General features: G+C 40.7%; 2 protein-coding genes across 2 annotated transcripts; both read right to left on the bottom strand.

Annotated features, from left to right (window-relative positions):
• Positions 1 to 30533: 30533 nt before the first annotated feature.
• On the bottom strand, positions 30534 to 87442 carry N4bp2 (NEDD4 binding protein 2). Its single transcript, XM_090343691.1, has 17 exons — positions 87094 to 87442; positions 80821 to 81988; positions 78601 to 78725; positions 75383 to 75471; positions 73500 to 73576; positions 66064 to 66219; positions 61305 to 63673; positions 60346 to 60431; positions 59792 to 59837; positions 57621 to 57811; positions 54060 to 54178; positions 48377 to 48506; positions 44814 to 45002; positions 43372 to 43540; positions 35302 to 35425; positions 34061 to 34130; positions 30534 to 30822 (listed from the first exon to the last, which is right to left on the bottom strand). Exons 1-16 carry the CDS (start codon positions 87317 to 87319, stop codon positions 34085 to 34087), a joined length of 5310 nt encoding a protein of 1769 aa, XP_090199817.1. The 5' UTR covers positions 87320 to 87442; the 3' UTR covers positions 30534 to 30822; positions 34061 to 34084.
• A 12217-nt stretch (positions 87443 to 99659) lies between these two features.
• Positions 99660 to 116012, bottom strand: LOC150055842 (uncharacterized). Its single transcript, XM_090343163.1, has 3 exons — positions 115956 to 116012; positions 110291 to 111278; positions 99660 to 99757 (listed from the first exon to the last, which is right to left on the bottom strand). Exons 1-3 carry the CDS (start codon positions 116010 to 116012, stop codon positions 99735 to 99737), a joined length of 1068 nt encoding a protein of 355 aa, XP_090199289.1. The 3' UTR covers positions 99660 to 99734.
• Positions 116013 to 142236: the final 26224 nt, after the last annotated feature.

Genomic DNA, 142236 nt, shown 5'->3' on the forward strand with positions numbered 1-142236 from the left:
ATGGAGTGAGCAGAATATATGGTATGTTGGGTCCTTTATTTACCTTTTCTTTAACCAAAATATTTAAGGCCACTTGGAATACACCTTGTACCCAAACCTGGACCAGATAAAATGAATTGAAAACAGAAAAGAGGGCTGGGATATAGCTCAGTGGCAAAGTGCTTGCTTAGCAAGTACAATGTCCTGGATTCAATCCCCAATACCAAAAAGAAAAGACAAGAAAAATACAGTTTAAAAACAAATAACAACAACAAAAAAGAATAGAGGGGCTGGGAGTTTGGCCTAGTGGTAGAGTGCTTGCCTAGCATGCACAAAGACCCAGGTTCGATTCCTCGGGACCACATACATAGAAAAAGAGCAGAAGTGGTGCTGTGGCTCAAGTGGTAGAGCTCGGGCCTTGAGAAAGCCCAAGGATAGTATTCAGGCCCTGAGTTCAGTTCCCAGGACTGGTAAAAAAAAAAAAAAAAAAAAAAAACCCAGAAAAGAAATAATGAAGCCAAGAGAAATGAAGATAAAAATCAATCAAAACAACATGAAGGGTATAATTAAACAGAAAATGACTACTGTGGGGTATAAGTTTATTGGTGATCAATAAGGAGCAAGAATGAAACCCCATAGAAAATTGGATGCTTACAGGAAAGAAGTTAATGTGACTTCATCCTGACTTCTCTGGGCTGAGACTAACAGAAATTGCCACGAGAGCCTAAAAGGTGCTTAAAAGTTGCTTTTACTGGGCCCAAACATTAACTTGGGGCAGAATAAAAAGCTAAAAGTTACAACTATATATATATATATATATATATATGTATATATATTAAGTTAAAGCTGACACCCAGCTCCTCTTTCACCCCCACTGCTTTGCATCTGTGTTGTTCTCCTTAGTCACTTAGCAATCATCTAGGATTCTGGAAAAGACAGGATTTCCCAGTAAGACTCACCCAGACAGGAAGTGACATCTACTTATCATCTTGGGGCAATAGGTGACACCCCTCTAAAGAAAGAAAACAGCTGAAAGCTCAGGCCAGACAATAGACAGCGACAGTAACGGGACTTGTTCCAGCTCCCTTCCAGTCATGAAGCGATAACTACTCTTCCGGAACCCTCCAGAAACACACTGAGATAAGGACTATCAGGCCACACCTGTGACCAGGCATGTTGTGTCAGCTCGCATCACTCTAGGCCCGGCCCCAGATCCCCGTCTACTCAAGCATAGTGCTCATGCATGTGCCCCAAGGTGGCTGAAGTGATGCTGAGACGCTGTCTTCCTGTGGCTGCCATCTAATAAATCTTCTTTCTTTGCCTGTTACCACATCTCCTACTTTGGCATAGTGGGGTGAGTGGCCAAGAGCTGACATGTGGAAATCTTGGTGTCTGACCCTGGGCTCTAAAACATCCCATTCCAAGAGCACCTCACGACCTATGGCCAGCCATAGGTTTTGTCTGGCACATCCATACGTGTCCTTCCTCCTGCTTCGGCTGATTTCGTCTCATCAAAGAATTTATAACACAAAACACCAGGAGTCCATACGGTGAGCTATGGCTGGCACGCTGTCCTGATGTTCTGTAAGCTAGAAAAATACTCTGGGAAATGCAGAGTTACCACATTCTCCCAGCAGTGCACTGGTGGCTCAAGCCTGTAATCCCAGCTTCTCAGGAGGCTGAGATCTGAGCATGGTGGTTCAAAGCCAGGACAGGAAAGCCCATGTGACTCCAATTAACTAGAAAAATGCTTTGAGCAGAAAAAGCTAAGCAGGAATGTAAGAGGCAAAGTTAAAACCCCACTACTGGCACGTGTGCGCACACACACACACACACACACACACACACACACACACACACATCACCCAATCTTCTAGAAGGTTTGAAGTGGCAATGGGGTCAAACAGAAGATCCGGTGGCTTTCTCAGAGTCCTCGCAGTATGTACCATTCTTAGGAGCCTAGTAGAGTGGGACAAGGACACTGGCTGTGTGGACTACTCCTCCAGATCCAGTAGGACAGGAGGCTGTTCTGCCTTTGGGCAGAAGGAAAAAAGAAAAAAAAAAAAAAAAAGCAAGAAACTCTGCAACCTAGTTTAGAAGCTGAGGGCCTCATGCCAGAAAAAGGCAGACCAGTTTCCCGTGCTGTGGGTCAAGAGTTGTCTCAGGAGCAGGCTGGGAAGGGCGTGGAAGGGGCTAACTGCAAGAGCCCCCCGAGCCTCTGAGCACCCTTCTTTTCTAAAGGATGTCTTCTCTGTGTGGAATCACCAGCACCAGACAGTCCTAGAGCACCACGCATTGTGCTTTCTCCTCCTCGCCAGAGGGAGGTTCTCCCTGCAGCCTCTCACGCCCTCCAGGCTCCATGTTCAGTTCAATTTCAGAGGGAGACAGGATCTAACTTGCTTTTCTAGAAAATTTTTTCCCATTCTAGGGCTTGAACTCGGGGTCTGGGCATTCTCTCTGAGCTTCTTTTGCTCAAATCTAGCACTCTACCACTTGAACCACAGCTCCATTTCTAGCTTTTTGGTAGTATAATGGAGATAAGAGTCTCATGGACTCAGATCCTCAGATCTCAGCCTCCTGAGTAGCTAGGATTACAGGTGAGAGCCAGAATAGCCAGTGAAACTTCCTTTTTAGTGTATTTTTTTCCCTCCATCTCCTTTTCCTTTCATTATTGGAACAGAGTTATAGAGGTAGTTTTAAATGCTGCTACACACACACACACACACACACACACACACACACACACACACACGCCCCTCTCAGTGTTTCATTTCTGCCATGTTGTAGGGCAGCCAGGACACAGAGGTAAAGGGAAGTCCTAGGCATTTGAGACTGGCAGGCAGGAGGGGAAATTCTGGCATCACACAAGTAGAATCAGAGTCTCCTTAAAAACTACATTGTACTTACTGATGGGGCCTGCGATGTCACAGCTGGGCAAGAGACCCAGTCCTAGCCTGGCTCACTGAGGCAGCACAAGCCTGGATACTCAGTCATCACTTGCTGACCAAGAGCTTGGGGCTCTCAGCTAATTCTCCCAGTCATTCTGTTAACATCTTAAAGCCTTTTAACAGGATAACAAACCTCAAAAGATTATAAAGCCTTTGAGAAGGCTCATCCCACCCATCTCTCCTGGCTTTGCTTTCTGCTTCCTTCCCGGGGACACAGCTGAGCCAGTGAATGGTGGGAGAAGCAGCTGAACCCTAAGGCCAAAGGTCTATTTTCTCAATGCTGAGCATCTTTCTTGAGATTCTCGGACAAACACAATAATCAAGGGAAGGTGAAAAAGCAAAGACTTTCTGAGAAACACCTTTGCTTGAACTGTGTTCTGATGTAGCCATAGAGAAGAGCTAGTTTCCTCTTGGTCTCCTGAGAATAAGGCGCTTTCTTCATTTTTTTAAACATGTGACAACTCTGTTTCCTGAACTCACACACAGTGGTTTTCAAAAAGAGAACTTGGAGTTTGGAATCAGGAATGTTTTACCCAATTATTTTGACCTTATGTTGGGTTCAGTGCTCCCCACACGAACCTACCCCACCATATCTTCTTCTTACTATTTTTGTTTTTTGTTTGGGGGGAGGTTTTTCACTTGCTCATGGGCCTTGAACTCACAGCCTTGGCCCTGTCCCTGAGAATTTTTTTTTTTGCACAAGGTGAACACTCCATTACTTTGGGCCAGAGCTTCCCTTTGATATTCTGGTGGTGAACTGGAGGTTAGCGTCTCATGGACTTTCTTGCCCAGCTTGGCTTCTAACTGCAGTCCTCAGATCTCAGCTTGCTGAGTAACTAGGATGACAGGCGTAAGCCACCAGTACCTGACAATACGGTAGTTATTCATATCTAGCCCCCAATGATAAATGAGTACATTAAAACAAAATGTCATTCCTTCTTATTGAGATTTAATGCTGGGGAGTATAAAAAAATGTTAACTCATCTTTGGAGAAAAATAATCTAAATTCTGATGTGTCGCGTTCAAAGTAAAATACACCTTAAAATTCTAAATATTGAAATATCTTAGAAATGTCACAGGTTAGACATCTTATGAGTGACTTCCTCTTTGTACATTCCAATTCATTACAGATATCAGGCTGTCTATGCAGATAAGCATATCGTTCAAACATCTTCTAGCTTCCCACTTTTAGAATGTAACTGAGCACATTGCTTTTTTTTTCCCCCATGACTATTAGATTACCAGATTATCTGTTGCTATTTTTTAATTTTTTTTTTTGCCAGTCCTGGGCTTGAGCTCAGGGCCTGAGCACTGTCCTTGAACTTTCTCAAGGCTAGAGCTCTACCACTTGAGCCTCAGCACCACTTCTGGATTTTTGCTATGTATGTGGTACCAAGGAATCGAATCCAGGTCTTCGTGCATGCTAGGCAAGCACTCTACCACTAGGCCAAACTCCTGGCCCCTATCTGTTGCTATTTTATCCTGACCTTTCTGTCTTGTGGAATTGTGTTTATCAAGAAAATATCCACTGGAATGGCACTGTGGCTGAAAGTAGTAGAGCACTAGCCTTGAGTGAAAATGTTCAGGGATAGTACCTAGGCCCTGAGTTCAAGCCCCACAACTGAAAGAAAAAAAAGGAAAGAAGACACAGAGCGAACGAGCATGAGCAAGCGAGCGTGAAAGAGGGGGGGGAGGGAATTTACATCCATTTGCCTCTTGGTTCTTCTTTATTACAAAGCCACAATTCCTAATGGAAGATGATAATGCTCCAGACAATCACCAGAAGCAGGGTTCTGCATGATTCGAACCTTGTTTAAAGATTATGAAACATAGGCTGGTCGCCAGTGACTATATAATTCTAGCTACTGTGGAAGTTGAGATCTGAGGATTGTGGTTCAAAAACAGCCCAGGAAGGAAGGTTTGTGAGACTCATCTGCAAAAACAAACCAACAAAAGACATAAATGACGCTGTGGCTCAAGCAGTAGAGTACCAGCCTTGACCAAAATAGCTAAAGGACAGTGCCCAGACCTTCATTCAAGCCCCAGTAGCAGCATAAAATAATCATCATAATAAAGCAAATACATAAACAGTTTTTAAAGGCTGTCAGAGATGATGTAGTCAAGTGACCGTGCCCTTCAAAATAATCCCTTGAGCCAGGCAGGGTGGTTCACGCCTGTAATCCTAGCTACTCAGGAGGCTGAGATCTGAGGATCATCATTCAAAGACATCCCAAGCACTAAAGAACAAACAAGAAACTCTTATCTTCAATTAACCACTAGAAAATGAGAAGTGGGGCTGTGGCTCAGGGGTAGGGTGGTAGCCTTGAGCTGACAAGCTCAGGGAGATGGCACAGGCCTAGAGTTCAAGCCCCATGACCCACAAAAAGATTAATTAATTAAAATAAGTTTAAAAAATAATCCCTTGATTGTTGATGCACTTTTCTAACATTTGTAAACATCTGTCCATGTGCTATTAGAACCTTTAAAAAATCCTCCAGAGACAGTTTAATAAACTGCAGAACAAAACCAGGGTCTCTGCCTTCTATGCCCAACTTATTTTGACGCAGAATATTACCTGGTTCTCTGGATGTAGCTGCAAATGGTTGTCTTCCCAAACCAAATCCATTCTACAAGGGCAGAGATTGCCTGTCAGTGGCAACATGTTTAAAGAAGGGGCTTCAGGCTCTGATGGTAAATCCAGAGAGGAGTCTGAGATGGGAGGCTCAGAAAGGCAGGAAGCACTCTGCTATCGGCTGCAGACACAGAGGCCGGATGGTCTGAAAAGAGAGGGCAAAGGAGACCATGGCTGCTGTTGCTGCTGCTTCTCACCCTCAGCTTCTGCTCATGGTCTTGATAGGAATCTCTGGGCACAGACATCACAGGGTGTCCGCAAGCCAGCACATCTGCTCCGAGCAGAGCAGGCGTTTTGAACATTTCAGTTAGAACAGAGCAGGCAGCTGCTCAATTGCTGTCGTTTTAAAGTCACAGCTCTCTTGCAAGGTTCCGGAGGGGACAGGTGGAAGTATCCACATACACAAAGATGTCTTCAAATTTTTGGAGAAAGAATAAGCTTGGATTCAGACAACATGAGATTCAAATCCCAATGTCACTCAGTTATTAAGGATGAGACCCTGGTCCACAAAAAAAAAAAGAAAGAAAAGAAAGAAAGAAAAGAAAAGAAAAAGAAAAAAGACACAATACCTTAGAAGAGTTAGTTTACTCTCAGGAGAGTAGAGTGAGGCTATAGAGTAGTTATTGCTGCTATTCTATTGTCGATGTTGGCCTTGTCCATTTTTTATTCTTCTCTTCCATTTCTACCCTACTTCAAATAGCAGCCATTGAATTCCAAGATGTTAGATGCTTTCCCAGGGTCTCAGCTCATTCGAGACATATATATATATATATATATATATATATATATATATATATATATGTCATACATATGACTTTTTCTGAGTACATGGTACTGAGGAATGGAATCAGGGGCTTTGTGCATGCTAGGGTAGCACTCTATAACTAGGCTACATTTCCACCCAACAGCCAGAAATTTTAAAGTCTAGACTTTTAAAGTTGTAGGTGACATTTTTCTTAGGGATCACCTGAACACAGAATCTTCAGAGATGCCTCATGAAGTCATCTGCACTACACATGCTTCGGATAAGTGAGAATTGACCCTTTCATTTAATTCAGCAAATATTTATTAATCACTTGCTACACTGTTTATTGAGACAGGAGTGAACTACATGGAAAAAAAACTAGCTTGCTTTTGTAAGCTTACAAGCTAAGTAAGTTTATAGGCAACACACATATAACTTGATCATAAGTTATGTTACAATGTGCTAAATCTTTTTTTTTTTTTGTCAGCTGTGGAGCTTGAACTCTGGGCCTGGGAACTGTGCCTGAGCTCTTCAGCCCAAGGCTACCACCCTACCTCTGGAGTCACAGAGCCACTTCAGGTTTTATAGTAGTTAATTGGCTTTGAACCGTGATCCTCAGAGCCTCCAAAGCAGCTAGGATTACAGGCATGAGCCACCATCCAGTCACAATGTGCTAAATCCTATGGAAGAAAATAAAGTGGTAAGAATCCTGGGAGTTTGTACATTTAAATGGCTCATCATAAGTCATTGGTGGCAAGAAGGTAAATTTTTATTTTATTTTATTTTATTTTTATCGCTTATGGGGCTTGACCTCTGGGCCTGGGCACTGTCTCTGAGCTCTATAGCTCAAGGCTAGTGCTCTACCACATTGAGACACAGTATCACTTCCAGTTTTCTGGTGGTTAATTGGAGATAAGAGTTTCTTGGACTTTGGTGCCCAGACTGGCTTTGAACCTTGATCCTCAGATCTCAGCCTCCTGAGCAGCTAGGATTACAGACATGAGCCACGGGCGCCCACGTAAATTCTTTCTGTAAACATCCAATGGCCATTTTCATGATTAGTAAACCGTCACTCAGCATAAATTAGGATTTTGTGATCTTTTTGTCTCCATGTTCTAGTCTCTCTTTACCCATGGAAACCCAATTCTGGAGAAGTAGAAAGGGGAGTCCATCACATAGCGAGCTCTGCAGGTTAGTTCTCCTCCTCGGGGGAGGGGAATGAGCCCATGCTGCCTTCTCTATTCTAGCCCTCAACTGACTTGTTCACCGCTTTACCTCTCTAGTCCTTTCTGTGTCTCTTCTCTGCATCTTTGAGTTTTATAATCATAATAGATTGCTGACTGACATCGAGAGAGAAAGATGACCACGTCTCAGGTCCCCAGTAGAAAATGTCAGGCTAGCTAGGCGCTGATTTCTCACGCCTGTAATCCTAGCTACCCAGGAGGCTGAGACCTGAGGATCTTGGTTCAAAACCAGCCTAGACAAAATAGTCTGGAACACTCTAATCTTGAATTCAAGAAGTGGAGCTATGGCTCAATGGGATAGAACACTAGTCTTGAGCCTAAAAAGCTCAGGAGCAGCAAACGCCAAGCCCCCTGAGTTCACCACCTACCACAAAACAAAAAATAAAATGCCAGGTTAGTAATATATTGCTGCTTTCTTCTTCTTCTGCTTGCTCATATCTGCTTGCTTAATCTTTTTAGCCACGTCCTAAGAATAATTTATTATTAGTCACACTGGAGCCAGGCACTGGTGACTCGCACCCATAATCTTAGCTACTTCTCACTAACCCCCTCTCACCCATTAGCTGGGTTCTGAGTCGAAAATAGTGACCAGTGGTGCAGCTTTAAAAATTTTTCAAGAGCCAGCCATCGGTGACTCATACTGGTAATCCCAGGAAATTTGTAGTTACTTGTAAATTGCAATTCAGCCCCTAGATGAAGTAAATGAATGAAACAACATACTGTGTAGACTAGTTGAGAGTTAGCACCACAACATGCTGCTTAGTAAGAAAAATAGTCAGGGAGCTGGGCACAGTGGCTCATGCCTGTAATCCTAGCTACTCAGGAGGCTGAGATCTGAGGATCAAGGTTCAATGCCAGCCTGCGCACAAAAGAACCTGAGGCTCTTATCTCAGCCCCTAGAAAAGGAGACTTGACTCAAGGGTAGAACAGTAGCCTTGAGCTGAAAAGCCCAGGGATAGGGCAATAGCCTTGAGCTATAGAGCTCAGGGACAGCACCCAGGCTGAGTTCAAGCCCCATGACCCACAAAAGAAAGAAGAAAGAAAGAAAGAAAGAAAGAAAGTCAGGGGCTCAAGAGAAAAGAGAAAAGGTGCCAGTCTCAGAGACACTGCTGTCTTCTGTTTGCCATTGGTGGCCCAGTTCCAGGAAGTCACAGAGCCAGCTCATATAAATCAGGGAATCTTTCCTCACATAGGGATCTGCTCCCAATATACCATCCTCTGGGATGAGGAACAAGTTAGACAACTTGAACTTGAATCCAACTTACCATGTTCATATCCATGTACACAAATACATATGGGCTAAACTTGTAAGAAAAGTTATGATTGATTTGCATGATTTTCTTTCTGCCTCTCTGTCTCTCTCTGTCTCTCCCTCTGTCTGTCTGTCTGTCTGTCTGTCCGTCTGTCTGTCTGTCTGTCTCTCTCTCTCTCTCTCTGGTCATTCATGGGACTTGAACTCTGGGCCTGGGCACTGTCCCTGAGCTCTTCAGCTCAAGGCTACAGCCCTACCCCTTGAGACACAGTGCCACTTCCACTTCCAGTTTTCTGGTGGTTAATTGGAGATAAGAGTTTCATAGACTTTAGTGCCTGGGCTGGCTCTGAACCATGATCCTCAGGTCTCAGCCCCTTGAGCAGCTAGGATTACAGGCATGAGCCATCAAGCCCGGCTTCTTCCTGCTTTTCTGTATGATTTTTCTAAAACAGATGGAGACATTGTTATCGTTGTTGTTTTTGTAAGTTCATTGAGCAAGTTGACCTAAGTTCTCCCTATAAACTCTTGTCATTTCTTGACGGGCAACCTGTTTTTGCATAATAACCATTGATTTTACAGTAGTTATTCTCACAAGAGAGTCAGTGAACCGCAGCAGAGCCTAGCAATGCCATCTCCCTGTCACATTCAGGGTCACATGCACCTGGTCACAAGCAGATACATAGCAGCTCTCACTATAGACTCCCTTAATGAGAGATTGCACCCATTTCTACAGTAAATCTGCTAGAAACTCTGTCTTAGTTTTCCCTTCTGCTAGAACTCAGAGTGGGAAAAGGTATTCTGGGCTCTCTAGCTACTCCATCTTTTTCTGGAAAGATAAAGAAGTATTCAGAAGCAAGACTGTGGGGGTTCTGGGAAATGAGTTCAATGTCTGAACTCAAAAAGAAAGAGGTAGTGGGAAATGCTTGATGACTATTAGAAGAAAACATGTTTACGACAAGTGCAGTCAACGATTACAAGATTCGGCTCAAGCTAAACCCGCTGTTTTCTTATTATTTCCTCATTGTTGCTGTGCATTTTTCAAACATTGAGGAGAAAAAGAATGACTTTTGTCAATTCTCCTAGGTGAATACTTTCTGTTTGAATTGTTTTCAAAATTCAGGATCAATCATAAACAAGTAGATATTTTTTTCCAGTCTTTGGCTTGAGCTCAGGGTCTGAGCACTGTCCTTGGGCTTTCTCAAGGATAGAGCTCTACCACTTGAGCCTCAGCACTACTTCCAGCTTTTTTCTATGTATGTGGTACCAAGGAATTGAACGTGAGTCTTCATGCATGCTAGGCAAGCACTCTACCACTAGGCCAAACTCTCAGCCCAACAAGTAGATATTCTTTTTAATTCCTTGCCATATAAAATATGCCCCATTGATTTCCATATTAAAATACTAATTTTTAAATGTTTATCAAAAACAAAACAGCTTTACAATTTTGAGCAAAACTCGCTCTGTGGTATTTATTATTCCAAATGTAGCATCTTTTGCCAGATAATTTTTGTCTCTTAAATTGTAGCTTTAAAAGACTCTGTTTTAGGGGCCGGGAGTTTGGCCTAGTGGTTAAAGTGCTTGCCTAGCATGCATGAAGACCAGGGTTCAATTCCTTGGTACCACATATAGAAAAAAGCTGGAAGTGGTGCTGAGGCTCAAGTGGTAGAGCTCTATCCTTGAGAAAGTCCAAGGACAGTGCTCAGGCCCTGAGCTCAAGCCCAGGACTGGCAAAAAAAATAAATAAATAAAAAATAAAAAAAAAATATATATATATATTGAAAGGATGATATGAACATTACTATGCTTTGACTTGAAATAACTTTAGATTCAATTTATTTTATTTTTATATTATTTTATTATTTATTTTTATGTTTATTTTATTTTACACATTTATGTATTTGTTTATGTAGAAGCCAGTACTGGAGTTTGAACTCAGCACCTGGGTGCTGTCCCTGAGCTTTTTTCCACTCAAGTTGAGCATTCTAGCATTTGAGCAAGTGTTATTTTCAGCTTTTTTGTTGTTTTTGTTGTTAGTTAATTGGTAGTAAGCGTCTAACAGACTTTGCTGCCCTGGATACCTTTGAACTACAATCCTCAGATCTCAGCCGTCTTAGTACCTAGCACAATAGCCTGAGCCACCAGCTTCCAGCTGTAAATCCAATTTAAAATTGAAAGTTAAGTGGGCACCAGTGGCTCACATCACCAACCCTAGCTACTCAGGAGGCTGAGATCTGAGGTTCACAATTCAAGGCCAGCCAAGGCAGAAAAGTCTTAAACTCATATCAAGAAAAGGCAGAAATGGCTGTGGTAGAGCACTAGTTCTTAAGCAAAAACAACAGAGGGATAGCACCCCAACGCTTTGTTCAAGACCCTCTTCACACACACACACACACACACACACACACACACACACACACACACACACAAATTACTCTATGTAAAATTGATTAGAATATGCTTTAAACAGGTATAAAGGTGTAACAATGAAACTCCTCTATCTATAACTAATGTAATCTAATAAAAATGCTTAAAATTGGCCGGGAGCATGGCCTAGTGGAAGAGTGCTTGCCTAGCATGCACAAAGACCAGGGTTCGATTCCTCGGTACCACATACATAGAAAAAAAGCCAGAAGTGGTGCTGCAGCTAAGGAGGTAGAGCTCTAGCCTTGAGAAAAGCCCAAGGACAGTGCTCAGGCCCCAAGCCCAAGCCCAGGACTGGCAAAAAAAATGCTTAAAAATTAATTTTATGATAAACAAATGCTACTTTTTTTGGTCAGTCTTGGGGCTTGAACTCAGGGCCTGAACATTGTCCTTGGGATTTTTTCCTCAAGGCTAGCGCTCTGCCACTTGAGCCACAGCAACACTTCAGGCTTTTCTATGTATGTGGTACCAAGAAATTGAATCTGGGTCTTTGTGCATGCTGGGCAAGCACTCTACCACAAGGCCAAACTCCTGGCCCAAACAAATACTGCTTTTATAAATATTTCCATATTTGATCATCACAAGGTCACCATAAAATAAGGAAAAACATTATTATGATTGTCTTCATTTCATAAATGAGAAAACAGAGAGCTCATTTCATAAATGAGAAACTCAGAGAGCTTAAGCAGTTACATAAAGCCACAGAACCAGTAAGAGAGTTGTCTGCATCAGTTTGTTTCTACAGCATGTTCCCTCCCCTGAAAAAAAAAGATTTTTCCAAATTCTTTCTAGCACAAGATATAGATATTGAATATAGAAGAGCAATTCAAAACTGTAAAGAAGATCAGTTGCTTTAGAAGAGTCATAGACATAGTAGCATAAAGGCCAAATTATAAGACTAAATATGCTGAAGAGTAAAATCCAAATTTTATGTCAAAAAGCTTATTTCAACCTATGCGTCTGAAAGTCTAAGAATGATTATACTGAATAGTAATATAAGAACAATTTTTTCATATTTTATTTTCCTTGTCCACTTTTTGTAATGTACATATTTTATTGTCAGAAAGTAAACATTATAATCTGCTTTTAAGTACTATTGACATACTAGTTTATACTTTCTGTGATTCTCTAATGTATTTGGTTTCACTTCAGTTTTTTGGTTTGCTGGGAATTTTTATTTTAAAAAAGGTAGACATGGTTTCAATGTTTTTTTTTTTAAAGTAATCTGTAAGGACTACAGTGCTATTTGGAGGTTCTGTCTCCATTCTGGCTCATATAACATACAGGCAGGTTTTGAGATTTTTTTTTTTTACCACCCAAAGAATCCATTTCTGTGGTTATCGTGTTGTGCAGTCAGTCTCGATGTTTCATACAGATGCCTGCCTTTCCTGCCTATACTCATGTCCTTCCTTCTTTCTAGAAGAATTTCTACTGTGAGATGGACAGAATGTCCTGTCCTAAGGGAGTCATGTTGTCCTGTCACTGGGAAGAAAAAATAATCTTCCACTTCTTGACTTCCCAGCTTCCCTTGCAGCTATGAGTGACCACACCACCCTGTTCTAGTCAATGCAGCATTTGAGCAAGTCTTGTGCTTGCTTTCTTACCAGGGGGATCAGGGAAAGTACAGTCCAGAAATCCTGCCTTCTTTTCATGCTTTGCATGCTGTACACAAGTGTGATGCTCTGAGAGCCTCAGCTGCCATCTTAATAGGCAGGAAAACTAAGAAAGTTGCCAAGAAGATGGTGGCAAACGTTTGACCACTCGTAAGTTTTAGTATGTGAAATCATTAATTGCTATATTAGCCTACACATTATCATCTTCCTAATATTTAAAACTGAGTATCTTCTAATGCTATAATAACAAAAATCTGAAGGCTGGACATCCTGACTCATCGTTACAATCCCAGCTACTCAGGAATTGGAGATCAATCAGGAGAATCATGGTTTGAGGCCAGTCTGGGCAAAAGGCATATGAGATCTCATCTTATCAATAAGACAGGCAAACTGGTCCACGTGTGTGATCCCAGCTGCACAGAAAGCTATAGGTAGAAAGATTTCAGTCAGGGCAGTCTTGGGGGTGGGAGGGAGTTTGGGGAGGTGGTAATGAGACCTTGTCTGAAAAAATAAAGCACAAAAGATTGTGGGATGGGGCATGGTTCAAGTGCTTGCTTAAAAAGCCCAAGACCCTGAATCTAAATCCTAGGACTGGAAAGAAAAAATAAAAAGTCAGGCCATTTCCTGGTGGCTCACACCTATATGCTTACTACTCAGGAGGCTGAGCTCTAAGGATCGTGGTTCAAAGCCAGCCCAGCTGGAAAAGTCCACAGAATTCTTATCTCCAATTTATTACAAAAAAAAAAAAAAAAAAGCCAGACAAGGAACTGTAGATCAAGTGGTAGAGCAGTTGCCTTGAGCAAAAAAACTCAGGGACAGCACCCAGACCCTGTGTTTAAGCCCCAAGACTGCCAATCAAAAAAAAAAAAAAAAAAGCTAAAAATAATCTGAGGCTGAAGCTATCAACATAAAGGAATTTAGCTAACACTCAACCTAAGTAGTCAATAGTGTAGACCGATATATAGAAGCAGTTTGTAAAGTGTTTCGCTGGGACATTACACAGATATTTAAAATATATTTAGAGTAAGAGGAGGCACAGAAATGGAGAAGCAAACTTTGAACAAATGCAAGCAACAGTACTCACTAGACACTATGTTGAAAATGAAATATACAACCTGTGGGTGGGGACTGAAGGGGAAAACTGGGAGACAGTGAGGAAAAGGGGGACATTGTCCCAAAAGAAATGTACTCCTTGCCTTCCAAGGCATGCCCCAGCACTATTTCCCATTTCTCAGATTTAAAAAAAATGGTATCTTAATTGTCTTTAAAAAAGAAAAAGAGGGCCGGGAGTTTGGCCTAGTGGTTAAAGTGCTTGCCTAGCATGCACGAAGACCCGGGTTCAATTCCTCGGTACCACATACATAGAAAAAAGCCGGAAGTGGTGCTGAGGCTCAAGTGGTAGAGCTCTAGCCTTGAGAAAGTCCAAGGACAGTGCTCAGGCCCTGAGCTCAAGCCCAGGACTGGCAAAAAAAAAAAAAAAAAAAAAAAGAGGGGCCAAGAGCTTGGCCTAGTGATAGAGTGGTTGCCTAGCATACACAAAGACCAGGTTCGATTCCTCAGTACCACATACACAGAAAAAGCCAGAAGTGGTGCTTTGACTCAAGTGGTAGAGCTCTAGACTTGAGGAAACCCCAAGGACAGTACTCAGGCCCTAAGTTCAAGCCCCAGGACTGGGAATAAAATAAATTTAAAAAATGGACTGCCTAGCATGCATGATAGACCTGGGTTTAATTCCTCAGTACCACATACATAGAAAAAAAGCCAGAAGTGGTGCTGTGGCTCAAACAGCAGAGCACTAGCCGTGAGAAAATCCAGGGACAGTGCTCAGGCCTTGAACCCAAGCTCAGGACTGGCAAAAAAAAAAGAAAGAAAGAAAGAAAGAAAGAAAGAAAGAAAGAAAGAAAGAAAGAAAGAAAGAAAGACAGACAGACTCAGGACTGGCAAAAAATACAAAGAAAGAAAGAAAGACTCAGGACTGGCAAAAAAATACAAAGAAAGAAAGAAAGGAGGGAGGGAGGGAGGGAGGGAGGAACGAAGGAAGGAAGGAAGGAAGGAAGGAAGGAAGGAAGGAAGGAAACTAGTTGGGCATGGTGGCTCATGCTTGTAATCCTAGCTCCTCAGGAGGCCAGGGGCACTAAAGAACATGAGACCCTTATCTCCAATTAACCAGTAGAAAAGGGAAAGTGGGGCTATGGCTCAAGGGTAGGGCAGTAGCCTTGAGCTGAAGAACTCAGGGACAGCTCCCAGGCCAGAGTTCATGCCCCATGACCCACAAAAAGAAGACAGACAGAGTTGGGGCCGGGAGTTTGGCCTAGTGGTAGAGTGCTTGCCTAGCATGCACAAAGACCAGGGTTCGATTCCTCGGTACCACATACATAGAAAAAAGCCAGAAGTGGTGCTGAGGCTCAAGTGTTAGGTTACTGGGATGGGTTTTATCTGTCCTCTGTTTTCTAAGCATTAAAGTCTCCCAGGGGCTTGAACTCAGGGCCTGGGCTCTGTCCTAGGGTTTTCTCAAGGCTAGCGCTCTACCACTTGAGCCACAGTACCACGTCCAGCTTTTTCTATGTAGGTGGTACCGAGGAATTGAACCTAGGGTTTTGTGCATGCTAGGCCAGCACTCTACCACCAGGTCAAACTCCCAGCCCTCATTTTATTTCTTTAGTTTTTATTTTATTTTTCTTCAAGCACTTGTACAAAAGTATTGCCATTTGACAAGGCAGTTTATGAATACAATGCATTCCTGATCAATTTTCACATTCTCATCCATCCCTCAAAAAAAAGTTTTAAGAACAAATTATTATTTGAACAAATGACTTGAAAGAAAGGGTTGTGCTCATTACAAAAAGAAAAATGAATAAGAAAAGAGGAGAAGGCTAGAGCTATACATAACTAGTGGGAGGGTAGGAAATGAGGCAAAGGTTTAGCTGAAGAGTTTTTAAGAGTAAAAATGGCAAATAGGAGGGCCATCTCCTCCTAGCTTTCCCCATATCTCACATGTAGTAAGTGTAAGGAAACGGTTGCCCAGGACCATGCGGAGAATGAGAATTATAAGGGAGTTCATCAGAAGGGCCATCTTGCTCATGGAAGAGGGGAGAGATGGCATCTGTGCCCATGGAGGTAGATGGGGCTAGTGGCTGGGGGTCAGGTGGGTGGAGAGACCAGGTGGGCGGAGGGTAGTCTGGTGGGAGCTCTAGGGCAGGGTGGAAATGCCGTGAGAGGGGCTGACGACCTGAGACGGCAGGAATACTAATTTTAAGAAAGCAATCGTGATGCCACCTTGGTGTCCTTTGGTTTTTCGGAAGGCAGGGCCTGTGTACGTACACACAGCACCTACCAAGGCAGAAGTCACACTGAGGATCCTCATGCTCACCTGTTCACATGGCAGTTGCCTTCCAGAAAGTTTCTGGGGTCAGGGCAGTCAATTGACAGTTGCAACTTGGAGTTTCCATTTTGCTCACACTTGGGGTTCCAGAAATTGGTTGTGATGGAAGAATAGAGGTCCCCTAAACCAGCCCCTTGGAGGAGACTAGGGACCTGATGTGCAAAGGTTTCCTCTACTGATGGAGAAAGAGCCTCCTTGCTCTGGGACAGAGCTAGGGATGGGGAGGAAATTGTCAACATCAAGGTGTCTACCTGAGCTTTCGTGCTCAAGGGTAACACTTACCACTTAAGCTATCGTTCCACTCCTGGTTTTCCAATGGTGAATTGGAGATGAGCGTCTCATGGACTTTCCTGCCTGGTCTGTCCTCAGAACCAGGATCCTCATAACTCATCCTCCTGAATAGCTGGGTGACAGGTGTGAGCCACTAGCACCTGGCTCTGTCCATTTTTCTGTGTCCAAATTTCTCCTTTTCATAGGGCTACTAGTCACACTGGATTAGGGCTCTAACACCTGGTCCTCATTAAGACCTTATCTCTAACACAGTCTGAAGTTAGGATTCCACAGAGGACCTAGGATCCATCCATACCTTATGGGCCAATGCAAAGCCCAGGCGTCATTGGCTAACATTAAACCATTCCCTGGCCATGTTGTGGGGACTGTTCGCAACATTGTTCCTCTGGACAAAGGCAGCAGGGGACACAGATGGCACTCTAGCTCTTTTTTTTTTTTGCCAGTCCTGGCTTGAGCTCAGGGCATGAGCACTGTCCTTGGACTTTCTCAAGGCCAGAGCTCTACCACTTGAGCCTCAGCACCACTTCTGACTTTTTTCTATGTATGTGGTACCGAGGAATCAAACCTGGGTCTTCGTGCATGCTAGGCAAGCACTCTACCCCTAGGCCAAACTCCCGGCCCCACTCTAGCTCTTCATAGGGGCTTGGTGGTCTCATAGCACTCCTGTTTTCTGCAAGAATGGGCCATGCAAATGCTAAACTTGGTGGTGGAGCCAGTTGCCAAGGACAGAAGACAGACTGATTACAAAAGATACCCAGTCCTCTGAACATACAACCCAACCACATGTCCCTTCTAAATGGCTCACTTCAATTCCTTGTAAACAGGAAAATCAATCACTCACCAGGGCACGAAATAACACATGCCAGTGTGCTTTCTCTAAAATATCAAAACAGAATTCTAAAACAAGTTGCCAAGTAGGAAATCTCCCTGGTCATTATCTCAAGAATATATTCTATGTCTCAGTTTCAAGCCCACAAATAGGAAACTGAAGTGGAAAGATTTCATTAAACAAAATATACTTGCATGGTCTTAACTGGTTCCTGACACATGAACTCAAATCTTTCAAGTTATTGTATTACCTGATATCACGATGAAATAAGAAATAACAACATTCTGTAGCATCTGAATGGGAAAGATACAGCTGAAAAAACAGTCAACAGGTTCCAATTAGAGGGGCCGGGAGTTTTGCCTAGTGGTTGAGTGCTTGCCTAGCATGCACGAAGAACCTGGTTCAATTCCTCAGTACCACATAGAAAAAGCCAGAAGTGGGGCCGGGAGTTTGGCCTAGTGGTTAAAGTGCTTGCCTAGCATGCATGAAGACCCGGGTTCGATTCCTCAGTACCACATACATAGAAAAAAGCCTGAAGTGGTGCTGAGGCTCAAGTGGTACAGCTCTAGCCTTGAGAAAGTCCAAGGACAGTGCTCAGGCCCTGAGCTCAAGCCCAGGACTGGCAAAAAAAAAAAAAAAAAGAAAAGAAAAAGCCAGAAGTGGTGCTGTGGCTCAAGTGGTAGAGTTTTAGGCTTGAGAATGCTCAAGGACAGTGCTCAGGCCCTGAGTTCAAGCCCTAGGACTGAAAAAAAAAAACCCACAGGGTCCAATTAGAGTATAAAACCAGAAATTGTCTGTGAGTGAATGCTTTGTCCTAGAATCTACCTCTTTTCTTTTCCTTTTTTTTTTTTTTTTATTGCCAGTCCTGGGCTTGAGCTCTGGGCCTGAGCACTGTCCTTGGATTTTCTCAAGGCTAGAGCTGTACCACTTGAGCCTCAGCAACACTTCAGGCTTTGTTCTATGTATGTGGTACCGAGGAATCGAACTCGGGTCTTCATGCATGCTAGGCAAGCACTTTAACCACTAGGCCAAACTCCCGGCCCCTCTTTCTTTCTTTCTTTCTTTCTTTCTTTCTTTCTTTCTTTCTTTCTTTCTTTCTTTCTTTCTTTCTTTCTTTCCTTTTCTCTCTCTCTCTCTCTCTGTCTCTCTCTGTCTCTCTCGCTCTGTCTCTCTGTCTCTCTCTCTCTCTCTCTCTCTCTTTCTTTCTTTTTTTCTTTCTTTCTCTTTGTCAGTCATGGGGCTTCAACTCTGGGCCTGGGCGCAATCCCTGAGCTCTTCAGCTCAAGGCTACCGCCCTACCCCTCGAGCCGCAGGGCCACTTCCAGTTTTTCAGTCCTAATTGGATATAAGGGTCTCACAGTCTTTAGTGCCAGGGATGGCTTTGAACTGTGATCCTAGGTTCTCATTTGTTTTCTGATTTCATTTTTGGTTGTAATCTTTCAATCTGGTGCCATGTATAAGCACTTAAATGGAGATGGCTGGCATGCATAGTTAGTAGGCAAAATACACACAGAAAAAATAGAGGTGAATGATGAGGGCAGGTTATTGCCAGGACTTCAAGTGATCCAAAAAGGGTATACAAGTGATTCTTTTAAACTGTAAATACCTTTTAAAGGCATTGATAATTACCCTGAACCTGACCCGAAAAATGAACCAAACTAAGAAACCATAAAGCATTGTGTGTGTGTGTGTGTGTGTGTGTGTGTGTGTGTGTGTGTGTGTGTGTATGTGCCAGTCCTGGGGCTTGAACTCAGGGCTTGGGCACTGTCCTTGAGCTTCTTTTGCTTAAGGCTAGTGCTTTACCTCTTAAGCCACAGCACCACTTCCAACTTTTTCTGTGCATGTGGTACTGAGGAATTGAACCCAGGGCTTCATGCATGCTAGGTGAGCACTCCACCACTAAGCCACACTCCTGGCCCAATAATCTTTCATTGTTTATGATTAAGACTTACAACTCAGAAACCATTGGCCTGTGATCATCTGAATCCCATCCTCCTCAGATGCTAGGTTTACAAGTGTAAGCCACCAGCCCCCAGAGGTCACTTGTTTTGTTTTGTTTTTTAACATCGCCTTCTCAGTATGTGTTTAAATAATCACAACGATTTGGAAAGACAAACTAGATACATCTTTCAGATTTTTTGTTGGCTTTCTTAACAATCATACATCATGAATTGTCTTCTAAGTTAACTGTAGCACATTGCCTTACCCAAACGAAGCTGCAAAATGTCCTGCTGTACATGCTTTTCTAGAACCCATCACACTCCCATGAAAACATGGAGTCATTTTCCCTCTTCTTGAGCCACCGTGACAAAGAGAAAATGGCAGAGGCAATGCTGGGTGACTAGGTTAGCACAGAGAATTCTCTCCTCCCACACATTATATTACAGGGACTCAGGCTACATTGAAACCCATATATACAAGTTCTAACAGGTGGCTTACGGTCGGATCTTCAGTCAACAAGTAAACTGCCAGTTATATGAGTGAAGGGGCCTTCACATGGTTCCAGAACCTACCATGGAGTCCTGCTCAGCTTTTTGATGGTCTGATGAGACTTTAAACAATGGAGAAAAGACAAACTACCTCCATTGTCTGATAGTTTCTGTGGTCCTTGACCATATCCTTGACAACCCAGAGTCTATTAGTGTAATAAAATTCGGTTTTATCCCACTAAGTTAGGGAAATTCATTATATGACAATAGAACAGGATTAGATCATCTTCCTAATGGATGCCTAATATTTCACACTATGGCAATGATACAGCCTGCTCACTCATTCCTCTGGTGAAGGTATTCACTTGATTTCTGGTTCTTCCTACTACAAACTTCACTGCATAAACAAGCGTACCCTAGCAGATACATAGTTACCTTGAGACTTGTGTGTTATTTCCACAGGAATTATGTAGAATTGCTAAGTTAAATGTATATTTTAGGTTTTAGAGTGTTTTTTGTTTGTTTTGTTTACACATTTGTTGTTTAGAATCTTCTTCTCATTGTTCCTTTGGATAGAAGCTGAACTGTTCTTTCTGACCCTGTCACCCTAATAGATGAATGGTATTGAGTTGGTAGACGGTGCCTTTCTGAATGGCTATGAATGCAAGTCTATGATCTGATGCCTGGGAAGTTTTTTGTTTCATTTGTGAATGACTTTCTGTCTCTAAATCTACAAGAGACTTCTCTTTAATGCTGAAATGAGAGATTTGGGAATTCTGTCTGGACAAGTTAGATATGTCCTTCCTTTCCTCCACCCTGCCTAGAATTTTAATGGTTGCTTTGACCTGCAACTGTAAGACTTAGTTCAACTCTGAAATTTGCACCTGTTAAATGTGGCTTCACGTGGAAAACCCTGTTATTCACGTTCGAATTAATTAGAGTACCAATTCAAGATGATGAAAAGGTAGTTGAGTACCTTTCCTGAAAACACTGGATCATCACAGAGGATCAGTTATCTGACATTTGGCACTTGAAAGCTATCTGAAGTGCAATAAAACAAAACACATATAATTCACTGTGATATGACCATTACACAGTGGTGCATTTAAAAAATATCATACTTGGCCCAGGATTTAGCCTAGTTTGAGAGTGCTTGCCTAGCATGCACAAGGACCCAGGTTCAATTCCTTGGTACCACATACATAGAAAAGTGGGAAATGGGCTGGGAGTTTGGCCTAGTGGTAGAGTGCTTGCCTAGTATGCACGAAGACCCGGGTTCCATTCCTTGGTACCACATACGTAGAAAAAAAAAGCCACAAGTGATGCTGAGGCTCAAGTGGTAGAGCTCTAGCCTTGTGAAAGTCCAAGGACAGTGTTCCGGCCCAGAGCTCAAGCCCAGGACTGGGGAAAAAAAAGTGGGAAGTGGTACTGTGGCTCAAATGGTAGAGCGCTAGCCTTGAGGAAAGCCCAAGGACAGTGCTCAGACCCTGAGTTCAAGCCCTAGAACTGGCGAAAACCACACATTATCCTCCATAAATATATACTATTTACTATGTGCAGATTTAAAAATTGTAAGTTGTAATTAAAGAATTCTCTATAGTATCAACTATGTTATTTTTCATTATGTGTATGTATATTGTGTCTACTTTGAAAAGAACACAGCTTGAGGGGAGAGAAAAATTGCTCAATGAAAATAAAATATCTCTGATATTTAATACTCCTCAAGATAAACTGATGTTCTAATTTTTTTTGTCAGTCCTGGGACTTGAACTCAGGGCCTGAGCATTGCCCTTGGATTTTCTCAAGGGTACAGCTCTACCATGTGAGCCACAGCACCACTTCCGGCTTTTTTCTATATATGTGGTATTGAGGAATCAACCCAGATCTTTGTGTATACTGGGCAAGTACTCTACTACTAGGTCAAACTCCTGGCCCTGATGATATATATATATATGATTTCAGAAATTCAAGCTGGGCACGTGTGGCTCATGCCTGTAATCCTAGCTATTCAGGAGACTAATATCTGAGAATCATAGTTCAAAGCCAGCCTGGAGCAGAAAAGTCTTTGAGACTCTCATTTCCAGTTAACCACCAGAAAACTGGAGGTGGTACTGTGGCTCCAAAAGTGGTAGGGACAGTACCCAGGTCCACAACCAAAAAGAAAAAAAATCTTTCAGAAATTCTTCATGTATAACAGTGACAAAAATTATTAGCGTGAGAATATGCATAGCTTCCTTCCTCCTTCTACTAACAAAACATGATTTGTAGACTGAGCATTTTCTGCCCCATTTCTCTTTCATTAGCTTATTATGTAAAGTGGATAAATGGGAAGTTTGGAGAGTTGAGAGTAAAACCAAAAGCCTGATATGGGAGATTCGTCTCTGAAAGGACCACAGCCATCCTCTACGCAGAAATCAGTGGAAAGCAAGGGGAGTTATTAATGAAGCCACACCTGGCATACACCACCCTTTAACTAAGCGATGGCTATGAGAGCTGAGACTGCATGGTCAGTCTGGTGACCAATCATAATCAATCCTATAACTATAAACCTTGAGATGGACCCATTCCTGCACATTCTGTCACCGGCTGGAGACCTGATTCTACCCCAGATGGGAAGCAGTCTCCCAAATGATTGTGATGTTATTGTGTCACAACATTAAGGAAAGTGCCTTAACCCCCACAAAGACTTTACCTTTCCTAGTTATTCAATGTACCTTTCCTTGACTTCTACCCCAATTATGGTTTGCAGATCTTAATCATAAGACATGGAAAGAAATCTTTCCTTTTAAGATGTATCATAAATTTAGTCCTCATAACAGTAATGGGGGAGACTGAGGCACAAGGAAAATAAGCAGTTTTCCCATAATCAGACTAATTCTGAAAAAGGAGTTGTGACTGTACACACAGTGTTGTATGGTGAGAAAAAGAAGCAGCAACATTTTGAAAGATCAAATCCTGGAGTCTTTATTAAAAGGCTGTCCACTGGGGCTGGGAGTGTGGTCTAATGGTAGAGTGCTTGTCTAGCATGCATGAAGCCCTGGGTTCAATTCCTCAGTATCACATACAAGAAGTACTCTACCACTTGAGTTAGAACACTAGCCTTGACCAAAAGGCTCAAGGACAGTGCCCAGGACATGAATTCAAGATCCAGGACTGGCAAAAAAAAAAAAAGAAAAAAGAAAAAGCTGGGCTTATCCCTGTAATCCTTGCTACTCAGGAGGCTGAGATCTGAGGATCAATGTTCAAATCCAGCCTGGGCACAAAAGGACCTAAGTCTTTTATCTCTAATTAGCCTCTAGAAAATGGGAAATGGGGCTTGGCTCAAGGCTCAAGGGTACGGTGGTAGCCTTGAGCTGAAGAGCTCAGGGACAGTGCACAGGCTGTGTTCAAGCCCCATGACCCACAATAAACAAACAAACAAACAAACAAACAAACAAGCCACAGCATGGTGGACTCTAGTCTCAAAGACCAGCAGCCCACAAATGTACTTAACACTGTTAGGAAACTGGGCCATGAAGGTCAGAAAGGAAAGAAAGAACAAAAACAATACTAACAGGGCCTAGTGGTAGAGTGCTTGCCTAGCACACACTAAGACTGGGATTCAATTCCTCAGTACCATATATATATATATATATATATATATATATATATATATATATATATATATATATATATATAAAGCTGGAAATGGTACTGTGGCTCAAGTACTAGCTTTGAGAAAGCCCAAGCACTCAGGCCCTGAGTTCAAGCCCCAAGACGGACAAAAACCAAAACAAAAACCAATACAGTACTAATAAACCAATTCAGCTCCAGTAGACAGCTAAAGTGGAATGCCATGATGACCAGAAGGGCCAGGAGACAGGACACACAGAGACACATTGCATGGTGTAATGGTGCCTGAGCAGGTCCTCACCTAAATAGGGTCAGGTCAGGGGTCAGGGTCACCGGAAACTGAAGTCCTAGGCACTGGACTGACACGTTTAGAAACCTGTCATCCAGGTTTCACCCCTTCCTCCAGGGATGGGGGGGGGGCAGGCCTATCATCTGGGAGGTGGGAGCTCCACTTCCCCCACTGTGAAGACAAGATGCTAGGCTCTACCACTCACCATGTGGCCAAGATGGCGCAGGCCAGACCTGAGCTCCTTACTTCAACAGGATTGTTTCTACTTAACAGTTGGATATTTGAAGGAATCGCGCTTCTATATAGAAAAGGGTTTTTGTTCTTTTTCATTTTGTTCTTGCCAGTCTTGGATCTTAAACTCAGGGCCCCCGACTCTGTTCCTGAGTTGCTTTGTGCTTGCCTAGCTCTCTACCGCCTTGCGTGACAGCTCCACTTCCGATTTTCTGGTGGTTAATTGGAGATGAGTCTCATGGATTTTCCTGCCTGGGTTGGCTTCAAACTGCCGTCCTCAGATCCCCAGGCTTCAGCTTCCTGAGTCATTTGCACCCAACTGGAAGAAATTCTTGCTATCAACTAAGGAGTGTTTGTTCATTATGATGAATTTCCTTTCTCAAAAGCTGAAAAGCTTTTCAATGCACTTTTGTATTTATGTATTCCAATTCTGGTTTTAACTCACTAATTACCAGTGACCAAAAATTGTTTCTTTTCACTCCCCCAAAAATTACCTATTAGGCAGGCATAGCTTCACATACCCGAGCTGGCATGCAAGATTTTTTGGGACAAATGTCAACCGGCTAACCGATAACCTTTTTTTTTTTGGTCAGTCATGAGGTTTGAACTCTGGGTCTGAGCGCTGTCCCTGAGCTCTTCAGCTCAAGGCTACCACCCTACCCCTTGCGCCACAGTGCCGCTTCCGGCTTCCTGTGGTTAAATGGAGATGGGTCTAATGGACTTTAGTGCCCAGGCTGGCTTTGAGCCATCCTCAGATCTCAGCCTCCTGAGAGTAGTTAGGATTACAGATGTGAGCCACCACACCTGGCTTCCTTGCTATCTTTTAAAATAGAGGTTCGCTAGCCTTGGGGCAGAGTTCAAGCCCCAAGACCAGCACATGTAAAGTAAATAGAGGTTTGCTATATTGCTCAAAGTGGTCTACAACACTGACTCAAGTGACCTTTCCACCTTAACCTCCCAGTTAGCTGGGACTAAAGGGGCATCAGACCTATTTTATGTCTAGCACATGGTTTTGACAAGTGCCATCGTTGTAGAAAATATGGACATTTACTACTCTCCAGCTCTTGTTTTCTGCACTGCATTTCCCACCTCCCTCTTGAAGACATAATTCTCCATGAAGTGTCAGATAACAAACTGAGGTTCCCCCAACTGTTGGTACACCTCCTTCAGTTAACAGCGGGTAGCAGATGAAAGGGCGCCTGCAATGCTTTCCTGGGCATGTTGAGAAATAGTTGTGGCCATGGTAGCAGAGTGGCCTTCTAGTTCTTTCCTCTAAATTATGGCAGGAGCAGCAAGTATGCAGGCTAATTCTGGTGCTCTAGGACTCATTTCTAGAGTCATTTTGAGTCAGTTCCCTGGCGCTTCCACCTGCTTTTTAAAACCTGATTGCAGTTATAAATTCAAAAGTAGGCATTATCAACATTTACTTTTAGCCAAATTTGATTTGCCACTTCCCCACTCCCATGTGCACTAGGCAAGTATTCTACCACCATACCACATCCCAGTACGTTTTCCTTATTTCATTCTGGCTAGGTGAAGCAGGGAGGGGGAATCATACCTTCAGCCCTTTTCTGCAGTGGTTACTTTTTAAACTGGGCATTGCTTCTTGCCTTGGCACATGATTAGATTGGGTCCCACTTTTTTTTTTTTTTTGCCTGTCCTGGAGCTTGAACTCAGAGCTTCAGCCCTGCTCCTGAGCATTTTTTTTTTTTTTTGCTCAAGGCTAGTACTCTACCACTTGAGCCACTGTGCCACTCTGGCCTTTTCTGTTTATGGGGTACTGAGGAATCAAAGCCAGGGCTTCAGGCGTGCTGGGCAAGCACTCTACCACTAAGCCACATTCCCAGCCCATGGTTCCCATCTTTTTTCTTTTTTTGTGGGTCATGGGGCTTGAACTCCGCCAGGATGCTGTCCCTGAGCTCTTCAGCTCAAAGCTACTGTCCTACACCTGGGCCTGGGCACTGTCCCTGAGCTTCCTACCCTTGAGCCAAGCCCCACTTCCCATTTTCTAGAGGTTAATTGGAGATAAGAGTCTCAGGTCCTTTTGTGCCTAGGCTGGCTTTGAACCTTGATCCTCAGATCTCAGCCTCCTGGGCAGCTAGGATTACAGGCGTGAGCCACTGCACTCAGCTATGGTTCCCATCTTTTTATGAGACACATATGCCACTGTGTCTAGTGATTGGTCAAGAAGGTCTCATGAACTTCAGTGTCCAGGCTGGCCTCAAATAGCAATCCTCCCTTTCTCAGCTTGCCAAGTGGCTAGGATTACCTATAACAGATGAGTGGATCCCAAAAATGTGGTACCAAAACACAAGGCGATTTTTACACAGCCATTAGAAAGAATATTATGTCATGTACATGGAAATGGATGGACCTGGAACAAATGGTGTTAAGTAAGGTAAGCCAAGCTCAGAGAGGCCAATGGTACATGCTTTCTCACACGTAGAATTTAGATCCAAGGTAAATTAGGACATGGTCAATTATAGAGAATTATGCATTCACATACAGTGAGGCCAAAGGAGGATATTCTGAGAAGAACATAAGGGAGCAATACCTATGTATGTCTCATCATATAAAATATTTACCAAAATGAACTCACTGGCTCTCCTTTTTTGAAGTAAATGCCAAGCATGTCACTTTCAGCAAGTTATTTCTTTTCAAATTAAAGTATAACCAAACACCATTGCTATGAACAATAGTTCTTTAATATATTCATCCACGTTCAAATTGTCAGTTACCTTTTATTGTCCTATAGCTTTGTGTGTTCTGCTACAGCAATATCCAAACACAATCCACAAATTCAAGTGCTTCAGGTTTCTGGAGTCTTAATGGAGTTCTCCCTTCAGCTGTGTAGTATTATTTTCTCTGCAAATTCGTTTTGAAGAAATCTTGTTCTTCCATGCCCTGTCTGCACACTGATGATGGTGTGGTAGCAGTCTGCACTTGGGTCTTCTGCATTTCCTATCAATTGGCTGCTGGATCTAAGGCATGAGCAGACTTAATCTTCCAAGATGGAAGGAACTCATTCCCAAAACTTATACTTGCCTCTGCCAAGAAGCTACCAGTGGCCTAACTAAGCTGGAGACTTGATTTATGGAAGTTTTGGGGTTTTGTTCGCTCTGCTGGGTGCTGTGAGGGTTTTTACTATGTGGACACCAGACACCATTTAAACTTCTGCTCCATGCCAGGGAAGCATTCGTGACAGCACTCTTGGAATGGAAAAGGGGTAAAACATGGATTCATCATATTCCCCACAGGAGTACAGCCCCATTAGGATGCTTACTTCATGAGGTACCCCTTGTATTCATCTCCAAGTCTTCTGTCCTTTTGTGTCCCTGTGAGTAAGGGATCACAGGTGTATTTCTTGTTTTAATTATCATAAAGATGAAATTCAGAGGGTTATGGTTACACAGGTACACTTCTAAGCACTTGGGCTTACATTCTTGTAGAGGAAGTTAATATTTTCATTCAGAATTTTTAGTCTTCCAGCTCCCCAGGGTGGGTCACTCTGAGTATGTAATTATGAAACATGCATGAAATACACATATACTATGTTATATATGGCCAGCTGATGTAGCAATAGAAGAAACATATTTTGATGCACAAATTTCTTTCAAGAAATTGTGTCAGGCCACCCCACTTAAGTTTCTTTCCTAAGCAAGGCTAGAACAACACTGCAATCTTCCCAAAAGCTCTCCTCATGCTATGGGCATGACTTGCCCCACAATGTCTGTAATGCCTCTAATGCTGTTTGGTTTTCTCTGGAAGGCATCTCAAATTCTCAAAATTTCACAAAGGAAAGAAACATTCTAGAACCTCATGTCTAATGTTGTTATACATCGGCATAACAAAATACACCCTATACGCCTAAAGTCAATGTTTAAAACCAAATAAAGGCTATTTAGTGCATATTTTCATCACTTTATTTACTCTATGCTTTCAATGCACAGAAAGGAAGCATATTCTGCACCATTTTGAAATACCTCATAGTGACTACTCCATCACTCCATTACCTCACCTCACCCACATCTGCTGCTGCTCCTGTGTGAGAACCACAGGGTGATATCCTGTCATTCCTCTACACCAAAATGCAGTCACTCCTTACATTAAGGAATTTGTTTTATTTTGAAACTTAAGTGCAAGTATTTCCTAGTTATTAAAGCCAAATCATCTGTGAACAAATTGAAGAGGCTGAGAACACTATGAGTGACCAGAATCTAGAAGATATGAAGAATGTGCATGAAGTTCAAGTGTTTAATCTCTTTCCCAGGAAAAGACATTTTGTCAGCCAGTGGGGGCTCATGCCCGTAATCCTAGCTGCCAAGAAAGATGAGATCTGAGCTGTGATACAGCTCAAGGCCAACACAGGCAGGAAAGTCTGTGAAACCCTTATTTTCAACTAACCATCAAAATAGCCAGAAATGGAGGTGTGGCTCAAGTGAGAGAGAGCGCTAGCCTTGAACATAAAAGATCAGGGACAGCACCCAGGCCCCGAGTTCAAGTTCAATGCCAGCACACGCCCTCCCTCTCCTTCCCTCCCTCCCCCCCTCTATATATAGATATAGATATATAGATATATATGGACTCACTACCTCTACAACAATACAAGAATTAATCATTATCCTCAGTATTTCTATGGTTAAGGTTTTACTTGCCTTAAATCATAAACATCAAGTACTAGCTTTTTCACAAAAAAGTAATATACAAATACACTCAACGGAAATGTTTTACAAGTCTAAGCTAATCTAGTTGTCACAAGTAAATTATCAGATCCAAATAGACAACTGTTAGCAGTGAAGTCATCAACTGAAAGTGCATTTCCTCAGTCATATTGGGTACTCAGATTATTTAAGTATTCATTCAAAACAATTCAATACAACTGTGTTTTCCTTTCTATTAGTGGCACTATATGGATATGGTGAACAACTATGGAGGGAACTCATCAAGAATTAACTTTCACATTATTTTAATAACACAATAAAAAATGACATGGCAGGGACTAATACTCTTTCTCTTCCCTCCAAAAAAACCAAAGTTAAGGTTTAAAATCAAATAAAGCAGACTGAGCAGAGCACAATCTGAAACCATCCCAGCCTCCTTTGCATCTAGGTGTAATCATATGACTAAATTCTGGCTAATCAGCTGTAAATAAAAGTGTCCTAGGACTGCTGAAGACTACTGACACTAACTCTTTGCTGCTCTTTCTTTGTCCTTTCTCCCACAGAATATGAATGTGATAAATCCTTAGCGACCTACCCTGGCCTACAAAAATGAGGACCACACCAAGGATACAGCAGGGTAGTAAACCAAAACGAACTCTAGATCCCCAAAAACTTTAATAGAAAAGTGTGCTCCTGCCAGGCGCAGCAGCTCACGCCTGTAATCCTAGCTACTCGGGAGGCTGAGATCTGAGGATTGCAGTTCAAAGCCAGCCCGGCACTAAAGATCATGAGATTCTTATCTTCAATTAACCACTAGAAAAACCAGAAGTGGTACTGTGGCTCAAAGGGTAGGGTGGTAGCCTTGAGCTGAAGAGCTCAAGGACAGTGCCCAGGCCCAGAGTTCAAGCCCCACGACCAACAACAACAAAAAGTGCACTCCTATCAGTCCTTGCCTCTTTGTTTCTGATATTTAATATTAAGAGAAATAACCCTTTCTCTTTTGCCATTGCTATTGGGGTCTTATCTTTGGATAAAAGGTGCAGTTCATTTCACCAATGGCAAATTTTCAAAGCCAGACATTATGCAACCATATCTCTCAGGAGGGGCTATCATTCCTTGAGGAAGTATTCTCCCTCTCAGGGAAGGGGCAGTTTCTCTATAGTAGAAGTCCGAGAACCTAGGTCGGAATTATAGCTCTGCCACTTACTCAGAAACCAATTAAACCTAGTGTCCTTATCCATTAAACAGGCACAGCACCATCCAGGAAATAGGGTTCTTTTGAGATTTCAAATGTAACACATGTGAAAGTGTTCCAGAGTATAAACTGTTGCACATACAATAGTGAGACTAATTATAAGTTACTTATGGATAGAAATTGTCTCACAATGAATCCTGGGTAATAGGTATTCAACAAATACTTGTTGAATAAATGCTTTTCAGTCCTTGGTAACTGAGTGAATAAAGCTTCTTCGAGCTGAATCAAGTTATTTAACAGACTGTGTCTTTAATAAACACAGCTCTTTGTTTTGATGTAAGTCAAAAGACAGAGGTACATAAAGGAAGGAACCTTCATTAATCCTCTGATCTTGTTCTAAACAAGACCATTATCTGCTAAAGCAGAAATCAACTAGAAAAGCCAGGTTTGGTAGTCCAACTTCTAACCCCAGCACTCAGAAGGCTCAGCATCAAAGCCTGCCTAGACTACAAAGGGAGATGAGCCTCATAAAATCAAAGTAAAACAAAAAGTACTGATTAGAGTAGAATACAATTTATGATATAGAAATGAAACTTTTTTATAACCCCTTTCCCTTGAAATTACAACGTTATAAGCCACTAAACTTACATCAAACGAAGGACTTCCTCACACTGGACTGTGGCTAAAGTAGTTTATTAAATTAAGAATGTAATCTGCAAATGGTCTCATAAGAAAAGTGAAAAGCAAACTTATAAACTGTTTCAATAAAAAAGTACAGAGTTAACAGCAAAATTACAATTTCTTTATAGTACAAATAAAACATTTTGTTGCTGATACACTGTGAAAATGTTACAATATATTCTCCAATGAACAGCTGCAATGTTGTACTTGAATGAAAAGTCTCATGGTTAATTCTATAGTTTATTAAGAACAGGTTCATCATTTGGACCATAAAAGTTAATTACTGAACTGTAAGGAACATAATAAACTTTGTTGTGGGACAAGATGAAGTTCTAAACGGCTCTTCAAAAGATGTAGGTATGTTCTAGCCTTGTCTCTCTATTCAATTCTGTAAAGAGGCATTAAGTAATACTGTAAACTTGGATTACATTTTAAAAAGAAGCACCATTAACAAATATTCTACAGAAACTTACTTTACTTTTAAATGATACTGGTTTGAGCTACACAAACATTTAAATCTGTTTTCTTTACATGTAAATAAAAATAAGCAATATTTAACCACTAGACAGAATATCAAACTTTACCTCATTGCGCAATGGAAAAGCACTTAGAAAAAGCACTTGGAAAAAAACAGCACACATTATTTTTGTTTGTATACATTTTCTTAATTGGGAGCAGTGAAAACATTGTCAGAGCAATTTCCTGAGTTTCAAAAGTTTCCAATTTCCAGCTCAGAAATAACTAATTTTGTCATTACATGTGTCTTCTTTCTCAGCATACAAAACACTTGAGTTTAAAAAGAAAAAGATTAAAACAAACGACAGAAACCATCCAAAGAACTGTACGTTTTTCTTCTAAAAAAATGTTATAACACACTAAACATGTTAGATGTCAGTCAAAATTTCTATTATATGTACTATATTTAAAGGCCATAGATTTGCAAACAGTATAGGAATACTAATAAACCAAAGAAACTTCAACAGGACAACACAGAGATCTGTGAACAGCTGATACGTGTCAGAGGGCTGGCTTCCATTTTGCACAGGCACAAGAGGTGGGCTGAAGGGAAGCACACTGAGAATGCGTGGCCCACCACAGAGCCTGCTGCTTCCCACACTCATTCACTCTTTCCCTTTGGTGGATTCTGGTAACAGACTGCTAAGTGGCTATAACTGTTATGAAAATACTCTCAACTGCACAAACCGCTGGATTTTTAATATATTTTAAAATACTAATCAAGTTTAGAAAAACTACTTCTAATGAGTCATGTATTTGAATAAGCAGACCAATACATGAAAACTCTGACAATCTCCAAACTATCTTTTTACCTTTGATATACAAGACTATGAAATCAGCAAAATAGAAAGTTTTGATAATTCTTGCATTATCTTTGTCTCAGGCATAAATGATTTAGAAACAGACAAGTGAAGGAAGGAGTTATGAATTTTCCTTTCTCAATGATATGTTGCTTAAACACACTAGGTTGGACAGGAGACAGTTTAAAGATCATAATACATAAACACACACACACACACGTGTTCAAACTTCACTTGTATATTTTAAAATAATAATTAAGAAATATTAAGTCAAGTATGATGGCCTGTAATCCAGTACTCAAGAGGCTGAGGTACAAGGATTGTAGTTCAAGGTCAGTCTGGCCTATAAAGTGAGAACTATCACTGAAAAACAAACAAAAAAAATTCCTGATTTACAAAACTAAGGCATAAAATTAATGTAAAAACAGACCTTCTTTCATTTGATTTGATCGTAGAATGCCACACTTCTTTTGACTGTTTCCATATGAAGCATAATTAAAATAATGAAATTAGCTGGGCACAGGTGGCTCATACCTGTAATCCTATCTCTAAGGCCTGAAGATTGAAGTTACAAGCCACTCCACACAGCAAAGTCCATGAGACTTTTATCTCTAATTAAACATCAAAAAGGCTGGAAGTGGATCTGTGCCTTAAGTGGTAGAGCCCTAGCCTTGTAAGGGGGAAAAAAATAAACTCAGGGACGTGCCCAGATCCAGAGTTCAAGCTCCAGGGGTGGCACAAAAAAAAAAAAAAAAAAAAAGAAAGGAGAACTAAATATAGCTGATGGTGATTTTTTTTTTAAACCAGATGAGAAAATATAGAACAGAAAATGAAGATGTATCTGCATATTCTATAATACTGAATTCTAGGGCTTAGTATTATTTCTCATCTCTTCATTCATATTAATCTATACATAGGAATATTTTTATGTCATTAACAATTATAACTTTGTTGTAAGTTATTGAAAAATGCTTTATTTTTAATGTATATAACACTTTTAAGCATTACAAAAAGTGTTAATACTGGTATTTTTAAACAAATTATTACAAACATAATGTGAACAATAATTCAGTATCAGTCACTAGTCATTTCTAAATAATAAACATTTTATGGAAATAAAATTCACTAATAAGGCTTTTCTTTTAAAAGCATGCATTCATAATATATAAAAACCTGTTTTGAGTTTATTTTCACTAAAATGTTTAATCTTTTGGGAAACCAGCCAGTATTTCAGGATTCTTTCAGTAACGTTCAGTTCTATCATTCCTGATCCAAATAATTTTTATGATTTAAAAAAACCACAATTATTTGTTAAAATGTATGGAAAAATATTCTAAATATTCAAAGCAAAATTTAATCATTATGAGAAAATTATACTTCAATCTATTAAACTCATGTAAAGGTAATTATCATTCACATGCTAACCAAACATTAGAAGTTAATGAAACTTTGCTTTCAGAAAGTTGGCTCTGACTTCAGTGATAAGGATTGATTTTATGACTATACCAAAAATGTTTTCTGATTCTTGTTTTAATAGGATTTTGACTTAATGCAGTCTAGAAATTATGTATGTAAAATATAAAACTTAGCACTGTCTGGTATGCCACTTATAAGACAGTTTTTGAGAAGTTCTATCAGGAAGCAACATGTGGTACAGAACAAGCCATTTCTCCTTTTCTGAAAACATTTCTACCTATGGAAGAAATAAGACTGCAAGGTAATCTCAGACCCAACTTTCCTCACAAAAAAAAATACACAGAGACCAGAACAGAGCTAAGAGATCACACACAAAGCAGAAGGAAGTATATCAGAATGTTTTCCTTTCTCCAAAATATGGCAAAGTAATATTATATGTTTGGGCTCGAAAGCTTAAAAAGTATATTCAAGTGTTTTTGCTAAACCTCTTTCTTTCCATACTACCAATGCTTCTTTTAATGCAAGCTGCCTTCCAAGAGCCAGGCATGGGACCCTAAAACATCTCAAATCATGTTACCCCTCACAGAAACCTTTACCATTAGTAAACGTAGAATAATTAATATAAATTTAGTATTTTCTCTGTGGATAAAAGAATTAGTGTACTTCATATTTTAAAACTGTAGCTGATAATTTTCTTAGGTATTTTGTAATCAATAAAATTTCTTCATTGTCTTAACAAGTAACATTTGGCAATTAATTCAGTAAAAAATTAAACTTCTCTTGAATTTTGAGAAACATGTCTGTTTTATAACTGGACATTATCTTTAGTAAGACACCTGTTTAGAGCAGAATTGACTGCATTACTGCAAATAAAACTACTTTTAACCTACAAACCTTCTTCTAAGTCAAGCACGTTTTTTACTTTAGCATGACTTTCAAGCACCCTGGTTTTATTTCAGAGAACCTGCAGAAATGAGAGAAGAGTTATTTTAAAGATAAAATTTCCAAGTTATATAATACATCTTTTCAATTCAAATCATATATACTTAAAATAGCATTTATTGTCAGTGTTCCTTTGTTAATATCCAAGATCGGTATCTGTTTGTTTCTTTTAATTTATCGTCAAAATATATCATTCTAAGGCTCAGTGTTACTTCTAAATCATTAATCACCTCAAATTATACTTTTATAAATCTCTCAACCCTAAGTACGACCTTTCTAAGAAGAGCATACTGTGCAGATGAGATACTGACTGCAATACATTTCTTGTACATCAAGAAAACACCAACAAAAACCTCCAATACAGTGATAAATCAAATTCGTGTGGCCACACAAAGTTTGCAAATCTCTCAGTGTAAAAATGTAAGGAACATTAGACACTAAAATAGATCACTAATCTCGTCATAATAAAGTTTTCATCTATTCTTTTTTCGAAAATAACCTTGAAATGGATCTTGCTTTTATGCTCAGAATTAACACTAACTACTGTTTGCTATAATGTAAGCAAGAAACATATCCTTACATAGCATAAACCCAACGTGTTATGCTAACAGAAATTTGAAGGGCTTTCGCATTCAAATCAATCCTCAGGGAATCTAGCCAGAATTTTAAACCCAGAATTTTCTTGTCACTATTACTGAATAATTATCACAATGGAAAATAACACTGTATGTCTATCAGCAAAAATAGTTACTAGCATGTAACTTATAAAGACAAATAAAATTCAACAAATTAGAGCACTTCTGCTTAAATTTAAATAATCTAAATTACATCTGCATGTAAGCAGAAGTCTCTATTTCAGCAAAACACGGCAACTACGCTTTTCTTTTAAAACTAGCAAATCTTAAACCATCATATGTAATATATTCCATAATTACATATATTTAATTTTCTTACAATTTCAAAGTTATGACACAGTTTTATTAGCTGATTACTCACACTATACCTTTTCCTTCATTTCCCACTTACTAGGAAATAAATCTAACACAGAACAAGTTATGTTTTAAGCATTAGTCTGTGACTGAAACCAGATGGTTCAATTTAGTTAACTATTTTAACAAATCGTTTTAAGCATACTGTTAGTGTCTACTCAGTTGTAACAAATAGCAACTGTCAAACACCAGAAGCATACTCACCTAAAGCTATGGCTTGTGAGGTATTTAATAACAGCTGGTTTGATGCGAGCAACTCCTCCCTGGCTGTGGTTTCCTCTCCCCGTAATCACAGAAAGGTAGGGCTTACCACCATTCTGCTTAAATTCTGTCACAACAGGAATTGGAACAACTAAAGTCATTTCTTACATTCACAACAGAAAATATACCCTAAATGCATTGCACTTACAAACTGATTTGTTGAATTGAAAACCCTTTGTACACTGAAGATAATAATTTTTAAACATCTTAACTACTTACATGCACATTAAATAGTTTTCATAGTGATTTAGAGATCAATTACCTATTATTTATTATTATTGACTACATAGTGGGTTCATAGTGGGCCAGGTGTAGTGTGTATTCCTGTAATCCTAGGTATGCAGGAGGTAGAAGTAGGAGGATTTCAGTGGAGGCTGGTTCTGGGCAAAAAACGCAAGACTGTCTACTGGAAAAGAACTAAAAGTAAAAGGGCTGAAGTGTGACTTTAGTGTCAGAGTGTCTGAAGAGCTCAGGGACAGTGCCCAGCCCAGAGTTCAAACCCTATGACAACAAGGTGGGGGGGAGGGAGAGGTGGGAACTTTTTCATTAAAAGTTAACTAAGCAATCCATCAGCTCAATGCAATGATTTTTTTTAACTTTAAACAAATCACTGTGTAAACTCAGGCACAAGGACCCGAGTTCAAAACTTAGTGCTACCAAAAAAAAAATTGCCTTATAGAAATCTATCCATCTAAAGCAAGATAGAACTAGGCTATCTAGTGGCTCACACCTGTAATCCCAGCACTAGAGGAACTAAGATACAGTATTTGAAATTTGAGACAGCAATGGTCTTATGTACTAAGACCCTGGTTGAACAAACTTAAGTGGGCCTCCTTCTCTTGTTGGAAAGAAGTGTCCATGCATCACAGACATTTTCTATAAAATAATTACAATAACAATTGTATTCATACCTATTATACACAGTCACTGCTTCAAAGGACTTGTATTTGTTAACTATAAATCTCCATAATACCCCAATTAATTAAATACCCAGAAGCTAGCTAGCTTTAGTCTGAACCACAGCCCTACCATTCAATAGCTATGTACCCATGGACAAATTTCTTAGCCTGAGTCTCTTGAAAGACTGCAGCACCTGCTTTGGATATGACCTTGGGAAAGCAAGTATATACAACTAAAAGTTAAGGAGAACAGCAAAAGGACTGAGAGTGTGGCCTATTAGTAGAGTGCTTGCCTAGCATGCAAAAGCCCAGAGTTGGATTCCTTGGTACCACATACACAGAAAAAGGCGGAAGTACTAGCCTTGAAAAAACTCAAGGACAGTGCCCAGGCCCCAAGTTCAAGGTCCAGGACTGGCAAAGGCAAAAAAAAAAAAAAAAAAAAGAGCAGCAACAGAATAAAAAAAGGGAAAAAAATCCTCATAATAACACTGTTGCTCTAGTGAATTTAATACCTATTCCTTATTCATAAATAAGTTTTTGTTATTGTTGTTTGATGATATTAGAGTTTGAACTCAGACTCACACTTGATCCACTGGAGTTCTTGTTATTAAGCCCTGCCTCTAGCTTTGCTTTATTTGCTAGTAATTTTGGAGCTGAAAGTCTAGAGAACTTTTCTGGCTTTGAAGTGTGAACCTCTGGAACTCAGGTTCCTTAGTAACTAAAATTACAGGTGTGAGTTATCTTCACAAAACAATAAAATACAACAAATTTGTGGCTCGGTGGCTCAGGCTTATAATTCTAGCTACTCAGGAGGCTGAGATCTGAGGATTGAGGTTCAAAGCCAGCCTAGGCACTAAAGACCAGGAGAGTCTTATCTCCAATTAACCACGAGAAAACTGGAAGTGGTACTGTGGCTCAAGGGACAGGGCAATAGCCTTGAGCTGAAGAGCTCAGGGACAATGCCCAGGCCCAGAGTTCAAGCCCTATGACCAACAACAACAAAAAAGAAACCAGCAAGAATAGCCTGTGCTCAGGCTCAACCTGTCTCAAAACAAACAAACGAAAACTCCTTAAATCTGTGACTCAAGTTCAATGCCATTCACCCCTATCACTCTTTCTCTGTGTTCCCTTCCCACCCTGTCTAGTGCACCACTGACCCCACCTACCTTCCAATACCTTACTAGCTGTGCTGAGAATGTTCGCCAGTCATCTGTTGACTAGATTTGTGTGTATGGTCATTATTACAAGTTGTTCCTGCTGTTTATCATCATTAAAAGAACTGTTTAAGCACATTCCACATTACTATTTTAACTACCTCAAAAAGAGACATGTGAAAGGGTATCAATGTATGGGAATTAATGCACCATATCATGCAACCCTTCTATTAATTACAATAAAAATATATGAAAAAAATAAAAAAGAGGTGTTTAAAAACCACAGTATCGGCCAGGAGTTTGGCCTAGTGATAGAGTGCTTGCCTAGCATGCATGATGACCTGGATTCAATTCCTCAGTATCACATACATAGAAAAAAGCTGAAAATGGTGCTATGGCTCAAGTAGTAGAGCTCTAGACTTGAGAAAGCCCAAGGACAGAGCCCAGGACTGGCAAAACAAACAAACAAAAATAACACAGTATATACTGCCTTACAAAACTAACCTAGATCCTTAATAGCATTAGTTTCTAAAAATGTCCCCAATATCTAACAGAAAAAAGGAAAGAGGGGCCGGGAGTTTGGCCTAGTGGTTAAAGTGCTTGCCTAGCATGCATGAAGACCCGGGTTCGATTCCTCAGTACCACATACATAGAAAAAAGCCGGAAGTGGTGCTGAGGCTCAAGTGGCAGAGCTCTAGCCTTGAGAAAGTCCAAGGACAGTGCTCAGGCCCTGAGCTCAAGCCCAGGGCTGGCAAAAGAAAAAAAAAAAAGGAGTTTACACAGTGACTTGTTTAAATTAAGGTTAAAAAAATCATTGCACTGAGCAGATAGACTGCTTAGTTAACTTTTTTTTAATAATATAGAAACAAGTGCCATGTTTATTGTCATTAAGTTTTTAAACATAGGTAACATTGCCAAGCCCAATGACAGGACAAAACTATCAGTTTTTCAGCAGTTCAGCAGTTTTATTAATTAAAGAATTTATTAACATTGATTCTTACATCATATTTCAAATGACGTATTTAACAAACAAGTATTCAAGAAGGGAATCTCTATATAGAATCATTGGCACTTAGATTTTAGAACATAATTAAAATTAGCCTGAGGGTTTGTATGTCACAGACACATATTAATCTGTGTAATAAAATATTATGTCTAGAGTCATAAATTTTTATGTCTATCTAGTTGTGTTTATATTTCCAATATCATGTCCATAGCATTGGGTACTCAAATATTGAGTCCTTGCTCTTGTACTGTTTAGATCTAATAGCCACATATTAAGGATACCATGCCTTTTGTTCCCTTGGTCTTGACTTGTCTCACTCAACATGATTCGCTCTAGATTCATCCACTTCCCTGCAAATGCCATCATTTTGTCTTGTCTGTTCGCTATGTAGAATTCCACTGTGTATATATATATGTGTGTGTGTATATATATATATATATATATATATATATATATATACACACACATTTTTTGTATCCATTCATCTGCAGTAGGGCATTTGGATTGTTTCCATCGCCTGGCTGTTGTGAATAGTGCAGAGATGAACACAGCTGAGTAGGTGTCCTTATCATATCCTAGGTTATGATGTTCAGGATAGATGCCCAGGTTTGGTATGGCAGGATCATAGGGAACGTCTATTTTCAGTTCTTTAAGAAACCTCCACATTGCTTTTCAGAGTGGCTGAATTTGCTTACAATCCCACCAGCAGTGCAGTAGGGTTCCTTTTTCTCCACAACCCCACCAAGCATCTGTCATTGTCAAAATCTTGGCCATTCTCCTTGGGGTAAGGTGGTATCTTAAGGTTGTTTTTATTTGCATTTCCTTTATGACCATGGATGATGTGAGCATTTTCTCATATGCTTTTCTACCATTTTAACCTCTACTTTTGATAAGTCTCTCTTTAGTTCCCTCGCCCATTTAGTGATTGGTTTATTGGATTTGGGGGGGATTAGTTTCTTGAGTTCCTTGTAGATATTGGCTATTAAGTACTTGTCTGATGTATTATTAGTAAATATCTTTTCCCAGCTGGTTGGCTGTCTTTCTACTTTAGTAGCTATGCTTTTATCTGTGCAGAAACTTTTTATTTTTAGGTAATCCCATTTATCAAGTCTCTCTCCAACCTGTTATGACCCTGGGATTCTGTCAGGAATCTTTTGCCTATGCCTATAAGTTCCAGTGTCTCTCCAACTCTATGGTGTAGCAATTTCAAGGTTTCCGATCTGACATTGAGGCCTTTGATCCATTTTTTTTTTTTTTTTTTGCCAGTCCTGGGCTTGAGCTCAGGGCCTGAGCACTGTCCTTGGACTTTCTCAAGGCTAGAGCTCTACCACTTGAGCCTCAGCACCACTTCCGGCTTTTTTCTATGTATGTGGTACCGAGGAATCGAACCCGGGTCTTCATGCATGCTAGGCAGGCACTTTAACCACTAGACCAAACTCCTGGCCCCCTTTTGATCCATTTTGAGTTAATACTTGTACATGGCAAAAGGATAGGGTCAATTTTTAGTTTTCTGCATGTGGCTGCCCAGTTTTGCCAGCACCAATAATTGAATAGGCTGTGCTTGTTCCACTGTATATCTTTGGCTCCTTTGTCAAATACAAGTTGACTATAGGTATGTAGTTTTATTTCTGGATCTTTTATTCTGTTTCATTGATCTTCTACTTTTGTGCCAATATGATGCTGTTTTTGTTATGCTGAGTTAACTTGTAATTGAAAAGTTCTCCCCTCCCTCCCCTCACCCCCGCCACCCTGTCATCATGGGGCTTGAACTCTGGGCTGGGCACTGTCTCTGAGCTCTTCAGCTCAAGGCTACTAGCCTACCTCTTAAGCCACAGTGCCACTTCCAGTTTTCTAGTAGTTAATTGGAGGTAAGAGTCTCATAAACTTCAATGCCTGGATTAGCTTTGAAAAGTGATCCTCAGAACTCAGCCTCCTTAGTAGCTACGATTACAGGCATGAGCCATTGCACTCAGCTAATTGAGAAGTTTTTAAAGGTTTAGTTTAAAAAGCTTCCTTTCATTCCGGAAAAGAACACCTGAATTTTTTTTTTTATTTATTTATTTATTTATTTTTGCCAGTCCTGGGAACTAAACTCAGGGCCTGAGCACTGTCCTTGTGCTTTCGCAAGGCTAGAGCCCTACCACTGAGCCACATTACCACTTCCGGCTTTTTCTATATATGTGGTACCTAGGAATCAAATTCAGATCTTTGTGCATGCTAGGCAAGCACTCTACCACTAGGCCAAACTCCCAGCCCTGATTTTTTCATAATAATTTATATAATGCTAGACTTTCAGTAGACTTTTCTCAGTTATATCCCAGTGGTGTTGCTTAACATGTTCTTCAGTCCCCTGTGAACTTCAGTTCTACAATAGTTAGCCCTAAAGGCTTGGTCTTCTGCTTGGCTTGAGAGAAAAAAATATATTTTATAGGTAGTAGTATGTTTTTTCAGTTAAAAGGAACATAAAGGTCAGATGTATCTAGTCTATTCATTCCCAAGTTTGACGACTGCTTTATATTATGACTAAAAATTTCAATACAAGCCACCAACTATCCCCTAAAAACATTCCTATTCAACAATACTACCACCTGGTGGTGACCAGAAATAACTACAGGCTACCATGGGGTGGGGGCAGCACATAAAGAGGGGCTTTGGCTGCCAGAGAACATTTTCATCTTGGGTCTGACCGTTATTTTGGCAGATTATTTAATTCCCTAAAGATTTTGTTGAAATAAAAATCACACTGACTAATGCTCAACATTTTTTTCAATGTACAGTTCAGTGGCTTTTAACATATTTACAATGTTACTCAACACTAATTCCATAATGCACCCTCCTGTCAAAAATAAATTCTAGGGCAGAGAAGCGTGACCTAGTGGTACAGTGCTTGCCTAAGGTGCATGAAGCCATGGGTTCAATTCCTCAGTACCACATACATAGAAAAAGCCAGAAGTGGTACTGTGGCTTATGTGGTAGAATGCTAGTCTTGAAGAAAGCCCAAGGATGGTGTCAAGGCCCTGAGTTCTGGTGGGAGAAAAAAAGTTAAATAAAGTCTAAGCTGGGTACTGCTGGCCCATACCTGTAATCTTACATATTCAGAAAACTGAAATCAAAGGATCAAAGTTCAAAGCTAGCTCAGGAACAAATGTCTCTGAGACTATTATCCCTAACCAGCAAAAAAGCCAGTGGAGGTATGGCCCCAGTTACAGCTCCAGTTACAGAGTGCTAGTCTTGAAAGAAAGACCAAGCAAGAGCATGTGGTCCTGTGAGTTCAAGCTCTACTACCAGTACAAAGAGAAGAAGGAAGGGGGAAGGGGAAAGAAGGAGAGAAGGAGGAGGGAGAAGGGAGGAGAAGGGGGAAGGAGGAAGAGAATAAAATTACATTGTTTTTAAGAAAACATGGAGGGCCAGAAGTGTGGCCTAGTAGTAGAGTGGTTGTCTAGCACATACAAAGCCCTGGGTTCAATTCCTTGGTACCATATGCACAGAAAAAGCCAGAAGTGGAGCTGTGGCACACACTTTCCTTGGGAAAGCCCAAGGACAGTGCCTAGTCCCTAAGTTCAAGCCCCAGGACTGGCAAAAACAAACTCAAATAAATAAACAAAAAAACCTGGAACTGGAAAGCATTATTGTTGAATAACATAAACCAAGTTTAAAAGGTCAAAAATTATGTTTTCACTCATCTGTAGACTCTAGACCTAAAAGAGGATAATTAAATATCAATAAAGGGATATAAATATAAAAGGAGGGAGGGAGATGGGGGGAAGAGAGGGCACTAGATGAGTGAAGAAGATCAAAGTAGTTATACATCTATTTATAAAGATAGCATAATGAGGGCTGGGAATGTGGCCTAGTGGTAAAGTGCTTGCCTAGCATTCATGAAGCCCTGAGTTCAATTCCTCAGTATCACATAAACAGAAAAAGTTGAAAATGGTGCTGTGGCTCAAATGGTAGAGCGCTAGCATTGATCAAAAGAAGCTCAGAGACAGTGCCCAAGCCCTGAGTTCAAGCACTAGGACTGGCAAAACAAACAAACAAACAAAGCAGGCAAGCATAATGAAACCCACCAAATGCTGTTTGAAAAGGTAGGGGAGGAAAAAAGTAAGTTAAGAATATAAGAGGGAGGATGACTCTGATCCAAGTCTACTGCATGCGTCTATAGAATTAATCACAGTCAAACTCCATGTAACATTCATATATGCTAAGAAAAAAGGTAGGGAAAGAAGGAGAAATGGACTGGGGAGAAATACCACAGGATGAGCAACAAAAAGAAACATATATGTAAAATATCACTTATTAGTTAAGAGTTACTGGCACATAAGTGTTTATTATTCTGGAGTCTGTTCAACATGGTAGAAAGTTTCATAATAGATTACTTTCAGCCTTATAGGTCAATTCTACTTAATCAGAAGTGATATTTACTAAACTGATAAACCTATATAAAGTATAATATAAAACTGTCAATGACCTGATGGGGGCCTTGACTATTGACAGAAGAAAGAAGCACTGCCACACTGAACACTCTTAGAAATCCAGCTTTTTATGTCCATTTTCAAAAATCCGATCACCTTACTTATGTGCTTTATTAAACATCTGTTGAGCAAACACACATTCAGCTGGGCATGGTGTTACGTAGTCCTAGCACTTGGGAAGCTGAGGCAGGAAGACTGGGAGTTCAAGGTTAACCTTGGCTATGTCACAAGACTACCTCATTAAAAAAAAAAAAAAGCAGAGAGAATACTCATAAAAAAAAAAGTCCAATTTATAACTGACAGAAGATTCTCAGATTACACAGTACCTTCTCCTTAATACAGCAAAAGAAGGCAAATAATGCAAAGAAGAAAACATGAGTGGTTGTTTGAAGAATGACTAAATGCCTACAGATGGCAGAACCTCGTGATTTTGCAGTTATCCCAACACTGCGAGTAGAAGCATGTCACCAACACAATCCTACCTTCCGTTTTCCGCTGCAAAACTGTCATCAGGTGTTCTATAGCTTCATCCACATGCAGCCCATGAAGGTCTAAAACATTTTGTGGCAGCAGAGAGGCATTGACTTTTTCAAAGATCTCCACAGCAGCAAGGTGATTAGCTTCTCTCATCTTCTGCTCATGAAGACTACCCTTTAAGCATGAACAAAACACCTTTCAGACTTGCTCTTAGACAATCAATAAACTAATAGTACTCTAAACTCAAAAGGCAGAACATAACATCTAAAATCTGAATGCGGTAAGGCAAAAGATAAGAATGCACCATCACTTAGATGAATTTGGTGAAGAATGTAGTCCTGAGCCACTGTTCCACTTTATTTTCTGAACCAAAAATCATAAAAGGAAACTAAACTGAAGACTACTCATGACAAGAAAGAAGCCACTGGCTTATTGCTGGGTAAACAATGTGTATCCTTTGGTGCTCCCAGGTCTGGGCTTTCAGCATCTCCCAGGGACTTCCTCAGCCACCAAAGGGCTTTAAGAGTCACAGTAGTAGAAGTCATTTCTCTGATTAAGTTAAACAAAGTAAGCCATGTGGAACCACCAACATAAAAAGCAAATCAAGGAAGTTTCTTACCTTCTCATGCAAAATGAGCACAAGTAGAAATTTGGTTTCCCTGAAAACTACGAATGTTATTTTCTTTGTCCAACTACAAAAGCAATCAAATAACTGGGTGCTGGCATGGCAGCTCATGCCTGCAATCTTAGCTACAGAGAAGGCTGAACGATCTGAGGGTCATGGTTGGAAGCCAGCACAGGAAAGAAAAGGCCAAAAGTGGAGCAGTGGCTCAAGTAATAGAATGCTATCCTTGAGTACAAAAGCCCAGGGACAGTGGCTAAGCCTCAGTTCAAGCCCCAGGATGAGCACAAAAGAAAACAACAACAAAAAAAAAGTAAGATATCAGTAGAAATTCAAGCATGACAAAAAATAATGTGACACCTACAATTTTACCCTAAGATGACCATTTTGCTTTTCTTCTTTCAGAAAAAAAATGTGTAAGTGCTACTAAATGACAGAATATAATTTTTATATCTAAATATCTTTTATTATTATTACAAAGGTGATGTACAGAGTCAGGTAAAAGGGAAAATTCTTATTAGACAATGCCACCCCCTCCCTCACTCTCTTCCAGTTTTCTTCTCCCATCCTTACTCTCAAGTTATATAGTTTATTTTCCACATAGTGTCCAGTGACACAGAATGCAATTTAAAAGAAAATATGAATCCCAAGAAAAATCAGCAATTCATGTAAAGCATGAATGCAAAACAACAGCAGAAACTAAGCACTCAAAGGAGATGGAATTCCCACAATACTTTAGTTGCCACACAGGGCAGGTGTCATGGCTTCAAGATGACTTGGAGATCATGGCCTACTGACAAGCCAAGCAAAGGGTTCTGCACTGACCTGCTGGGCATAGAAGGTGGCAACATTTTTCTTTCCCATACGATAAGCCTCCTTAGCCTTGCTGTAGCACTCCGTCCTCTTCTGCTGGTGCAGGAAGGCCTCAGCCCGGTAGTCATCATACTCCGGGTATTCAAAGTCCTGGAAAGATGGCTCACTTGGGGGATCTTCTGTCTCCTTCGTTTTCTTCGCCTGTAAAATGATATGCAATAACTAATACACACAGGGCTGGGACGATGGCCTAGAGGCCGAGTGGTAGAGTGCTTGCCTAGCATTCATGAAGCCCTGGATTCGATTCCTTGGTATCACATACACAGAAAGAGCCAGAAGTGGTGTTGTAGCTTAGGGGTGGAGTGCCAGCCTTGAGTAAAAGAAGCTCAGAACAGTGCCTAGGCCCTGAGTTCAAGGCCCAAGACTGGAAAAAAAAAATAGAGTCTGCCAAGCTATAAGACAAGCAGTTAGGAACTACATTCATGACTTCATTGTGTCACTGATGTTAATGTTTCCTTAACTATGCTTATCTCAGATGTTAAAACATTCACTAAAATTACCAAAATGTAATTAGCTCACAAACTCAAGCAAAAAGACAGAATATAAGATAGTCAAGGGAAAAGTAATCGTAGCTACCAGGAGGTAGTGATCAGGAAGATCATGGTTTGAAACCAGTTAGATTAATAAAAAAGAATTTTAAATGTTAGTTCCTCGAAAATAAACAAACCAGAGGTGGATACCAGTGGCTCATGCCTATAATCCTAGTTACTCAGGAGGCTAAGGATAGTAGTTTGAAGCCAGACTGGGCAGGAAAGTTCATAAGACTCTCTTATCTCCAGTAAACTCAGTAAACCAAGAAGTAGCATTGTGGCTCAGGTGGTACAGCACTAATCTTGAGCACAAAGAGGTTCAGGGACAGCACCCAGGCCTTGAGTTCAAGCTGAAGGAAGTAAAGAAGGGAGGAAGGGAGGGAGGGAGGGAGGGAGGGAGGGAAGGAGGGAGGGAGGGAGGAAAGGAGGGAGGAAAGGAGGGAGGAAATTGACAAACTAAAATGTTACTGGTACCTAATAACTGGTTCCTTAGTATCCTAAGATAGAAAAAAAAATCAGGGATGGAGGTTGGTATTGTGGCAAAAAGCATGAGAAAGGGTATCAGTGTAAGAAGTTATGTACCCACTACCTTAAGAATGTAAATGTAACTCCTCTATATATTACCCCAACAATAAAATTTTTAAAAAATTATTTTTTTGCTCACAAATCCTTAATGATTTTATCAGCTTTATGACTCATACCCACAATTTGTAAGCAAGACTAAGAATAATCTCCAAAATAACTTTAAAGTGCATGTTTTGGCCACGGTTTACATAATTTCTTTCCTGATTGCATTTGCCAGCCATCTCCCACTTCAAGCAAGCACATCTCGTTTCCAGCACCTCCCATCCCCAGCATGACTCACAACCACACGCATATTATCAGGACTGAAAAGAAGGCATTTTTATTCCGTTTGGCCTCTGAGTGCTCAGATCATCATGTACACTCCCTGCAACTTACAATATATTGCCTATCCAGTACTATGTTTCTAAATAGCTAAAAGCATCAGTATTATCACTGGATCCAACTCCATGTATAGCACTAGTCAGTTGCTTGACTGTAAAACTATCCAAATTCTCTACAGCAACTAAGGGATGGTGAAAAATACAAAGGAAAAGGAGCAGAATGATAGTACATGGCTATAATCACAGCACTAGGGAAGGTGAGAAACAAGGAAATAAGAGTTAAAGGCCAGCCTGAGCTACAGAAAGACCCTGTCTAAAAAACAAAGAAAGGGCTGGGAGTTTGGCCTAGTGGTAGAGTGCTTGCCTAGCATGCATGAAGACCTGGGTTCAATTCCTCAGTACCACATATATAGAAAAAACAAAACAAAACAAAACAAAACATAAGTGGTGCTGTGGCTCCAGTAGAGCTCTAGCCTTGAGAAAGCCCTGGGCCCAAGCCCAGGACTGGAAGAAAAAAAGGAGAGGGAGAGGGAGAGGGGGAGGGGGAGGGGGAAGGGGAGGGGGAGGGGGAGGGGGAGGGGGAGGGGGAGGGGGAGAGGGAGAGGGAGAGGGAGAGGGAGAGGGAGAGGGGAGAGAGAAGAAAGAAAGGGAAAGAAAGAAGACATATTTTATTCCTAAGCAGTCTCATAAAAAGGACAGTGCTCAGGCTGAGTTCATACCACAGGACTGGCAAAAAAAAAAAAAAAAAAATTTTAAGAAAGCAACCCAGGGGCCCGGGAGTTTGGCCTAGCGGTTAAAGAGCTTGCCTAGCATGCACAAAGACCCGGGTTCGATTCCTCGGTATCCCACATACACAACCAAGCCGGAAGTGGCAGAGACGAGACTGCGACGGCGACAGAGAGCGAGCTGAGCGGAAGTGAACAGAGCCCAACCGAGTGGTGGCCGGAGCGAGCAGGACCGGAGCGAGCAGGACCGGAGCGTGCGGGAGCGAGCCGAGCCAGAGCCAGCGAGGCCGGAGCGAGCGGGGCCAGAGCGAGAAGGGGCCGGAGCGAGCGGAGCCAGGAGCAAGCGAGAGCTGGCCGGGCCGGAGCGAGCGGGGCCAGAGCAAGCCAGGGCCGGAGCGAGCGGGGCCAGGAGCGTGCGGGAGCGACCCGGGCCGGAGCGAGCCGGGCGGAAGCAAGCGGGGCCGGAGTGAGCGGGGCCTGAGCTAGAAAGGGGGCCTAGCCGGGCAGGAGCGAGCGGGGCCTGAGCTAGAAAGGGGGCCTAGCCGGGCCGGAGCGAGCGGGGCCTGAGCTAGAAAGGGGGCCTAGCCGGGCCGGAGCGAGCAGGGCCGGAGCGAGCCGGGCCAGAAAGAGAAAGGGGCCAAAAAAAAAAAAAAAAAAAAGAAAGCAACCCAGGCATGCTGGCTCATATCTGTAACCCTATCTACTCAGGAGGCTGAGATCTGAGGACCTCAGGTCAAAGCCAGACCAGGCACTAAAGACTAGAGGAATCTTATCTCTAATTAACCACTATGGCTCATAGGGTAGGGTGGTAGCCTTGAGCTGAAGAGCTCAGGGACAATACCCAGGCACAGGGGTAGGGCAGTAGACTTGAGCTGAAGTGCTCAGGGACAGTGCCCATGCCCAGAGTTCAAACCCCCAAACAACTGTTTTAAACAAATTAAGAAAACAATTTCAATGTAAAATGCTGCTACCATTTTGGAAAATAATTTGATACTTTCTCAAAAGGTTAAATATTTCTGCCTATATATTTAGACTTCAAGACCACATTATAAAAACATATTGCTAAATAAATCACATTACTATTCAATTAATCTCCATACTCTGTATATTATACCATACAGTCTACACAGAAGTTATAGAAATTCTAATATTAGTCATGCATACTGACATTAAAATCATAAACAACTATAAAACCATTACTTGGAGTGCAAAAGATCACCTAAACCAAACATGATAATAGTTATTCAATTTCCAATCTAATCAAAGTGATTCAAAATAATCACTAAATTATATTGCTTGAACAAATCACATTTTTATTTACAGTTCATTGAAGCATGAAAACAAGTATCTCCTACCTTTTTGTCTTTCGACTTCTGTGCAGTGTGAGGAGCAGAATTCTCACCAAACTCTTGAGCTACAACTGTTTTCACAGGATCTCCTTCAAGAACACAGTTTAGAAATTGCACTGTATGTTCTAATGAATAGCTGCAAAAAATTTAAGTATAAATACTAAGTCAATAAATGAAAATAAAAGACATGCAGAGACATTAACAAAAGTTAAAAGTTAACATTTTATAAGAATTTTTAAAACTAGCTTACATTAAGTCTTCCCCTCGAAATTAAATGCTCATTATGTATCTTAAAGATTCAAGAATGTTCTGAGGGTAAATAACAAATAAGAGGCTTTCCCAAACTAATATTTTAAAGTAAATACAAAGCTGGGAGTGATGGTACATGCCCTAAATCCCAGCACTTGGGAGACTGAGGCAATATCAGTCTGCACTACAAAGTGACTTGTCTCAATAAACAGAAGGAAGGAAGGAAGGAAGGAAGGAAGGAAGGAAGGAAGGAAGGAAGGAAGGAAGGAAGGGCAGAGAAAAGGGAATGGGAAAAGACTAATTAATGAGTACTAGTTTACAGTTAGATATGAGAAAGAAGGCTATTCCACACAGTAAAGTGATTTAAAGATAATAATAGCAGGGCCGGGAGTTTGGCCTAGTGGTTGAGTGCTTGCCTAGCATGCACAAAGACGCGGGTTCGATTCCTCGGTACTACATACATTAAAAAAGCCAGAAGTGGAGCTGAGGCTCAGTGGTAGAGCTCTAGCCTTGAGAAAGTCCAAGGACAGTGCTCAGGCCCTGAGCTCAAGGCCAGGACTGGGGGAAAAAAAAAAAAAGATAATAATAGCAAGCTCTACTACTTGAGGAATTTTTGGTTTTAGAAAAGTACACTCAATTACACGTAACATTCACTGAGCCCACCTACCCTCCTTCCCATGACGCAGCTAGAGCTACTGCATACTAAGAGGATCATCCACCTGCTTGCAAATAAAGAGGGACAATCAACCATCTCCTGAGGGTCCGGACTCACCGATTACTCTAGCTTGTAATTCTAGCTATTAGGGAGACAGAGACTGGGGGATCATGGTTCAAGGCTAGACCAGGCATAGAGGATCACAAGAAACCAAGTGCTGGTGGCTTATACTGTAAGCCGAGCTACTCAGAAGGCTGAGATCTGAGCCCTGGGTTCAATTCCTTGGTACCACATACACAGAAAGAGCTGGAAGTGATGCTGTGGCTCAAGTAAAAGAGCTCTAACCTTGAGAAAGTCCAAGAACAGTGCTCAGGCCCTGAGTTCACGCCCCAGGATGGGGGGTAAAAAAAGGTTCACAAGACACCATTTTAACCAATGGCTGGGCTCTGGAACCCATATCTGTCATCCAAAGCTTCAGAGAAAACACAATGGCTCAGTATAATGATGCATTCCTGTATCCCAGCAGATACACACATAGGTGGATATCCACCCAGGTAGGTCTCAATATAAAACAGATTCTATCTCAAAGATAACCCATGTGAAAATAGGGACTGGTGGAGAAGCTCAAGCAGTAGAAAGCTAGCTTTTATGTAAAAATCTGAATTCAAACCCCAGTACTCCTACCAAAAAACGTGGGCTAGAGACATGGTTCAAGTAGTAATTTGCCTAGCAATCACAAGGCCCTGAGTTCAAACCCCAGTAATTACCATAATAGAGAAGTGAGGGGGAAAGGAAGAAAAGAATAAAGGAAGGGAGGAGAGGAAAAGTAGAGAGAAAATCCTGATGAAGTAACCAATCTATTCCCATATTACTAGATTCTCAAAAGCTTCTAAGAAGGTATCTATTAAAATTAACCTTTGTTTAAATAGAAGGAAAAATATATGACCAAAAGTATACATTGCCAGGCACGGAGCGAGGTGGCTCACACCTGTAATCCTAGCTACTCAGGAAGCTGAGATCTGAGGATCAAGGTCTGGCACAAAAGGACCTGAGACACTTGTCTCCAATTAAGCTCTAGAAAATGGAAAGTGGGGCTTGGCTTAAGGGTAGGCCTTGAGCTGAAGAGCTCAGTGACAGAACCCAGGTGGAATTCAAGTTCCATGACTCACCAAAAAAAAAAAAAAAAAGTGTATATTCATGATTGTTCTTAATGTACTATGTTTTTTCTTTTCTCTTTTTTCCCCTAATGGTTAATCTCATGTGGTTACTGTATCTGACTTCGTTACCTGGTATACTGTATATACCTGTATATACATTTATTTATTTATATGAAACAAGGGAGAGGGAGGAAAACAAGATGATTGGGAGAGGGTGGAAGGAAGGAAACAGGAACCAAAATATGAAAAGGAGTATCAATGTGCAAGAAGTAATGCACCCACTACCTGATGAATGTAACTGTAACCACTCTATACATTATCCCGACAATAAAAAGTATATATTGAGCTGGTGCAATGGTTCAGGCATGGAATCCTAGCTACTCAGAGGGCTGAGATCTGAGGATTGTGGTTCTAAGCCAGCCCGAGCACTGAAGACCATGAGACTCTTATTTCCAGTGAACCAAGAAAAGTGGAAGAGGCACTGTGGCTCAAAGGGGATGCAATAGCCTTGAACTGAAGAGCTCGGGGACAATGCCCAGGCCAGGAGTTCAAGCCCCACAACCAACAAAAAAAAGAAAAAAAAATGGGGGGGAGGGTGGGAGAGAAATTGAGACCATGTCATGAGAAAGGGTATCAATTTTTGTGAAGTTATGCACCTTCTATCTGGTGAATATAATGTAACCCTTCTATTATTCACAATAAAAATGTCACTACTTGGCATTTATCCAACCGTCCAGAAACAAGGGCATACTAAATCCACTAGCATAATGATGTTCATTGCAGCACTATTTACCATAGCAAAGATATGGAACCAACCCAGATGTCCCTCAGTTGATGAGTGGATCAACAAGATGTGGTATTTGTACACAATGGAATTCTATGCTGCTGTCAGAAAGAACGACATCGCCCCATTTGTAAGGAAATGGAAAAACTTAGAAAAAAATCATATTAAGTGAAGTAAGCCAGACTCAAAGGTTTCCCTCATTTGTCATAATCAGTAGAAACCTTGGGCTCTCCGAGCAGAGATTTGCAATAGGGCAAAACCTAGATACATAAGGCCATACAGTATGACGCTAAATGAAAGGACCTCTAGGGTATAAAAACAAAAGCCATATAATGAGTGATTGTTGTCCTTAATGTACTATGTTATCTCTTATCTCTTTTGCTGCCCCTTGGTTATCTCATACTGTTATAGTATTTCACTTTGTTATCTGATACATTGGATAAATGCATATTTGGTTATTTGAAATTGGATAGGGAAGGGGGGAAAGGGAAATGGAGACCAAGACATGAGAAAGGGTATCAATGTATGTGAAATAATGCACCTTCTATCTGGTGAATATAATGTAATCCTTCTATTAATTACAATAAAAATATATGAAAAGAAAAAAAATTATTTAATAAAAAAAGAAGAAAAAAAATGGGGCTGGGGATTTAGCTCAGCAGAAGAGCCCATACCTGGTAGTCCCCAGCTCTGGAAAAAAAAATAAAAATAAAACAAACAACAACAACCAAAAAAATGAAAAGAAAAAAAGTATATATTGAGGGCTGGGGGGATAAGGCTCAAAAGTTGAAAAAGCACCTACTTAGCAAGCATGAGGCCCTGAGTCCAGACCTAAGGACCTTCAAAGAACTACATAGATATTAAGCCAGTATAGTAGCCAGCATTCCTCTGATCCTAGCTATTCAGGCGGCAAGGATTGGTAAGATCACAGTTCAAGGTCAGCCTAGATGAGAAGTTCACAAGATCCTCATTTCAATCAATAAAAATGTGGGCAAGGAGCACACAAAATTGTTACCTGAACTACAGTTTAAGTAAGAGCCATCTAGACAAAAAGCAAGACCCTATCTAAAAAGAAATAATAGTAACTAAAGAAACAGGGCAAGGGGCTAGGGGCTGGGATGTAGCTCAGTGGCAAAGTGCTTGCCTAGCAAGTGCAACGTCCTGGGTTAGATCCCCAGCACCAAAAAAGAAAAGACAAAAAAAAAAAAAATATGTGTGTGTATGTGTGTGTGTGTGTGTGTGTGTATTACAGTTAAAAAAAGAAGAAGAAACAGGGCAAAAAGGACCCAAGTATTAGAGTACCTGCCTAGCACACATAAGGTCCTGAGTTCAAACCAGGCACCTACATATATATACTTTTACATGTATAATTTATAATTATAATTATATGTATATAATTATTTTGTTTAAATAGACAGGTTCCAAGCCAGTTTGGACTTAGGAAGACCTGGTCTGAAGACAAGCAACAAAAAGAAGTTGGCTATATTTTATATCAGTGCATTAAGACAATACATTCATCCTGTAATCACTTAGGAAAACAATGAAGGTAAACCTATATAACTTCATTGATGTCTCTACTTCATACACACATATAAAAATTTCTAGGTCTATTTGAAATTTTTCCTATTAAAAAAGAAAGTGGGAGACAGGAGTTTGGCCTAGTGGTAGAGTGCTTGCCTAGCATGAACAAAGACCCGGGTTCGATTCCTCGGTACCACATACATAGAAAAAAGCGGGAAGTGGTGCTAAGGCTCAAGTGGTAGAGCTCTAGCCTTGAGAGAGTTCAAGAACAGTGCTTAGGCCCTGAGCTCAAGGCCCAGACTGGCAAAAAAAAGAAAAGGAAGTGGAAAACAAAAAGAAATCTTGCATTTGCTATGAAAGTTTTCAACATACATATATAAACTAGCTATTACATTTGTAGTAATGATCCTAGATAGTATTCATCCATGTGCCAAACATGCTCACTGTATTAGACTGCCAATCTTTCTAACAGTTTTTTGTTTTGTTTTGTTTGTCGGTCGTACGGCTTAAACTCTGGGCCTGGGTGCTGTCACTGAGTTCTTCAGCTCAAGCCTACCCGCCCTTGCTCCTTGAGCCACAGCACCACTTCTGGCTTTCTGGTGGTTATTTGGAGATAAGAATCTTATGATCTGGGGAGTTTGGTCTAGAGGTAGAGTGCTTGCCTAGCATGCATGAAGACCCGAGTTCAATTCCTTGGTACCACATATATAGAAAAAAGCCGGAAGTGGTGCTGAGGCTAAAGTGATAGAGCTCTAGCCTTGAGAAAGTCCAAGGTCAGGGCTCAGGCCCTGAGCTCAAGCCCAGGACTGGCAAAAAAAAAAAGAATATCATGATCTTTAGTGCCTGGCTTTGAACTGCGATCCTCAGATCTCAGCCTCCCGAGTAGCTAAGATTACAGGCGTGAGCCACCACACATGGCTCACAGTATTAAAGTCCATAAAAACAGGCAAGTTTAAATAATTCATGGTACTTTCCTATTATAGAACAGTATAAATATTTTTGAAAGGAAAAAAAGAAGAGCAGATCACTATGTACAGATAGGAAAAGAAATTACCAACAAAACTACAAAATCAGTGCATTAAAAAGCAACTTTTTAAATAAAATACATATATGTACACAAAAATAAGTACACATGTATACATATTAGCACATATGTAAGAAAAATTAAGAATTATGTGTTCTCAAAACTGCCCACTTTCTGTATTATGTACACCTCTATTATGTACATCACATTATTTTTATCAGAGAAGTAACAGCTCGGTATATCCCACCAGTGATATCACAGTAGAAACTACAATCAATCCTTCCACTTCTAGCACTCACTTGTGATCCTTGAAAATGTCCACTAGGAAATTTTGGTTAATGGCTGGAAATATTTTAAAGAGCTGCTTTTCCTTTAGTTTAGTGGCACAATCCTTTTCAAACATAAGTGTCTCCCTTTTCTACAATGAAAACATAAAAAGCACCTTTAAGATGAACATAAAACACTGCTGAAAAAAAAAACACTGCTGAACAAAAGCTGGTTATTTTGTTGCAAAAAGACTCACATTTTATAAGACATTACAGACTTTCTTCACTGATTAAAAGGCTGAAGTAGTTGTGTACTATTTATACCCATGTTTTGTCAAGTATATAAATACATACCTATGCATACAATCACACATATACTCACATGTGTATGTGTATATAAATATATACACAAATACCTATACACAACCAATATATCTGGTCACAATATATAGAAAGGACAAGATAAGTATCTATAGATAGGCCAAAAACTGCATAAGAACTTTGTGGTAAACAATAGGCACACATAAAAGGAATCCTGTATGTGTAGCTATCCATCTAACATTATCAAAGTATTTTGTCATCCTCACACAACAAAATCTCCTAACAAGGCACTTGTCAGAACACTATACTCAAGCCAAAAAAAATTCTGTACAACTGCTAAAAGAGGGCCACCAATTTAGTTCTGAGCCGCGTGGTGGACAAAGCAAAGAGGAGAATAAAGGTTTTCAGGTTTTCAAAGTCAAAGGGTACAGTGGTTCGCACCTGTAATCCTAGCTACTCAGGACGCTGAGATCTGAGGATCAAGGTTCAAAGTGAGCCCAGGCACAAAATAACCTGAGACTCTTATCTCCAATTAACCTCTAGAAAATGAGAAGTGGGGCTTGGCTTAAGGGTAGGATGATAGCCTTGAGCTGAAGAGCTTAGGGACAGCGATGAGGCTGAGTTCAAGTTCGTGACTCACCCCGCCCCCCAAAAAAAAAGGTTTTCAGTGTCCATAGAATAAAAACAAACCAATGACTGAGAAAAAGTGCTGAGATCTGAGAGAAATTTCTCCCCTAGACATGCTGTGATGCTACAAACATCCTCAAAACCATGTTCTCCTCAATGGGCAAAACCCACAATGTACAAAGAAGGTGCAAATTCAAATGGGAAGAAAATCTTAGAAGATAACCTTTTTTTTTTTTTTTTTTGCCAGTCCTGGGCTTGAGCTCAGGGTCTGAGCACTGCCCTTGGATTTTCTCAAGGCTAGAGCTCTACCACTTGAGCCTCAGCACCACTTCCGGCTTTTTTCTATGTATGTGATACCTAGGAATCGAACCCAGATCTTCATGCATGCTAGACAAGCACTCTACCACTAGGCCCCCAAAACATCAAGTAACTCTCTTACTGTCACCCTGAGGAACATGAGGGTGGCAGGCAGAGCTATGCATGCAATACAGATAGGAAGCTAGCCCCAGAGCTGTGGGGTTTCCAGCAGAAGTATGACCTCTGCAATCTTACACCTGTCCCCTGAGGCTACACTCTAGAACCCAGATCACACAGATGGAAAGACAGCCTATATAGCTTGAACAACACAAGAAATACAGTGAGATACTGTACTAAAGTTCACTGGTGGAGGTCATATCCACCATACCATTTTCAAGTTCTAGCGATAGAGAATACAAAGAAATGTTGCTGGAGTCCATGAACCATGATGTTGGTTCTTCCCACAAATTTAAGGAGAATATAAATCTGTCTGTTGGAATCCAAGGCTCAGGTTAGAGTTAACTTGGTTTCAATAAGAAGCAAAAGATGGCTGCCATGCCTGGCAGCGCTGGCTCAGGCCTATAATCCTAACTACTCAGGAGGCTGAGATCTGAGGATTGCAGTTTAGACACAGCCCAGGCAGGAAATTCCAAGAGTTGCTTTTTTTTTTTTTTTTGCCAGTCCTGTGGCTTGAGCTCAGGGCCTGAGCATTGTCCTTGGGCTTTCTCAAGGCTAGCACTCTACCACTTGAGCCACAGCACCACCTCTGGCTTTTTCTATGTATGTGGAGTGCTGAGGAATCGAACCCTGGTCTTCGTGCATGCTAGGCAAGCACTCTTACCACTAGGCCAAACTCCCAGCCCCTTCCAAGAGTCTCTTATTTCCAATTAACTGCCAAAAAAAAGCTGGAAGTAGAACTGCGGCAACAATATTATTATACTGAAGCTAGCTTCAAACTACAATTCTCAGAGCTCAACTTCTAGAGTAGCAAAGATCATAGATACGCACCATGGGAATTCAGTCTGTTTTGATTTAATTTAATCTGATAATTCTGTCAGAATTTAAAAGAAAAACAACAAAAAAAAACGTTTCAGAAGATGAAATGGAAAAGAAATCAAATTTACTTATGTCAATGTCTTAAAATAATTGCATGTTGAAATAAAAGTAAGCCAGGCTCATGCCTATAATCTAGCTACTCTGGAGGAGCTTAGGAGGCTAAGATCTGAGGATTGCAGTTTGAAGCCAACCTGGGCAGGAAAGTCCATGAGACTCTTAGCTCCAATTAACCACCAGAAAACTGGAAGTGGAACTATGATTCAAAGTGGTAAAGCACTAACTTTGAGCAAAAGGAGCTCAGGAACAGTACCCAGGCCCAGAGTTCAAGGCCTATGGCCAACAAAAAATAAGAAAGAAAAGTAAGGGCCAGGAATTTGGCCTACTGGTTAAAGTGCTTGCCTAGCATGCATGAAGACCCGGGTTTGAATCGTTGGTACCACATATAGAAAAAAGCCAGAAGTGGTGCTGAGGCTCAAGTGGTAGAGCTCTAGCCTTGAGAAAGTCCAAGGACAGTGCTCAGTCCCTGAGCTCAAGCCGAGGACTGGCCAAAAAAAAAAAAAAAAAAAAGAAAGAAAGAAAAGTAAATAAAACTCAAAGTAAGATTTGATTTCTACTTGAACTTTAATTGGAAAGTTAAAAAAGGAAGAATATGGACCAGGAGTTTGACCTAATAATAAAGTGCTTGCCTAGTATGCACAAAGACCCAGATTCTATTCCACAGTACCACATAAATAGAAAAGGCCAGATGTGGTACTGTGGCTCAAGTGGCAGAGTGCTAGCTTTGAGAAGAAAGCCCAAGGACAGTGTTCAGGCCCTGAGTTCAAGCCCTAGGACTGGCACCAAAAAAAAAAAAAAAAAAAAAAGGAATATTTACTTTTGAATTCAACTTCTTAAATTTCTGAAATTTCCTCTACAAATTTTGTTTCAGAGATGGGTACATATAACCAAATACTCATTATTATTAGTAATACTAATACTTATTAGTAACTTATATATAAAATTATAGTTAAATATTCTCTTTCATTTTTCTAGAAGTAAAAAAAAAATTTTAAGGTAAATGTTAAGAATGAAGAACAATATTTCAGATCACTTGCAAAATGAAAGAGTATCAACCTAGAAGCAAAAATCTCCAGCTTCTGATATTAAAAACATTTTTCAGAGTTGACATTAACTTCAATCAGTTTAAATATGAAGTCCAAACTTGGAAACACAGAAGTAATGAAAATCACAAAGTAAACAACACACAATCAACTAGAGTCAGAGACAACAGTTTAGTATCTTACTAACTCATACCAAATCATGCATTTCCTGTAAGGCGATTTCTTCTGACATTATTTCTCTCAGTGAAACTTTTTTAGTTTGAGTATTCCAATGATCCAGTAAAGGTAGCATTTCTGGGACTGCTAAAGTCTTCAGTAATTTTTTTCCAGTTCTCTGAGATGATTTTTGTTCAGGACTTTCAGTATGTTCAACCACAGAAGTATCTACAAGAGCAATATAAACGGTGTCACATCCTCATTAATTAATGCACAAATTAAACATTATTCACTGTTACATTTACCTTACAGTGATAAAAGAAATTGGATTTCGCTTTTGTTTTTTTTTGGGGGGGGGGTGGGGGCCTAGTTCCTGTCCCTTTGCTTTTCAGCTCAAAGCTAGTATTCTACCACCTTGAGCCACAGAGTCACTTCCAGTTTTCTAGTGGTTAACTGGAGATAAGAATTTCACAGGGGCTGGGAGTTTGGCCTAGTGGTAGAGTGCTTGCCTAGCATGCACAGAGACCAGGGTTCAATTCCTCGGTACTCCACATAGCAAAAAGCCAAAAGTGGTGCTGAGGCTCAAGTGGTAGAGTGCTAGCCTTGAGAAAGTCCAAGGACAATGCTCAAGCCCTGAGCTCAAGCCCAGGACTGGCAAAAAAAAAAAAAAAAAAAAAAAAAAAAAAAAAACCTAAAAAAAAAAAAAAGAATTTCACAGAATATGGAAAAAAAGAGCTTTTTCTTTGCAGTTGTTGTTTTTGTTATATTATGTAAAGTTTTTTTCTTTTTTCTTTCATTTTTTTCCCCTATGATTTATCCCCTGTTGTCACTATATCTGATTTTGGTACCTTGTGTATTGTATATACATTTATTCAAATTAGGGAAGGGAAGGGGAGCAACAAAATGGTGAGATAGAGGACAAAGGGTGAACCAGTGAAATGGTGATACTTACAAGACAATATGTTGGAAATTAACTTTACAACTTGGGAGAGGGGGGTGGCCGGGGGAGAGAATGTAGAAGAAAAATGTGGGAGGGAATAACAATGTTCGACAAGAAATGTCTCCCTATCTTATGTATGTAACAGTAATCCCCCTGTATATCACCCTGGCAGGAAAATAAAATTTAAAAAAAAAATAGAAAAAAAAAAAAGGAGTCTCACGGACTTTAGTGCCTAGGCTGGCTTTGAACCACAATCCTCAGCCTCCTGAGTAGTTAGGATTACAGTCGTGAGCCACTAGCACCTGGCCTGAAATATGATTTTTTTTAACTCTTCCATTTGAGAGTATAATACAACTCTGATATTTTAAAATGCATAAAAATGATGTGTAAATATAGGACTATACAATGAGCAATGATACAGACATAACTATAAATCAACTCGAAGCTTCCTATTCTTTTTCATGTCAAATGGACATAAAAATGGCATCATGGGGCTGGGAGCATGGACTAATGGTAGAATGCTTGCCTTGCATACACAAAGCCCTGTGTTCTATTTCCCGGTACCACATAGATAGAATAGGCCAGAAGTGATGCTATGGCTCAAGTGACACAGCACTAGCCTTGAGAAAGTTCAAGGAGCATGCCCAAGCTCTGAGTTCAAGCCCCAAGATTGGCACACACAAAAAAAATGACATAATATATTTAGGACACTGGTGGACAGAGAAGTTCCAGCCAGTGGAAATAAGCAATTGGCACAGCTCTGCTGTGTTCTTCTCTGCCTGGCTACTCCAAAGACTGACAAGATCAATATTTTAGTAAATCTATTACTTACTGGAGGCGCACAAACAAATTCTGAGTGACATTCAAAGTAAGGAATTAAGCCAGGTGCCAGTGACTTAGCACTTGTAATCAGGAAGCATCAATCTAAGAACTGAGCTTCAAAGTCAGCCAGAACAGACAAATCCAAGAGACTCATTACGAATTAGCAAAAAGCTGAAAGTGGCGGTGTGGCTCAAGCAGTATCAGCCTTGAGTGGAAAGCCTAGCAAAAGTACAAAGCCTTAAGTTCAAGCCCCAGTATATGTGTAAACATACACACAAAACTTGGAAGTGTGGCTCAAATGGAAAGTTTCAGTCACCAATGAAAAAAAGCAAGAACATGAGGCCAGAATTCAAGTCCCACTACTGGAGCAATCACACACAAAAAGGAAGGATACACTAAGATCTGACATCAAGACATTTCATTAAAAGTAAAAATACATGCTTTACCTTGCACAAACTTGCCAGAAGATACCTCCTCTTGTCTTTGTCGCTCCTAAACAAAAATGTAGAGCAGGAGATTGGCAAAGGAGGGGATGATGATAAATAGGTTACAAGGTTGCATTGTTTTATTGTACATTTGAACAAATGCAAGCTAGTCTTATACTAAGTAAGTAAAACAATAAAATTAGACAAATGAAAATATAAAGCAGGGCTTTACATATATTTTTCCATATAGAGCTCTTGATTGATTTCAAAACTGATTTCAAATTTAATCAATTAGTATCACAGTCTTTTGGAGAATAAAAAACTAATTTTTTCTTAAACCAAAAAAATCTACTGCCACATAGAATTCCATCACTAATTGTAACTTGAACTCTCTAGAAAGAGAGAAACTTTCTAAAAAGAGAAAACAAGTGATAATCGGTGAGAACTGGTAAATGAACGTTCACTCTCTCTCAAGTTAAAACTTGATAAAACTTGACATGGTGGCGGATTTTTATTGCAAAACAAAGGTAACAACGTAAACAAAGTGAGCTCTTCATAAAGAGAAGCCTACCAACCATTACAGATTCTTTCCATTTTTCATGAATCACTTTAGCCAGATTGAGATCTATATGAACCACACAATCCTCAACTGTTAGAGACCCTTGTGAAGGAGAGAAAAAGAAAAGAAAATATAATCATTACTCATCATACTTTTTACAGAACATAGTCAATTAGCATACATACAAAAGTAATCTGTATTGTTAACTACTAACATTTCTAATTACTAAACCTCTTGGAATACTTCTGTATTATGTAAATGTTTTCACGCTTCTTGATTGGTATAATGTACAAAATTTCATTTAAATCTGTTTCAGTTATTCATTACCCTTAGTCTCAATATATTTAATATACATTTTCATTGATTCAGATTTTTCAGAGAAACTAATTCTTGCCTTACATATACCTGCTTGACGTATCAGAGGATTAAAAGAAGTTCATATGTACAAGTAAAAGTGAGATAAACACAAAACATCAATATATATGAGATAGATACAAAACTTTATATAAAATATTCTTCAAATTACTTCTAAAATCCTCTGCCAGACACTGGTAGCTCATGCCTGCAATTCAAGCCAGTCAGGAGGCTGAGATCTGAGGATCATAACTCAAAGCCCAGGCAAGGAAGCTCATGAGTCTTATCTCCAATTAACAAACCTCCACCCCCCAAAAAAACAAAACTAGAAGTGAATCTGTGGTTCAAGTGATAAGAGTGCTAACTTGAACACAAAAGATCAGGGAAAGTGGCCACGTCCTGAGTTCAAGTCCAAGAACAAGCACATGCATGTGCACGCACACACATACACACACACACTCCTCTAAAAATATTTTGTGTGTGTGAAATCCCCCAACACTATATACTTGTGTATAGTGTTTGTTATATGAATGACATCATATGAAATGAAGTCACTGAAACAAAAACGTCTGTGTTCTATTAAACAAACAAAAAATTACAGGTAATTTACTTTTCCCTTACCTGAATCAATACCAACTGGGCCAAATAGTTCATTGAGTTGAAAAGCCAGTTCAGGGGGTAAAGCCAATTCCAAACAGTCAATGGTCAGAGATTTAGCTGTCACTGGCATGGGATTCAATATATCACTTTTGTTTTCTTCACTAACTCCAGCTGTCATAGTAGTTCCTGCCACTAGAACTTTCTCCATTTCCTGCTCATCTTCATTCAAAACTTCCTCTGTGTTTGCAAATTTGATATAATCTTTTGGAAGATTTTCATTTTTCTTCACTTCCAAAGAGTCAGTAACATAAACTTCTTCATTTAATTCCAGATCGGATGTACCTGTTATAGAGTTTACGATATCTGACAAATTTAAAGAATACATACTATCTCCAGACCCTGGGGCTACTAGATTATTCTGGATTACATTCCCATCTTTAGGGGCAGTAGACTTTGGAGTATCTGGAAGAGACTGCTCAAAGCCATAAAATCCTGGAAGTCTTGCCTGACTATTGCTAAGTACCTTGTTATTCCTCTTCCTATCTACTGCAGCATTAGGAAATATGCTTGCTATGAAGCCAGGGTTCTCAGGAGTTATAACTCCTGCTGGCTCCAAGTTTCCATTGTCTACATCGCAGGTCGTCTGGGCATGAGGTTTATTCATATCAATTCCTGGACTAAAATCTGGCACTGAAGCACTAGAATCTTCTACAGTTTCTCTTTGACTAATAATTTCCTTCAAATTCAAACCCAGAGAAAAGGGCCCAACTTGTGATTCATCATAGGATTTTTGGAAATTCTCAGATTCGGTATCCTCACATAATTTGGTTTCAGAATCCAACAAAAGGCTGGTGGTCCAAATGATATCTTTGTTACACCTCTCATACAAGTCTTTCAGAGCTTCTAATGAAACAGAGCCAAATAGTTTACAAAGAATATTCAGATTTTCAGATTCATCAGCACTGGTAAGCTCACTTTCTTCAACGAACGTACTTTTATCATACATTACCCGATAGGGAATTGTTTCTTGAACATTTGATTTTGTGTTAATACTGAAAGTTTTTGGTTTAAATCCATCTAATCTTCCTGCTAATACTTTAACTGAATCTGAAACACTGATTTTATTCTTCTCTATTTTCCACAAGAGAGCCAAATCATGTGGCTCAGTCTGTGTAGACACGCCCACTGCTATTCCAGTGACTCTTTTCTGTATTGCCCCTGGAAATTCGGCTGAAGTCTGTGATCCTACTGCTCTAGGAATGTTTGCTGCGCTGCTGATAAAAGTAAGAGGCAGTGCGTGGTGCCCATGGATCTTCTTACTTAGACAAGGCTGGTTGTCCTGGGGCACTTCACTGGGTAGCACTTCAGAACTCTGTAGAGTGGGACTACCCAATGTTTTCAGTTCTTCAGGGCTCGTGCCCCAACAACCCTCATGTGCTCTGTACAAGGGCATTTCATTCATATTGTCATTAGTTCCAAATTCTAGGAGAGGTTCACTTAAACCAATCTTGGATATTCTTGATCTGGGCTCTCTCTGAGCTAAAGAAGCAGATGAAGGCCAGTCGCTCACAATGCCAAATGAGTTGTTTTCGGTATTTGTGTAAGAATCATATTGACAGCTATTGAGGAATTCTGAGGAATCATCACACTGGGACTTTCTGCTATCCTCTACAATTTCCTGTGGAGATCCTTGTGGTTGGATATGATCTGTGTTCATACACACATTAGTATCTAACACTCTGCGTGACTGAGGGCGATTACACTTTTTTTCAGTTTGTACCAAGGAGGCTTTTTCAGGTTTCCGATTCCTTTTTGTCCTTTGACCAATAGTCTTATCAACAGGCCAGTCACCAACAAAATTTGTTACCTCCTGTCTTGGAAGTTTTTCCAAATTTGATTTGTTTTTCTGTTTCCCAATGGGTTTTTTCTTTCCTGTTGTTCTTTCTTCTACTATCTCACTACATGAAGGTTTCTCATTTTGAATGGATATAGTGTTTGCAAGATCAGTGTCTTCTTGATTATTTTCCCCACAGCAAACACTCAGCGATGCTCTGTCTACAGGACTACATGCATCAGTTTTACCTTTTTCAGATGTCAGTTCTACTTGCGCTTCTTCACTTTTGTCTGTTGCTTGAATTTTGCTTTCAGAGTTAGGAAAATACATCAGTGGAGCTTCCTGAATGAAAATACTCTGAGTGCTATGATTCATAGCACTTATCTCTTTTCTGCCTTTGTTTAAGTCTGCATTAGGGAGATATGTAATATTCTCAGGTAACACATTTTCTTTGGCCACTTCAAGATTCTCCTCTTCAATTAATTCTAAGTGTTTCAAAGACGAGGATAAAACATTTTCTTCTTTTTCAGAGGTAACGTCTTCATTGTCTCTTGGGCTGTAAGATGTTTTTAAAAGCATCATAAAGAAGTCTCTTATTATTTTCATTAATATTATGTTTAAAGAAGCATTCAACTGCAAGATAGCAATTGTTCTATATTTTTTTTTTTCTTTTGCCAGTCCTGGGCCTTGAACTTAGGGCCTGAGCACTGTCCTTGAACTTTTCCTCAAAGCTAGTGCTCTACCACTTGAGCCACAGCACCACTTCTGACTTTTCTATGTGTGTGGTACCAAGGAATTGAACCCAGGGCTTCGTGCACACTATGCAAGCACTGGGCCAAATTTCCAGCCCTGTTCTAATTTTTTTAAATAAATAACACTAAAATTATTAAAGGCAGAGCCAGTATAATAGGTTATACATCTGCAATCTCAGTGAGAGGTTTGTGAGTTCCAAACTAATTTAGGCTACATAGCAAGTCTGAGGCTAGACTGGACTACATAAACAAATCTTTTTGGGGGACGGAAGGGGGAGGGGCAAGAGTTTGGCCTAGTGGTAGAGTGCTTGCCTAGTATGCACAAAGACCAGGGTTCAATTCCTTGGTACCACATACATAGAAAAAGCCAGACGTGGTGGTGTAGCTCAAGTGGCAGAGTGCTAGCTTTGAGAAAAAAGCCCAGGACCAGCAAAAAACAAAGAAGATTTTTTTTTGCCAGTCCTGGGGATTGAACTCAGGGATTGGATCTTGTCCCTGAATCTCTCTGTGCTTAAAGTTAGCACTCTACCACTTGAACCACAGTGCCACTTCTAGCTTTTTCTTTTTATGTGGTACTGAGGAATTGAACCTAGAGCTTCGTGCATGCTAAGCAAGTACTCTAATATTAAGCCACATTCTCAGTCCCAAGAAATCTTATTAGAAACAAAAACTACTTTGTGATAATAAAAGCTGGTCTGAGAATATAGCTCAGTGACACAGTACAGTGGTAGAGCACTTACCTGGCATGTGCAAATTCCTGAGTTCAACCCCCAGTAGTACTGAAATAAAAACAAAGTATAGCCAGGCATGGTTCACACCTGTAATCCTAGCTACTCAGAAGGCTGAGATCTGAGGATCAAAGTTCAAAGCCAGCCCAGGCACAAAAGGACCTGTGACTCTTCTTCTCCAACTAATCTTCAGAAAACGGGAAGTGGGGCTTGTGGTAGGGAGGTAGTTGAAGAGCTCAGGGACAAGGCTCATCTCAGGCCCAGAGGTAGGGCAGTAGCCTTGAGCTGAAGAGCTCAGTGAGAGCGCCCAGGCGGAGTTCAAGCTCCATGACCCACCAAAAAAAAAAGTATAGAAGGCATTCTCCATCTTTCCCCAAGAAACTATAACTATCCCAGTGTTGTAACTCAGCACCTACAATGAAGTTTGGCATACACAAAGAAGTGTTTTTGAATAATGCCAGTCCTGGGCTTGAGCTCAGGGTCTGAGCACTGTCCTTGGACTTTCTCAAGGCTAGCACTCTACCACTTGAGCCTCAGCACCACTTCCAGCTTTTTGCTGTGTATGTGGGGTACCGAGGAATCGAACCCGGGTCTTCGTGCATACTAGGCAAGCATTCTACCACTAGGCCAAACTCCTGGCCCTCCCCCCCAGGAGATTTTTAATATACATTAAAGTAGAAGACTGTATCCCTGCTTTAATATTAAATTGGAGTTTAGGTCAACTTTTTTTTTTGCCAGTCCTGGAGCTTTAAGTCAGGGTCTGAGCCACTGGACATTTTTTGTTCAAGGCTACTGCTCTGCCACTTGAGCCACAGCACCACTTCTGGCTTTTTCTATGTATGTGGTACTGAGGAATCGAACCTGGGTCTTCATGCATAGTAGGCAAGCACTCTACCACTAGGCCATGCTCCCAGCCCTAAGTCTACCTTTATACAACATTTCTTAGAGAGAGGCTTCCTTTATAATCATGAAAATCCAACCAACAGAATTGGCATGCTTTAAAAAAATTAGACAAAAAAAGAAAAGATTTCCATTTATGAAATGGTTTTAGACCACCTTGGATGTTATTTTCAAATTCGGAGCACTTTCACCTAGTAATTATACTTTCTACTTCAGTTTTCCTTACTCAGTTTGTCCATTTATCTTCCTTTTATTTATTTTTTTACTTTTTATTTTTTTTTTAGGCTTAACATAATACTACACAGGTAATTCAGAACTCTTTATATGAAGGTGCTTCTGTACACAATTCTTCAATTTTGTGTGCTCTAAATATTAATAGAATCAGCACTGCTATGGTTTGGATAAGGCTCTTTAGTAACTCTTGCCTCAATGTACTAGTCCCTTGGGTAGCACAATTGGGAATAGGCTGAACCTCTGGGGAATGAGGCACTGTGCCCAGCTAAAAATTATCATTTTTTAAAACATGTTTCAAATTAAATTTGTACAAATAAGACACTTTAACCAACCTGGAACTTCTATCCTCACAAGCATATGCACACAATTCAATCTGTTCAGTCTTCTCTGGAACTGAAGAACTCATGATTATGGGCACTGAAACAAAACGCTGATAGTGCTCCAACATTCTTGTGATTTTTTCTTTACTTACTCCGTGAATATTACGCCTGAAAATTCCAGGGAAGAACAAAAAGAAATATTGATAATTAAGTTTCAAAACAGAACAGAAAAGTAGTATGTTTCTCTTTACATTTTTCAGTGCTGGGGACTGAACTCGGGGCTTTGCACATGCTAGGCAAGCATTCCACCACTGAGCTCTATCCCCAACTCCATTAATCATACTTTTTGTGTACGTGTGTGCCAGTAGTGGGACCTGAACTCTGGGCTTGGGAAACCTTTTACTTTTTCACTTAAGGCTGGTGTTCTACCATTTGAGCCACAGCTCCATTTCTGGCTTTTTTGGTGGTTAAGAGATAAAAGTCTCACAAACTGCTGCCTAGGCTAGCTTTGACTGTGAACCTTAGATCTCAGCCCCCTGAGTATCCAAGATTATAGGCATGAGCCACAAGCACCTGGCTGCGATTTCTAATGTAATATATACCAGAACAGGAGCCAGGCATGAAGGTATATATCAATAATCCCAGGATTCAGGAGGCTAAGGCAGTAACATGGCAAGTTCAAAGCTAGCCTGGGCTACAGTGTGAGACCCTATCTAAAGCCCTGTCCCCCAAAATGAACACCAAAATGGATTTATTATGATATAAATATTATTTTATTATATTATATTTTTAATTTTAGTCATGATTTCTTTTTTTGTTGGTCATGAGCCTTGAATTCAGGGCCTGGGTGCTAAACCTGAGCTCTTCTGCCTAAGACTAATGCTCTACCACTTTGAGCAACAGCTCCACTTCTGGTTTTTGAGTGGTTAATTGGAGATAAGAGTCTCATCAGGACCTTTCTGCCTAGGTTGACTTCGAACCACAATCCTGAGATCTCAGCCTCCTGAATAGCTAAGATTACAGGCATAAGCCAAGCGTACACAGCTAGTCATGATTTCTTAATTTACCATTTCTTTAATCATCATACATAATCCTATCAACTTGGGAAAATTCAGGTTCTAGTAACTTTGAGAAGATGTTCTCAAGCTCTGTAAAAAAAAAAATTTCTGTAGGAACATGACTGTCATTTCAAGGCTTTAATTTCGCTAGTAATAAACATCCTACTATAAAGGGTTCTACTTGCACTACTATGACAGACTAGATGTCTCAAAGTACCTTCTTGTACAATCAAAGTAGAACCCAACCAAGTAAAGTAAAACAAGGTGTTCATTACATTTTAAGTGCAAATTTAAAAAAAAAAAAGAAAGAAAAAAAACCTAGTATATGAAGTCTGTGAGTGTCCAAATAGGAAGTTTATTATTTGTGTTTCATTCATAATGGCTTGTGTGTCTTATTAATGGGCTTATATGCAGCTAAAACATTACACATGGATATCCTTAGGTCTTATATTAAGAGTGTTTTCACTTATACAGCATATTGGTTTGCATCTGCCATCAGCTCAGCTAGGTATGCTTAATCCATCCACAGGTCTGTCTTAAGAAAATATCACAGTTGGGGCTGGGAGTTTGGCCTAGTGGTAGAGTGCTTGCCTACCATGCACGAAGACCCAGGTTCGATTCCTCAGTACCACATACATAGAAAAAAGCCGGAAATGGTGCTGAGGCTCAAGTGGTAGAGCTCTAACCTTGAGAAAGTCCAAGGACAAGGCTCAGGCCCTGAGCTCAAGCCTAGGATTGTCAAAATAAATAAATAAATAAATAAATAAATAAATAAATAAATAAATAAATAAATAAATAATTTTAAAAAAAGAAAGAAAATATCACAGTTGAACTAGATTCAAGACTTTGTGAATCCTATTGTGTTTGCCTCTTAGGTGAATCTGGCTTTCATATTTACCTTTCCTCGATCTTGTCTGGTTTCTGATCACAGAAGGAGCAGAGATGGAAAATATGAAAAAAGAGGTTAAGAAACATAGACATGGACGCAGGAACAAAAAAGTTTGTATATACCTAATCCAAGTCCCAGGAAGAGAAGAGAGTGGGACAAAAGCAACTTAATGTAAAATGTGAGTTTTCCAGAACTGATGAAAGATACTAATCCCGATTTCAGTAGCCAAGTAGCCAAACAAATCCTAAATAGGATTTTTTTTATTAAGAAATCTATTAACTAGAAACAACGTACTAAAACTGTTATTCAAAGACAAAGAGATGACACTTTTAAACAGCCTGAAAGTTGTGGTGGGTTGTTGTTTTTGTTTTTGTTTTTTCAATTTAAACTAACCACCTACAAAGAAACCAATGATTATATTCACAGCTGACTTAAGGGTAATGGAATTGAGACAATAATTAAATGTTATCTTTAATAAGTGAAAATAACTTGTCAATCTAGATTATACATAGCAAAAATACCTTAAAAGAATGAGGGCAATAAAAAGATTTTCAAAGACAGACAACCACCCAGTGGCAGTGGCCTGTAATCCTAGCTACACAGGAGGCTGGGATCTGAGGATTGTGGTTCAAGGCCAGTTCGTGTAGTAAAGTCCCTATGAGACTCTTATCTCCAATAAACTACTCAAAAAAAAAAAAACCCGCCAAAAGCAGTACTATGGATCAAGTAGGTAAAAGCACTAGCCTTGAACAAAGAGTCTTAGGGACAGGACCAGGCCCTGAGTTCAAGCCTTAAGACTAGCAAAAAAATAAAACTAAAAAATAAAAAGGATTTTTGAACTAAAATTTAAAAATAGAATTTAACAAGCAGAGTAGACTCACTGTAAAAAATGTTTGTTTGGAGTTTTTGAGGTAAATAATCAGGCAGATGGAAAAATCTCAGAACAAAGTATATTATGTAAGGAAAACAGAAGCGCAGAGCAATGATTACATGAACAAAAAAACTATACTTCTTTAGATACTGGAAAGTGACACTTTGTAAGTTGTAAGGGAAGTTTAAATTAAAATGTTAAATGTTTTTAGTCTTAGTATTTATGAGGAAGAAGGCTTAAAAATAGTTTAATATTTATAAGATAAAACATATAACGTAACCACTAAGAACATAATGTATTTAATTTACAAATCTGAATAGAAGAAAAATTGAACAAGAAAGTTTAGATTTGACACAAAAAGCATTCCAAAATAAGGTGTAACAGGAGGAAAAAGAATTAAGCTACATATTTTCTGTGCTAAAAGCACAACACATAAAAGGTAAAATAAATAAAACAGTAAGAAAGATGACAGATTATTTATACAAATTAACACAAAACAACCATGAATTGTGTTTATCCATTATAAGCCAAGGCAAGATGGTCAGAGTAGTTTTTTCAAAACAAGCCACAGGGGTTATAAGAGATATAGCTAAGCATAAGAGTACTTAAAGGATGAAAGTAAAAAGTACAGAAAAAGGAATAACATTCAAATACTAACAAAAGAAAATGGACACAGTTCTACTACTATTAAACAACTCAGAGGGCACAACAAAAACTACTGCTAAAGATAAAAGGAAATCACTATGAAAGGTTTAATTAGTGATATTAAACTTGGCTCCTACAGAACTGGGGATGTGGCACAAGAGGTAAAGCCCTTAAGTAGAATGTGCCAGGCTCTAGTTTTAATCCAAGTACTGTTAAAAACAAAAACCAGTTCCCATGAACTTCAACAATTATCCTCAGAATTTATAAATGAGCACAGACAGAATAAGGAAATATTGACAGTATAATTAGCATATTTAAATACATACCCCACAGACCCCTCTTCCAAATATTAACCCTTGAAGATACAAAAAATAGCCAGGCACCAGTGGATAACGTCTGTAATCCTAGCCACTCAGGAGGCTGAGATCTGAGGATCTTGGCTCAAAGCCAGCCCAGGAACTAAAGTCCATGAGACTCTTATCTCCAATTAACCACCAGAAAACTGGTAGTGGTGCTGTGGCTCAATGTGTAAAGTAGGGTGGTAGCCTTGAACCGAAGAGCTCAGGGACAGTGCCCAGGCCCAGAGTTCAAGTCCCATGACTGACAAACAAAAATAAATAAATACAGCTGTAGATGTTGAGCAACAGAATTTTGAATGATTAATGAATGATTAATAGATATATTAATCCACTAAAATTATACCTTCTTATCAAGAAAATAGAATAATTAAGACATAACAATTAATGAGGCCATAAAGTTTTTTTAATACCAGAAAATTAGTATCAAGACAATCTAACTTACTATAATTCAGTTGAAAGTCAATTGAAAATAAAAACTTTTCTGCTCAGAAAATTTAAAACATAGGTGTAAAAAAAACCCAAGTTAAAGAATGAATTTAACCATAATAAAATTTTAAAACTAAAGCCAAGCACCAGTGGCTAACATGTGTAATACTAGCTACTCAGAAAGCTGCAATCTAAGGACCATGGTTTGAAGCCAGCCCAGGCAGGAAAATACATCAGACTTTTATCTCCAAAACTTAACCACCAAAAAGCTAGGAGTAAGGCTGTAGTTCAAGTGGTAGAGCATTAGCCTTGAACACAAAAGCTTCGGGATAGCATCAGGCCCTGAATTCAAGCCCCAAGACTGGCACTAGATAGATGGATAGATAGATAGACAGACAGACAGCAAGAGAAAGCATCCTATATCAAAATTTGGAGATCAGATAAAGAAGTGCTCAGGAAAATGTACAGCATCAAGTTTATATACTAAAAGATAACCATAATCATCAAGGAAAGAAGTCTCTAATAGAGTAAGCAGAGCAAATAGGTACCTTTAAGGGCTAAGATTATAGAAAAACAGAGAAGCAGAAATGAATTAAACATATCACAACTTACAATACAGAAAGATCAACCAAACTAAGAGCTATTTGGAAAAGAAACCACGGGCCAGGCGTGGTGGCTGACATCAGTAATCCTAACTACTCAGGAGGCCGAGTTGAGGATCCTTATTCAAAGCCAGCCCAGGCACTAAAAAGTCCATGAGATAAACTCTTATCTTCAATTAATCATCAGAAAACTGGAAGTGGCACTGTGGCTCAGTGGGTAGGGTGGTAGCCTTGAGCTGAACTGCTCAGGGGTATCGCTCAGGCCCAGAGTTCATGTCCTACAACCAACAACAACAACAAAAAGAAAACCTTAGGGTTGGGAGTTTGGCCTAGTGGTAGAGTGCTTGCCGAGCATGCACAAAGACCTGGGTTCAATTCCTCAGTACTGCATACACAGAAAAAAGCCGGAAGTGGTGCTGAAGTTCAAGTGGACTAGTCTTGAGAAAGTCCAAGGACAGTGCTCAGGCCCTGAGCTCAAACCCAGGACTGGCCAAAAAAAAAAAAAAAAAAAAAACCATAGGGCTGGGAGCACAGTAGCCTAGTGGTAGAGTGCTCACCCAGCCTGCACAAAGCCCTGGGTTCAATTCCTCAGTACCACACACTCAAAAAAGCTGAAAGTGGTGCTGTGGCTCAAGTGGTAGAGCATTAGCCTTGTGGGAAAAATGTGTCCAAGCACAGTACCCAGGCCCTGAATCAAGGCCCAGGACTGGCAAGAAAAAGAAAAGGAAAAAAAATTCAACTGCAGTGAGAATAAACAAGAAAAAAAGAGACATTAATCCAACTGAACTTTGTTACAAATAAAATACCAGATCCAGTCAGTTTTAAAAGTTTAGGCAAGGGGCCAGGAGTTTGGCCTAGAGGTTAAAGTGCTTGCCTAGCATGCATGAAGACCCGGGTTCGATTCCTTGGTACCACATACATAGAAAAAAGCCGGAAGTGGTGCTGAGGCTCGAGTGGTAGAGCTCTAGCCTTGAGAAAGTCCAAGGACAGTGCTCAGGCCCTGAGCTCAAGCCCAGGACTGGCAAAAAAAAAAAAAAAAAAGTTTAGGCAAACTTAATCAAATAGTCACGAAGTCTGAATAAGAGAGAGGAAAAAAAATAGGCTGCGCATTGGTGACTCACACCTGTAATCCTAGCTACTTAGGAGGCTAAGATCTGAGGATTGTGATTCAAAGCTAACCCTAGCAGGTAAGTCTATGAGATTCTTAGCCCCTACTAATCACAGAAAAAGCAGGAAATGGAGTTGTGGCTCAAGAGGTAGAGGCTAACCTTGAGCAAAAGGAGCTCAATGACAGTGCCCAGACACAGCGTTCAAGGCTGAGGACCAGCAAAAAAGAAAAAATACTTCTCCAGTAATTTTATGAACCTAAAACTATAATACCAAAGTTATGCATGCAGGTCTATCTTGTAATTCTATTGTACTGATGCAAAACTCCTGAAGAAAATACAGAAAACCAAAACCAGGATTGTATCAAAAAGTAAAATAAAATAAAAGTAGAAGTACATCCCACAGCAACCTGACACATTCTATTTTAGGTGAAAGATGCCAGCATAAAATGCCAAATATTATATGTAATGTCCAGAATGGGAAACTCAACAGAGAGAGAAAACAGATTAGTAGCTGACTGTGATTAGAAGGACTTAGGAGTAAGTAACTACTAGTAGATATATTTGAGGAAGTGGAAATGTCCTCAAATTACACAGCAGCAATGGTCACACAACACTAACTCTATTAGAACCAGGCTGTCAATGACTGCTATTGTCAGTATCAATTGTCAGGCTAATTTAGTTAGTATTGAAATTAGTTAAAATTGATAAGATGAAACTAGCTTGATCAAAATTACATTACACCTATCTACTAAGGAAACACAGACAGTAAAGGAAAATACATTGCCTTTCCTATGCTGAGTAACCCATTCAACTCTAGCAAACAAAGAAAGAAAAAAGTATAATCTTGAGATAAGGTAAAATACTTGTATCCCTAGATACCTGCTACTTTTTTGGAGGGATGGAAGGGGGGGCCTTGGGCTTAAACTCAGGGCCTGGGCACTATCCGTGGGCTTTCTCAAGCCTAGCTCTTTACCACTCAAGCCACAATACCACTTCTGGCTTTTTCTGTGTGCTACCAAGGAATCGAACCTGGGATTTCATGCACAATAGGCAAGCACTCTAACACTAAGCCAAATTAAATTCCTGGCCCACTTGCTACCTTTTCTATCTCTACCTCTTGCTACTTTCTAGTATTCTAAGTCACTTGACAGTTATAGATCCTCCAAGAACTATACCCAAATCCAACAGTCCATATTCATTCTGACATATTATTAAAAGAAATTATATCACTTGACCATATAAAAGAACAGGAATCTTTTTTATTACTATAAACTTAATATCAGAAACAAAAGGCTTCCAACTTCATAAAACTGGGAGAAAATATAAATCATATAAAATTTCTACTATTAAATGATAAGGCTGAATTCTAACCACTTTTATTTCATTCAACATTTATATAGGCTAAAAAAATGTAGATGGACTTCCCATCATTTCATGAAAAAAAACAAAACAAACAACAACAAGCATGTTAAACAAACTCAGGTTTTACCTTGCAAGTTCCTTTGGCTTGAACTTCCACCACGTGTCTGGTTCCCGGAAATGGACCTTATACTTATGTTTCTGAGACTACATATAAAAAAGACAATTAGAATAGTTATTTTGGGAAACTAAACATATTATTTCTAAACTCACAGTATGTTAAAAATGAAAGAACCAAGCTAAGTGTGGCTCATACCTACAATCCTAGCTACTCATAAGGCTGAGATCTGAGGACCATGGTTCAAAGCCAACCCAGGTGACTCTTCCAACTAACCAAAAACAAAAGGAGTAACTGTGGCTCAAATAGTAAAGCGCCCCCTTAAGCAAAAAGCTCAGACAGTGTCCACGCCCTGAGTTCAAACCCCAAGACCAGTATAAAAAAAAAAACTCAGATAACTCAAAGATTATTCTTTCATTGATGTATTAAACTGCTAAAATATGTACAATTTCTTTGACCCAACAATTTGTTTCCAGAAATTTAATGCTAAAAGTAATGAGAACAAAAAAGGTTAAGTCCACATATACACTACACATATATACATAAGCCTGCTAAAATATACAGATTGCTACTACTTGCAATAACAAAAGAACACAAACAAACAAAACAGACTTTGATAGAAGGTAAGGGTACCAGAGGGAGGGGAGAAGGCTAAGAAAGAGGATGAATTAGGAGGAATACATAGGATAGGTAAATATTCACAAGCATAAAAGTAGAAAAATGAAACCTGTAAAAACTGTTTCAGGGCTGGGAGTTTGGCCTAGTGGTAGAATGTTTGCCTGGCATGCACAAAGAGCCAGGTTCCATTCCTCAGTACCACATAAATAGAAGAAAAAAAAAGCCAGAAGTGGTGCTGTGGCTCAAGTAGCAGAGCTTTAGCCTTGAGAAAGCCCAAGGACAGTGCTCAGGCCCTGAGTTCAGTCCCTAAGACTGGCCAAAAAAAAAAACAAAAACTGTCTCAAAAGCCCATGGCTCACATCTGTAAGCCTAGGAGATCAGAGGATTGTGATTCCAGGCAGGAAAGTTCCCATGAGACTCTTTTCTTCAATTAACCAGCAGAAAACTAGAAGTGGTACTGTGGCTTAAAGTGGTAGAGTACTAGAGTTGAGCTGGAGAGCTCAGAGACAGTACCCAGGCCCTGAGTTCATGACCCATGACTACATTTGGATGTGTTCAGAACAATCACTATAGAAGCATAAACTGCATTTCTGTCTTAGGCATGTGTTAATGATGGAAGAATACTCCAGTTAAATACACCAGTTAAAAAAGCTTCATATATCAATTTATATATTATATAAATGTATATAAATTATGTCTTTCCATAATTATATAAATTATTATGTCAAACATAGCTATACCCTTAAAATTCAATGATAAATAAAATAACAATTCTACTAGAAATCAGTATTTGTATAGCTTGGGAACTAAGAATAGTTTCTGCACATCTTGAAAGAGAGGAGTGGGGGCGGGGGGGCCTGATCCATGACTTACTAATAAAAACAGTGTGCTTCATTCTAAGACAGAATTAAAAACAGGATCCCATGGAGGGGATCATTAATTTTGATTCTACTGTGTAAAAGCAATCTTATTTGGCAGAAACACACACACACACACACACGCACACAAATATCTTTTCATGAAAGATACCAAAAGACAAAAGTGATTTCAGAATTTAACATTTGAATATCAGAATTAAAAAATGATTAAATTGAGCTTTATGGAAAAATTTAGAAACATATTAATGGTCCCATTTTTTCTCATTTCAATCTAAACAGAGAAAGCGCAGAGACAGACCAAGACAAGAGACTCTCAAGTACTTAGATTCACATAATACCAACATCTCCCAACAACTCTAGTTCCTCTATTAGAAACTTAGAACAACTCTTGATACAAACCAAAGCAACATATGGCTTCATTTCCCACGCCTGAAGGTTTGTATTATCTATTATTATTGGAGATACTTTCTTCTCAAATGCTTCTTTTGCTAAAAAAAAAAATAACAGAAAATTAGACAATAATGAGGATTATCTTAATAATATCTGACTAACATTAAGGATTATCTTGTTTTTGTAATTTGAAAGTCACTAACTTGAGCTAGTTTGACTTGCTATATGACTAGGAAATACCACTTTCTTTGTGTGTATATATTACAGTCCTAGGGATTGAACTCAAGGCCTAAGTGCTGTCCCTGAGCTTTTGTGGTCAAGGCTAGCACTCTCTACTTCTGTTTTTTTGGTAATTAATTTTTGAAAATAATAATCTCATGGACTTTCTTGCCCAAAATAGCTTCAAATCCTCAGATCTCAGCCTCCTGAATAGCTAGGAATAAAAGCTGTGCCACCAAAAGTTGGTGAAAATACCATGACTGAAAAAGTAACTACTTAAAGTATAGATAAATGTCAAATAATAAATACTACATAAATAGTAAAGTTACATAATAGTCAGAAAAAAATATCATCTTAAAAGGAAGTCAGTGTCCTATATTAAGTTCTGGAACACACAAGTACTTTAGTGGAAAAATGAAAATCCACATAAAGAGGCCAGGAGTATGGTGGTCGAGTGCTTGCCTAGCATGCCTGAAGCCCTGGCACCATACACACAGAAAAAAAACAGAAGTAATACTGTGGCTCAAGTGGTAGGACACTAGCCTTGACAAAGCTCAAGGACAGTGCCTGGGACCTGAGTTCAAGCCCCAGGACTGGCAAAAAAAAAAAAATCTACATAAATCTAGAATTTCGGGTTGGGGGGGAGGGAAATGGGGACCAAGATATGTGAAAGGGTATCAATGTATGGGAATTAATGCACCATCTATCTGGCAAATATCATGTAACCCTTCTATTAATTACAATAAAAATATATGAAAAACAATAAATCTAGAATTTCATTAACAGCAATGTACCAATTCTACTTTCTTATTTTTGGCAAATATACCATGTTTTATATACGATATTATCAGAGAAAAAGCGGAAAAGATATACAGAAGGCCTATTCTATCTTTGCAACTTTTCTCTATCTAAAAACATTCCAAAATAAAGTTTAGAAACAAAAATGCAAATAAACATATGCAATATATAATAATTTAAAATAAAAGGCAAGCCTGGAACTGGTGGCTCACACCTGTAATCCTAGTTACTCAGGAGATGAAGATCTGATGATTGAGATTTTAAAGCACAACATGAAAGTCTATGAGATTTATATCTCCAATTAATCATGAAAAAAAAAATGAAGTGGAGCTATGAGGCTCAAGTGGTAGAATACCAACCTTCAATGAAAAGCTAAGATAGAACCTGAACCCCAGTACTGGCAATTTTTTTTTTCTTTTTGATCATTGCGGGGCTTGAATTAAGGGCCTGCTGATTCTGAGCTTTTTGCTCAAGGCTAGTGCTCTAGCATTTTGAACCAAGCTTCACTTCTGATTTTCTGGTGGTTGAGTCTTAGGGATATTTACTATCCAGGTTAGTTTCAAACAGTGATCCTCATATTTCAGGCTCCTGAGTAGCTGGGGTTACAGGTGTGAGTTTACCAGAGCCTGGCTAAAAAAGATTTTTTTTTTTTTGGTGGGTCATGGGGCTTGAACTCAGCCTGGGTGCTGTCCCTGAGCTCTTCAGCTCAAGGCTACCCTTGAGCCAAGCCCCACGTCCCATTTTCTAGAAGTTAATTGGAGATAAAAGTCTCAGGTCCTTTTGTGCCCCGGCTGGCTTTGAACCTTGATCCTCAGATCTCAGCCTCCTGAGTAGCTAGGATTACAGGCGTGAGCTACCATGCCCAGCAAAAAAGAATTGTTTAAATCTTCTAACTGCCCCATGAAATAAAACCTTGTTTACTTTTTTCTTGTTGGTCGTGGTGCTTGAACTCTGGGCCTGGGTATTGTCCCTGAACTCTCTTCAGCTCAAGGCTAGTACTCTACCACACAGAGACACAGCGCTACTTCCAGTTTTCTGGTGGTTAATTGGAGATAAGAGTCTTACAGACTTTGGTACACGGGCTGGCTTTCAACTGCAATCCCCAGATCTCAACCTCCGGAGTAACTAGGATTACAAGCATGAGCTACCAGAGCCTGGCTTCCTCAGTCCTGGGGCTTGAATTCAGGGCCAGGGCATTGTCCTTGGACACTTTTTGCTCAAGGCTAGAGCTCTGCAACTTGAGTTACAGCATCACTTTCAGCTTTTTCTGAGTATATGGTACCAAGAAATGGAACCCAGGGCTTCATGAATGCTAGGCAAACACTCTCATCACAAGGCTACACATCTGGCCCCCTCATTTACTTCTTATTATAACATTAGAATTAATGTTACACATTATTATTTCACATGTATGACACTGTCCTAGAACTAAAGAAACCATAAATTTATTACGTTATATATATATACACATATATATATCAAAATATAAATAAATAGGGCCGAGAGCATGGCCTACTAACAGAGTGCTCATCTAGCATGCACAAAGCTTTGGGTTCAATTCTTTGATATCTCATACACAGAAAAGGCCCAAAGTGGTGCTGTGATCAAGAACAGAACCCAGACCCTGAATTCAAGCCCCTGGACTGGCTACATACATACATACATACATGCATGCATGCACACATGGGGAACCAGTTGTTGCTCCTGTGAAACAACATGGATATGGGGAGGGACACCCAGGGCCAGCCTGAAGTCCCCCGGAGCCGAGCGAGATGGTGTCGATGACCCAGCCCTCCCCCAATTACCGGGGAAGAAATCACACTGAGCCAGGAGCTGTGTCAGCCATGAAAGCACAGCAGATCACAGGTTTATTGCGTCAGGCACTTAGTTATATACTGTTGGGGAAAGAGAAGGTGGAACCTGGGAAGCTAGCCAATAGGAAGAGGGCCACCGTGCTATCACTAAGGGTCCGGGGCAAACTTTTAGGTACTGAGCGGGACAAGTGCAGGAAAGCACGAGAGACCTGCACTGCTGTGTGTGTGTGGTGGGGGGGGGGGCCCTCAGTCAAATCAAGTACACAGAAATGCCTTAAGAGAGGTATGCAAGGAGCTCGAGGAATGCCTGGCCAAAACCCTTTAATGGCCACTGAGCCGGAATGATGATCAGGCCTCAGAGATGAAGGTCAGGCCCCAACAAATATCTATTCTTACCACGATTCTGGTTCCATTCATGTGCCTCTCCTAGGTACTTTATATCAAACTGGTACTGTCCATTTATATAAAAATAATCATCAGTACTAAGAATGACTCCACTTGGATTATCTTCTTGCAAAGTTCTGTGAATGATAAAGGAAAGTATATTAATGTTCCTTCCAAAATTCTTATAATTTTTACAACCATAATTAAAATAAAAATTTATATTATTATTTACAGAAGTAAGACTATCAAAATATTTAAATAAACCACACTGGTTTTTCCTAAATAAAAATCTGACTCCAAAAAATAACTGACCCACGGCAAGCTTTTTTTTAAATGTAAACTATTGCAAAATCTTTTTTATTTTGTCGGTTGTGAGACTTGAACTCTGAGCCTGGGCTTTGTCCTTGAGCTCTTCAGCTCAAGGATACCACCCTACACCTAGAGTCACAGCACTATTTCCAGTTTTCCAGTGGTTAATTGGAGATAAGAATCTCACAGACACTTTTTGGACACTTTTTAGTGCCCACACTGGCTTTGAACTCCATCCTGAGATCTCAGCCTCCTGAGTAGCTAGGGTTCCAGGTGTGAGCCACTGGCACACTACTCAAGTGGATCATTTTAAAGTTGGCAAGTACTAAACATTTTTGATGTTCAAAAATGCTGATTAAAGCTCTCTACATGAAACCTAGTTCTACAACCTATTGCCTTTTAAAATGCTGCCCTCCATACCCATTTCTTCCACAAAATACAATACTGACTATAACACATGTAACTTTAAGGTATTTTTTCTTTGCTCTATTTTGTATTAGAGTTATTATAGATGTGATGCACAGATGGGTTATAGTTTCATAAGTCAGGCAATGAGTATATTTCTTTTTGGACAGTGTCACCTTTTCCTTCACTTTCCCAGCTTTTCTTTCCCATTCCTACCTACAAGTTTTATAGATTATTTTTCGTCATAGTGTCTAGTGAACCTAAAGAGGTTGAGGGGGGTAAGGGATACTTTTGTTTTGTTTTTGGCTTTTGCCAGTCCTGGGTTGAACCCTAAGCCTCAGTGCTTTCCTTGAGCTCCTTTTGCTCAAGGTTAGTACTCTACCATTCAAGCCACAGTGTCACTTCTGGCTTTTTCTGTAATTAACTGAAGTCTCACAGACTTTGCTGCAGGGCTGACTCCAAACCATGATGCTCAGATCTCTGCATCCTAGATAGCTAGGATTACAGACATCATAAGCCACCCACACCCAGCCTTAACGTATTTGAATATTGCTATTAGTAACTCAATGAAAAAAAGCCTGGGATATTATCTACAGATATGCTCATACGTGTATAAATAAAATGTATGTAAATATCCTGGAAGGCAAATCTGGACAAATGAAAGCTATCCAAAAACAAAAAACAAAAAACAAAACTTGAAAATGAGCTCATAAGCAAATTCCCCAGGTATTTTATATGTAATAGATGCTAAGACTAGATATAGCCAGGACCAAAAAGAGAACACCCAGCTGAGACCAGAAGAGTAAAGTAAGGCAAAACTGGGGAGAAAAAAGAAATAGAAAGTACTGACACCTGAAATGTGGTAAGTATAATTTGTTGGAATTTCAAGTTATAGAGAAGAGCTAAGAAAATGACACTCTGAACCACTGAAACCAAATGGTCCCAGATGAAGGGTCTATAATAATCTACCCATATGCAAAATGGATGTAAATGGCATGAGCAACAAATCACTAATTATCTCTTCCTTTAAATCACACTTGTAAGAACATTAACAACACTTATAATCCCAAATTCCAGAACACCAGTAAAATTCATGTACTTTCTTTCCCTCAAAATCGTTTTGTTTTTTTTGTTGTTATTGTTTTTATTCCATGATCTCATCTCAATTCATTGAACTCATCTTTCTCATGCTCAGACTAGCTCTGGTCCACAAAATGCTATTTCTGTTCATTTCACAAGCTCACTATCTTGGAACTAACTATCCTTACTTTTTCCTTCTGTCTCCCAAAGATATTTTGAGGGAAGTAGGGTTATGGCTCAAGTGACAGAATTATAGCCTTAAATACTAACGTGTCAATATTTACAATGTTTGTATAAAGTTAGCAAAAAATAATTAATCTTTATATTTACATAAAGTAAAACTTTGGAGTTACTAAACGTTTTTTTCAAGCAATTTGCATACTCACATGAGTTACTCAAATCCACACATCATACATTTTAAGAACTCAAACCTCTTACCTTGCCAAAAAAGATTTTCCTGATCCCGGAAGTCCTCTGAGAAGAACAAGAATCAGTCCAACATAAGATGTTGTCTTCTTTCTTACAACCTGAGGAACTGGAGTCTCTTGGACCTGATAAGCACTTGCTCCCTCTGTGTTTCTCCAGACCTTGGTTGGGGAAGTGTGAGGAATAACAGAGGGTGGAAACGTGTAATTGACAGGTCTCCAGTGTGCAGCTGTGGTCACAACAGGAGCTACAAAGCCATGCTTTCCTTGAAAGAGGTCAAAAGTAGGAATCATTGGGTTCCAGATTGGTGGAGGGGGAGGAGGAGGAGGAGGAAGCAGTAAAGGGAGAGGAGTAAGAACTGGACAGTAATTAACATCCTTCCCCTTTGGTGGAAGTTCAGGATGTTTGTGAGGCTTGAAATTGTATCCTTCCGAAGGTACAAAAACATCAGAGACAGAAGTAGATTTCTGATCCGCACTAGTACCTGGTAAATCAAGCCCCGGATTCTGCACAGGAAGGGTCGAAGGAACCTTAGGCGCATTGGCTTCCAAATCTTCAGAGGGTTGAGAGAGCTGGTTATCAACACATTCAGCTTCTAAACCCTTTTTCTGTCTTTGATTGAAATTGCTACAACCTACCGTAAAGTCATTTGCTGGAGTTAAAGAACTACTGAGAAGAGAATCTTCTGGGTAGTTACCTTCCAATGTATATGTGTTATCCCTTATAAAATTTTCAGACTCATTCAAAACTGACTGTGAAGCTAATGAATTTGAACTTAATGTAGAAGTAGAAGTCTCCAATTTTTCACTGTTTGAATCCTTATTTTGTGTAGATAGAGTGGGAGTCATATTACTTGAATCTGAATTAACAAATTTACTTGGGTCATCCAAATTACGAATGTCTTCCAAAGGCAAAAATGAGTATGCTTGGTCATCAGAAGAGTTTAATTTCTCAAAAGCATTCTGTATTAAGGAATCCAAGTCTTCAGTTAGCTGCATGTCCAAAAACGAATCCATTTTTGAATCTTCACTCTCTTCTTCAGGAGCACACTTCTCCATTGTTCCAGTTCCAGCTGTGCTTGGCTGGGTCTCAGAAGCAACCAAGCTTTGGGAAGATAATTCTTCTTCTTTCTTGGTGTCAGTGGCAGATAACTCTAACAGACAATCCATGGCATTTTCAACTGCACAACAAGAATAATAACAACAACAAAAAAATACATAACATTGAAAAAAGCCAGATAGAACTTTGTTAAAATCGAAGAAAAATGCTGGACTTTGCATTAAATGAAATACAATAATAGTCAAGTTCTCTCTTCAAAAAATAAATATACCAAATTCTATATGAGTGAAAAATTTGAATGATAGAGACATGCAATCTTGTTCTTTCAGACAAACAATAACAAAGCATCACAAAGTAGATATTCTTTGACCAATTTACTGGATAAATGTATAAATATCTGTAACTGTATGTGTTAAGGCTATATATAAGGGTCCTAAATAAAGCCAGTTGATTTATTCAACAGTGACTTACCTAATCCACGTTCTTTTAAGGATTACATATTTTAAGGGTGTATTATCTTTTCCTACATATAATACAAAATTTTCCATGCTATGAATTTCACTTAATGCAAAAATATTTATGACTATATACTATACATTCAGGTATTCTTTGTACAAAAATGTATGACAGTATTTACTATGCTCAGTTTTTGCATTTTAATGGAGTTTAAAAACAGCAGAAGATAATACATCATGATATAAAGTGCATTTAATATCTATAGTAGTGGACAGGACAGTAAGGAAATATTCCACATACAGTGATATGTGAACAGGCTCTTGAGATTAAAAACCAGGCAGTGGAAAAGGAAAAGCCAAGTTTGAAAACACAAAACCTGTTTACAGTGTTAAGAGCAGGTGTCAGAAAGTAGGCTCACAGTGCTATGCATGGTGAGGAAAAGAAGACAAACCTGAGAGGCAGACTGCGTGAAATGGAGAAGGATCCCATTTGTCAAACTAAGAAATAGCATTTTATTTTCTAAGGGAACTTGAAGAGAAACTCGCACCATACGGCCTAAAATGAGGGATACATCATCCTAGTAAATTAGATGAAGAACATGAAGCTTAAAAAGCACAATAACTTCACCCAAGTCATACAGATACTAAGTGACACAGCCATGACTAGAGATCCGATTCCAGTGCTGAGCTCTTCCAGTTATCATGAAAACAGGAAGCTATTGGAATTTTTACACATTTAGAGCTAAGGATGTAGCTTGGTGGTGGCGTGCCTGTTTTTGCATGGATGAGGCCCTGGATCCCCAGCACAGCATTGTAAGGGGTAGGGGGAGGATTAAACATTTGAAATGTTTTCATTTTGTTTTAAAAGATCTAAATCTGGAAACAGCACAGCACAGGAAGTAACAGCTCTGGTGTGGAGTCAGAACATCAACATTTAAGTCCCTATTTGCTGGCTATGACACTTCAAACAAGTTAGTTACCAGCCCTAAGCCTAGGTTTTTCTAATTTGTAACACGGGGATAATAAAAGTACCTACCTCATAGGTTGTTGTGGGGATTAAATGAGATAATCCATGAAAAAATGCTGTGCACAAGGACTGGCACCTAGTAAGCACCCAATTAATGTTCCCTTAAGAAGAAAAACAAAGAGGGATTGGAGGGACAAGCCTGGCAGAGAGACTAGAGATCTTAGCAATACTACAAAGGCAAGAAGCCCTAAAATTGGACAAAAAGGGTGGGTGGGGAGGGGAGAAAGTACAAATATTAGGTATTTCTACAAAAATAAAAATAGATATGGTAGAAAAATTAGAAAAGAAAAACAAAAAATAAACAAATAATGAAAAACAATATAAAGTAGAACTAAAAAAAATCAAAATGAACAGATCAAAATGAAATAAAGAATTCTTAAACATTTAAACAGACAGGTGGAAAAAAATTAAAACTATGACATGAAAAAGAAAAAATGGAACAAACACTTTACAGAAGAATACAGGAATGAAAACTAATTTATAAAAATGTCTTAATAGTCTTCTTTAAAAAAAATACAAATTAAGAAAAAGTACCACTTTTATTTTAATCTTAATTCTCTCTATACTGTTGAAAAGGCTCTGATGAGTTAGACAATGCTGGTGGTACTACAAATTAGCATACCTCACTGATAGATAATCTAGTAGTATATGTCCAAGACTGGAGAACTACTCTTACTTACCCTGTGAATGCAGAAAATAAAACTCTAGGACTAGGACATTAAAGAGTCAAAAAAGGGGATCGCAGGGCGAGGTGGCTCACCTGTAATCCTAGCTACTCAGGAGGGCTGAGATCTGAGGACTGTGGTTCAAAGCCAGCCCGGGCACTAAAGCATGTGAGATTCTTATCTCCAATTAATCACTAAAATAAATGGGAAGTGAGGCTGTGGCTCCAGGGGTAGGGCAGTAGCCTGGAGCTGAAGAGCTCAGGGACAGTGTCTAGACCCAGAGTTCAAGCCTCATGACCCACCCAAAAAAAAAGTTGGAATCATGCCTATTTTCTTAGCTACTCAGTAGCTGAGATCTGAGAATCATAGTTCCAAGCCAGCCTGGGTAGCAAAGTCTAGCCATTTTTATCTCCAATTAACCAGCAAGAAATTAGAAATGAAGCTGCGGCTCAAATAGTAGAGTACTAGTCTTGTGTGAAAAAGCTAAGGGACAGCATCCAGGTCCTGCTCAAGCCCCAGTTCTAGCACGGAAGAAAAGAAAGCGGGGGAGGGAGAGAGAGGAGAAAAAGAGGGAGGGAAGGAGGGCAGGAAACAGGAAGAGAGGGAATAAGGAGAAGAGAGAAAGAGAAGACTAATTTTAACTAATGTTCTTTGCAGTAATAATTTACATTGAAAAAACTTAAGATATAAATAAGTAAATTAGGATGCAACAACTCAATGGAATTAAATAACTAAGAAAATAAATACAGATTGCAGGAACACTAAAACGTGTTTACTTAATTATATTAAGTTTAAAAAGTCAACTGAGTATGAATTACCTGAACTGTGAAATGTTAACCCTCTGTATAACACCTTAATAGCAATAAAATATTTTTTAAAGCAAACTTAATTATATCGTTTAAAAAGTAAAATATACAATTATCATTTATAATACCAAGTGTTTATAAAGAAAGTCTACAGAAGGTCCTGGAAAATAGAAGTAGGTTCTTTGTCAGGATAATACATTTTTCTTCTAATTCCTACAGTAGTTAATATACATACAACAAATCAAAGACATCAAAGGTAGGAAATATAGTAATCATTTACAAAAATCTATATACTATCATTTCTGAGGACCAAATGCACTGCTGAAATCTGGTTCTCTGCATGAACAACGTAACAGAATAAATCAAATATGTTCACACCGCTGCTACACAGTAACTATGTATTATCAAACCCTTCAAATCTATAAGGATTATATCATATACTAATCATAGTCAATAATAATACCTAATACTCAACATTCAATTTGCTCACCCAACTCATATAATGACTTCCTTCAGTTGGCAAATATACTGCTAAACTATTGTAAATTATTAATAGCATATCCTACTAAATACAAAGAAACACAAAAACCACAATCCTAACCAAAAAAAAGTCCTTGCTGATTATATACTATCAATTTTTTCATTAATAAATTAGAAAACAGACTTAAAAAGGATAGTAGCAGGCTGGGAATGTGGCTTAGTAGTAAAGTGCTTGCCTAGCATGCATGAAGCCCTTAGGTTCCATTCCTCAGTACCACATACACAGAAAAAGTTGCAAGTGGTGCTGTGGCTCAAGTGGTAGAGTGCTAGCCTTGAGCAAAAGAAGCTCAGGGACAGTGCCCAGCCAGAGTTCAAGTCCTAAGACTGGCAAAAAAAAAAAAAAAAAAAAAAAAAAAAAAAAGGATAGTAGCAGAAATGGTGATGCAACAACTCAGGTTTCTTAGCTCCAGTGTTTTGAAACCACACAAAGCTCCTGATTTTTCATTTTATTGTTTTTTTGTGTGTGTGTTTGTTTCAGACTTACTCTTACTATGTAACTTATACTGTCTTAAACTCCCTATCTTCCTGCTTCAGTCTCTGAATGCAGGGATTAGCAACATCATACTCAGCCTATATCTAATTTCCATAATTTATTATAATTATATATCAACTCCAAGTCATTTCTTATTTTAGAAATTACTACATACAGCAGTAAAACAAAGTAAGTTTTTAGTGTCTGTCTCCATAGAGCTTACATTCTAAGACACTGGTTCTCAATCAGGTAAGATTTTATGTCATAAGAGACAAATAACAATATATGGAGACATTCTGGTTCAGGCCAGGGATGCCACTTAAACATCCTAGTAGAGTAATTCACAGCAAAGAATTACCTGGCCCAGAATAACCATAGTGCCAACCTATTCCACAGAAAAGAAGGGGGGGCGGGGAGAAACTAACAAAATACAGAATATAACGTCTTTACATGCATCTTTTATTGAGATGTCCTTTTTTTCTTGTGTCAGTCCTGGGGCTTGAACTCCGGTCCTGAAATAAAACTTACATTTTATTCATTGCATCCCTAAGCTTTTGTGCTCAAGCCTAGCACTCTATCACTTGAGTCACAGATCCACTTTTGGCTGTTTGATGGTTAACTGGAATGAGAATCTCATAGATTTCCCCTCCCAGGCTGGCTTCAAACTGCAGTCCTTAGAACTCAGCCTCCTAAAAGCCATATAATGAATGATTATTGTCCTTAATGTACTATGTTGTCTCTCATCTCCTTTGCTGTCCCTTGGTTATCTCATATTGGTATAGTATCTCGCTTTGTTATCTGATATATTGAATTTATTTGTATTTGGATATTTGAAATTTGATAGGGAAGGGGGGAAAACCAAGACGGGTGGGGGGTGTGGGGGGGGGAGGGAAACGGGTACCAAGACATGTGAAAGGGTATCAATGTATGTGAATTAATGCACCTTCTATCTGGCAAATATCATGTAACCCTTTTACTAATTACAATAAAAAAAAAAAAAAAAGAACTCAGCCTCCTAAAAATTGCTAAGATTATAGGCGTGAGGCACCAGGGCCCAGCTGTTGTATATGTAAGAGCAGAAATGATGCTTCACTCTTCTTCAAATCCCTCAGAATACCAAAACTAGCACCTGTCTATAGCAGGTATTAAATGATGAACGAAAGGGAAATTAAAGTCCTATTCCTCTACTACCAGAGATGATAGCACAGTACATGAAGCCTTCTTATATGATGCAAAGGGTTCAAACTCAACTTTTTCTCACCTTTGAAATCACATTCAGAAAGCATCAAATATACTACATCAGGGTCCAATTCAGAAAACATCTCTGAGATACTGGTGAAGAGTTCTTCCTGAGCACTTTTTGTTTCACACTTGGAAGGACGAGTAGTGGTTGGCTTCTCATGACTAGCAACACTGGATACCACTTCCTTAGAGCTTGCAGTCTTCCGCAAAGGATGGCCCCCAAGATTTTTCCTTTTCCTTGGCATTCTGACTTCCAAAACTAAAACGTTTCCCTTCTTTTAAAAAAAAAATTTAAGACTTTTTTTTTGTATTGAAATCATAATTCAAAGAAAATAGGATTAAAAATCTTGCACAATCCAGCAGTAATAGCACCTAAAATAGAAAGCAAGTAAAAATACTCAGACTACATAATTATGTTTCCATTTCTCAAACTGGGGGATGGCACCTTTATTTAACATGAAGAAATGATCATACACTTTTTGATAGCAAAGACAAAAATATAGCCAATTTCTCTCTTTCCAAAATATTCCAGTTTTGCCAGAGTTAAACATGCTATTATAAAAAAAATAGACAATAACATAACAAAACATAATTCAGAACAGTGAGCATATTGTTTTAATGTCATTATTTCACTTTTGAAAAATACAAAACAGCACATGCAAATATAAACTAGAATGCCTATTAAACACCTACATTCAGATTTCTAATAGGCATCATAAAGTTAACATGTCCAAAACTAACCGCCTCATGACCTTGTCAAACTTACTCTCTTCCCAATCTTAACACTTTCCTTTCAATTCTCAGGTAAAAAAATCATGAAATAATCCTGGACTTTTGTAATTCAATTACTAAGTCAATTTTCCCAATGCAAGCCCCAAAATGTATTCAAAATATTATTCCCAGCCATCTTTACCACTACTACCCTAGATTACTCTAGATTCAGCTACTATAGCTTCTTGTTGGTTTATTTAGCAATGTAGGCAAAGTGACTCAACTAATCCATGGTTGGATAATGGCCCTTCTCTACTAAACTACCCACTAACTTTTCAGCTCACTCAGGATCAAAACAGGGGTTCTGAAAATTACCTATAATCCAGACACTTGTCACCTCTGTATTATCATCTCCTAATCTTCCTTCCGTCTCATGCAATTCCAAGCACACTTAGCCTCCTTTGTCTTCTCCAAACACACCAGCTAGTTCCCACCTGGGAACCTTTACATGCTGGTTCTCTCTGCCTGAACTCCCCCAACCAGATATTTACAGATACCGTCTTATTATTACTTAAACATTACCCATATCAGGATTTAGTCCAATAAAACCTTACCCATCTTTCCCTACTGGAATTTTCTCCATCCGACTTATCTTCTAATATGGTTTAGGCTTTCTTTTTTATTTGCCAGTCCTGGGTATGAACTCAGGACCTGGGCACTGTCTGAATTTTTCTGCTCAAGGTTAGCACTACTACTTGAGCTCTACTTCCAGTTTTTTGGTGCTTCACTGGAGTTAAGAGTCTCACAGACTTTCCAGTCCAGGTTGGCCTCAAGCCTTGATCTGCAGATTTCAGCTTCCTAAAAGTAACTAGGACTACAGGTTACCCTGTGACTTACGTTTTATTTCATTGCATTTACTATCCATAATCCAGTAATTTATAAGCTCCACAAGTGCCGAAACTCATATAGTCTGCTTGGTTCAGTCTGCTTGGATGAGTCCAATAAACATGTCAAGCTAAACACATTCAAAATTAAATGTCTTTTGCTAAAATCTGCTCTAACCATTTTGCCTGATACCATCAAATAGTAATTTCCTATCTAGTCTTTCTGTCTCCTACATTCTATTTTCAGCATAGTCAGCCAGCATGACCTTTATAAAATGAAACTCATATTGAGTCAGGGTCTATGGTAAACTCTCAAGTGATTCATGAGACTTAGTTCTTAAAATGCCTTACCTACCTGCCAGCCTTTGATACACTCTTATCCCGAGATACTTGCACTGCTAACTACCTTACTCCTTCACATCTCTGGTCCAGAGACATATACAACAGATTCTTCCCTGACTAGCGAGTTAAAGTCAAACCCCCCGTTCCTATTCAGTTCCCACCTCCTGCTAGCTACTCATTACCCATATTGCCTTCTATATTTACCTTTTAGTTAAATTTGGGTCAATTTGTGTCATAGCTCTTTCCACCTTCCAGAACTGCACTGTCAATTTGGTAGCCACCAGCAACATGTGCCTATTTAAATTTAAATTAATTAAAATTAAACAAAATTACATTTTTGTACATTATTATCATATTTAAGTATAAAATTCAAAGCAAGAAAATACTGGGGACAAAAAGGACATTACATAATAATAAGGGATAAGTATACTAAGAACACTTAGCAAGCTTAATGTCTATGTGCCAAGCAAAAGAGATACAAAACAGGTGATTAGAAAAAAATTGATAGGTCTAAAAGGAAAAGTAGAAAAATCCATAATAGCAATAAATATCAGTATTGCTCTATCAATAACTAAAACAAATAAAAAATTCTAAGGATACAGAACTTAACAAAACCAACGACTAAAGATCTAATTAACACATATGGAATATTGTACTCAACAGCAGCAGAATACGCATTATGTCCAAGTGCCCACAGAACAACTACCAAGATAAAACAAAACCACAGCCAATACCACTAATACAATATAATCCTAGCTAATCAGGAGGCTAAGATCTGAGGATCTTGGTTCAAAGCCTGACCAGGTAGGAAAGTCTGTGAGATTCTTATCTCCAACCAACCACCAAAAAGCCAGAAGTGGAGCTATGGCTCCAGTGGTAAAAGTGTTACCGTTGAGCAAAAAAGCTCAGGGACAACACCAAGGTCCAAGTTCAAACACTAGAAGAGAAAAATAAAAATAATCTTAGCCAGCCGCAGGGGCTCACGCCTGTAATCCTAGCTACTCAAGAGGCTGAGATCTGAGGACTGTGGTTCAAAGCCAGCCCCAGCACTAAAGAATATGAGACTCTTATCTCCAATTAATCACCAAAAAAAAGGAGGGGAAGTGGGACTATGGCTCCAGGGATAGGGCAGTAACCTTGAGCTGAAGAGCTCAGGCACAGAGCCCAGCTGAGTTCAAGCCCCACCCCACCCCATCCCCACCCCCCATCCCCCCAAAAAGAAACTGCTACTTAACAAACCTTAAAAATATTTCAAAACAGGGGCCGGGAGTTTGGCTTAGTGATAGTGTGCTTGCCTAGCATGCACAAAGACCCAGGTTCAATTCTTCGGTACCATATACAAAGAAAAAAGCCAGAAGCAGTGCTATGGCTTAAGTGGTAGAGCTCTAGCCTTGAGAAAGTCCAAGGGCAGTGCTCAGGCCCTGAACTCAAGCCCAGGACTGGCAAAAAAAAAAAAAAAAAAAAAAATTCAAAACATGGGCTGGGAGCGTGCCCTAGTTGGTAGAGTGCTTGCCTAGCACACACAAAGACTAGGACTCAATTCCTCAGTACCACATACACAGAAAAAACCAGAAGGGGTGCTTTGGCTCAAGTGGTACAACGCTAGCCTTGAGGAAAGCCTAAGGACAGTGCTTAGGCCCTGAGTCAAAGCTCTAGGATTGGCCAAAAAATTTTTTCAAAACAAAAAAGAAGGGCATACATATTATACTCTCTAACCACACAGAAACAAACTAGAAGTCAGTAACAGTTAACAGGAAAAATTTCTGAATGCTTATTAGCACATAAATAATGTATTTCTAAATAATACATGGAACAAAATGAAGTTTCAGCCAGGAACTGTTAGTTAACATCTGTAACTCTAGCTATTCAAAAAGCTGAGATCAAGCCAGGAGCTAGTGGCTTGTGCCTGTAATTCTAATTATACAGGAGTCTGAGATCTGAGGATGGCAGTTCAGAGTCAGTCTAGGGAAGGAATGTCCATGAGACTCTTATCTCCAATTAACCACTAGAAAACCAGAAGTGGCACTGTGGCTCAAAGTTGTTGAGCACTATGGGCGCAGAGGCTCATGCCTGTAATCCTAGTTACTCAGGCGCTGAGATCTAAGGATCAAGGTTCAAAGCCAGCCCAGGCACAAAAGGACTTGAGACTCTTACCTCCAATTAACCTCAAGGAAACAGGAAGTGGGGTTTAGCTCAAGAAGTAGGAGGGATAGCCTTGAGCTGAAGAGCTCAGGAACAATGCCCAGGCCCAGGGGTAGGGTGGTAGTCTTGATCTAAAGAGCTCAGGGACAGTGCCCAGGCTGAGTTCAAGCCTCATGACCCACCAAAAAAAAAAAAAAAAAAAGGTTGCAGAGCACTAACCTTGAGTGAAAAATGAGGACCAAGGTTTAGAGCAGACTGGGCTGACAAATTCACCATACTGTTATGTCTAATAAGTCAACAAAAAGCCAGAAGTCAAGAGCTGATTCAAGTGGGAGAGCACCAACTGTGAGCATAACAGTTGTCTAAGAGCAAGGGGCCCTGAGTTCAAGACCCAGCATGAATACAGTAAGAAAGACATCTCAGGCAAAAACTTAAGAATACACTGAATGATATGAAAATAAATCATATCAAACTCTGCAGAATAAGATCTGAAGGTGTGGTTGAAGTAATATAATGAAAGTCATCAACAAAAAGCCAAATGAAAGCATGCAGTCCTGAGTTCAAGCTCCGACACTAGCATTACAAAAAAAAAAAAAAAAAATCAAGCCTGGCGCTGGTATCTCATGTCTGTAATCCTACCTACTCAGGAGGCTAATATCTGAGGATCTTGGTTCAAAGTCAGACCAGGCACAAAAGTGGGTAAGACTCTTATGTCCAAATTAACCACCAGAAAACCAGAAGTGGCACTCTGGCTCAAGTGGTGCAACGCTGTCCCTGAGCTCAGAGTTCAAGCCCCATGACCCACCAGAAAAAAAAAAGTCAATGAAGATTAAAAGTCAAAACAAATTACAGCCAAACACTGGTGGCTCAAGCCTGTAATCATAGCCATATAGACATTGAGATCTGAGTGAAGATGACCATTCGAAGACAGCCTAGACAGGAAAGTCTGTTGAGTCTTATTTCCCCAGAAGAAGAGCTGCAGCTCTGGTGGGAGAGTGCCAAGCCTTGAACAAAAGCAAAGGGTCCAGACTCTGTGTTCAAATCCAGTATCAGCACTAAATGAATGAACAATTTACTTCTAATAGCAATGACTTAGACATAGAAATTTAAAAGCCCATCTCATTGATAACTACTGCAGATTTATATTTAGTCATAAATATAACAGAACAAGTACACACTTTCATGCTAAAAACTACAAAACAGTGACACAATAGACCAGAGATATAAGTGAGTAACATGAGACAACATGTCCACAGCAAAACAAAAAGATGCTGAGGGATAAGCTGATTAGAAAACATTGTGGCTAGGCACTGGTGGCTCCCAGCTGTACCCCTAGCTACTCAGGAGGCTGAGATCTGATGATCACAATTCAAAGTCAGCCCAGACAGAGAAATCCCTTTGAGACACTTATCTGCGCTAAATTACTCAAAAAAAGCTGGAAGTAGTGCTCTGGTTCAAGTGACTGAGTACTAGCCTTGAACACAGAGGTTCAGGAGCAGTGCCCAGGCCCTGAGTTCAAGCTCCAGGACTAACAAAAAAAAAGAAGAAAAAAAGCACTGTGTGCATGTGTAGAAATGTTACAATGAACTCTCCCTTTGCATAACTAATGTATGTTAATAAAAAAAAAAACAAAGATGCCAATGCTCCCCAAACTGATAAATAATTTAACACAATTCCTACTAAACAAGACTTTTTTTTTTTAAATAGATAAGACCGTTACTAAATTGTAGAAGAAAACAAGAACTGGAATAGCTAGAATAAATACTAAGAAGAACAGAAATGATCATTCAATTCAATTTCAAGAATTGTTATACTGTTATAATATAATCAAGACTGTGGAATATCAGCAGACTAACAGATACATAGACTTAACTAGAAATTTAGGAACAGAGTCAAAAAGGCAATGAAAAAACAATATAAATATGACCAAGTAATATCTGACAAAGGTACAAAAGCAATCAATGGCTAAACAACAGTCTTTTCAACAAACCATACTAGACCAAGTGGGCATCTATACATTAAAAAATAAGATTATTAAAGCTAGGTTTAAGTCTAAACATTTTACAGAAAAATAACTCAAAATGGATTTTGTATTTTTTTTTTTGAGACAAGGTCTTGAAGGGACCCTTTTCTTGACTTCCCCTAAAATCCATCCCCTATAGGCATTTACCTTCATGACAAAGGAGTACTTGACTCAAGGGGGGGGGGGGGCGAGCGCCTGTCAATTCCCTGATAACTGCTCAGATTACAAGAGCAGCTTAATCAGGTGGAGTTACCAGAATTCCTCCCCCATCCTACCCCCTTGGCCTGCCAGGAAACTCCCTCCCTTTTCCTTTGTATCAGAGCAGTGCGCCAAGCCCACCTAGATGATAGGTCAGTTCAAACAGCAAAAGTGTCAGTGGTTGCCCCAGCCATCACTCAAGTATATTGAGATTCCATTGACCAACCATATGGCTTGGTGGCCTATAAAAGTAGCCTGTGAGATTAAAATGAGGTCACTCTCTCACTCACATCTTAGAGATGGCCCTGACCAGTCAGCGTGATTCTCCATGCTAGGCACGGAATAAAACTGTTTAACTTTGGGCCCGGAGTTTGGCCTAGTGGAAGAGTGCTTGCCTAGCATGCACGAAAACCGGGGTTCGATTCCTTGGTACCACATACTTAGAAAAAGCCAGAAGTGGTGCTGAGACTCAAGTGGTAGAGCTCTAGCCTTGAGAAAGTCCAAGGACAGTGCTCAGGCCCTGAGCTTAAGCCCAGGACTGGCAAAAAAAAAAAAAACTGTTTAACTTCCGCTTTTGTGTCAGACTCGTTCCTTTGATCACAGACCCTAATACTGGGGGAGTGGACCCTAACAGGTCTCATTATGTAGCCCAGGCTGCTTTCAAATTTACAATCTTAAATTTTAAGTCTTATATACCTAAGAGCTGGGAATATTATGTGTGTGTACTACAACCAGCTGGATTGTATATAAACATTTCATGGGGGGGAAATGTGGAAAGAACCTTCAGGATCTAAAGATAAGGAAAAATGTCCAAAACAACCAGTAAAAGGAAAAAGTAGCTGAGCATCAATGGCTCACACCGTAATCCTAGCTACTCAGAAGGCTAGGATCTGAGGATCAAAGTTCAAAGCCAGCCCAGGCAAGAAAGTCCACAAGACATTCTTATCTCCAATTAACCAACAGAAAACTGGAAGAGATGCTATGGCTCAAAGTGGTAGAGTGCTAGAGATTAAGCCCCATGATCCACAGAAAATGAATAAATAAATAAAATAATAATAAATACCTTTTTAAAGGGAAAAACTAATAATTTACACTTTATCAAAAAGCTTTTGCCAGGAGTTTGGCCTAGTGGTAGAGTGCTTGCCTAGAAAAAAGCAAAAAAAAACTATTACCATATGAAAGACTACTTAAAAGGATGCATAAAGAGGTTTCCTCCACTGGGAGAAAATATTAATATATATGTGACAAATCACTAGTATGGAGAATATACAAAGAACTTAATGAAAACACCAGTTTAATTGATTACAATGATGCACTGGTGGCTCACACCTGTAATCCAGCTACTAGGAGGCTGAGATCTGAGAATCAGTTCGAAGACAGCCAGGGCAGGGGAATCCATGAGATTCTTTATCTCCAACAACTACCCAGAAAAAGCCAGAAGTGGCTCAACTGGTAGAGTGTGAGCCTTGAACACAAAGAACCTTAGGGACAGAGCCCAGGCCTTGAGTTCAAGCCCCAGGACTGGGAAAAAAAAAAAATGTGCTTGATTACAAAATTAAAAACAAAAAAGACAAAAAAACATTATACCAAAGATAATATACAGATGGTAAATAGGCACATAAAAAATCTGCAACATCATTTAGTAAATGTGAATTAAAAGTATAATGAGATATTACTAAGGGCATTTGACAGCTGAAAATCAGCTAAGCACTAGAAAAATTGAACATTTTCTCATGATAGACTCACTAGAAATAGAAAGCAAGCCCCACAACTGACCAAAAAAAAGAAGGCGCTTATTTAGAACTTAGCAGGATAGGTGGCTCACACCTGAGATTATCCTATTAACCCCTTAAAAGCTGGAAGTGAAACTTTTGGCTCAAACAGTAGAGCACTAACACTGAGGAAAAAAAAGTGGGGGGCTGGGAATTTGGCCTAGTGGTAGAGTGCTCACACACAGCATGCACAAAGCCCTGGATTCTATATTCCTCAGTACCACATACACAGAAAATGCCAGAAGTGGCACTCCAGCTTAAGTGGCAGGGCTCTAGCCTTGAGCAAAAAGTGTCCAAGGACAGAGCCCAGAGCCTCAGTTTAGTCCCAGAACTGGCCAAAAAAAAAACCTCAAGGGCAACGACCAAAATCACTATGGTAATATGCTAGAAGTTTTCAGATTACCTCTACAAACAGAAATGAGACAAGACTTCCTGCTACCATGACTAGCACCACATGTGTGTGGGCCTTCACAGCCAGATCATAAGACTCATTGACAAAGAGGGAGATGAGGAGCTGTTCACACCTATAATACCAGCTACTCTGGAACTGGAAGTAAAAAAGCTATTCTACCTGGAAAACAAACTATAAATAAAAGGGCTGAGAACACATATCAAATGGTAGAGTGATTGCTTACTTAGCAAGTGAAAAACCTTGAGTTCAAATCCCAGGGCTACCAAAAAGAAACAACTTTAAAAGGAAATGAAGGGGCTGGAAGTTTGGCCTAGTGGTTAAAGTGCTTGCCTAGCATGCATGAAGACCCAGGTTGTATTCCTCGGTACCACATATAGAAAAAAAAAGCCGGAAGTGGTGCTGAGGCTCAAGTGGTAGAGCTCTAGCCTTGAGAAAACCCAAGGACAGTGCTCAGGCCCTGAGCTCAAGCCCAGGACTGGCAAAAAAAAAAAAAGGAAATGAAAGTTCTAAAAACATGATATAAAACTATCATTATTTACAGATATTGTATGAATGAACAATTCCAAAACAATCTATAGATTATTGAATTATTTCAATAATTTAGCAAAGTTGATGGGTTTTTTTTCTTTTCTTTTTTTTGGTCCGTCGTGGGGCATGAACTCTGGGCCTAGGTACCTGAGTTCTTCAGCTCAAAGCTACCACCCTACCCCTGGAGCCACAGCGCCACTTCTGGCCTTCTAGAGGTTAATTGGAGTCTCACAGACTTTAGTGCCAGGGCCGGCTTTGAACAACAATCCTCAGATCTCAGCCCCCTGAGTAGCTAGGATTACAAGGCTGAGCCACACTAGCAAATATAATAAAATTAGATCTAATGGTCAATTCTCAGATCCTTATCTTTCTTCATATACCTATGATAGCAGTATTTTCTCAGCCCATCAATCCCCTCCTCCTAAGGACTTGGTTCTTGAGGGGTTTGGCACTCTGAAGATGTATATTCCAACAATGGCGTGCTCCAGGATCTGAGTAGTAGGAGCTTTACTTGTCACTGCCTCATTCACTTTTTTGGTGACACCACCCAGGTTCATGGCTTCAAATACAATCTGCATGCTAACAAGTTACTATCCCTAATAAGCACCTCTTCCCTTGTCTTGGATATTGAACCACACTGAAGTCTACTTGGTATATTGCTTTGAATATGAAGTATCCTCCAATAGGCTCAAGCATTGAAGGCTTCTCTCCAGGTTACAGACCCAATCATTGCGAGGTGGTTGGATCATGAGGGCTCTATAGTAACTAACTGATCCATGGGTAAATTTAATATTTGGAGGTGTGGAAACTAAGAAGTGAGGCCTAGTTAGAGGAAGTAATTCACTAGGGACATGCCTTTGAAGGTTTAATAGATCAGCTCCCCAGCAAGCACAAGGCCCCTGAATTTAAACCCCACTATTGCCAAAAGGAAAGAAAGAAAGAAGAGAATAAAAAGAGCTGATACTAATGTCTAGGCATATTCAAACAACAAAATGTTAAAGCCTCTCTCAAGCCAGGCGAGGTGGCTCAGTCTGTAATCCTAGCTACTCAGGTGACTGAGATCTGAGGACTGGGTTCAAAGCCAGCCAGGACACTAAAGAATGTGAGACTTTTATCTCCAATTAATCACTAGAAAATGGGAAGTGAGGCTATGGCTCAAGGGGTAGGGCGGTAGCCATGAGCTGAAGAACTCAGGGACAGCACCCAGGCCCAGTGTTGTTGTTGTTTTTTTTTTTTTTTTTTTTTAAAAAGCCTCTCTCGACTAGAAATATATTGGATATCTATAGGACCCCAACAGCATGATTACAGAAAAGATTAGAAAAATCCTTCTTGGAGTGGGGAATATGGCCTAGTGGCTTGAATTCTATTCCCTGGTACCACATGTACAGAAAAAAGACACAGCTGGCTTGGTGGCTCACACCTATAATCCTACCTGGTCAGGAGGCTGAGATCTGAGGATCATGATTCAAAGCCAGCCTGGGCACAAAAGGACCTGAGACTCTTATCTCCAATTAACCTCTAGAAAATCAGAAGTGGGGCTTGGCTCAAGGGTAGGGTGGTAGCCTTGAGCTGAGATAACACTCAGTACCCATGCAAAGATCAAGTCCCATGACCACCAAAAAAAAAAAAAAAAAAGGGCCCGGGAGTTTGGCCTAGCGGTTAAAGTGCTCGCCTAGCATGCACAAAGACCCGGGTTCGATTCCTCGGTATCCCACATACACAACCAAGCCGGAAGTGGCAGAGACGAGAAACAACCAAGCCGGAAGTGGCAGAGACGAGACTGCAACAAGCGACAGAGAGCGAAAAGCAAGCAAGCGGAGCCCAACCGAGTGGTGGCCGGAGCGAGCGGGGCCGGAGCGAGCGGGGCCGGAGCGAGCAGGGCCGGAGCGTGCGGGAGCGAGCCGAGCCAGAGCCAGCGAGGCCGGAGCGAGCGGGGCCGGAGCGGGGCCGGAGCGAGCGGGGCCAGAAAGAGAGAAGGGGGCCAAAAAAAAAAAAAAAAAGAAATTTAGGATGCCTTATAAAAAAAAAAAAAAAAAAAAGCCAGAGTGATGCTGTGGTTCAAGTGGCCTTGAGAAAAACCCAAGGACAGTACCCAGGCCTTGAGTTCAAAATCCAGGATCGGCAAGGGGAAAAAAAAAAAAAAGACAGTCTTTATAGAAAATATAGCCAATTATCTTAACATATGCCATAAGAACTAGTGAGAGTAATAACTGATAAGGCCCTAAATTTTTGCAGAAAAGAGAATGGTGGTGCCAGGAGTGTAGTCTAATGGTAAAGTGCTCGCCTAGCATGCACGAAGAGCAGGGTTTGATACCTTGGTAGCACATATATAGAAAAAAAAACCTGGAAGTTGTTCTGAGGCTCAAGTGGTAGAGCTCTCGCCTTGAGAATCCCAAGGACAGTGTTCAGGCCCTGAGCTCAAAAATAAAAAGCTTAAAAAATAAAGAGAACTGGGAGTTTGGCCTGATGGTAGAGTTCCTCCCTAGCATGCAGGACCCTGGATTCGATTCCTCAGTACCACATACCCAGAAAAAGCCAGAAGTGGTGTTGCGGCTCAAGTGGTAGAGGGCTAGCGCTGAGAAAGCACAGAACAGTGCCAAGGTCCTGAGTTCAAGCCCAGGACAGGCAAAATAAATAAATAAATAAATAAATAAAGTGATGTGTTCTGAGACAGAGCTCTAAGACAAATTGTCAAACATATAAGGTAACTGCTGAAAATATGCAATTTATATCTAAAGTATGGCAAGAAGTATATTTCTGTTCAATCTTTTAATTTATACTACAACCCTTCAGTACTTCCTGCAATATTCATCTTAATTACTTACATCCATTTTTTATTTTATTAACCTATATTTTTTCTATTCACTAGCTATTTTCCTATATAGTTTGTCATCTCCTCAGTCACTTTCAAAGAAACTCTGATACACTGCAGGAGTACGCACGTACACAAAGTCTATCTTTACCTCCAACATTACAGAAAGGGGCTGTGCATTACGAGGAAGAGCCTGATGCCCTCAACCACTTGGACAGAGCCTGTAGAGAAAGACCTCTCAGGTGCCCACACTGGAACGGACTCTGAATTTAACTGCACATACTCATCTCAGTTAACCATGCTCCTTGAAATGGAATGTGACACATATTCCAACATAGCAACTGTACATAAAATCGGTACGTAAGTTCTATGACATACAAACCGTTAGCCTAATTTTGATTAAGTTCTAAATACTAAGTCCCTGAGAATGTAATTAGAGATTCCCTCCTTGAACAATTGTTAAACTTGTCATGTAAACACAAGCCATATAATTAAAAAAAAAATCGGCACATAAGTACTATTTGCAGATGGCAAACAACACATAAAATAGAAAAAAAGCAAGAGATGAAATTTTAGGGATAGAGATACTAAAGCACTAAATGGGAAAGCCAGAACCACAATACAAATCTCAACAGATTTTAAATCACTACCATCTGTGATTATTTTTGCTGCATGAGAGACTCTTCTCACTCACATGTGCAAGTGAAACTTTGAAAACCTACATGTAAGATAACTTCTGATTTTAACAATACTTACTAGGTATCTGGCATTGATGCTACCAATGTGATTTTTAGTAAGGCCACGGTTGATATCTGCAAACTCTATAGTTCTTCCTATTATCCAACATAATGTCTTCTTACTATAAAATAAAATGTTATGTATTAAAGGCAAGCTTGTAACCAGCTATAATTTTAAATAAAATAAAGATCCAAAATAGTTAGCCAGCTACTAAATGTTAAGGGAACAATAGAATTCAGAACTAATTACAATTTTGTACCCCATAATTAAATAGCCAATGAAGATTATCAATGACAAAGTACTTGCCTAGCATACGGACCCCGGTTCAATCTCAGCACAGAAAAAAAGAAAAGAAAATCAAAGTCCTGTGCCAGTGACCCATGCCACTATAATCCGCACTATTCAAGAGGCTGGGATGCTGGGATCTGAGGATTATGATTCAAAGCCAGCCTGGGCAGGAAGATCTATAAGACTTTATCTCCAATTCCAGCTCCACCAAAAAAGCAAAAGTGAAGCTGTTGCTCAAACTGGTAGAGTGCTAGCCTAGAGCACAAAATCTCAGGAACAGTGCCCAGGCCCTGAGTTTAAGTCTACTGCCCCCAACCAAAAAAGAAATAAAGAGAAAGAGACAGAAAGAATGGGAGGGGGGCAGGGAAGGAGGAGAAAATTACCACTGGAAAGGGGAAAAAAGAAGCCATAGTTTCTTCTGTGGGATTGGATGCTTATCAAGCACTCTCTTCCCTAAAGTGGTTACCTTGGGTCAGACGTATGATGTCAGAGATAATCTAATAGCAGAGCTAACAGTTATCGATAGCTTTCTAACATAAGCTAACATGAAGTACACAGCCCTACCAAATTAATTAGTTTACCACAATGTTTAGCCTCTTTAGATTTAACTCCTTGTTTATAGAATATATAAGGAATAGCGGGAGCGGTCACATCGCACCAACAGAAAATAATATTTAATATAAATACAAGTCTTAGCAGTGAGCAAGAAGGAGTGGTAAGGTACAGGAAAAGTGTATGGGTAGGAGAAACAATTCCATGCAAAAGGAGACAGAAAGGAATCGTTACTACCATTTTCTGTACAAGTTACAAGAAATGTTTGCTTTCTCTATTTTTGGGGGGGTCAGTCATGGGACTTGAACTCTGGGACTGGGCACTGTCCCTGAGCTCTTCAGCTCAAGGCTACCACCCTACCCCTTGAGCCACAGTAATACTTCCAGTTTTCTGGTGGTTAATTAGAGATAAGAGTCTCATGGACATTTGTGTCCAGGCTAACTTTCTCTACACTTTGACCCTGCTCTTGAGCTACCTAGCTCAAGCCAGTCATTTCCCTTAATAATGTACTTTCTCTCCTTTTTTCTATTAAACTTTTTGCTTTGCCACTTAAAAAAAAAATTAGGCCAGGCATGGTGGCTCACACCTGTAATCCTAGCTACTCTAGAGGCTAAGATCTGATAATGGCATTAAAAGCCAGCCTGGGCACTAAAGAACATGAGATTCTTATCTCCAAATAACTATTACAAAACGGGAAGTGGCACTGTGGATCAAGGAGTAGGACAATAGCTTTGAGTTGAAGAACGCAGGGAGCGGGGACAAGGCCCAGAGTTCAAGCCTCATGACTGACCAAAAAAAAAAAAAATTAAGAAATGCTAATGATAACAATAATTAAATAAATAAATGCAATGAGTAGCCCTTGAATGAAACCTAGTATCTATTTTTAAGCAATCCAGGGCATAACTGGGAAAATCAGTAAATGGTATAAACTGAATATATTAGAGAATTACTATAATTTTGCTAGAAACAATGACAGAAAGTAAAATGGTAGATATCAAGGCCTGCATGAAAGAAAGAAGGAAGCAATTCAATGGATATGGAATTTCCATTTAAGAAGGGCACCAGAGGCTTATACCTGTAATCCTAGCTCAGGAGGCTAAGATCTAAGACCATCAGTTCAAAGCCAGCCCAGGCAGGAAAGTCCATGAGATTCTTATCTCCAATTAATGACCAAAATGAGGAATGTGGAGCTGTGGTTCAAGGGGTAGAGTGCTACCCCAAGCACAGATGCTGAAGGACAACATCCAGACTCTGAGTTCAAGCCCCAGGACTGCCCTCCCCCACCAAAAAAGAGTTGCACAACACGTGCTACATACTTAACCTGACTATACTATACATTTAAAGTAGTTAAGATGGGGGCCTGGAGTTTGGCCTGGGGCCTGGAGTTTGGCCTAGTGGTTAAAGTGCTTGCCTAGCATGCACGAAGACCCAGGTTCGATTCCACGGTACCACATACATAGAAAAAAGCCGGAAGTGGTGCTGAGGCTCAAGTGGTAGAGCTCTAGCCTTGAGAGAGTCCAAGGACAGTGCTCAGGCCCTGAGCTCAAGCCCAGGACTGGCAAAAAAAAAAAAAAAGTAGTTAAGATGGTCAATATGTTAGTGCTTCCCCAACTTTCTCTCAGGTACTTTCTACTATACCTGTGTTGTGTTTCCCTCTTGAGATTAGCCAACGTCACAGTCTGTGAAGTCCCTCTACAAGTCAAACTTCGTGACTTAAACTTTCCTTTAGGAAAGAAATCTACTCTCAAAGTTTGACTTAAACTCACTTCCTGCTGCACCTGACACCTACCTACATACTTCTTTGTTTAGGCTACTACTCTTTCAACGTATCATAAATGCAAGTGCTATTTAGCACAAAGAATCTAGCACAACCAAAAGACCAATTAAGTTCTTTAAAATTTAATACCTGGGATATTCAGGTCCATAATACAGAACATCTTTTTCCCACAAATAAGTACCTACAAAAATAAATTCATAATCAGAAAAATGGTTAAAGAAGCCAGCAGTGGTGGCTCATGCCTGTAATCCTAGCTACTCAGGAGGCTAAGATCTGAGGATTGAGGTTCAAAGACAACCCAGGCAATAAAGCCCATGAGACTATTATCTCTAATTAACCACTAGAAAACCAGGAGTGGTAGGGCAAAGAGTTTGGTGTAGTGACAGACTGTTTACCTAGCCTGCACAAAGGCCAGAGTTTGATACCTCATACAAAGAAAAACCAGAAGTGATGTTTCCCTTGCTTACCCCATTAGGGTCCATTTTCTACAAAGAGAACCCCAGCCATATGACCTAGACTGAACTAAGGATAGTAACACATCCCCGCAGCTGCAGAAATGGGATGGACATGTGACCAAACATATGTAGAGTCTTGGACATGGTACTCTAAGTGGACATGCCTGCGTTGCCGAGGGCCAGGATGCCAAAATGCACAGAGTGGAAGTAGAAAAGTACCTAGGAGCAAGTGTCCACCCTTGCTCCTCATGGCACCGCTATGATTCAGTTTCCTTTCTACTGTCGTAGGCACCAATATCTTGTCCTCTCATAAGCCAGTCCTAATGAATTGGAATACTGAATAAACAAGAAATAGATTCCAAAGGGTGTTCTCTTTAATTGAGGCTAGAAAACAATGCAGTCTGTTCTTCCTATCACCTATTGGTAAATTTCTCCATCCCGGTTTACTACTTAATCCCCTCTTTAATATGCGCTGTACAAATCACAAACTCAATTTACCCATCTTCTTTGTTACACTCTAACCAGTACATGGTGAGGTGAGATGAGAAATAAAAAGGCAATGGCAGGACAGTGAGAGAACATAGAGTGCTAGAACAAACAAGAAGGAGGCTTGTGGAAGCCAGACTTATATCCAAGAGGCTTTTTTGTAGAACTACCACCCACACTGCCACCTGAGCCACAAGTACAGTTAACACCAGGTAAGAGAGAAAAGAGAAGTATTAGAGACAGACAGACCTACAGTATTCAGTCCCAAATATAATGAACTTAGACGCTTTAAGCAAAAAAATGTAATAGGAAATGACTAAGACTAGCACACTGTAGGCAAAGGGCAGATGGACAGAAGAAGCAAATTAGAGACCAAAGCATGAGGATCCTAAAAATCTAAGTTCCTTTTCTTGTGAAGGCAATGAAAAGCCAGAAAAAGAAGAGGAGAAGGAAGAGGAGGAGAGGAGGAATGGGGAGGGGAAGGAGAGAGAAGAAGAGCAGGAGGAAGAAAGTAAGCAGAAGAATTACTTGCTCAGTTATCTTAGAGACCACTCTTCTACCTTCAGTAGGGAATAAAAAAGGACTGGAAGGGACGGGAGTTTGGCCTAGTGGTAGAGTGCTTGCCTAGCATGCACAAAGGCTCGGGTTCAATTCCTCGGTACCACATACATAGAAAAAAAAATGGAAGTGGTGCTAAGGCTCAAGTGGTAGAGCTCTAGCCTTGAGAAGTCCAAGGACAGTGCAGAATGTAGAAAGAAAGTGGACTGTAAGGAATAGCCCATGTTTCTGGCACATTATTATTAGCAATGTGTCCAGTTAATGAATTCCTAACACACATGAACTACCTAATTTACTTCCCCTAGACATGAGAACTAAAAGAGAAAGGCGGGGGGAAGGAGAGAGGGAGAGGGAAGAGAGCTTGCTTCACTTTTTAATTTGGGGATGGAAAGGTTGACAGTGTCTATGGCTTATAATATGCTGGGGGGGGTTGATTTTTGTTTTTTGGATTTTTTTGGTGGGTCATGGGGCTTGAACTTGGCTTGGACGCTGTCTCTGAGCTATTCAGCTCAAGACTACCACCCCACCTCTGGGCCTGGGTATTGACCTGGCGCTCTTCAGCTCAAGGCTACTGCCCTACCCTTGAGCAAAGCCCCAGGGTTACAGGCATGAGCCACCACGCCCGGCTATGCTGGGGTTTTTGTTGTTGCTGTTGTTTTTTTGTTACTGTTTTGTTTTTTTGCCAGTCCTGGTGCTTGAACTCAGGACCAGAGCACTGTCCGTGGGCTTTCTCAAGGCTAGGGCTCTACCACTTGAGCCACAGCACCACTTTCGGCTTTTTCTGTGTATGTGGAACTGAGGAATCAAACCCAGGTCTTCATGCATGCTAGGCAAGCAATCTATCACTAGACCAACTCCCGACCTCTGTAATACGCTGTTTGAGATATCCGAAAGAACATCCTAATGTAAAAGTCATGCGATATCTAAGTCCAGTTACCAAAAAAGAGCTTTGGATTGAAGACTACAGAATTATCAGCATATACACAGCAACTGCAGGAACTATGCTTCAAAGTATCTGTTATTCATGCCAAAATGTATTTATTCTGCACATTCCTTTTGAATTGGAAATAGTGCTAGTCAAAATAAAAAGTGAGTAGTATTTGGTAGCAACCTTCAAGAAGTTCCTACTGCTGGGTGTGGTGGCTCACACCTATAATCCTACCTACTCAGGAGGCAGCAATCTGAGGATCAAAGTTCAAAGCCATACTGGGCACAAAAGGACCTGAGACTCATCTCCAATTAACCTCTAGAAAACCAGAAGTGGCTCAAGAGGTAGGGCGGTAGCCTTGAGCTGAAGAGCTCATGGATAGTGCCCAGGCCCAGAGTCCAGGCCTCATCACCAACCAAAAAAAAAAAAACAAAAAACAAAAGACAAAAAAAAAACTCTTACTTAGCAGGGCTACATCTATAATCTAATCCCAGCTACTCAAAAAGCTAAGATCTGGGGTTCAAAACTAGCCAAGGCAGACAAATCCTATAATTAGTTAGCAAAAAAGTGGGGAAAGTTGGGGCCAGGAGTTAGGCCTACTGGTAGAGTGCTTGCCTAGCATGCGCAAAGGCCCGGGTTCGATTCCTCGGTACCATATACATAGAAAAAAGCTGGAAGTGGTGCTGTGGCTCTAGTGGTAGAGCTCTAGCCTTGAGAAAATCCAAGGACAGTGCTCAGGCCCTGAGTTCAAGCACCAGGACTGGCAAAAAAAAAAGTGAGCCAAACACTGGTGGCTCACACCTGTAATCCTACCTAGTCAGGAGGCTGAGATCTGAGGATCATGATTCAAAGCCAGCCTGGGCACAAAAGGACCTGAGCCTCTTATCTCCAATTAACCTTTAGAAAACAGAAGTGGGGCTTGAGCTAAAGAGCTCAGGGACAATATTCAGGCCCAGGGAGGGGTAGAGTGGTAGCCTTGAGCTGCAGAACTCAGGGACAGCACCCAGGCTGAGTTCAAGCCCCATGACTCACAAATAAATAAATACATGAATACATACATAAATAAATAAAATAATGCTAAAATTATTTAATAGTAATTTGTAGAACTGAGGTGGCTTCACACCCTAAACTTTTATAAAGAGCTAATGGCTGGGCAACTATGGTTCATAACTAATCCTAGCTACTCAGGAAGCAGAAATTGGGAGAATCATGGTTCCAGGCCAGCCTGGGCAAAAAAGTTCCAGACATCTTCACAATAGAAAAAGCTAGTCAAGGGCCAGGAGTTTGGCCTAGTGCTCGAGTGCATGAAGACCCATGTTGGATTCCTTGGTACCACATACATAGAAAAAGCCAGAAGTGGTGCTGTGGCTCAAGTGGTAGAGCTCTAGCCTTGAGAAAGCCCAAGGAAGGGGCTCAGGCCCTGAGTTCAAGCCCTAGGACTGGCAAAAAGAAAAAGAAAAACCTAGTCATTTTGAAACAAACCTGTTGTCCCACCTACAGTGTTAGGTGAAAATAAGAGGATTAGTACACATTGCTGGGATTAAAAAGGAGACTCTATTTCAAAAATAACCAGAGCAAAATGGGCTAGGAGTATCTCTGAGTTAGGAGTACCAGTCTTTGCCGCCATGATTGAAACCCTGGCTTAAAACCCCAGAAACATTAAATATATGTTTTTAAAAATACGTATCATAAGAACAATGACACATCTCAATTTGAAAATAGAAAACAATAACAAGGGAAAATAATGATAGGCTCATATGAACATCCTTTCAGCAATGAAACATAAGCAAAGGGTTGTGGATGTAACTCAGTGGTACAGTATTCACATGGCACTAGGTCTGATCCCCAGCACCACAAAAAAAAATGAAAAGACAAGCCAGGCACTGGTGGCTCACGCCTATAATCCTAGCCCTCAGGAGGCTGAGATCTGAAGATTGAGGTTCAAAGAAAGAAAGAAAAGATACCAGTGCTGGCAGTAGTGGTGAACATCTGTAATTCTAAACAAACAAAGCAGATAATATCCATATGGGGCTCAGTTTTATGAACAGTTTGAACCAACAAGGGGTAAGAGACGATCCATATTGGAACAATGGTGTATTGGTGATCAGTTCCTACTGAGTGAAAATTGGTACACTCAAAACCAGCCAAACAGGACCAGGAGCATAGCCTAGTGGCAGAATGCTCGCCTAGCATGCACCAAGCCCTGAGTTCAATTTCTCAGTACCATATACTCAGGAAAAGCTGGAAAGCTGAAACCTTGGGCAAGAAGTGTCCCATGACAGTGCCCAGGCCCTAAATTCAAGGCCCAGGACTGGCAAAAAACAACAACAACAACAACAACAACAACAAGAAAAAAATCAGTACAACAAAACGAATTCTTTATTTTTTAGGTCAGTTCCAAGGCCTGAACTTAGGGCCTGGGACTGGATGCTATCCCTGAACTTTATTACTCAGGACTAGTGCTCTCTAGTGCTCTACCACTTTGAGCCAGGGCTCCACTTCCACCTTTCTGGTGGTTAATTGAAGATAAGTATTTCAGACTTTCCTGTCCCAGCTGGCTTTGAACCACAATCCTCAGATCTGAGCCTCCTGAGTAGCTAGAATTACAGATATGAGCCACCAGCACCTAGTAAAACGGATTTAGAAAAATGTACATTTTGCTGGATTCAAAAGATTTAGTTTCAGAGAACTATGAAAAATAGTTAAGGTAAGCCAGCACGGTGGCTCATGCCTATAATCCTAGCTACTAAGGAGGATGAGATCTGGGGATAAAGGTTCAAAGCCAGCCCAGGCACAAAAGGTCCAGAGACTGTTACCTCCAATTAACCTTTAGAAAACAAGAAGTGGATCTGGCTCAAAGATAGGGTGGTAACCTTGAGCAGAAGAGCTCAGAGACAACACCCAGACTGAGTTCAAGCCCCATGTACCACAAAAAGCAAACAAACAAAAAAAGTTAATGTGTTAAAAGAAAGACACTGGATCATAAATTCAGGTTTAGGCTGAGAGCTGGTGGCTCACATCTATAATCCTAGCTATTTGGGAAACTGAGATTGAGAATTCTAAGCTAGCCAGATCAGAAAAGTAATTGAGACTCTTATCTCCATTTAACCAGCAAAAAGGTAAAAGCAGAGGTATGGCTCAGGTGGTAAAGCACCAGCCTTGAGGGGATAAGAAAGAAAGAAAGAAAGAAAGAAAGAAAGAAAGAAAGAAAGAGAAAGGAAGGAAGAAAAGCAAGCAAGCAAGCAGAGGGAAGGAGGAAGGGAGGGAAGGGAGAAGAGAAGAAGGAGAAAGAGAGGGAATGGAGGAAGGGGGGAAGACGAAGAGGAGGGGAGGAGGAGGAGGAGGAGGAAGAGGAAGAGAACTAATTTAGGTTTGACCAAATTCTGGCTCTTCTACCCTGATCGGATGACTTTCTGCAACCTTTTTACACTCTTGAATCTCTGTATCATCTGTAAGACAGTACTAAAAATAAAAATGGTAGAATCAAGAAATTAAATATAATGATATATTTAAAGTGCTTAAAACAATCCCTGACATACAGATGAGATAGATAGATGAATGGATAAATAGGCTATTTTCTTCACCAATAAAGATGAAGTTTGGCTTACTATAGCCTAGCACAGGTGTCCAAATATGTTTGATTTCTTCTTTAATACCTAACATAAGCTACTTTTAAAGACATTTAAGATACTTGATGAGATTCACTTCATGAAAGAGCAAACTAAGATTCTTCCTGAAACTTGTCATTTTGCATACAAAATTCTGAATAGAAAGCAAAACGATAACCAACTATTTTCTAAAACTTGCACTAATTGTTCACTTTTCATATAAAATACACAAGCAAATAATTGAGAAAGGTTTTTAAATGAAAATACTAGCATTTTAAATGTTCTATATACATACTACTTATCTAACCTCCATTCTGTACTGTGCCTACCTTCATGAAAGGAAAAAACAGCCTTTACCATAATTAAAACCATTTTTTTCCTATGAAATTCAGTACCCCTAGTCTCTTCCTTCAAAGCAATTAAAGTCAACAGGTGCACAAATTGATATTCTTAAGTCGTGTACTGATAGGGGGATGTTTTTCTTTTCTAAAATCCTCTAGGTGAGGCTTTTTTCCATTAATTGTCACCTCCCTTCAGAGGAGCAGCCATTTTTGTCCTTTCCTTTCCACCTCCCCATCAATGAAGCCCCCCCTCATCCAGCCATAACACTTAAATAACAAAACTGCAGGTATAACATCTACAAATGGATTCCATGTCTGCCCTTCAAAAAAAGAACTATGTAGAAAAAGAAAAAAAAACCCACATTATCAAAACATAAAGGCGCATGTTTACATTTCTTCAAGCATGTAACAATTTATTCAGGGAAAAATTAATAGAGGACGGTTAAAAATGAATTACGGAAGAGCTGGTTGAGAGAAGGCACTGGAAATACTTTTAAAAAAGAGGATGAAGAAAGGCTGATATTGATTTCAAAAGATAACATATTAAAAAAAAAAAAGAAGAAGAAGAAGAAGAAGCAGCAGCGAGGCAGCTGCCAATCAGTCATTGTTTTCTAGGGGGCCAGGTTCATCTCCGGGATTTTCTCCTCCGGAGCTCAACCAATCCCCACCTTCCCACAGTTAACCAGTCTCCAGGCAAGCCGCGCTTCCTGATTGGCTCAAAGATGTCGAGTAGGAAAACCAGCCAATCCCGCCTTCAAGTGAGCACTGTGCTAGGGAGACATTACAACCACTGCATGGCGAGAGTGTGTGTGTACAAACCTGGCCGGGCCACGAACACCCGAACCTAGTTCTAAAGACGGCGGCGCTGAAAGGCAGATGCTTCCAGATCAAATAACAGCCTGGCATCTGATCTGGCATCTCTACAGTTTCCTTTAGGCTTTCTTAAAATGGGGGAGAACAAGGGGGCTGGAACTGTTGAACTAAAAGAGCATGAGGGATAAGCCGTGTCCCAGTATGACTCACGGTGCCGCCGGAGCCCGATTTTCAAACCCCGGAGTTCGAAACGCGCGTCCCAGCGAGCCTCAAAGTTGCGGCTGGGGGTGGGGAGCGGCCGGGGGTCGACCACAGGCGCATCAGAGCCCGGAGTCGTTCTCCACCACCACCCGCCGTGTCCAAAACCGGGACGCGTGGCGAAGAGTGGCGGCGTGCTTGGGTGGGAAGAAGTGAGTAAATAAACAGCTCGGCTAAGACTACGTGCTCGCGAGGGCGGCCTCGAGTTCCAGGGCTCCGCCTGGAAAACGCCGGAACCGCCTGAAGGGCGCAAGGTCAAGTCTCGGCGGGCTCCGACGTCGGGGGAGGGCAAGGGGGAGGGTGTGTCGGGGCCTGGAGGCACGAGCCGGCGACCCAGGAGGCCGGGCAGCAGCAGAGGCGGCGCCCGCCTTCGCCCGGCCTCGGGCGGCGCGCCAGGGCCCGCCTCTCGACGACGCCTCACTTCCCTTCGGCCGGGCCTGCGCCGCGCCGGCCCCGACGTCCCCGGGCTTCCCGATCGCAGCGCCCTCCCTGGCCGCTGCCACAGGCCCTACGGGGCTGCGGGCCCCTTCCCTTCCTAGGCCTTCACCCCAGAACCCTTAGCTCCTGCCTCCCCAACCCGCCGCCCTTACCTGCTCCTGGAGCGGGCGGAGGGCGTCGAAGCCGGGGGCCGCGTCGTCGAGGGAACGACACGGGTCCGCAACCCTTTCCCGCCGCCGCCACTGCGCTCTCCGGCGCGGCGCGGGGCTGGCGGGGCCGAGCGGCAGCCGCGGCGGGGGGGAGACGCGCGGCGAGCGCGCCGGGCGGGGAGACACTGCCGCTCTCCGTCCGGCCGGGGAAGAGCAGCCGCGGAGGAGCCCAGCCGCGAGAGGGCGGGTGGGTGGGCGGCCAGCCGCGTGGGGAGGGGTCTCGCGGAGTCGGCAATGGCTGCCACGTCGCCAGGTGGATCGCCGCCTCTGCCTCCGCCTCCCCCACGCCGAGGGCTCCCCGCCGCGACCTCTGGTTTGTCCCAAGCCTCACCGGGGCCGCGTCGTCCCGCCTCGGGTGTGGGGCGGGGGAGTCCGGCCTGGGCGCCCCGTGCCCGCCGGCGCTCCCACCTCTCCGGCCGTCCCTCCGAGCGTGAGGCCCGGCCCGGCCGGTTCGGCAAGCCTTGGTTTCCTGCCTTCCCTGAGGGCTCCCCGAAAGCCTGTGTGGTTTTCTTTCCCCCCCCCCGGGCCCCCAGCCCTCGTGGTCAGGGGGCCTCAGGGAGGAGCCAGCCCCTTTCAGGGTGTCAGGTTCTCGGGGACCTCCGGGGGGCCCACAGAAACTGCGGCTTAGTGAGCCCTGGCTCTTGCGCGGGAGGCGGGCCCCGAGGTCCCGCCAGCTGCCGTGGGGCCCGGCGCTGCCCAGCTCCGGCGGCCGGACACAAAGGGCCCGCGGCCGCACCGCCACCGCACACTCGGACGGCGGCTGCCTGGTCCCATCCCGCGCCGCCAGCGAGCCCAGAAACGCGAGCGTGGCGCGGCCCCCTGCAGCTGGGGCGGCCGAGCGCCGGAGTCTAACCCCCGGGCCATCGCGTGCGCCCTCGCCCGGCCCCCGAGCGGGCCCCCCACACCGCCCGGGGGCCTCTCTGCCTCCCCGCTTTTATTTATTTATTTTTATGTTCAGACCTGGCCTGTAGTGGACTTTTGGGGTGCGGATTGTTCGCTCCTGGCGTTGTGATCGGCGCTGGTGGTGTGAGGGGCTGTTTTTAATCTTCCCCTTTCAGTAATGAATTTGGAATTCCTCCCTGACCAAGTATTCCTCGGCTTTCAGGAGTCTTGTTTGCTTACCATATTGTTGTGGTTATGGCGACGGCTTTAAACCGAATGTAACTCTGGAGAAAGTGTTAGTGAGTTTTGTTTTTCTTCATTGAGGTCTAGTTGGAACACCGACTCACAGTGTGACGATTCTAGTGGTTTTTCTAGAAATCAGATATATTTAAGCAGAGACCTCACGGTAGTGAATTTTCTAATGAAAGCACGCACACAAAAAAAAGTCACAATTTTCCTTAAAAAAAAAATCTTTGAAGAGGCACCTTGAGTTTCAATGGTAAGAAATGGACTTATTAAATATCAAAAACAAAAAGTGTAATAACCTGGAATCCTGATATAACTAGCTGTTGCTGAGAACCTAACATTAGCTCTGCCTCCAAACACCCATTAAAGAGACTAATAACTGTAATATATACCACTTTTGAAATGAAAGAAGCCTAGTAATTATAAACTTCAAACAAGCCTAGCAAATTAATATTAATTTTGTTCATATGAAGTACGTTCAACCTTACATTTAAATTTCTTAATTTTCCTTGAACATCTGTTAAGTCTGAACATGTGTAAGCCTGATAAATTAGAAATGGTATTCTTAACATTGAAGAAAAAACGTGTCAAAGCAAAAAGCTGAATGTTCTAAAATGTTTGCTTACTATGTCAATAAAAGAAAAACTTCAATAACATCAAGTTCTGAGAGACTCAAATGAAGAACAAAGCAGTCTACTCCACATTGACATTGCAGGAATTCTTTATGAATTGAGTCCTCCTTCCTTATTGGTTCAATCTAAGCCAATAGGAAAAGTACAACACATCTTTGGAAGGGTGTGACAGCATTAGGTTAATGCATGGAATCAATTCGTTTTTTAGCATGCTCTTTTTCATTCAAGATCATGTATCATGTAATTTCAAAGAAGAAATGTGTCACTGAATTACTATGTGATGTGAGTGCTACTTCTGCTCTCTGTATAATCTGCTAGCTAGTAATCTTACAATGTGTTATAAAATGATAATGTGACAATATTTAATTCTCTAAAATGCCAGGTGCTTATGCAAAATGGCACAATGACTACTTACCACTTTAAATATAATAAGCCCTGATATCTTAGTTGAAAGAGCAAACTTTAAATAATTTTGGGGGGGGGAACTGTGATCCTCAGATCTCAGCCTCCCGAGTAGCTAGGATTAAAGGCATGAGCCATCACACCCAGTTCATCTTCAGTTTTTATAAGTACAATTGCCAAGGCCTAAGTAGACATTTTCCCCCCAGGGCCTCTTCTTCTTGCTTGGCTTTTTTTTTTTTTTTTTTTTTTTTTTTTTTTTTGCCAGTCCTGGGCTTGGGCTCAGGGCTTGAGCATTGTCCTTGGACTTTTCTCAAGGCTAGAACTCTACCACTTGAGCCTCAGCACCACTTCCAGCTTTTTGCTATGTATGTGGGGTACCGAGGAATTGAACCCGGGTCTTCGTGCATGCTAGGCAAGCACTCTACCACTAGGCCAAACTCCCGGCCCTTGCTTGGCTTTTTTGCTCAAAGCTGGTACTAGCACTTGTGTCATACCTCCACTTCCATAAATCTTTTATGTATTTGTCTATAGCTACCTTTGCTCTGTTTAATAGTTAAATTCTAGGCAAATAGCCCATCACTCAAAATGCACCTCTACACTTTAGCAGCTAAATACTAAACATGCTTATGTCTACAGTATAAAAAATGTCCTTTCTACCAGTAGCAGCCTGTGCCACCTATATAAGTGTAATACATACATATGTGTGTATATACATATCCCTGATGTATATATAGATATATATGTACATGCATGTGTGTGTGTATATATATATATAGGATATATATATATATATTCCCTTACTAGATCATCACTTCATTGAAGATAGGGTTCTTCCCCCATTTTTCTTTCTTTCTTTTTTTTGCCAGTCATAGAGCTTTAACTCAGGGCCTGAGCACTGTCCTTGGACTTTTCTCAAGGCTAGAGCTCTACTGCTTGGGCCTGGGCACCACTTCCAGCTTTTTTTTCCCCTATGTATGTGGTGCCAAGGAATTGAACCTGTGCCTTCGTGCATGCTAGGCAAGCAATCTACCACTAGGCCAAACTCCCAGCCCACTTCCCCCATTTTTCATTGTATTCCACATTGCCAAACTCAGAACCTTATACAAAATAAATAATCCAAGGATGTTTGTTTAGTGAAAGGACTAGTGAACATTATTTCATGACTCAACATGGGGCAAATCAAAAGATGGGAGTTTGGTCTAGTGGTAGAGTGCCTGCCTAGCATGCACAAAGACCCAAGTTTGAGTCCGCAGTATCACATACATAGAAAAGCCGGAAGTGGTACTGTGGCTCAAGTGGCAGAGCACTAGCCTTGAGGAAAAAGCCCAAGGACAGTGGTCAGGCCCTGAGTTCAGGCCCCAAGACTGGCCAAAAAAAAGATGCCTCTAGATTTTTTTTCCTTCTTCTATATAATAGTTAATACATTATTATCATTCCAGTTAAAATTATTTTTGAGAACTTCACTAAAAGAAAATGGGACCTGCGTATGCGGGAACTCATGCTTTTCATTTGTCTAATGAGGGGACAGAGGTGTGGCTCAGTGGTACAACACCTGCCTAGCATGTGTGAGGTCCCAGAATTACAAGGCAGCAAGTAAATAAATGTAATGGAAACTAGATAGTAGGTCATGATGCTGTTGTCTGAAGTATAGAAACTGTGAGCTGGGAATGTGGCTTAGTGACAGAGTGCTTGTCTGGCATGCCTAAAGATCTGGATTCAATTCCTCAGTACCACATACATAGGAAAAGCTATAAGTGACGCTGTGGCTCAAGTGGTAGAGTGCTAGCCTTCAGCAAAAGAACCTCAGGGACAGTACCCAGGCCCTGAGTTCAAGCCCCAGGACCCCCCCCCCCTCCCCAAAGTTAAGTAAAGTACATAAGCTGAACTGACACCTATGGCTCATCTCCGTACTCCTAGCTACTCAAGAAATCATGGTTGGATTCCTACAGGGGAAGAAAAGCCTGTGAGACTCTGTGCAAGTAGAGGTGTAACTCATGGAGCAAAAGAAGCTCAAGGACAGATCCCAGACCCTGAGTTCAAGCCCCAGGACTAGCACCAAAAGTAAAAATGAAGTACATAAGCTTCAGTGACATTAACTCCCCCTCCACTGCCAGTTCTGGGGGCTTGAACCCAGCCTGAGCTTTTTGTTCAAGGCTAGTGCACTACCACTTGAGCTACAGCACCATTTTCAGCTTTTTCTGAGTGAAGATAAAGAGTTCTCACAGACTTTTCCTGCCCAAACTGGCTTTGAACCACAATCCTCAGTTAATCAGCTACCTGACCCACTGGGATTACATGAGTGAACCTTCGGCAACCAGCTTGAAGTTAACTTGATATAGGATTGCTTTACTAATCTAAGAACTAGGGGAAGCAAGAAGTGGAGTGGTGGTTCAAGTAGTAGAGTGATAGCCTTGAGCAAAAAAGCTTAGAGACAGGGCCCAGGCCCTGAATTTAAGCTCCAGGACCTATAAAAAGGATTGTTGTACTACTTTCAACACATATACAAAGCTGTGGCCTTAGGAAGATTACTTAAGACTTAAGCTGTCATTATATCAGTTTTCTCATTTCTCAAGTGCAATATCTAGCCAGGTGTTGGTGGCTAACTCCTGAGTCTTAGCTATTCAGGAGGCTAAGATCTGAGAATCACGGTTCAAAGCCAGCCCAGCCTGAAAGTTTGTGAGACTGTCAGTGCCAGTTAACCACCAGAAAATCCAGAGTACTACTGTGGCTCAAAGTGGTAGAGCTCTAACCTTAATTGAAAGAGCTCAGGAATAGCACCTAGGCCTTGAGTTCAAGCTCCACAACCTAAAAAAACCAGTTTCCACTTACTGATTAATTAAAATAATACATGTTGAGGCTGGGAATGTGGCTTAGTGGTAGAGTGCTTGCCTAGCATACATGAATCCTTGGGTTTGATTCCTTAGTACCACATAAAACCCAAGTACAGTACTCAAACCCTGAGCTCAAGCCCAGGAATGGCAAAATAAATAAATAAAAATACAAAGTGCTGTGTTTATGATCTAATTCAAGAAACTACATCCTGTAGCCCTATCTATTGGCCCTTTTTTTACCTTTGATTCTAGAATTAAACCAATGGCCTATGGATATATTTTTATATTCCATCATTTTTCCACTGAGTCTTACACTCTACAAATTAGTCTACCTCTTCCAGTGATGGTGAGCCATTGGCCTAATCATCTACTTTGACTTATCTATGTCTCCAGTCCACCTCAAGTGCATATATTCCCAGATGTCCAAGACAAAGACCTGCTTCTTCCTCTGTGCTCACAGTAATTTTTATAGACCTTCTTCACCTGTTGTAATAGTTGCTATTAGTTGTATCTTTCCAAAAACTGAATTCTTTCTCCTAGATAAGGAAAAGCATTCACTAGAAAAAAATGTTTTTTACACATAAAAATGTATTATGCTCTTTTTAGAGTACTTACACAACTCACATTTTCCCCTTTCACCCATTCTAGAAATTCTAGACTCCAGGCCTCCATAGCCACACTTACTAAACTTAGGATGGATTTTTTTTTTTAAATTAGCCCCTTCCTAGAAAAGGTTCAGAATTAGAACACAAGCTATAATCAAAATACAAATGACAGGGGCCGGGAGTTTGGCCTAGTGGTAGAGTGCACAAAGACCCAGGTTCAATTCCTTGGTACCATATAAATAGAAAAAAAAAGCCGGAAGTGGTGTTGAGGCTCAAGTGGTAGAGCTCTAGCCTTGAGAAAGTCCAAGGACAGTGCTCAGGCCCTGAGCTTAAGCACAGGACTAGCAAAAAAAAAAAAGGTAACAAGAAAAAAGTACAACTTACATCAGAGACAAAGTGTGGATTTCTCTAACATATGAATACATAAAAAATAATAAGGAAAAGACTAAACAGTACAATAGAGAAAAAGTGGACAGAGGCATGAAACCTTGTATGCCTAATTTATGCTATTAAAAAGTAGAAGAAAAATGGCCTAAGACTGATTATAGAAAAATGACAATTACTCTTAAGCATATTTGAAGCTTACAAATGTGGCAAGGTTGTTTTTTTGCTGTTGTTGATGTTCCCAGCATTATTTGTAATAACGAAATTCTGGAGAAAACTAAATATTCAGCAATAAGAAACAAGTATGTTATACCAAAGCAACAGACCTATAATATAAAAGAATGATGACATTCTCTAAATGCTGATACTACACAATGTCTGATATATTTCTTAGTAATTGCGAATGTGTGCGTGCGTGCGTGCGTGCGTGCGTGCGTGTGTGTGTGTGTGTGTGTGTGTGTGTGTATGTATGTGTGTAGAGTTGAGGCCAGCCTGGAAAAAAAAGGCTGCATTCTATCTCCAATTAACCACCCAAAACCTGAGCTAGGAAACATGGCTCAAGTGGTAGAGTGTACCTATAAGCAAGAAAGCAAGTGTGAGGCACTAAAGGAGCTTCAGTACCGGTGTACACACACACACACACACACACACACACACACACACACACACACACACACACACAGAGAATTGGAATACCAGCCAGTTTTATCAGCTGCAATTCAGTTTCCCCATTCTCTAACCACAACATCCCCCATTGTCCTTAACTATCTATACAGACTGCCTCTCATAATCTCATGTTTTTAAATTAGCTCAAGAGGGTAGGGGAAGAAACATTCCAGGAAAAAAAAATTCCTCAGCTATTATTTTCTTCCAGTTCTAGCCTGTTAAGGAATGTTAGGGAAATAAAAATACATGACTTATCTCCATGGCTCAGAATAAGGGAAGGATTAGTCATTAACAGCTACTTCTGTGTAAAAACAAATCTTATCCTTTATTCTTGGATGGGGGGTGGGGGAGAGGGAGAGAAAGGGAAGGAGGGAGAGGGCACAACAGAAAATCAGTTTCTCAAGTCACATTCTTTATGACAAATTATCTGGTAGAAATTTTCATTTGGTCATGACTGAATTATTGCCAGACAAGATATCATCTTGAATCAAGATTAGAAAGAACTAATGCTAGGGATGATGTTACATTCCTGGGAGAATGCACTGGGGAATTTGAACGCATGCATTCAAGGCCAGCATGGTATACATATTGAAAGAAGAAGAAAGAGAAGGGAAAAAAGAGGAACATGAGGAGGAGGAGGAGGAGGAGAAGGTGGTGGAGGGGTGGTGGCAGGGGCCAGGTACTGATGGCTCACATCTATAATCTTAGCTACTAAGGAGGCTGAGATCTGAGCTTTGTGTTTTGAAACTAGCTCAGATAGGAAAGTGTGTGAAACTTCTATCTACAATTAACTACCGAAAAGCTAATAGTGAAGCTGTGGCTAAATGGGAGGGCACTAGCCTTGAGAGAAGGTGGGCACTGACAGCATGCTAGGCAAGCACTATTCCACTAGGCTAAACTCCTGGCCCCTTAAGCCTAACTTTCTACATTTTTTTTTAAATTGGGGCTTGAATTTAGGGCCTTGCATTTACTGTGCTAGTACTCTACCAATTAAGCTATAGCCTACAATGTAGCTCGCTGCTAGTTAATTACCAACAGTGTCTTGTGGACTTTTCTGCGCAGGCTGGCTTTTAAACCTGATCCTCTGAGTCTCAGCCTCCTGAGTAGCTAGTATTACAGGAATGAACCACTAGCACCCAGATGAACTTTCTACTTTTTATCTATATTACTAACCAATAGAATTCAAGATTTTAAGCAGGACACAGTGGCTCATGCCTGTAATCCTAGCTACTCAGTAGGCTGAGATCTGAGGATCAGCGTTCAAAGCCAGTCTTGGAGCAAAGTCCATGAAATTCTTTATCTCCAATTAATTACCAGAAAACCAGAAGTGAGCACCAGGAATTTGGCCTAGTGGTAAAGTACTTATAACCAAGCACAGACAAAGACCCGGTTCGATTCCTCAATACCACATGTACAGAAAGAGCTGAAAGTGCTGTTGTGGCTCAAATGGTAGAGTGCTAGCCTTGAGAAAGCTCAAGGACAGTGCTACTCAGGCCCTAAGTTCAAGCCCCAGGGCTGGCAAAAAAACAAAACAAAACAGGGATAGCATCCATGCTCCAGGCCCAGGTTCAAGCTTTAGGACCAGCATGAAAATAAATAATATATGTACACAGATGCCCTACTGCAGATGAATGGATACAGAAAATGTGGTATATATACACAATGGAATTCTACATAGCCAACAGACAAGATAAAATAATAGCATTCACAGGGAAATGGATAAATCTAGAGCGAATCATGTTGAGTGAGACAAGTCAAGACCTAAGGAACAAAAGGCGCATGGTATCCTTAATATGTGGCTATTAAATCCAAAGAGTACAAGAGCGAGGACTCAATAACTGCATACCCAAAGCTATGGTCATGGTAATGGAAATATAAACATAACTATATAGACATAAAAACCTATGACTCTATAGACATAATGTTTTATTTCTTAAATTAATATGTTTCTATAACATACAAACCCTTAGCCTAATTTTGATTAAGTTCTAAATACTAAGTCCTAGTGATTGTAAATAGAGATTCCCTCCTTGAACACTTGTTTGTTAAACTTGTCATTTAAAATATGATGTAAAAATCAACAATAAATTCTTAAAAAATAATATATGTATATGAATAGTAGAAATAAAGATTTGGTGACATAGTAAAATAGTGAACGAGCATGTGAATAGTTTCATTCTTTCACCAAACATAAATGAAGAGCCAATGAAGTCAGTTACGTGGCTAACACAATTGCAGGTGTCTGGATAGCTTCTTGCAGCTGTGTGGTCAGAAGGAAAGGAAAACAGATTTTGGTGAATACATATTAATTTCTGCCTCAAACTGAGATTATTATCCTCATTTTGAAGGGAAAATGACTCCTAGAAACAGTAAGTAACGCTAATGTAGTCATGATTCAAGTACAGGCCTACTCAATAAAATAAATACTTCCTTTGGAATCTCTCATAGTACCTTATATATTTTCATTTGAAGAGTGAACATGTATGCAAAAATTCTCCTCCCTTTTACAAAAGATTTAGGACTTTTTTTCTGGCAATATCTGTCTGTTCAGTCCCCACTCTTTGTTTAAGGTCTGTGAGTTGGCAGCCAGCGTGCTGACAGAGTCTATCCTGGAAGATCCCATCCCCTTCTACCCACCAAGCCAGTAACCCACCTCCACCACCCTTATACTTTCTGTTAGCCTGTTGGGTACTGAGGAAAGAGGCATAGGCCTTTTAAATGCTCCTCTTTCTTCGTGTTCTAGATCTCACCTTCCCTTCATCTCATTTTCTTTTCACTTTTCATTTTGAAATAATTTTATTAGCATACATTAGTTGTTCATGGGGGGATTTCATGGTGAAATCATGCGAACAGTGTATCCCTAGCAACCTGTTCTGTTATTACTCCCCCATCCCATCCACTGCTTAAAACAATTTTAGGTTTCATTGCTATCTTTTCCTTCTTTCCTTCCATCCATCCTTCCACCCTCCTTTCTTGTTGTTGCTGTTAAGTTACTAGGGCTTGAACTCTGGGCCTGGGTGCTATCCCTTAGCTTTTTCACTTAAATCTGTCCCTCTACACCTTGAGCCATACCCCCATGTTCAGCTGTTTTGGTGGTTAATTGGCAATAAGAGTCTCTCTGGTTTGTCTGCCTCCAAACTGTGATGATTCTCAGAACTCAGCTTCCTGAGTAGCTAGGATTACAGGCATGAGTCACCGGAATCCAGCTCATGGAAATAAAGTTTCCAGACCATATTCATCCTTATTTTCAGTCACACTCCTCCCTGGGGCATCTTCCCCACATCAGTCTTTTCATTCTTTTTTGTTCAGGGTGTATTAATTTCATCAAGGGATTTCACTATAGTATTTCAGATGTACATATATAATGTTTTATTCAGAATAACCTGTTGTTTTCTCTTACCCCACCCCCATAACACCCTATTCACTGATAAGTTTTCATTGTTATTTTGAAGTATTTTTATACTTACACAAAAGCTATAAAAATAATAGCTTAGAAAAAAAAATAATAGCAGGGCAGGAGTTTGGCCTAGTGATATAGTGCTTGCCTAGCATGCACAAAGACCCGGGTTCAATTCCTCAGTACCACATACACAGAAAAAGCCAGAAGTGGTGCTATGGCTCAAAGGGTAGAGTTCTAGCTTTAAGAAAGCCCAAGGACAGTGCTCAGGCCCTGAGTTCAAGCCCCAGGACTGGAAAAAAGTAATAGCTCAAGCTGGGCACAGTGGTTTACACCTTTAATCCTAGCTACTCAGGAGGCTGAGATCTGAGGATCACAGTTCAAAGCCAGCCCAGGCACTAAAGACTGTAAGACTTTTTTTTTTTTGCCAGTCCTGGGCTTGGGCTCAGGGCTTAAGCACTGTCTTTGGACTTTCTTTCTCAAAGCTAGCACTCTACTCCTTGAGCCTCAGTACCACTGCCAGCTTTTTGCTATGTATGTGGGGTACCGAGGAATCGAACCCCCGTCTTCGTGCATGCTCGGCAAGCACTCTACCACTAGGCCAAACTCCCGGCCCCTATGTTCTTTTTATAATTGTAATTAATAGAAGGGTTACAGTTATATTCTCCAGATAGAAGGTGCATTACTTCACATACATTGATACCCCTTCTCATATTTTTATCCCCATTTCCCTCCCCCCAACCTCTCCCCAACTGTGAGACTCTTATCTGCAATTAACCAATAGAAAACCAGAAGTGGTACTATGGCTCTAGGGGTAGGGCAATAGCCTTGAGCTGAAGAGCTTGGGGATGGGACAATGCCCAGGCCCTGGGGTAGGGTGATAGCCTTGAGCTGAAAAGCTCAGGGACCGTACCCGGGTGGAGTCCAAGCCCCTTCACCACAAAAAAAATTTTTTAAATTAAAATAACAATAATAATAGCTCAGAATTCACAAACTTTTACCCACCTTGTCTTTTCTTTTTCTTTTTTCTTTTGCCAGTCATGGGGCTTGATCCCAGGGCCTGAGCACTATCCTTGGGGTTTTCTCAAGGCTAGCACTCTACTACTTGAGCCACAGCACCACTTCTGGCTTTTCTCTGTATGTGGTACTGAGGAATCCAACCCAGAACTTCACACATGCTAGAATAGCACTCTACCCCCACTTTTCTTTTCTTTTCTTTGTGTGTGTGTGTGTGTGTGTGTGTGTGTGTGTGTGTGTGTTTGTATGTCTTAGAGCTTGAACTGAGGGCCTGGGCCCTGTCCCCGCTTTTGTGCTTAAAGCTAGTGCTCTACTACTTAAACCACAGCTCTGCTTGTTTTTTGTTTTTGTTTTGGGTTTTTGTGATTAATTGGAGATGAGAGTCTCACGGGCTTTCCTGCCTGGGCTGGCTTTGAACTGTGATCCTCAGATCTCAGCCTCCTGGCAGCTAAGATTACAGTATGAACTACCAGGGCTGGATGGTAGAGAACACTAAATAGTGTTCCAAGACAACACTGAAAAGTAAGCCAAGACGTAGAGGAAAATTAGAAGTACATGTTGTAATAGAAATCCAAGGAGGGAAATTGAGACGGAGAGTGAGGGAGTTTCCCTTGAAAGCTGTTACTAGGTCAGAAGCACTTTGTGGAATGAGTTGAGAAAGATGAAGTACACAAAATGTTGCCTCACATGTGAAGTGAATAAAGATAACAGCACTGTATATGGTAATAACTGGACTGTGTCTGACATGGCAAAGGGCAAATGCACTGCGACTCTGTCATGAACCCAAATGAATGAAGTTACAAGTATCAATATGAATAAATGCAAAAAACAAATTCAAAATGGATGATAAATTTAATGTAACTAACTTTTAGAAGGCAGTACAGAAGTTGACAGACCTATACTCTTGTGAAGATTTATTAAATATATAACACTAAACATGACCCATGAAAGGGAAAGAATATAACCAGGTGTAATGCCCAGAAACTTGAAGCTCCCAGGAAGGATCACCAGAGACCGAAGATCAATGCAAATTGCAATGAGTCGTTTATTGACGAGCTCGAGCATGGGTCTCTACGCACTGAGAGTCAGTAGAGTGCAGACCAAAGGCCACGAGCACAAGATTACAGCACCTTTAATACATTCTTTGGTAGGGGGCAGGTCTCAGCAAACACTGGCACTAAATGATTGGCGCAAACACTGGCCATTAAATGATTGGCGCAATACAAAGCGGGAGGAGGGTCGTGACTAATCATTGGTCGGTTTAGCGAGCTGTCATGCTTTGAACTGATTGGCTAGTGGGTGAAGGGAAAGACCCAATATGGGGCCAGTGGAGAAAGAACAGACAAGGGGCCAGACTCGGACAGAATAACAGGCTTGTGCCTAGTTCGCTGGCCCTCGCAAGTCCGGCCTTGTAACTCATGCTCCAGATCCGGGAGTGTCTGGGGCCCAGGGCGAGTGTGTGGTTGTAGATTAGCCATGAGAACAGCAGTTACACAGGCATGGTGGCTTATGCTGGTAATCCCAGCACTTGGGAGTCTGAGGCAGGAGGATCTTGATTTCAAGTCCGGTCTAGGCAACTTAGCAAGATACTGTCTCAAAATAATGTAAAAAAGGACTAGGAATGTATCTTGATGATATAGCACTTGTTTCTAGTATGAATAAAGCCTTGAATTCAATCCCTAGTACAACAAAATAAAACAAAAATAATAAATTTGTCCAGGCTCAGTGACTCATGCCTGTAATCCTAGCTACACAGGAGGCTGAGATCTGAGAATGGCCGTTCAAAGCCAGCCCTGGAACTAAAATGTCCATGAGACTCTTATCTCCAATTAATCACTAGAAAGCTGGAAGTGGCACTGAGGCTCAAGGAGTAGGCTGGTAACCTTGATCTGAAGGGCTCAGCAACAACACCCAGGCCAAGGGACAAGGTGGTAGCCTTGAGCTGAAGAGCTCAGAGACAATGTCCAGGCCCAGAGTTTAAGTGTCATGACCAAAAAAAAAAAAAAAGAAAGATAAATTTCATTTCATCCATATTGTATTTTGTTTACAGTTCTGGGGTTGGAACTCCAGGCCTTTCACTTAGCATTCTACAGCTTGAGCCACTCCCCTAGCCTTTTTTATTTTTAGGCTATTGTTTTAACAGTGTCTCACTGTTTGGGGGAAGGGTGAAAGGGCCCTGGTTTGGCCTTTGACTAAGCTCCTTCTATGTCTGTCCTTTTGAATAGCTGTGGTTATAAATGTGAACTACCACATCCAGCTTATTTATTGATGCTAAGTTTTTGCCTAAGTCAGCCTTGAACTTTGATCCTTCCATTCTCTGACTCTCAAGTAGCTGGGTGTTAGCCCATCTGAGAAACAACACATATGTAGAATATATAAAGAACCCTTAATTGAATAATAAAGTAAAACAAAACAAATCTGATTTGAAAATGGGTAGATGTTAGAGATGTGACTCAGTAATAAAATGCTTACATAGAAGGTACAATACCCTGAGTTTGATCTCAAAATAGAAAAAAAAAAGGTGAAGGGGTAAAGACATGCAAAGACTTTCATCCAAAGAGGATATACTGCACAAGTGGGTATATAAAAAGATGTTCCACTGGGCTGGGAGTTTGGCCTAGTGGCAGAGTGCTTGCCTAGCATGCACGAAGACCCTGGTTCGATTCCTCGGTACCACATACAGAGAAAAAAGCTAGAAGTGGTGCTGAGGCTCAAGTGGTAGAGCTCTAGCCCTGAGAAAGTCCAAGGACAGTGCTCGGGCCCTGAGCTCAAGCCCAGGACTGGCAAAAAAAAAAAAAGATGTTCCACTTTACCAGACATTAGTAAAATGCAAATTAAGAACTTGAAGAGATATCATTGCACACCTGTTAAGACAACTAAGATAATAATGACATACCAGGTGCTGGTAAGAGCTTGGAAAAACTGAATTGCTCATATATTACATTTAGGATTGTACAGCTGCACTGAGGGAAAGTTTGACAGTTTCTTTTTTTTTAAAGTATATATTGATTGTATAATCCAATCATTCACTCCCAGATACTAACTCCAGTGGAAGGAATATTTATATTTACAAATTAACGACCAGGGCCGGGAGTTTGGCCTAGTGGTTAAAGGGTTTGCCTAGCATGCACAAAGACCCGGGTTCGATTCCTCAGTACCACATACATAGAAAAAAGCCGGAAGTGGTGCTGAGGCTCAAGTGGTAGAGTTCTAGCCTTGAGAAAAGTCCAAGGACAGTGCTCAGGCCCTGAGCTCAAGCCCAGGACTGGCAAAAAAAAAAACAAAAAAAAAACAAATTAACGACCAACAAACGTTCATAGTAGCTGTATTTGAAATAGCCCTAACCTGATAACCCCTAAAATGCTTCTCAATGGGTGAATAATTAAACTGGTACATCCACATCACAGAATATTTGGATTAAAAATGAAGGATGAGCAGGCACTCTCCCTCCCTCCCCCATACCTTTCTCTTTCCCCCTTTCTCATTTCCTGCTTGCCTTTGATTCTCTGCCAAAAGTGGCGGTGGCTGACTCCCTTAAGATAGCAAGTTCTGAGTAAATAGCCTGTTTGTTAGTTCTCATTTGATTGAGCTTCATTTTTTCCACAGGTTAGAGAATGGTTGAACTCATAATTTTGAAGATAGGCTTATAAAAAAAATGCTCCAATGTGGAGTGAAGAAATCTATTTGAAGATGGAGAGGCCAAGAACCTGAAAGGACGAATTGTGGATGATCTGACTTTGCACAGGCTGAAACTCAGAAAACCAGCTTACTTTAGGAAACACAACTGTGGTCAAAAGTACTAAAAGACAAAACATAGTCAGCACCATGCTCTATGTAAACAAAGCATAAATATAGCATTGGTGAATTATGCCTGTAATCCTAGTTACTCACAAGACTGCGATCCAGACGATCAAGATTCGGAGGCAGCCTAGATTTCATCTCCAACTGCCCAGGATAAAGTAGGGGTGATAGCCCACTGCCACTGGCTCACACTTGTAATCTTAGCTATTCAGGAAGCTAAGATCTAAGGACTGAAATTCAAAGCCAGCCTGGGTAGGGAAATCCATGAGACTCGGAACTCCGATTAACCACCAAAAAGCCAGAAATGGAGTAGGGTAGAACATTAGTCATGAGCAAAAAGTAGCTAAAGTATGGTGCCTACGCCCTGACTTCATTCCCTAATACCAACAAATTCACACACACATACACACACAGTTGGTGTCTCAAGAAGTAGAGCAAATAAAAGCCCCAGAGCTAGGAGTCAAAAGCAACAGAAGAGGCTGGGAGTTTAGCCTAGTGGTAGAGTGCTTGCCTAGGATACACGAAGACTGGGGTTCAATTCCTCGGTACCACATACATAGAAAAAAGCCAGAAGAGGTTCTGTGGCTCAAGTGGTAGAGCTATAGACTTGAGAAAGTCCAAGGACAGTGCTCAGGCCCTAAGTTCAAGCCAGGACTGGCAAAAAAAAAAAAAAAGCAACAGAAACTGAAGGGAGTACAGGAGTTCAGTAGTGCTGAATGCATTCATAAAAATTAGTATTTTAACTCAAGGAATGCTATTGCCTGAAGAGTCATAGTGGTAAAGAGTGAGGGTCTCTGTCCTAATATTCAAGAGGAGAGGCAGATGGTATAGTTATGCTACATTCTATGAAAGTTGTCACAATTAAAATAGACTCACCAGGTCGGTATGTTATCTATCTCAGTGGCAAAGAACTTGCCCACCAATCATGGGAGTAAATAGATTCTAAAGGTTATGAAGGACAGGGTCTCACCACTGTTGCTTAATAGTAACATACAAAAACACAAAACAAAGCAAAACTTAGTAGAACCATATTATTCACAAAAGTAACTTTTACAAGGATTTCTACCTAGCAACCTTTGCTTGGTCCCAAAGTTCAACCTTTGACCCAATATATATATTTCCTTTGGCTAGTCCTGGGGCTTGAACTCAGGACCTGGACACTGTCCTTGGGCTTTCTCAATGCTAGCGTTCTACCACTTGAGCCATAGCCCCACTTCTGACTTTTTCCTGTATATGTGGTACCAAGGAATCCAGGGCTTTGTGCATGCTAGGCAAGCACTCCACCACTAGGCTACACTCCTGGCCCCATGATACTCTCTTTCTTTTTTTAGGAATTATTGTGTCCAAAGATTATTGTTTCAGAATACATGATAAAAACATTTTCAGGGGCCAGGAATATGGCCTAGTGGTAGAATGCTTGCCTAGCACCCATGAAGCTCCGGGTTTGATTCCTCAGTACCACATAAACAGAAAAGGCCAGAATTGGTGCTGTGGCTCAAGTGGTAGAGAGCTCACCTTTAGCAAAAAAATGCTCAAAGACAGTGCCCAGGCCTTAAGTTCAAGCCCCAAAACTGGCAAAAAAAAAAAAAAGTCTTAATTTTTGTTTTTAAAAACTTCCCCTTAAGGCTAGGAGTATGGCTAGTGATAAAGGATAAAGTACATGAAGCCGTAGGTTTGATTCCTCAGTACCACATACAAAGAAAGAAAAGCTGGAAGAGGTCTTGTGATTCAAGTGGTAGAGCACTAGCTCTGAAAAGGCTCAAGGACAGTGCCCAGGCCCAGAGTTCAAGCCCCAGGATTGATAATAACAACAAAAAAAAGTTGTCCTAAATTGTTGGAGACCGACTGTGAGGTCAGTGACCATGACTGTGGGGTCAGTGACCTTGGACCCACACAATTGTGTACACAAGGAAGTAGGTCTTATGATTTTGGGCTGTGTCAATAGCTTCTCATTTAACCTGTTTGGGACTTGATAGCTTCTCATTTAACCTGTTTGGGACTTGATAGCTTCTCATTTAACCTATTTGGGACTTGATACTGTTTGTACGAATGTAACCCCTGGCAGTTCCCGAGTTTAAAGAAGTTTATTTAAGGTCAGAACTTGAAATAAACTGGGCTGCAGTCTTGGGCTACAGTCTTCTTAAGCTGTGGCTGCTGATTTGGGCTGTAGCCCTCCCAAACCCCATCTGTTTGTCTCTCTTCTATTTTTTCCTAGTCCCTGCCCCCGATTTCAGGAATCCCAATTTGCGAACCCTGGTTCGCTGCCGGCTGGCTCCGGCACTAAATATGATAGATACCTGCATATCCATTTTCTTTGCTGCACTATAGACAATAGCCAAAATATACAAATGGCCCAGACACCCCACAATAGTTGAGTGGTTACAAAAATGTGGTACTTATAGACAATGGAAATTTACACAGTCATTAGAATGAATAAATAATGTAATTTTTAGGGAACTGGATGGCACTAGAAATCATGTTAAGAGAGGTAAGCCAAGCTCAGAGAGAGAGAGAGCCAAACAGTGAAATCAGATCTAAAATACTGGGATATAATCATAAAGATTCTAGATACTGGAGCCAGGAGTTTGGCCTAGTGGTAGAGTGCTTGCCTAGCATGCAGGAAGCCCTGGTTTGCTTCCTCAGTACCACATACATAGCTGAGGCTCATGTGGTAGAGCTCTAGCCTTGAGAAAGCCCAAGGACAGTTCTCAAACCCTGAGTTCAAGCCCTGGGACTGGCAAAAAAAAAAAAAAAAAAAAAAAAGATTCTAGATACTTACACATAGTGAGAATAAAAGAGGATATTCTTGAGAGAAAAACACAAAGGCACAATGTCTACATTGCTCTTTATAGTTATATAAAATACGTACCATATAAAAATGAACTCCAACATATGAAAACTAAAATTTTCAATTTAGTATGTTTTTATAATTCTCTGTCCCTCTCTCTCTCTCCCTCTCTCTCTCTTTCTCTCTCTCTGTCTCTCTCTCTTTTTTTGCCAGTCCTGGGGCTTGAACTCAGGGCCTGAGCATTGTCCTTGGGCTTTCTCAAGGCTAGTTAGAACTCTATCACTTGAGCCACAGTACCACTTCTGACTTTTTCTATGTATGTGGTATTGAGGAATTGAACCCTGGTCTTCATGCATACTAGGCCAGCACTCTACCACTAGGCCAAACTCCCAACCCTGAGTCAGTCTTTGTTTTCTTATATATGGTGCATTTGTGCGCATATGTTTGGGAGGGTCAGGGGGAGAGAAAAGAACTTGAGAGAAAAGGTAAAGAAGTGCAGCAGTAGAGTACACTGGACACTGATGAAAGTGAACTATACAATTTGTGAGTGTAAATAGGAGGAAAGGACTGGGAGAGAGGGAAGGAACAAAAGATATTATGCAAAGAAAATGTATTCATTACCTGTCTCATGTAATTATAATCCCTGAATACATCACCTCTCTAGTAACAATAAAGTAATTTTAAAACAAGTTTCCCTAAGGGCCGGGAGTTTGGCCTAGTGGTTAAAGTGCTTGTCTAGCATGCATGAAGACCCAGGTTCGATTCCTCGGTACCACATACATAGAAAAAAAGCCGGAAGTGGTGCTGAGGCTCAAGTGGTAGAGCTCTAGCCTTGAGAAAATCCAAGGACATTGCTCAGGCCCTGAGCTCAAGCCCAGGACTGGCAAAAAAAAAAAAAAAGTTTCCCTAAGCCAGGCAGTAGTAGCTCAGGAGGCTAAGATCTGAGGACCACAATTCAAAGCCAGTCTAGGTAGGAATCCAAATGACTACCAACAAAAACAGAAGTAGAGATGTTGCTCAAGTAGTAGAGCATGAATATTGAGCAAGAAAATGCTAAAAGACAGTGCCTAGGCTCCAATATTGGCACACAAAAACAATCTTACCCTTGAGCCTAGCACTGGTAGCTCACACTTATAATCCTAACTATTCAGAAGGCTGAAATCTGAGGATCTTAGTTCAAAACTAGAACGGGTGGGTAGATCTATGGGACTATTATATCCTCTAAGCTGGAAACAAACACCTTTAAATCCAGAAGCAGAGCTGTGGTTCAAATGGTAGAGTGCTAGCCTTGAGCAAAAGAAGCTCAGGGACAGTACCCAGGCCCTGAATTCAAGCCCTAGGACTGACGCGCGCGCGCGCGCGCGCGCGCGCGCGCGCGCACACACACACACACACACACACACACACACTTACCTTTCCTCTTGCTATTGCTTATGTGTTGACTATAACTTGAATTGTCACTGTAATATTGTAGTAAAAATAATATAAATATAGATATATTTCCCAAACAAATTATTTGACGGAATCTTGTGCTTTTTTTTTAAGTTGATAGTTCTGTATAAAGAAAGTTAAGCGTGGGCCCGGGAGTTTGGCCTAGCGGTTAAAGTGCTTGCCTAGCATGCACAAAGACCCGGGTTCGATTCCTCGGTATCCCACATACACAGACCAAGCTGGAAGTGGCAGAGAGGAGACACAACCAAACCGGAAAAGTGGCAGAGACGAGACTGCGACGGCGACAGAGAGCGAAAGAAGCGAGCTGAGCTGAAGTGAACAGAGCCCAACCGAGTGGTGGCCGGAGCGAGCGGGGCCGGAGCGAGCAGGACCGGAGCGTGCGGGAGCGAGCCGGGCCGGAGCGAGCGGGGCCAGAGCGAGAAGGGGCCGGAGCGAGCAGAGCCAGGAGCAAGCGAGAGCTGGCCGGGCCGGAGCGAGCGGGGCCAGAGCAAGCCAGGAGCAGGGCCGGAGCGAGCGGGGCCAGGAGCGTGCGGGAGCGACCCGGGCCGGAGCGAGCGGGGCCAGAGCAAGCCAGGCCAGAGCAAGCCAGGAGCAGGGCCGGGCCGGAGCGAGCGGGGCCGGAGCTAGAAAGGGGGCCTAGCCGGGCCGGAGCGAGCGGGGCCGGAGCGAGCGGGGCCTGAGCTAGAAAGAGGGGCCTAGCCCGGCCAGAGCGAGCAGGGCCGGAGCGAGCGGGGCCAGAAAGAGAAAGGGGCCAAAAAAAAAAAAAAAAAGAAAGAAAGAAAGTTAAGAGTTTACTGAAACATTTCAAGAAGGAACCTAATCAAGGTTTTAAGGAAGAGGGGTTGTCAGAAATTTCTTTAATATTCACTGTACCTGAGGGATGATGGGAAAAGCACAATGAAACGAAGTTTTCCATTTCTCTAATTTATTTTTGTATGGCCCGAATCACACTGGCTTTTCCTGTGTTTGTTTAAGAAGTTGATTAGGGCTTGGTTCTGGGTAAGAGTAGCTATGGCAATTCCATTGTAAGTAAATGCATTAACATTTTAATGTTGACTGTCTTTGAGACCTACAGCATATCTTTCCTAGACTGAGCATCAGTGCCTCCTGCCTGTAAGTTTGTCTACTACTAAGGAGGTTGAGATCTGAGGATCATGATGGTTCAGGGCCAACCCAGGCAAGAAAGTCTATGAGACTCTTATAGCAATTAATCATCAAAAAGCTGGAAGCTGAGCTGTAGCTCAAGTGGCAGAGTGCCAGACTTGAGAGAAAAAGCTAAGGGACAGCACCCAGGCTGTTTACAAGCCCCAATATTGACAGGAACACACACACACACACACACACACACACACACACACACACACACACACACATACACACACACCTCAGCTTATGGCTGTTATTCTACCATGTGAGCTGCTGCAGCAGCTCTTTTTTCTCTTTCTTTTTTTCTTTTTTTTTTTTTTGCTCAGTCATGGGGCTTGAACTCTGAGCCTACAAACTGTCCTAGCTTTTCAGCTCAAGGCTTCTACTTTGAGCCATAGTGCCACTTCTGTTTTTCTGGTGGTTAATTGGAGATCAGAGTCTTACCAACTTTCCTGCCTGGGCTGGCTTTGAACTATGATTCTTATATCTCAGTCTTCTGAGTAGCTAGGATTAGGAATGAGCCACTGGCTACCTGGCTCAGCCTCTCATTTTCATGACTTTATCTTTTGAGTCATACCTCCAGTCCAGCATTTTTTGCCAGTTATTGGAGAAACTTGGATTTGTTGGTCTGGATTGGCTTTGAATCATGATCTTCAGATCTCAGATCTGAATAGCTGGGATTATAGATGTGAGCTATCAGTTCCTGGCTTGCTGGTTATTATTATTATTAGTAGTAGTAGTAGTAGTAGTAGTAGTAGTAGTAATCTTGTGAACTTTTCTGCCTGGGCTGGAGTCAAACTACAATCCTTTCACTCTTAGCCTTCTTCATTAGAATTAGGTATGAGCTGCCAGCACCTGTCCTATTGTAACCATCTGATGAGTCCAAATCAGAAGAAGCCATGCCTAATCCCTAACTTCCAAACCTTGACCAACCTACCAAATTCATTACCAGAGAGTTTAGAACAGCTAAATAACCTCTGTCCTTGCATTTGGTAAGAGTAAAATTCAGGCAAGACTTGAACGTAAGTAAAGGTCATAGGAAAGTTTATTAGAAGAGGAAATTAGTAGAGAAAGAGAGCATATGTCATATAGATATGCCATGAGGAAGATAACATTTCAGTCAACCTCCACTATCTTGTCTATTTTCTTCCTCATAAAGTTTGGTTTTGGATTAAACAGTGAGAATTGAATAGTTTTCTGATTGGTGGTTCTCCTTTTTGTTTCTTGTAAGGTAGTTATGCCAAAGATTTACTGTCCCATTTTTATTTCCTTATTCTTTTTTTATTTTTTTTTTATTTTTTATTGTAATTAGTAAAAGGGTTACATGATATTTGCCAGATAGGAGGTGCATTAATTCTCATACATTGATACCCTTTCACATGTCTTGGTACCCATTACCCTCCCCCCCTGCCCCCCACCCCTCCATTTCCTTATTCTTTTGTCATTATTATTTCCTCATTCTTTGGTAGCCTCATGCCCCCTTTTGGTTGTCAAGCAGGTTTTGGTTTTTCAGCTTATCCTGCCACCTACAAGTTCTATAGGCTACAATTCACAGGCTGTTTTTCTACTAACCTTCACCACTGTCCTTTTCCTTTGGCTGAAATGGGGACATGCTGGTTGGAAATGAAGCCATCGTCTTGGACTGTGAGGTAAACAAAACAAAAACAGAAAAACAACATTTTAAGTACAAGTAACAATATAAATACAATTTGTGAAATAAATCTTTGTTTACTAACCCTGGGATACCTGCCCCAGATATGGTGGTAGTAGTGGTTGTTGTTTGGCAGGGAGTGGAGGGGTTATTTTGGGGAGGGATGGTCCTGGGGCTTGAACTCAGGGCCTGAGCACTGTCACTAAGCTTTTGTGCTCAAGGCTAGTGCTATACCTCTTGATCCACATGTCTATTTCTGGCTTATTGATAGTTACCTTGAGATAAGAGCCTCAGAGACGTTCTTGTCTGGGCTAGCTTGGATCCACGACCCTCAGATCTTAGGCTCCTGAGTAGCTAGGATCAGCAGTATGAATCACTAGTGCCCAGATTACAGATTTTTTTTACATAAAAGAAAAGTATTTTTGGTGTCTTATAAGTCATTGTTTATGTTTTCTATTTTGCACAGCTGAAACTAATCTTAATTGATGTTATTTACCTTCATTTCTTTCCCTCTAATAGTATATTAGTTTCCCTTCTTCCATGAAATATGCCAATCATATATACCATTCTCTTCTTTCACTTTCCTTTCGTTTTCCTCCTGAAATGCTAGAGATGAACCCCAGGATCGTGTACATGATAGACAAGCACCATTGATCTAAACCTCATCTTTTACTTACTTTTTTGTTGTTGTTGTTCTTTCTCCAATAAACATTATTGGGCAAAACGATATGCCAGATGAGGAAAAACATACAAAAATGTGAAATTCTTAAAGAAAAAAAGAAAGAAGAAGAAGAAGAAGAAGAAGAAGAAGAAGAAGAAGAAGAAGAAGAAGGAGGGCCCGGAGTTTGGCCTAGTAGTAGAGTGCTTGCCTAGTATCCACAAAGACCTGGTTCGATTCCTTGTTACCACATATATAGAAAAAAGCTGGAAATGGTGCTGTGGCTCCAGTGGTAGAGCGCTAAAAAAAAAAAGAAAAGGGCCAGGAGTTTGTCCTAGTGGTAGAATGCTTGCCTAACATGCATGAAGACCCAGCTTTGATTCCTCAACACCACATACATAGCAAAAAGCTGGAAGTAGTGCTGTGGTTCAAGTAGTAGAGCTCTAGCCTTGAGAAAGCCCAAGGACAGTGCTCAAGCCCTGAACTCAGAGCCCAGGACTGGCAGAAAAAATAAGAAGAAGGGGAAGGTGAAGAGGAAGGGAAAGAAGGAGAAGAGAAGGAGGATACTTCTACTCTTCAGCACTACTAAGCTGGTACCATAGAGTGAAAAATACTATGAACAGACACATATCCAGGTGGTTCATATCTGTAGTCCCAGTTGATAGAAAATTGGAGTAAGGAGTGCAAGTTTGAGAACAGTCTGGGCAATGCAGCAAAATCTTGTCTCTAAAACACACACTAGGGGCCAGGAGTTTGGCCTAGTGGTTAAAGTGCTTGCCTAGCATGCATGAAGACCCGGGTTCAATTCCTCGGTACCACATATATAGAAAAAAGCCAGAAGTGGTGCTGAGGCTCAAGTGGTAGAGCTCTAGCCTTGAGAAAGTCCAGGACAGTGCTCAGGCCCTGAGCTCAAGCCCAGGACTGGCAAAAAAAAATAAAAATAAAAAAAAATAAAACACACACTAGCAACATGCTAGAGGCTCAGGTCTGTAATCCTAGCTACTCAGGAGGCTAAGATAAGAGATTGTGGCTCGAAGTTGGACTAGACAGGAAAGTTTAAGAAACTGTTATCTCCAATTAACCATCAGACAGCTAGACATGGAGCTAGGACTTAAAGTGATAGAGTACTAGCCTTGAGCACAATAGCTTAAGGAGAGAACTCAGTCGCTGACTTCAAGCCCATTGTAATAATACCAGCCATTTGGGCCCGCGCCCCAGCAATAAAGTCACCAGAACTCAGTGAACTGAGCTAGGAGTCATTTTGTGTATGTATATACGTATGTACATATGTACGTATGTATGTATGTATGTATGTACGTATGTGTCAGTCCTGGGGCTTGAACTCAGTGCTTGAGCATTCTCCTTGACTTTCTCAAGACTAAAGCTCTACAACTTGAGCCACAGCACCACTTCCAGCTTTTTCTATATATGTGGTACTGAGGAATTGAACACAGGTCTTTGTGCATGTTAGGCAAGCACTCTACCGCTGGGTCAAACTCCCAGCCTTAGGAATCATTTTCATAGCAGCGCAGAGGCTACTCTCCACCTTTGGGCGGACAGAGAGCAGCCCTGACCTTCAGTAGAGCTGAGTTTTTAAAGATAGACACCACACTCAGCTGGTAGTCACCTTAAAATGCCCATAGTCAATAACCGCAAGGATGATACCACCCGCAGGTGGTCGAGTGGGTTAGCATTTTTTCAAAAACAAAAACAACTTGGCAGTTAAGCCTTCCAAGTTATTATACCCATGACTGATGAAATACACACACACACACACACACACACACAAATGAGGCATGTACAAACGACATGACGATTCCTTCATAACCTTCATAATTCACCTTTCTTGGCAATTACCATACTTAATGATATACAAGTACTCTGAGCTCCCCCCCCCCCCCGCCCCAACACCAGTCCTGGCAAAAACTCAGGGCCTGGGCACTGTCCCTGAGATTTTTTTTTGGTTGGTCATGGGATTTGAACTCTGGGCCTGGGAGCTGTCCCTGATCTCTTCAATTCAAGGCTGACATCTGAGGACTGCGGTTCAAAGCCAGCCAGGGCACTAAAATCCATGAGACTCTTATCTCCAATTAACTACTAGAAAAACAGAAGTGGCGCTGTGACTCAAGGGGTAGGGTGGTAGCCTTGAGCTGAAGAGCTCAGGGACAGCACCTAGTCCCAGGGTTCATGCCCCACAACCAACCCCCCCCCCAAAAAAAATACATCTTATGAACTTTTCTGTGTGGCCTGGTTTTAAACTCAGCCCCCTGAGTAGTTAGGATTATATAGATGTGAGTCACTGGCAACTGCCTTAATTATTATCCTTAGTGGATATACTATGTTTCAGTATATTAATTTATAAGTATAATGGATCTTGATCTATGTCACCTCTTCCATCATTCCCTACTACCACATCAACTGTTTTGTTTTGTTTTGTTTTTGCTAGTCATGGGGCTTGAACTCAGGGCCTGAGCACTGTCCTTGGATTTTTTCAAGGCTAGCACTCTGCCACGTGAGCCACAGCACCACTTCCAGCTTTTTCTATGTTTGTGGTACCAAGGAATAGAACCTGGGTCTTCGTGCATGCTAGGCAAGCACTCTTACCACTATGCCAAACTCCCGGCCCCAACGATAAGATTTTTAGACAGGATTTTTTTTTTTTTTTTTGCCAGTCCTGGGCTTGAGCTCACGGCTTGAGCACTATCCTTGGACTTTCTCAAAGCTAGAGCTCTACCACTTGAACCTTGGCACCATTTTTCTTTTGTATGTGGTACCAAGGACTCGAACCCGGGTCTTCATGCATGCTAGGCAAGCGCTCTACCACAAGGCCAAACTCCCGGCCCCTAAACAGGAATATTTTGTGTTATTTTTCTTTCCTTTTCCCCTCTACTCAGTGCATGTTTTACTTTCCTAGAAAAAAAATTCCAGTACTTCCCTTCCTGTGTGTTTTTGTCATCCTTCTTCTTGGCCTATGATGCCAGCTGAGGTTGTAAGTACAATGAAACCCAACTAATGAGATATGAGCAGATTGTTCTGCCATTTTAATAGGTCTTTAAGCTGCACATTCAATCTGGGTTTGATTGTACCATACTTGTATACCCCGACTGGTGAGGTTCACAACCATTTCCCCAGTTCAGTAATCATCGGTGATTTCAAATACACCATGTAACCATGCTTCATCATCGTGGCAAGGAATCACCCATGACTTGGGAGCACAGCTGGATATGGACTTAGTGTTCAGCATTACCGAGTATTAGCCAAGGATGTTCATGTGGATCGTTGGGACAGCATGGAAAGATGGCAGAAAGCTTCTTCCTTTCTACCAGCTGTCTGATTTCTTCTTGAGCATATTAAGCATCCTAGTAGTAACATAAGAAGCTTGGCATAGAAAGGCATATTATAATGGTGTTTTCTTTTCTTTTTCGGTACTGGGGTGGTCAAACCCGGGACATTGAGAGTGCTAGGCAAGTGCTTTACCACTAAACTACATCCCAGCCCAAGAAGAATATTACAAATTTTGCCTTTGGTGATTGAGTGCCACAACTTGGGCCCAGTCATGCTTGTGTCCAGTTACTCCTGTTTGTTATGCTTCAGTTTTCCAATTGACAGACTGCAGTTCATGCTATTAGGTCTAACGTACAAACAAGTATGATCACAGCACTTTTCAGGATGCTGAGGCTCCCCTTATAAATGTATTTCTCTAAGAATTTTTGTTTGTTTTGCTTTCATCTGGCTTTTTTACTCAAGGTACTCTACCACTTGAGCCATAAAGCCCCACTTCTAGTTTATACTTGTTACTTAGAGATAAGAGTTTCATGGAATTTTCTTCCTGGTTGGATTTGAACCATAATCCTTAAACCTGAGCCTCCTGAATAACTGGGATTACAGGTGTGAGTCTATTGGCACCTGTGTTTACTTTTCTTTGGTCTCTGAACAAGTTCTGAATACATAAATTCTGGAGATTTTTCCATAATAGTATTTATCTAGGTAGCCCACATTCCAAAAACTATTCAATTTCTGGAATTGCTTGGGAAAATCCACAAAGCAATAATTGTGCAAATTCTTGGCACGGTCCTTGGACAAGTCAGATGGCATCGGTTCCCAGTTCGGGAACTTACATTTCCAGTTAAACTGGAAATTTCAGGTCAAGTATTTGTTTCACTGACATTTGACTGGTTTTAAAAAATAGAATATATTTCTCTTGTAAAAAAACAATCTTGGGGCCGGGAGTTTGGCCTAGTGGTAGAGTGCTTGCCTAGCATGCACGAAGACCTGGGTTCTATTCCTCGGTACCACATACATAGAAAAAAGCCAGAAATGGTGCTGAGGCTCAAGCAGTAGAGCTCTAACCTTGAGAAACTCCAAGGACAGTGCTCAGGCCCTGAGCTCAAGCCCAGGACTGGCAAAAAAAAAAAAAAACCAACAAAAACAAAAAAAAATCTTAGTCAATAAAATGAAAGTAAAAGAATTATTTGATTACTAAATAATTATTTGAAACATTCAAATAAACATAAAATATTAATTACTTTATTATTGCAATGTTCTTTGATGTTAGGATTTTCAATTTTATACAAATTTAGTTAGTATACTATTTATTTCCATTACTAAATTGCTTTTAAAATTTTTACTTTAGGGACTGGGAGTTTGGCCTAGTGGTTAAAGTGCTTGCCTAGCATGCATGAGGACCTGGGTTCGATTCCTCGGTACCACATACATAGAAAAAAGCCGGAAGTGGTGCTGAGGCTCAAGTGGTAGAGCTCTAGCCTTGAGAAAGTCCAAGGACAGTGCTCATGCCCTGAGCTCAAGCCCAGGACTGGCAAAAAAAAAAAAAAAAAAATTTTACTTTAGACGTTAGCACATCAGCTGACAAATGAATACTTTGGACCAATTTTAATAGAGCTATCTGCCAACAAACAGTTTCCATTTTTTCCTTTTAAAAAAAATGTTAGCTGTGTAATTACTTAAATATTTCTTTGTGTAAATTAGGGAAGCTATTGTTCACTGACTTACAAATGTTCTCTAGGTTCCCCTCTAAAGCAAAGGGGTAACTGAGTATGGTAGCTCACATTTTTAAGTCTCAGCACTGTAGAGGCTGATGTAGGATGTCAATTCAAGGCCAGCTTGAGCTATATGGTGAATTCCAGGCCAGCCTGAGCTGCCTAGTAACACTCTCTCGTCAAAAGAAAAATTAGAATTACAAAAAAAAAAAAACCTCAACAACACAAAAACCCTAACAGCAACAACAACCAAAAGAAGAAAAAGTTAATCCATCAAAGTATTAAGTCCCAAGAAAGTGATGATATTTGTCCCTCAGAAGGTAAAATACTTTTACTTGCTCACAGCTAGTACTACATCACTTTAAGATGATTCCATGGGGTTGCTGTTGGTTTTTCTATGATGATTTAAAACAATGCAAACTTATTCTCTTACAGAAGTCTGTAGGCTGTAAGGAAGATTTTGGCTTTTGCTTGCTAGAAGCTGGGCCACTTAAACAATTTCTTCCATTATCCTTCTCTATGTGCTTTTAATGTCTTATTTTGACTCCAGCCCTTCGATTTAGGACCCACCTAATCTAATCTAACTTCACTTTAACTGACTTGGAGAAAATTATACTTCCATATATAGTCATATTTTGACGTTTCAGTAAAATTGGAACACAAATTTTGGGGAGACACTATTCAACTCAGTACATCTGGGTCATGATTAAGATTTATAAAGACAGAGGGGTACTGATGGCTCATGCCTATAATCTTAGCTACTCAGGGGCTGAAATCGAGGATCATGGTTCAAAGCTAGCCCAAGCCGGAAAGCCTGTGAGACTCTTATTTCTAGTCAACTACCAAAAAAGTAGAAGTTTTTGACTATTAGTTTGTGACTCAAGTGGCAGAGTGATAGCTTTGAAAAAAAAAAAAAAGCTAATTTTAAACATATTTATACTCTAGTGAGTATTACTGTTGCATTTGTTTACTCTTTTGTCCCTCCATTTGCAAATTTTCTATAAGAAAGAATCTAGGACATACTGCCTCTTAACGAAGGCAAATTTTATAGTGATTGTAAGATAACCTTTTCCATCTCAGTGCCTCCAAAGCTCATTTGGGTGAACAAGATATCTATTTCTCTCAAACTGGATTTGACACATTTTCCTTTTTTTGGGGGGGGGGGTGTGGTTTGTCATGTGCTTGAACTCTGAGCCTGGGTGCTGTCCCTGAGCTCTTCAGTGCAAGGCTAGTGCTCTACCACCTTGAGCCACACTGCCACTTCTGGTTTTCTGGTGGTTAGTTGGAAATAAGAGTCTCATGGACTTTCGTACCCAGGGTAGCTTTGAACTGCCATCCTCAGTAATTGGGGTTGCAGGTGTGAACCACAGGTGCCCAGCCATACATTTTCCTCTATTTTTGATCTTGAGGTTTCTTTCTAGGAGAGTAGCTGTGAACTCTAGCCTTGCCTTGAAATGAATCCAGGGTATCTGGTCATGTATTATGCATAGTGAGATTTTCACAGGATTCTTCTTTATCTTAGTGGCTAATCTAAAGAATAAATGCCCAACCCACCACCAGAGTTACTTTCACAGGAAATTTGTTTTTCCTGGCAGATACCTTTGGGGGGTGGCTTGTGTCCAATTTAGTCTAACCAGAATAGTCAGAGACCAGCATTTGGTGTGGGTGTCATTCAGGCAAGACACAGAAGAGGATTCAATAAGAATGCTGAGACAACAGAAAATCATCGAAATTCACCACAGGGTTTTACAAATACCCAGAGGAGCCTAAGAGAAAATCTGGAAACCTATTCAAAATAACTAGATGTGAAGACATATTTTAGAAACCAATTTAGTTAGGTAGGTAGCTTTTCAAGTTGGCTTGTTTTATATATATATATATATATATATATATATATATATATATATATATATATATAATTTTCTTTTTATTTCTTTGCTTTATTTTTTGTTTATGTGAAATCAAACCCAGGGCCTCATATATGCTAAGCAAGCACTCTACCACTAAGCCACATTTCCAGCCCCTGGCTTCTGTTTCTTAGCTAGATTACTGAGTTCATTGCAGATGGAGCCCAGTGAGGAATAGGACAGGCAAAGCATTTTATTTTATTTTATTTTATTTTTTGTCAATGCCTGGAAATGGAAAGCTCTGGAAAATCTGCTTGACCTAGAGGCCCAATCAATGTTTACAAACTTTGTCGTTGTTGCTGTTGCCAGTCCTCAGGCTTAAACTCAGGGCCTGGATACTGTCCTTGAGTTGTTTTTGTTGTTGTTTTTTCCTAGGCTAGCATTCTACCACTAGAGTCAGGTCAACCGCTTCCAACTTTTTCTGTTTATGTGGTACTGAAGAATTGAACCCAGGACTTCATGAATGCTAGGCATGCAATCTACCACTAAGCCATAGCCCCTATAAACCATTTATCTAATTTTCTTCTCACTGTTGAAAGGAATGTGATAATAACTAAGTGGAGAAGTTGGCAGAATTTTTTTTGTCTGAGACTGGGACTCCAACTTGGTGTCTGATGCTTTTACTCATTGATTAGCACTTTACCACCTGAGCTACACCTCCAACCCTAGGTTTTTTTTTCTTTTCTTTTCCTGTTTTAAATTTTTTTCAGCTTCCTTTCAGTTGGGCACCTGTGTCTCACACAGAAGGCTCATATCTGAGGATCATAGTTCACAGCTGGCTAGGGTGAGGAAGTCTTATCTCCACTAAGCTAATAATAATAACAACAATAATAATAATAATAATCCAGAAGCAGAGCCATGGCTCAAATAGTGGAGCACTAGCCTTGAGCAAAAAAGCTCAGGGACAGTGCTCAGTCCCTGAATTCAAGCCCCAGGATCAACACACACACACACACACACACACACACACACACACACACACACCCCAGAATTTATTTTTGAAAATCAACCATTTTTTGACAATCTAATTATTTATTTATGAAGATATACTTCCGAATAAGAAGAAAGTTGCCCCCAAATTTATAGCTTTATAAGCTTTGTCAATGCAAATAAAAAGCTGTAATTTAGACATCAATGGTTCTCTCATTCCCATAAGCCATCAATATCTCCAAAACACATCACTTACGTTTTTTGTTATGAGTTTTTGAAAGAGAACACATTTTTTTGTGTGTGGGGGGGGGGGTCAAGGGGCTTGAACTCTGGGTGCTGTCTCTGAACTCTTGAGCTCAAGGCTATCTACCTACACCTGAGCCTGGGCACTGCCCCTGAGCTCTTCAGCTCAAGGCTACAACCCTATCCCTTGAGCCACAGCCCCACTTCCCCATTTCTAGTGATTAATTGGCGATAAGAGTCTCATATTCTTTAGTCTGCCTTTTAACCACGATCCTCAGATCTCAGTCTCCTGAGCAGCTAGGATTACAGGCATGAGCCAGAAAGCACGGCTAGAAAACAGATTTATAAATCAATGTACAGAAGATAGAAAAAAATCAAAGTTTGAGCTGGGCACAGTGGTTCAGGCCTGTGATCCTAGCTACTCAGGATGCTGAGATCCGAGGATCCTGGTTCAAAATCAGCTTGGGCACTAAAGAATGGGAGACTCTTGTCTCCAATTAACCACCAGAAAAGCAGAAGTGACATTGTGACTCAAGGGGTAGGGTGGTAAACTTGAGCTGAAGAACTCAAGGATAGCACTCAGGCCCAGAGTTCAAGCCCCATGACCAAGCCAAAAAAAAAAAAAAAAAATCAGGGGTCAGGAGTTTGGCCTAGTAGTAGAGTGCTTGCCTAGCATGCATGAAGACCCAGGTTCGATTCCTTGGTACCACATACATAGAAATAAGCCAGAAGTGTTGCTGAGGCACAAATGATAGAGCTCTAGCCTTGAGAAAGTCCAAGGACAGTGCTCAGGCCCTGAGTTCAAGCCCAGGACTGGCAAAAAAAAAAAAAAATCAAAGCTTAATATCCCTTTGAAAGAAAATATTTTTTTAAAAAAATCTTACAGTCTACTGTGCACTAATAGATCTCCTTTTGTAGTTATAATTCAGGAGCCCTTACTTTAAATGTACTTCTTAAAGCTAGGGAACAGTGTACATAATGGCTACATTTAGTTCTTTAGAAATTTACACTGAATTTGAGTCTCCCAGGGCTAAGATAAAAACCAAAGAGGGAAATGGAGTAAGGTTGGATTGGGTAACGCTTTCACTTTTTACCTCACTACACACATGTTTTCTTGAGGCTGGCAGGTACTACTCCATTAAGTGCCTAGCTTATCCTTTTATAGTGTTTGTTGTTGTCTTTGAAAATTGTTTTAGTAAGAATTAGAGACTTCTATCTAGTGTTACCAGGGTCTTGCCACCACCAGAGAAAGAA

Source organism: Megascapheus bottae, chromosome 13 (assembly GCF_031878675.1).
Source record: "Megascapheus bottae isolate mThoBot1 chromosome 13, mThoBot2.hap1, whole genome shotgun sequence".
NCBI classification, from domain to species: Eukaryota; Metazoa; Chordata; class Mammalia; order Rodentia; family Geomyidae; genus Megascapheus; species Megascapheus bottae.

What these genes read in the sequence shown, in the direction of transcription:
- LOC150055842 (XM_090343163.1), bottom strand. Translation starts at nt 116,012, where the DNA reads ATGGAGGCCTGGAGTCTAGAATTTCTAGAATGGGTGAAAGGGGAAAAT. An exon ending in AAGGGGAAAATGTGAGTTGT is followed by an intron (nt 111,279 to 115,955) that starts GTAAGTACTCTA and finishes AATAAATAAAAG; the next exon opens with CGGGGAGGCAGAGAGGCCCC. An exon ending in TCCGCCCGCTCCAGGAGCAG is followed by an intron (nt 99,758 to 110,290) that starts GTAAGGGCGGCG and finishes TTTATTTTATAG; the next exon opens with TAAGAAGACATTATGTTGGA.
- N4bp2 (XM_090343691.1), bottom strand. Translation starts at nt 87,319, where the DNA reads ATGCCAAGGAAAAGGAAAAATCTTGGGGGCCATCCTTTGCGGAAGACT. An exon ending in TGAATGGAACCAGAATCGTG is followed by an intron (nt 75,472 to 78,600) that starts GTAAGAATAGAT and finishes TTTTTTTTTTAG; the next exon opens with CAAAAGAAGCATTTGAGAAG. An exon ending in TTCTGGCAAGTTTGTGCAAG is followed by an intron (nt 57,812 to 59,791) that starts GTAAAGCATGTA and finishes TTGCTCTTGTAG; the next exon opens with ATACTTCTGTGGTTGAACAT.